The following is a 143,423-nucleotide window of genomic DNA, read 5'->3' on the forward strand; positions in this document are numbered from 1 at the left end:
GTTTTGCCTGCATGCACAAATTCTTAAGATGACATCTGTGTAATTTACTTCATCTTTCAAAGAGCTCAGAGTTACACTCAGATTTCTCTGACTCAGAAAAGTAGCTGGAACTGCTGTGCTTTAGGCTGATTTTTTTTAAAATTTTAATTTTTCTTTGGCACTCCTAAAAGTTTTATTCGCAGCTGCAAAAAAAAGGAGCAACAATAACGTCTGCCATAGAAACCATGCTTTGACAAAGGTGAAGTTGACACTGTATTGGTAAAATACTTGGATTTGGATTTGTTAGGTACAGGTGGTAAAGAAAAACACAAACTGAGTAGCTGATCCTATTCAGTCACTTGTAAAATGACTTAAAGGATGAAAGGCAAAGGTCACACTGAACATAGGCTTAAAATTTCCAAATGGATTCACACAGAAATAAACACTTAAGGAATTTTATAAACTGCCACTGCCTCCTGCAAGTCTGGCTTGGTTATTCCTCCTGCCCAGCCCCAAAACCCTGGGCTCCATGCCTTAACAGATGCACCCAGGACATGTGCTGATCCCACTCTAGAGGCTGGAGCAGACACTCCTCCACTCCTGTTTTTAAGACCAGGGTGCCAATACCCCTGGTGTGGCCAGTTCCTAGTGCAAGTCCTGTCACACAGGTCTGAGCTGTGGCACACCAGGCACTCATTGAGTTGGTCCAGAGAGCTGTGGCTGCTCCAGCTGCTGTTGCTGAGACCACATTTGCTTCTGCTCCTGTCCCCAGCACCCCAGTCTGACTGCAGCCGCTAGGCCAAATTCACTCATGCCTGTCTCACCAGCTGCTGGCACCACCAACTTACAGCACTCATGTACACGGGATAATGACTTTTCATGGAAAGATAGTTAAGAAAGCATTTAATATGAAGACAGGACAGATGCTGACCAGCCTTGGTTTTCAGGAAAGCTGTCCTTTTCCATCTATTCCCCTCATTATTCCGCCCCCGCCATCTTCCTTAACAAGTTTTACATAGTTCCACAGACCTAGTTTAAATCCTTATGTTTTTCATTCCCCCCCTTGTAATAGTTACAAACTTCAAACAAGCCCTCTCCAAAGCTGTGAATGTACTTTCTAATGTTCTGTCAAATAGTGACTTTAGACATTTCATCTTTTGTGTAATCTCTGCTCCCCATTGTCTCTGAATTCTGGGTAGTTTTTTTTCTGGCTTACCATCTTCTGCATTGAAATTCTCCTTGACTGGATAACCTTAATAAAGCTGACATTTTTACCTTTCATGTGCTCTTACATAACTCACTCTTATTTAGTGGGAGAAACAGGTTAGGAAGTGATGATGTTGCTCTAGGTAACTGCTTTCCTAGATATAGAATTTTCCTTTTTCCCTCAATGAAAAATTTTACAGATAACAGATGATTTTAAGAAAAAAAAAAAGAGCAGTTGTCTGTGAAAAGAGCTGTGGCCTATATTATCTGTTCCATTCCCCACAAACTTCTGTGCTTGCTGATGCCTCAGGGTACAGCAGACAGTAGCTGTGACTCAGCTGAGGATGTAGCTGTTGCCACAGCTGCTCAGTGCTCTGTTTCTCAAGGCAGTAACCCACAGCAGGATTCTGATTTTGTCCTTTCTACACTATTAGGCCTTCCTTGCTTTTCTTGTGGCAAAGGCCCAGGACACACAGAAGAGTAGGGGGCAGGACCTCTCTACTTTGCAGCCCCACAGATGTTCCAGGATCCTCAACAGCCCACAAACCCTTCCTGACTATACTGTTGAACAGTTTTAATTGGTTTTATGTATAAGATATTTGGTTAAGTCACAAATTAAAACCCAAGAGGCTCCATCAGGAAACACTTTTTTACCATGAGGGTGCCTGAGAACTAGAGGAAGTTGCTCAGACGCTGCAGTCTCTCCATGCTTGGAGACACTCAGAAGCCATCTGAACATGGTTCTGAGCAACTGGCTCTAGAAGGCCCTGGTTGAACAGGAAAATAGGGCCAGATGACTTCCAGAGCTCCCTTCCAACATCAGCCCTTCTGTGATTCTGGATATAAAAGATACTGAGTGTTAGTTATGCCAGTGGATGAAGATCCATGAAGGTATGGAGACTGCAAGGAAGGCTGTTTATTTGTGGTGAGGTAACCAGCAATAATGGGTATGCTTGAAGAAAAATTATGTTAAATGTGAGGACAGCATAACAGTAATTCATAGGAGGAGTAGTCTTCCAAGGCCTGCTAGAGAGCTTCCCCTCTCAGATGGTGACACTTCACAAAATTGTCCCTGAAACAGGCTGTGGGAATAATCCTCTTCAAGTTGCAGGATTGTTCTCTTGCCTCTAATTTTGGAAATTAGTCATTTCCATTCTTTTCTTCCTTAGTCTCTCTCTGCCATCAGTACCCATTCTTTCTGTGGTTCCCCACCCTTTCCAAATGGAGCGAAGAATGACACTGCCTGAGAGAGGAGGAGGAAATGTTACCTCCTGTTAATTTACTGAGCTGTCCCTTTGCCAGGACAGCAGAGAGAGATTAAAGCAGGGAAGCAGACAGAACAGGAGGGGGCAGGGAGTCTCTGGTTACACTCTCCCTCTGTGTCTTTCCCTCACCAGTAACCTTCTCTCTCAGGGTGCTCTGAGGGATTTTAGCTGGAACCTTGCGCCTGTTTCACTCCATGATTTTGCTGGGGAGGGCAGAGGGGAAGACACTGCCCTGAACAACCCCTGCTCCACAGGACGTTGTCCCTGGAGATATGACTGGGGATGCCTCTCCAACCAAAGCGTTCCGATACCAAGAAACTCTGGTGAGTACAATACCTGCAGCAGCACAGAATGTTTCCTACATGAGAGCTGCCTTCCCTCCTCTGCTTAAGGGGCTTTCTTTGCCTACAAATGTCCTTCCCTGTTTGCATTAGACAAACTCTGTGAGACTTCTGCTCGAGCACATGCTCCAACAGTGGCGTCCTTCAAGAGAGAATGTGGCCATGTTCTCCTTGAATTCCTAATTCCCAGGGGTGAGAAATTTGCATCACCAGGCAGGTCAAAAAATGCTGGCATGAGTCAGATCTGAGTCTGCAGAGCTACACAGAAGTGCAACTGCTGATTGGGAATGGGTTTCTCTCTTCAAGACAATCACAGACAAGGCACTGACACCATTCCCTGCCCTTTGTTACAGCTCCCACAAGAAGTGGCTAGGATTCTGCCGTAGTGGTGTCTAAGGTGCTGTGAGAACATGGAGCATGTTGCTCTATGGCATCCTTTGGAGACATCCCAGTGGGGTCTTGCACTGCTTTGTTTTTTAGGTGTTTGGATGCAGACTGTTGAACCTCTTTCTGCCTTAGCTACTTGGAAGAGTTACTGCCAACTAGCCGAAATGAGACTCATTGCATGTCTAGGAGTCTTCACACTTTACTGGACAAATGGGGGTAGCAGTTTGTCCTCTGCCTGAAAAACCTCTTGGTCTGGTCCCTGAAGTGAGAATTGGTATCATACAGTTGCCTAAAATTGTCTAAGGGATAGCATGAAAGAAATCCCAGCCTTTAGAAATGAATAGTGACCTGTTTGTACCTGAGCATGTGAAGTTTTGGTAGCAGTGTTCAGAGAGAAGTAAGACTCTGATGTGGCTTAGAAAAAAAATGAAATATCTTCTTTGAGCAACTGCAAAGAAAGATGGAGTCTTTTTTACATGTTGCTCCCTGGCATCTCTTGAGCACATCCGAGTAGGGTCTTGCGCTTCTTTGTTTTATAGATATTTGGATGCAGACTGTTGCCACATTTCCTGATTTCTGTTCCTAGAACAGCTAGTTTAATAAAGGAGAAGGTATGGTTGTCTTTGGGAGCAGTAGGCTGAGGTGAAGAACTGGAGAGTGGTTTCACTCAAAAATATTCTGCTGCTGAGCACTGCTCATGTGTAGGACAGAGCACTTACAGATGAATGAAGACTCTGTGATCTTCAGTGTGAGCATAAAGCCCTTTATGACTGAAGTCTTCATTTCAAATCCAGACTTACACAATGAATGAAAATTTCCAGTGATCCACGTAGGCACATCACAACCACATGCCCTCAACTCAACTATGGTTTATTAAGAATGCTATTTATCACATATCAAGTATAAACATTGCCAAAGGAGCCACTCAGTACAGTGGAAGGATTAGGATGTATTTCATCTCTCTTGGCCTGACTTTTTGCATTCAAATATAAAAAAGAAGCATCCTCAGTGTCAGAAGTGAGCAGCATCAACAGTAAAGCATCAAGGATGAGCCTAATATAGGACATAAAGGGATTGCCTTGACCTGTTTGCACTATAAACAAACAAGTAATGATTGCATGAGATACCGAACTGTAAGGAAATACTACAAACCCAAACAAAGGCAGTGGTAAGGAAGAGAGCATGAACCAGCACAAGATGCAGAAACAGTGAGTATGCTACTTGGATAAAATGGTTGTATTTCTTCTGTAACTATAACAGATTCATGGAACTCTACAATTTTCAGTTTTAGGTTCTTAGTGTAGAACTAGACTAGTCAGAGGAAATAGACTAATGAGAGTTTTCTTGAATGCTTGTGGAAAGACACCAGTAGCACCAGATTTCTTGAGTTCAGAGAGCATGATTTGTATAACTTGAGCTACGAAAAATCTTTGACTAAATATTTTTCCATTACTAAATAGCTATTTTTGAGAGAAAGAAATGCAATGTATTGCATTGTATTAATTTATTCATAAATTTATCCCAAATATTTGCCACTGTGAGCTCTTCTAGGCTTCTGGACAGGACAGAATTGTGTAATAAATTGTATCTGTTTGATTCCTTGAGTATCTGCATAGGTAAACCCCAAATGATCAGTTCTTGGTTGAATTCAAGTCACCTCCATCCCTAATAAGCTTTATGATAAGGAGTCAGCCATGCTATGACCCGTTTCATTAGAGATGACTCTAAAGTTATTAATTCTTTGAGAATAACCATATATACTCAAATCCTTAGGGACCATAGGCAGAGTAGCAACCAGCTACTGGAGCAGCTATTTGCTGGATCTAGTCCAGGCATTAGTGCTAAGAAGGCACTGAATCACTAATCTCAGTTGAAGATAAATTATTTCTCAAAACAAACAAAATTAAGAACACTTATAAGGATTATGTAGCAAGAGAAAAAAGGACTGCAATTCTGGATGTTGCCTCAAGTGTTGTTGCCAGACAGTCTCAGGACCTGAGTATCTTAGCAATTTACACCTTAAAATGCTATCTTTAGGAGCAGGCTCCTCTCAAGTATCAGCATTACATCTGTTCACTCCATGCACTCAGTCATATTAGTTCGTTCTTATTTAGTGAGTGAACAGAAGCAGAGAGCACTTCTGAACTAAATGCAGTTTTCAGACATAAAGCAACCACTGCTCTCTGGGCATGATGGTTGGTTGTAAAAGACAGACAGTAGGTCATTGCCTGGCTCCAAAGACTGTAGGAATATCTGCTATTTTCCTCTGATTTAGAAAATCTCTTGCAGTGTCACGATCCACAGGCGAAGTCACTTATGAAGCCTGTATATGTTGGGATAAGGAGAGATGGGAGATGAGGTAGCTACCAGTCAGCCTTCAAGGTCACAAACCATCTACATGAGAGTGCTGATGAGTCAACTGACCATTTCTTGTCCTAAAGTCCCTTCTATGATTGAAGCATGTGTGTTTGTTTTTACACTGTGGCCACTTTACTAATTTTTTCTGCTCCTGGTTTGTTTTTTTTTTTCTTTTTTCTTTTTTCTTTTTTCTTTTTTCTTTTTTCTTTTTTCTTTTTTCTTTTTTCTTTTTTCTTTTTTCTTTTTTCTTTTTTCTTTTTTCTTTTTTCTTTTTTCTTTTTTCTTTTTTCTTTTTTCTTTTTTCTTTTTTCTTTTTTCTTTCTTCTTTCTTCTTTCTTCTTTCTTCTTTCTTCTTTTCCATTTTCAATAATCCCTTTTAACTATTTGTTTCCCAGGTATTAATTGCCTCTTTGTCACTTACTCTTTTACCATTCCCTTGTTGCTCTCACATGCCTTCTCCTCTCTCGTGTGTTCTGCTGCCTCTCCTCAATTTGTTTCTCTGCTGTTCTTGCTCTCAGTGTACATGAGGCCAAGTGTTAGGTTTCACAGCTGTGTTTTTCTCTGCGCCTTCCTCACATCACTGCCATTGGATTCTGTTCTAAAAATATCCCATGTGACCCTTTCCCTGTGCTGTCCCAAGGCAGAGGGGGGATTCTCCCCAGCTCCCCTCTCTTCTTTTTAGTTTTGAAAGTGTTGTCAATCATACAGAAGGTAATGTTAGAAGGCAGAAGAGACCTGGGAAACTGAGGTCATGAGAAAGATCACTTGTGCAGATTTGTGTTGCCAGTTCCAAAGCTGGAGAGGACAAAAGATGCAGATGAACATGGAGCCCAAGCTGTGCATGGCAAGATGTAGACTTCTGACAATGACAATGGGAAAGAAAAAAGGAATTCTTTCTTCAGTCCATCTCTGCATGGGAGAGGTGTTCAGGGTTACCCTACCTGTTTAAAAGATCAGGATAGGAATTTTTGCTATATTTTGCAAAAAAATAGAAGCTCCGCTTACATTATTTCTCTTAAGCTCTGCTGTGAGAGCTAGCAGCTTCTTGAGGGAATTTTCTCATTTCCAGTTTGTATTGCTAGCAGGCCTGGTCTTCGTCGTTCTATTAATAATTGAAGTTTGCCTGCCAGTATTTTGGTTTTGTTGCCATCAAAGCAAAAAAAACAAGAATCACGGGAGTATCTGGAATGGAAGGGAGCATTAGCAGTATCCAATCCAGCCCCCTGCTTGGTTATGAATTTCCATTGTTTCAAATCATGACTGTTACCTCTTGCATCCTCCTCTTGCCTCTTTGAGGAGAGACTGGTGCTCTCTTGTCTATACCCTCCCTCTGGGTGTATTTGCATTTTCTGTTTGCAAATCAGCCTTTTCTTTGAGGTGAATAAACCCTGCCGCTTCAGCTTTTCCAGTCAACCATCCAGGCAAGACTTGCTGAGGTGACACCTACAGCTGCACACCTGTGTTGTATATTCCTGACTTAAACACCTTTCCCATGGAGAAAGTTTGGTTTAACTGTAGCACACGAAACAGAAATGGTACCAAAGGTTTACCTTGCCTGGCTGTTGCCCACTTTGTCCTTGTACTGAGCTCTGGGAGCAGTTACAGCCTCACAGGTGCAGGCTGCCTGCAGACACCGTACTCTGGATGGCAGCATCCTGGCAGGGAGTGCAAGGGTCTTTTTCTGCTACTTGCTGGAAAGTATTTTTTTAACCCATTTCCAGCATCATTCAGGTATTGGGCTCTGTTGTGAAGGTGTCCAGAATTGCATTTCCATGAACTGTACAGGCCTCCTGCCCAAAGAAATAAATTCCAAGGGCTAGCAGCATGCCAATCAGTCTAAACTTCGCCACTGATCTTGTGCTGTAAAAGGTAAAAAAACTTGTTCATGTGTAAATGGCATGTGGGGGTATCCCACATTTGTGTGGAAGCAAATAGGGTAGCTGCATGCTGTAAGCTTTTTTTATATGAACAAAGAAAATACATGATTGCTTTGACATCTGGTGTGTGCTACTTTGGCAATATAGCAGATTAAACTATTTCATGCAAGTTTGGGGTAGGGGGTGTGGAAAACCACGTACTAGAATTCTGGACATTAGGAAAAGACAGACCTGTTGCTAGTATAATTCTCAACAATGGCAGTAGAGGTGCAACAGTAATACAGCGATTACTGCCCCAGCTGTACAGCAGGTGGCATACAAAGTATGGTAGATGAGAAATAATTAATCAATACAGAAATGTACAGCAAATAAAAATCCTCAGTAGAAAGTCGACTACTGTTGTGAATCTCCACAAAATCCCAGCAGAGAACCTGGTTGTGCAGAAGAGAAGCTGGCAGTAAACATGACATGAAAAAAAAAAGTTATTTTGTCAATGTTTATTTTAGCAAAGTAGCAGGAATTTGCTGATGGAACAGCTTCCATGTATGGTTCCACGTACAGCTTCCTGTATGATACAATGATCACTGTTAACTTGTTAATGCAGAGGAAGGACAGACATAAGTTTAATCATGCTGGACACTACCTTATTGGAACATGCTTATTTTAAGTGTTCATATTTACTATTAAGTGACATAGAACTTCTTGGAAGAACCAGATTTCCTTGCTGTTTCTTTGCATGGGAAGGCACATAATGTTTTTGTATTTGTTAATCACACAATTCTCAACACTGAATGTAGAGGCAGCAAAGAGATCCTCCACACATTGTGATTGCAACTTTGGTCTTTCGACCTTGATAAGGACATAGTCAGGGGTAAAGGATTTGCTCATGGTTTTAAAACTCAGCCATTTATCTCTACAACAAATTCCTACCTCTTGGTGAAGAAATTGATTCTTACTTGTTCTTAAGGGAACCAAGTGCTGTTGGGATTGACAGTCATCCATTTCCACAACATATTTGTAAAAGGTCATGGATCAGGAATGTTTGCCTATCATCTACCAGCACTGAGAGAGGATTCTAGAAGAACATAAAAGTACAAAGCACCTTCAACTATTGCACAGTGCTATTGTGAGTGTGAGTGGCACTTTCACTTTTTCAAAGGAAGTGAAATACCTGTAGCTCTAAAAACTCTGACAAATTACATGCAGTATGTTGTTTTCTGATTTGGTGCTGTGAGGAAACATTACTTTGTGCATCCCCAAATTTGTTTCAGGTGGAAGTTTGTCCAGCTAGTCTTACCTGTGCATAGACTAGCATACAGATCCTTTGATTATGTGTAAACTACTATAGTGACTATGTATGTTTATATCCTGAGACTTGGATTTACCCACATCTCTACTGGGACACTGAAGAGAATTTGCCTGAAGACCAGTCACAGAGGCTAACAAAGTATTTATCTGTGAGGAGGAACACCCTGCTTTTAACAGCTGTAGAAAAATAACTATCCCTTTTTGAATATGCAGTCAGCCCAGGACTGACCACAGTCCTGCAAACAGATTTCATAATTAGATGATGCTTTCTTCAGAGCATTGGAAGAGGTTTTGTTCAGAGTCCTTGCAAGCAACCTGCTATAGCACTAAGAGCAGGGCACAAGCAATCTGGGTTTCTGGAGTGCACTGCCAACAAGTTCGTAACAAGATAATCAAAGAGACAGCGAGAGGAGGCATTCTCCTGGACCTGATATTTACAAAGGAGGAAGGACGGGTTAGGGTTGTGAACATCCAAGACAGCTTCTGGATCTGAGGAAGGAGAAGGGCTCAAAATAAGGTGTCAATCCTTGAGTACAGGAGAGAAGTCTTGGACTCTTCAGGGATCTTCTTGGAAAAATCCCATGGGAGATGGCCCTGCAGGGAAGAGGGGTCCAAGAGAGCTGGTCGTTGTATAGGAATCATCTCCTCCAAGCTCAGGAACGATACATCCTTATGAGCAGGAAATCAAGCAAAGGCAGCAGGAGGCCTGCATAAATTAGGAATGAGGTCCTGACTAAACTCAGGTGACCTGGGAGGAATCTATGGACAGCAGCCACGTGTTAAAGGATGAGGTTAAGAAAACCGAAGCTCATCTGGAGTTTAATCTGGTGAGAGACATGGAGGGCAACAAGAAAGGCTTCTACAGGTGTATGAGCAGCAAAATTAAGGTGGTGGAAAAGATAGGCCCTCTTCTAAAGAATCAAGACAAATTGATGCTAAAGAAGATGATTAAAAGAAAGGACCCTCACTGGAGGAGGTTGAGGTCAGACAACATTTAAATAAACTAGGCATGCACAAGTCCATGGAACCTGATGGGATGCACCCACCAGCATGAGGGAGTTGGTCAATCTCATTGCAAGGCCACTCTATTTAATCTTTTGAAGGTCATAGGGATTCAGAGTGGTAACTGAGGACAGGAAGAAATGTCACTGCTATCTTCAAAAGGAGCAAGAAGTCCAGCAAACTGCAGGCTGACCTACTTTAGCTCAATCCCCAGAAAGGTGATAGAGCAACTCATCTTGAGAGCCACTTCCAGACACATGAAGATGATTGGGGTGGCCAGCATGGAATTGTGAAGGGAAAATCACACTTAGCCACCATACAGTTCAGTGATCAGATGAGACAACTTCATGGATGAAGTAAGAGCAGTGGATTATGTTTATTTTACTTTAGCAATGGTTTTGTCTCCCACCACCTCCTCATAGTAAGGTGATTAAGTACAGGCTGGACAAGTGGACCTCGGAGTGGGTTGAAAACTGCAGGGCTCCAAAGGTTGTGATCAGCAGCAAATCCTTCCACTTAGGTGTGATGACGCTAAACCTGGAATCCTGTATCCAGGTCTGAGCTCCTCAGTTCATAAAACCTATGGAGCTACTGGAGAGGGTTCTGCAGAAGGCCACAAAGACGATGAAAGAACAGAAGCCTCTCACATCTGAGGAAAGGCTGAAAGAGCTGGGATTCTTCAGCAAAGGTTCAGGGGAGGCCTTATTATCGTATGGAAGACTGAAGATGGTGGAGCCGTTCTTTTCTCAGTAGAGCTCAGTCACAGGACAAGATGGAATGGGCACAAACTGAAACACAGGAATTTCTCTCTGAACATAAAGAAAGAGGCTTTTGCATGACTGAACACTGCCACAGGTTTAGGTGGAATGATTGTTACATCCTTGGAGACATCCAAAAGCTGTCTGGACACAGCCCAAAGCAACTTTCTCCTGCTGACACTGCTTGAACATGGTATTGGACAAGACAGCAGGTGTCCCATTCAAAGCTCAAATATTCTGTAATTTGGTAATTAACTAAAGTACTCAGAGGAATAGGAATGCAAATTATCTACTAGTCTACAAGATTATTGTCTTCTAAATATTGCACAGAATGTATTTTTAATTCCTTGTCCGTAATGAACTCTCTTATCTATCCTTGTTAAATGACTCACACGAACCTGTCATTTACTTCTATTACAGAAAAGCAAATTAAAACTGTTTGCCTGCATCCAAATTCCAAGGAGATGTGACTTCAGTAGAACAAGACCCTACCTCCTGACATACAGCCAAATTAACCTTCTCAGTTAATTTTCTTCATACTGCTCAATATTTCCCAGACCTCATTGTCCTTTCCAGCTTAGGAGGTTCCAATCCACTTAACTGTTCTTCATACAGCAGCCATTCCATAATTTGACCATCCTCTGAAACTCTCCCAGTTCTACTATATTCTTTCTGAGACTAGGGGAAAGAGAAAGCAAACATTAATCAGATGTACTTGCACATTGTATTTCATTAGGTATTATTTTCCTACTTCTTTACCATAGTTCTAGATAGATGATAAAGAAGTCATTATGATCATTCTGTGTAATCCAAAGATCTTATTCTTACATATCGAGAGCTTACATAGTTGAACAGTTCTTGTGTATGCAAAGCTAGAATGTCTGTTCCTCCTTAATCACTTCAGATTTATTTTGACTTTTCATCTATAATTTTATTGCTCAATCATCCTGTACAATTCTTCAGTCAGTCTGTTTTTATTCCTCTGAATAACTTACTAAAACCCTGGGAGCCCTTATCCAGACCAGAGAGGTATTTGATATTAATTCTGCTTGGCATCAAGTTTGTTATCAGCCGTAGGGGACATGGTACCGAGGGCAGGCTGCTTTTAGTTCCAATTCCATATAGAAATAGGGCATGTTGGAAACCTCATTTCCACTAGTTTGAAGTCCATAATGCTCCAGGCTCAAAGGGCAAAAGAGCTGCAGGTTCACCTAAGCTTTCCAGGAATGATAAAGGCAAAAGCAGGATTAAACACATGGCAGCTATGCAACAGGGTAGTGACAGAAGAAACAGTCAGCATGGTGTAGGAACTTTATTCCAGAAGTACAAGGAAACCTTACTCTTGGGAAGATGAAGCAAGGGGGCTAAGCAAATTTCTCTTGCCTCCACATGTGTTTCAGTGCTGCATGTGAGCATGTGCATTGTGGGTGACATGATCTATAGACGGCCACATGAACAGCTTTGTTCTTAAAAGCTGCTTCCCTGACCTGCAGTGAACTCTCTCAGAGCACGACTCTGAGCAATTAACTGCATGAAGACATGAGTGTTTTCCATCATCTTACCTTTCACAGTGCTCAGACAGACATATCTGAGCTGGTGCAAGGAAGGGAATATTACCATCCTTTCTTTATGCCACTCACAGTTTTGGGACAGCTGTAACAGTTCAGGCCAATGCTGAAAAATCTTGAATTTCTGTGTGTTCTCTCTTCTTTAACCCAGGTATATTTCAAAAGCAGTACCAATTACTCTTATGCCATGACCCTAGAAAGCTTCCTTTTTTTTTTTTCCTTATAACTGCCTCATACCAAAAGATAAAAGACTAGACTTGACACTTTGTCTGGAAATGTGGAACAAGGGAGACTAAGAAGGTCAGGGCCTGATGCATCACTGGCTTTTGATTAGGCAGGTGCACAGTGTGACAGGCAGCCTTTTCTCTGCAGAGCTCAGGTACGGATCTTGCTTCACCCTGACTAGTAGCCCCTCTATGCAAGCCTTCAGAAAGAGCCAGAATATCTACAAGAAGTAATGCTTCCCCATGGGACTTTTCACTCCCCATTAGTTCTAGCTCTGAGCTGCTGGAATGTTACATTTATTATCTTTTACTGTTCCATTGCTGGGGGAAACCACTTGAACGCTATGCAGCAAATAAATAGTGTAAAAATGGTGTAGTGGATTAACAGAACATGCTAAGATACTCTGGAACACCCTTTCTAAATCCTTCCACAAAGATTTTTTACTCTCAGAACCTCTAGTGGTTTCTGCTTCCAACCCAACTCTTTTTTATATTTGTGGGCTTCTCACTTCTTCTTTCCACTTTTCCAGACCAGTGTTTTTGGTTCTGTAATAAATGGATCTTCTCTAAAAAGAATGAACAATCAGTTGATGATGATGCTGTGCTACTGAATATGGAGGACTGACACAACTGATTCCATATCAGTATTTCAGCTGAACCTGACATAACCACTGGTATATCAAATTCAGCTTCTTAGCTGAAACCACTACTTCCCAGTGACCACAATGCACTTGGAGTTAATACCCCCGTGGAAACAAAAAGGGTCAAAACATTAATTGGAATGGATCAAATGGAAAGCCACATAAAAACAAATAAGCTTTTTAATCTGTTAAGAGAAGTGTTCAAAAAAGTGAAACATTTCCAGAAGACATGAAAGTTACTGAAGGACACCAAGTTGATATTTAAAGAGAACGGGTCCACACGAAAAGGCCTCAGTCCTTCTTTAGTCTGCTTCTGATCCTTAACATGAGTGCTGTCCCCTGCCAAGATGCAGGTGATATGTTTATTATCTGGTTGGAGGGTGTACTAGGAATCCTTTAGGGAGTGCTGACTTCCTCCCTTCTTAGTGATACCTGCCTCTTATTTCCCATGCAGCTCTATAAGAAAAAATCAAAGCTGGGCCCCGACCCTCCTGTGGACTGCAGAGGAAGGCATCTTGATAAAAATGACATTTCAGACCTGGTATCAGAGCACAGATATTAAAGATGTTAATGCAGTCCTAAGCAGATTTGAATGCTCAGCAGCTGATTCAGGGCAAAGATCATGTTCCCCAGCATGAAAGACTATAGGTCAAGAGAGGACAGGATTGTAATGATCAGTGTGGCAAAACTCAGTATGAAATTGTATAGAGAGACGTGACTGTTCAAGTGGTCCTACCACAAAGTACAGTTAGATTGGTGAAGATTTCCTGCAGGAAGATGATGGACAACCCTCCTGCCCAAAGCAGGGAGAATACTCTACCCCTACAGAGGCCTCACCTCCATCCCATGGGATTTAATGATGGCATTAGGGGCAGATTCATTTAGAGGTAGAAGTAAGGGGGGGTGGGGGGGCGGGTGGGGGTAATGAACCTGTTGGCTGGCAGTGGTGGTGCCACTGGTACCAGCTGTGCTTTCTACCAGCAAGTTCTGTAGCAGAACTGTGGTCTTTGTAGTACAGGGAAGCACCACAGCAATACCCTCTGCATCCCTTTCCTCTTTGATGAAGATGAGTTTGAAAGCTGCCATGGCAAGGGTCAGCTGAATCTTCTTCCCAGAGCAAAGTCTTCAGCAAGTGGTATAGCTTGTCTGTCAGCATGATGGGTCTGAGGAGCCAGCAGACTTGTGTGAGCTCGTGGTCCTCATGGTGCCACAAATCCAGTGGTCTGTGGCATTTCTGTTCATTTCCTCCTAAGTAAATGTCCCTGGCCCAGCCAGTGCACCTGCCAGAGAGCAACAACTCTCTTTCTGATGTGAGAAAACCCAGCAGTGTGAGTGGGATTTGAAACATTTCACCAAGTCCATCTCTACTTTTCTTTTTTGTTTTTTTGTTTGTCTACTGATTCATTTCTTTCAAAATATGCTATAGACATAATGTGGAATAGAATCTGGCTCTGATATTGACAGGAAAATTTGATATACACCCCAGACAGACTCAAGGGCAGTGCTTGAACATGGTACCACAAATACTCTTAGGCATTATTGCTGATTCTGAACACTCAGTAACACAAGAGCAGGACTGTGAGCAATGGTCTTGAACAAACACAACATCCAAAATCTGTAATTTCTCATAAACAGTCTGAGTTCAGCAGCTCATAGAACTAACTTCAGCTCCCAACATAAGTGAAAGTCAGAATAGTTTACACCATTTATTCTCGGCGCCTTCTTCTTCATTGGCCCATTATATCTCCACCATTTCTGACTCAATTGTTTCCAACCTACAGACCCTTTCTGGACTCCTGTTCTAGGTTTAATATTTTTATATGGCATGGACATTAAATGCCAGCCCTAGGACACAATGCCATTTATGGGGAATTTCCTGCAATTTCTTTTGCTGATTTATCTCATCCTGGGCTTAAGATACTAAGCTACCTGTCTCTTTGGCATCTGGAGGTTGTATCCCCTCATGGCCCTGGTGTACTTCTTGCACCATTTTTCCCCTTTTGACAATCTAAATTGGCTCTTGCTAATAGGGGTGAGAAGCAGCTCTAGTTTAAAAAGCTTGACAGAGGAAAGACTTTTTGCAGCCTTCATGCTGAAGAGTGGCCCAGTACTTCAACCTGAATGCACATGCTTGATGCAGTTCTTCTTCCCTTCCCCTAGCACCTTCCTACAAGTCAAAGCAAGGGGCTGAGAGAAGAGGGAGGGAGTCCAGTGAATGTCATGCTGTCTGTCACCATCATCCCTGTATCAGGAGCCAGTGATAACAGCAAAGGTTATTGCTGCAGGGGAATTGCTTTGCCCTCATTTGTGATGGATTTATTATTCAGGCTGCCAAGAGAAATACTATCTTCCCTCTGTTTACCTTAGTCTTTATCTCATGTTGCCACCAGGGATTGTTTTATGGAAAACAGGCATGACCCCTGCTCTGCTGGAGAGTTAGGTGTTTTTGTTTAGGTATCTGCATTTAGATGGGGGAAGGAGAAGGAAAAGAAGAAGCTTAGTCAAAACTTTGCAGGATTTGCAACTGCTCTGGTAAATAAGGTATATTAAAAGATCTTCAATGGTAGTGATAACACATCTGTGCTACAACCCTTCTGTTGACATCCTGTATCTCAGTTATCTGAGACGAGACAGGACAAACCAGTGCTGCCAACAACTAGTACTTAGCAACCATGGTTCATGAAAGTAGTTCATAGCATCTGCTCTAACCATGTCAGGAGTCTGAAATGTAAGCAAGAGCCAAGTGTTACTGAGAAAATTTGTATGGTGGATTAGGGCTCTGTTGCAATCAGAAAATCAGTCCCTTTCCTCATTTCTAGTTGTTTTCCTGGGCCCTTCTTTACTGACATTCACATGGCCATGCATCAGCAGGAATGGAGAGCTGAGCTGGCTGAAAATTAATTTTTTTCCTTGCATCAAGCTTCTTGATCACTAGTTCCAATACACAAAAAAAAATAGGACTTTTCAACCAAGTTCCCTAAATTAGGTAATGTGATCACTCTCATACAGATCTATAGATCATAGGGCTTCAGGGAAATTACTTTTCAGGCATTTGAAAGTGGAACATGTATCAGGAAAATGAAATAATTTCTCTTGCATACCTCTAATCCCAGCCGTGGCCTCCTGGAGATATTCTGTCCATGCTCATGGTTCCTTCTTCTTGACCAACCCCAGCTCATGCATGTCCTTGAAACTTTCCCCAAAATTTTCCCTTCACAAACCACTTCCTCCTTCTAAACCTTTCAACTATGACCACACATCTTCATATTTGGCCACATTTTACAGAAGAATCATTATTCTCCACTTGAAATTAGCCAAATCAAGCTTAAATCAGACCATCTCTGCACAGCTCCTCACTGCACTTCCTTTCCACCCTTGTGGTGTCAGTCAGGCTGTGTGTCATGGCATGATTGACAGATCTAATGGGCAATTATTCATTTTACCTGTGCAACAAGGATTCTTACAGGGAGAAGGGGAAGAAAGGCACAAGCTGCAGATTCTCTGTGCTGGAATAATAACAAATTCACTAGCTTAGAGGTATCCTTCATAACTTTTGATCATTAGAGTCAACTGTATTTCCTAGATGTTCCTTGGTCCTTTCTGCTAAAAATGTCTTCAAGTTGACTACATCAGAGAATGTTTGTGATGCAAAATCATTCTCCTAGAAAACAAGAAATCTACTGAATCTACTTCAGTCAGTTAACTGAGTGTTTGCTCGTTCTCACAGACTTTAGCTGCTTTTGGATGCACAATCCAGTTAGAAAAAGTTTCCTCAGCAGTCTAATATTACTTTCTCTTAATTACTTTTTTCCTTCTTTTGGTACTTGTATACACACTGTGCCTATTTGATTTGTTCCTGGTTTATCCTAAGGCAAGACATCCATTTTTCTACCCCACCAGTAATACACCTCTTCATTTGGAAAGCTTTTCTGCAGATGAAAAGAAGAAATTATTTAATAGAAGCTACGGGGTGCTGTAGGGTAGAGAATCACCAAGGGAATTGAGGGCTGCAATTTAAGAAGGAGGCAGCTGTAAGGGCGGAGGCATCAAAGCTGTGGAGACATGGAAACAATCTCCTAGGCAATAGAGTGTTAACACAAAATTTTAGCAGCTCAGAAGGTCATCAACTTAATTGCAACCAAGGTCACAGTAGGTGAGGGAGAGTTGTGTACAGACAATATACTTATTTCTGTGCTTGACGTTTTCTCTATTTAAAATAATCAAATACTCTTATTTTTATTCTACTAAAGGCTGTTCTGAGTTTTAAAGCCTGATGGTCTTTACCTGAGAGCTTACCAGGATGGTCAGATTCACTTTAAATTTCTGAATGAGTTTGGATCCATTTACAAAACCTAATTTTTCTGTCTTCTCTTTCATCTGAATTTCTGTGTTTTGCTCCTGTTGCTGGGTTTGTTTAAGTCTCTCTGCTTGTTATTTTTGCTCTCAGTTCCAACCTGTGACCGCATCGTGATGTAGGACAAGACAATCTCGAGTTAAGTAATTTGCCTTCGATGGCATCATGGACAAGGACATGGTGCTCTGTGCAGACTGTCACAGCTGGGTTGTTTCTGGAACTAGGACATAACTCTACCCCTTTAAAGCCCATTTGGTTTTTGCCAAGTCATGGCATATCATATTGTCATATCATGTCATACTGCCCTGCCATCCTGCCCTATTCTGATCTGTTCGAGTTTCCTTCCAAATTCCTCTATTCCAGCATCTATTTCAATGGCTCCTTCATGTCCTTGTGTTCTTGTAAGTATTTATCTGATGCCAGTTGTGAGATTTTTTTCCCCATTCTGTCTCTTTCTTCTTGAGTTATCAAAAGCTGATGATTCTCAAAATCTGCCCTGTTTCTGTCAATTCTGCTCTACTCAGTCTAGTATTAGTCAGTACATGTCCACTTGAATATCATCATATTATCTTGTTTTTTCTCCGTGATGAAAGCACTAAACTTTCTGGTCTTATTACTTTTTCCTATGAACTCAACGCTTCTTTCAAGTGTCCTCTGAGAGTTCTCTGTTTCTCCATATCCAGCCTGGTTTACTATGTGCCCCTGCACAGTTTAAATTTCTATCTTTTGCTACTGTTCAAGCCTCGGTCCATGATCTATTTCTTTCTTTTACTATAAAAGCTGTCTTTTCTTTCAATCTCCCTCCCTCATCCTAGCCCTTTTCACAGCATTCTTTCTCTCCCAAAGCTCTAATTGCCTCCTGTAGCTCTTTGAAGCCTCCATGGATATCTTGTCTAATAAAATGTCCCAGTCAAGAGCTTTGTTCTCATCTAGAAGCCGTTGCCTTATCTGACATCTACTGAAGTCTTTTTCCTGCCTTTTCACGCTTTTTCGCTTCATCTAAGCGTATTGCTTGAAGCAGAATATGCTTGCTGTGTCTTCTTCCTGTCCAGATTCTCATCCCCTCATGCCCTTCGGTTCTTTGTCTCTTATTGCCTCTGTGTTTCTCTCTTAGAGACTGTGTTAGTGTTAAGTAGTCATCCTTTTATCACCTTCCTCCTCTTCCTCCTTTAAAATTCCCTTTTTCACCTCTATAGTTTCTTTTGTCCCACAGACTATCTTTTATATCTCTTCTTTACAGACTTGTGGACCTCTTGGGCTGGGCTTTCTCAAGCACAGAATATTATTTTTGCTTTCTTCTTAGATGACTGCTTCTCTATTCTGCATGCAGGGTTCTAAGTAACAATAACTTCGCCCCAGCAAATTCCACTCCTGTCAGTCTGGGGTGGCAGAGGGCTCTGCATCACCATCTGCTATAATGTCTGTGTATGCAGTGTTGGTGGCAGCTGAAAAATAGACATGGTGTTTCACTCCAGAGGAGGCTGCAGTCTGCTGGTGGGCCATAAGGCTTGTGTGCAGTGAGGTCATGAAACGGTCTAGATCTTTCAGGATGAAACTGCTGCAGAACAAACGAAAAAAAAGCTCTAGCGTAAGCAGAAGGCTCAAAAGTTAGTAGGATGTCTGATAATTGTGTGGGCAGGGCAAAGGGAACATTAAGATTGTTACTGTTGATAAATAGCACTTGGATTATTTCAGGTTGTAAATCTCCTGGGACCAGACCATGGGAGAAGCGTGAGCCTTCGGTCATCCTTGCCCTCCTCCCCACCATCCTCTCAGAGCTTTCAAGGCAGTAGCATGGGAAGGCTAGGAATTGTATTTCTGCATCCTGAAAAGCGTTCAGGAGAAATAAATAAAAGAGATAAAGGGAGACCTGAAATAAAACTGAGAAGAGGAGGGAGAAAAATAAAAGCCTGCCTGCACAAGAGATCCATCTTTGTTGACAGTTCTTCCGACTTCTATTCTTTCCTTTACTGCCACTTAATACCCTAATTTAGGCACTGTAGGTGTATTTTCATCTATCACAAACATGTCCTTCTTGAAACACACTTTGGAGTCCCACTAGGGCCTGTAATATGCAAAGGAAAAAAAAAAAAAAAAGGTGTATGAGCAGGTTGTGTAACTTTCCTCTTGCATGCCATAGGGAAGTCTAGAAACGTTTGTGAGCCTTTCCAACAGGCTTAGGTGCACCCAAGGATTCAAGCCATGTGTACAGGTCATCTGTGTTTGTGGCTAGTGCAAGATTGTTATGACACCTTCCTCTTTTTTTTATGTCTTTCTCCAGCTCTCTGCTAATCTCCTAGTCTGCTGGTAATGTCTGAGCAACAGCAGTACTCCATTGATGAGTCCTAGTGGAAGTGCAGAGCAAGGCCTGGGAAATTTAAAGCAAGAGAGAGAGGCAATAAAGAAAACATAGGAAGAGCCGTGGCAGGAGATTACAGGAAGAGTGTTAGGGGAGATTTGACAGAAGTTGCTGGACAGCAGCTGTGCAGAAAGGCAGATTTTTTTCAGGGTGTTCTCTGTATTTTGTGTTTATGTTTATATCTGCAGATCTGAAAACATGGAAAATATGATGAGTAAAGATGGAACTTTACTTTTCATTAGGTCAGCTGTGCCAGCTGGAAAAAGTGGGCAAGCTGCTGGGTCTACAAGTTCTTCTGAGAGCGTGAAATAGAAACAGCAGATCTCAGAGCAAATACAAATTGAGAGCAGCTCCTTTGAATTTAACTAGGGTAGTGTCAGTGAGGCTGGAGGCTGCGACAGAGATTATTGGTACTGTGTGAAACAGCAAGGATTGTTAATGATTTCCAGAGAGCTGATAAAGCACTGTCACCTCCTAGGGAAAAGAGGGAGACGGTTGATTTATAAGCTCAGTAGCATGGTAAGATTAGTGTTCAGGACATGGGAAATACTGCAACATAAATCCAGGATCTATCTCTACAGATTGCATATATTTTGTCATGCACTGAAATGATGAATTTCAGTTCTCAGTTGTTTCTTTGTTAGACTATATCTGGATACAGAGAGTAGAGGCAGAGATACTGTTTGATGAGAAGTGGGGATTAGTTGACTATGTGATCCTTAACTACAGATGAGCTAGGTCTTTCCTCATGTACAGGTGCCACCAAACACAGAGTGATTGCTCAGTATCAGCTGCGTAGTTGCAGCAGTGCCATGCACTGGCTGAGGTGTGTCACACTGTGGGAAGCACGAGTGAGGGCTCAGGGGGTGTGTAGGATGTCTTCCTAATGATGATAGTAAAAGTTTCTTGTTCAAGTAGCATCTGGAGTCAGTTGGTGAATGCTGGCCTTGGGGTCCTTCATGCTTTTATTGACGAGGTGAGTGAGGCTGGGAAGTTTGGAAGCTGAGAGAGACAGTTCTTGGAAAAAGCCTTTTAGGGTAGGATCATCCTATTTTAGGCTATTATTGTATCATTATTTCCCGTGGAAATTCCACAACTGTATCATGCAAGACAGACAGCAAAGTTTGATTTGCTGGCAGTAGAGGGTTCATTTTTATACTGCAGCAATTTCTAATATGCCATTCTAGTGACTCTTGAAAAACAAGAGCTAGAAGAGTGAACTTTGAGCTAAATGTTCTCATTAGTTTTCTGCAGTGGGTCTGATGAGTATTCTCCTCCAGTACACATAATAGTGACTGAAGATCTGGTGCTGTGTTACAGCTTTGATGTTTGCTGGGCTGTACTGTGTTTAGTTTTTAGGCTTCCTATACATGATGTACCTTTTATTTTGACCATTTTTTGTCTTTTATACACTATATAGTATGTGCTATGCATAATTTTTTATATAAGCCATAATAACAATGGTCTTCCAAAAACATCTCAATAGATTGGGAGCAATTAATGCCTTTGATGGTAACCTGTGAAGGTAAGCAAATGTGTTTCCCTGATTTCCTAGACACGGTGCCTTAGAAACTCTTTTTTGCAGTGATTCATTTCAAGCTGTGTCCTACCTATGGGGCACAGTCTTCCTCCAGAAAATAGTGCTTGTTGACCGTAAAGTAAGTGCTGGTGAGAATGAAACAGGAGAGCCTGTAGATTTTGGGCAGCACTGATATGCTTTCGTAAATATTCAGTGTTTGCCTGGCCTGATACCAGTTGTAAGTTGTACACACTAACCTTATGCACATGGATATTATTTCTAATGGATATCCATATCTTTGCAAGAACATGGAGAAGGTGGTTTGTGTAAGAAATTACGTGTGTTTTCCTCTTGGAGACTTTCTTTCTACCTTACTCTCGAGCACCATGCAGACTAAAAAAAAAAGCAAAAGAAGAAATGTTTTACAGGAGTCTGCAAAATGCAATAATTACACCACTGTTCTGGGCCCAAAAAAGGGTGTATTGCCCTTCTTTCCACCCCATCTTGCCTGTAAATCTCTTACTCAGTATGAGTAGCTTGGCATGTGAGGTCTCTTTTTCTTGTATGCAGTTTCTGAGATCTTGAACTCTCTGCTCCTCCTTAATTAATAGCCCTCAGAAGCAATATGGTTACAGGCAGCACACTGACAGTACTAGGAGGTGTCTCCAGGCCAAGTTGCTGAGACATGTTTCTCATTCCTATCGCTGGCTGTCTCACTTGTGTTGGCTGAGCTTGTTGCTTCTCTCGCTGGCTGAGAAACAAGTGGCAGAGTGGAGAGGAGAAGCTGATGAATGCTCTGGTCTGTGAAAATGTGAGCATCAAGAAGAATTAAAATTCTGCATAAACCTATAATTGAGCACCCACAGAGCAGTTTGACGTGCTTTGCAGTGCAAAATGTTCCCCATAAGAACACCTAGGAAGGCTGAGATTAGACTGTAATGTTCAGCAGTTTACAGGGATGCCTGACCTCTCCATTAGGGCTTGCTGATGTGAACTGTGGACTTAGAAAAATTGTTTTGGGACACTGAGTGAACACCCATCTCGTTCCATCTCACCACAGTTGCTGGCATCCTTATGATTGTTGCTCAGTCTTTAGGACACCTGGTATATGGGCAGAAAGGAAGCCCACTGACCTTTGTTCTCATGGTAAACAGGGAGTGTGTGGGATGGGGAGCTGTGAAAGAAGAGATATCCTGGATAATAATTTCTGCTTCCTCATGTCTGCTTTCTGTCTCTGTGCTTGTAGCTCTGTCTGTCACACCACCTCCTTCCCCGTGCCCTCTCCTTCAGGAGTTCCCCTCTTGCTCATACCTGATATTCAATCCCAGCAGAGTTATTGCCTTTTGCTGAGATCAGACACGGCACTGGGGAATCATGTGGCAGAGGAGGGTTACTATAAATATAGTCGAACCCCTTGGGCAGGAAGGGAAGAAAGTGAGAGAGGCACAAGGAGGAGGAGGAGGGGCAGAGAGAGAGTGCAGGAGCAGGACAGCTTGGAGGGGTGTGAGGAGAGAGAGAGAAAGGAAGGATCAGCAGAGAATGCGGAGGCCGTGCTCTCTGCCAGAACAGGAGGTGGTTCTAGGTAAGGCCCAGAGCAGCAACTCAGTTACAGGTGAGCGTGCGGAGGAGCAGAGGAATGCAGAGCCCAGAGAGCAGGACACAGGAGCCCAGCTCGAAGGCAGCTTTGTGGGGGGGCACACCGCAATACGACTATGTCTGCTTTGAGAATTGCACCCGGTACGGGATTCCTGTGGAGGCAGGACACCAGGCCGGGGCCACAGGGGACGACCTGCGCTCCCCAGAGAACTCCCTCAGCTACCCACAGGTAGGGCTGGACAACGGGACGTTTGTGGCAGCACAGGTCTCCCTGGGATCACTCTGGGGCTCTGGCAGAGCACACATGCCCGTCATCCCCAGTCCCGTCAGCTCTCCCCTCCACTTGCTGACTCCAGGTCAGGCGTTGACATTCATGGCTGTACTTACACCAGTGATTCAGGTTATTGTCACCTGCCATGGATGCAATGAGACTTGGAATGGGCAAGCTGGGATGGGGAAAATTAACCAGAGCATTAATGTGTTTTTATCAGCAAAGAGAAGCTGCAGCTCCCTTCAGCTGCATAGTGACATTAATTGGAGCACAAGAGTGAGTAAAACCAAAGGGAACAGTGATGTATATAGATGGGTATTTATCTGCACAGCTGTGTAGATGAAGTAAAGCTCTCCTGTAACTTTTCTCTCACCATAAAGCCCTTCATGGTGATAGACCCAAATGTGTATATTGGTATTTTTGATAACTCTTAGCAGAGCTGTGAGGGGTTTTCTAACCCTTAAGCTTGACCTGACTCTTGCTCTGGTTTGTACAAGCACTGGTTCAGAAAAATGTCTGGGACATAGATGTACTCAGGTTATGACTCTTTGTTCCGTTATGCTCTGTATCTCCCTTACCTCTTCTTTTGGGACAGCCTCCTGCAAAGGGGAGAGTTTACAGCAGAGTTCTGGTTTCATATTTCCTACCACTCTGTTCTGATTAAGCTGATCTAAGAGAGCTTCTGTGCAATGAAGAATCCAGTCAAATTATGAGGGAGTGTGTGAATGTGAGATTCATAAAGTGGGTGTTTCTCGTTAAGTGAATATAAATCCTTTTACACAGATGGTGAATGATTGGGGAATTAAGGAGATTGCATTAATTGTCTCCTAAAGACTTACCTGATTTAGTGATAGGAAAAAAGGCACATTTGCCACCAAGAAAATCTCTTCCAGTAGATAAGCATCCTATTGAGGGTAGTTATGTGTCACATTGCCAAAGGTCAGAGAATCAGTTCCATGGTTATATCCAAGGATTTCTCTTCTGAAACTGCCTACATAATCTGAGAGTTTGCATGTCTCCTATGCTGAAGTCTTCCAAAACCACCCCACTGGCTTGGCTTGTTTGAAAGCAGCAGCCCAGATGGCCAGAGGTCTGAGGGGAGCAGTTTAGGCTTTTTCTGTGCTAACACAGGGCCGTGCTTTGGCTGCAGCAGCCACGCTAAGAGGGTGAGCATGAGGGGTGGGATGGGGTGGAGAGGCGTGTGTGCCCACCTGATGCTGAGCTCCACTGGGGTCACACCTGCCCTATGGGGTGCAGATGGGGCTGGAGAGCTGAGGTGGGTGAAGGAAACACACGTTTGTGCATGTGCCATGAACCAATAGTGAGCTGGGGTGTGGGGAGCTGCTAGATGCAAACCCTTTCTCCAGTAAAGCACATCCAGGCACAGAAACATCCCAGTTCACACATATCCAGCATATATGCCAGTCCCACACACCTAAAACCACCCTCCAGTAGGCACAGATGACACAGTGAGGCAACACCACCAGCTCTGTGCTCTTGCAGCCTGCCACCAGAGTGTCTCTGCTCAGTTCCAGAGGTGTGATGGTCAGTGCGTGTAGATAGATAATCTCACATGCAAACAAGGAGGTCATCAAACCCATTCCCATGCATATCTTCAGGCAGAAACATCCCCAAGCAAGCATGCATTTGTGAAGGCAATTTGCAATCTAAAACCCAGACAGCTGTATTTATAGTTTACTGAAAAATATGTCCTAGACATATTTTATATCAGCAGTCGTGTACACGTGTGCATGCACATTTACCATGGAACTTTGCATGCAAACATATTCTTGCTAAGCCAGGCTTGCTGTGGATGTGTATATTTTGCTGGTCATTCATGCACATGCAGATAAATTATAAATATGCACATATACTTTGTAAAAGCATGCACACTTATTATCATGTAATTAGCATAAAAAACAACCCATTGCACATGTTTTCATCCATTTCCACACAGAGTAATCGTTAAGATTTCTTTCTCCACTGCCATGTGAAAAAGCATTTGACAGAGGTTTTGATTCTGTTGTGCTCCTTTTTTTTTGCTAGCTCTTGCCTTCTGTTGTAAATGTGACTTGGTTTGGTTTACACAGGCCCCAGAACAGTGAAATCTTGGTCTTTGGCCTTGGACCTTCAGATAATTGATAGTCAAAAAACATATAGTGGTTAATAGAAAGTAGCATAATAGTAGTAAGATGATGATAATAATAATAATAATAATAATAATAATAATAATAATAATAATAATAATAATAATAATAATATGTTTTTGACAATTAATATAACAGATAGTAGATATATGACAGATGATGTAATATACCTTGATAAAAATATGCATTATCCTACACTGTAGGATTTTGTTTTGTTTTATTTCTGCATGAGAAAGCAGTTACAGCTGGCAAAGTATTTAAAAGCTGTGCTATTTGTGACTGTAGAAAGGGTGTTCCTGGCAGGGAGCTCACTCAGCAATACACAGATGGGTGTAGTGGGAGGGATGTGGAATAAGAAATCAGGCAATGCAGTAATACAGAATAACAGGCTCACAGAGAGAGTTAGGTGGGAGGACCTCTGAACCTCTCTGCTCAAGCCCCTACTCACAGCAAGGCTGACTCCTAAGGTAGGTCACACTGTCCAGAGCCTTTTCCAGGCACGTTCTGAACGTCTGCAAGACTGAAGATTCCCCAGCCTCAGTGGACACCTGCTCCTGTGCTGAACTACCCTCAGGAGGGGCTGGATGGGGACATGTGTTCCTTTGCATAGGCCTTCCTTTCTTGCAAGTTGTGCTTTTTTCCTTTTGTCCATCACTGTGCTCCTCTGAGACATCTTGCTCTGATGTTTCCCTCCAACCCGTCTCTCCCTTTAGGTACTGGCATTGCTGTAGACTTCCCCTTTGCCACCTTTTCTTCAGGAACAGCTATTATTTTGTTACTGTCCCCTGTCCCTTCCATGTTCATCATCAGCTCTATGTCTAAGCAATTGACTGAAATGTTTTACTGACATTTAAATTTATGTATGTTGTGCATTTGGGGAGGTTTCACCTTTGAGATCAGATATGGCTTCTCTTTGGTAATGCATCAGGGAAAAAAATCACCTAAGAAAGATGATTTTAGGAGTAGCAAGATGGCTTCGAGGCAGGAGTGAGAGGGAAAGGAAGTACAGGCTAAGGCTGCCTTAGTGGTTGGGAGGAGCAGATCATAACAGGAGGCACTGGCAGAGCTGGGGAAAGGGATTTCAGGACTGGAGTATTCTGTGGGAAGTGTATTGTTCAGTCTGAATGGCATGGGAAATAGCTTGGGCTTTGGACTCTGGGAGGAAGGCAGTTTCATACAGATGCTGACCCCTCAGAAAATAGCACCCAGAAAAGTCTTGAGACTGTGATGTATTTTCCCCCCTGAGATTCCGTGCAGCTTTTCCTGTGTTCCTCAAACAATGAAATTTCCCCAATTTTTGGAAAGATGAAAGATCATTTGCATAGATAAATGCTTCATCTCTGAAAATAAACTTTACTTGCTTCTGCTTTCTCCTTGAATGGTTTGGGTGGGGTTTGGTTTGTTTGTTTTGGGGTTTGTTTGTTTGTGAGGTTGTTTGTTTTGTTTGTTTGTTTTGGGGTCGTATGTTCCTCCCATCTATCCAGAATGGTACTTATCTCTTCAGCTCTTTTTGCACCATTTTGGTGGTCTCTCTCAGCATTTAGCCAAGCAGGCATGATAGCACCTTTTCTTGTTCAACCCTTAGGTAGTAATTGGGAACTTATAAAATTGTCTTCATTTTTTCTGGTGCTCAGAAACCCTGTGTTCCTTGTGTTAGAGAGGGAGCAACAGAAGAAGGAACAATCAGAGTCGTACTGTGTTATATTTTTAGTTTTACATCTTTTAGTGGAGTGGATATTTCTTATCTAACCCAATTTTGATGTAAGGTCATCCTCTGATTTCTGGATTCTTTCTCTGTCACACAATCTCCTACCATTTTAGATACTTCCAGAATCCTGGAGAAGCAAAGCACGTGTGTGAAGCATTCTTTAAATATATTGAGACTACCTGGTGTGCCAGGACAGCAACTTCTTTTTTATGTCTGTGGACTTTTTTTCCCATATCCCAAGTGCACCATTTTACAGCTAGGCAGAAGCAGTGAACTAGGATACCATATGAGGACTTTGAACATTCATACTATTATACTGTCATGCTGTTCTATCTGGCAGATGGAAGATTCTAATTTGAATCTCATACTTGACATGGGTTTAAGTTGTATTTGACATGAACCCATCTTTCATGACCATTTAATAGCAATGAAACACTGGTGAGGTGAGGATGCATTTGTCTAAATCTGCTAGTATTTGGCATTTCTGTCTGAAAGACACAGTGAAAGAAAAAATTAGCAGTTTTCTAGGTAGGACTGCATTATAGATTAAATTCTTCAGCCTGATGTTTCACTGTCCTGTCTGTTTTAAGGGGGTCAGAGCATGGCCATTATTCCCTGCAAAGAGTCTGCTTAATTTACTTAGAATATGTTGGTAATCATGTGGTTAATAATTGCATTAAATTTGTGTAGCTTCCAATACAGTGATGAATACTTTTGGCTGTTCACACATGATCAATCTGTTTAAGAGGCAGCAGGTGAGCCATCTTTAGAACAGGATGATTTTAAAAAGCATAGATATGGGTTCTGTGAAGAAAAATAATGCACTAAAATTTCCAAAGGGAGCTATGGCACATGGATCAAGTGTCTGTTGAGGAATATGTACAAATAAATAAAATACTTAAGACCTTCAGTCATATTTATTATGTTGAAATACTGATTGGTAGAACACTGAAACAAGTGCTCAGAGAAGCTGGGTAATTTCTCCTCCTGGAGATGTTTAGGAGTTGCCGGGGTAAGGTCTTGAGCAGCCTAATCTGGTTTACCTGGCTTTGGAACTTGGAGGCTGTGGGCAGAGGCTTGGTCTAGAAACCTCCAGAGGTGCCTTCCAGTGCAAATCTTTCAGTGAGTCTCTGTATCTATTTTATCTCAAGGGAACAGGAACATCTCTTTTGTTACCTTGAAAGGGGGAGGCAGGAACTGTCAAATAGAAATGTCTCCTAAGTGTGTGGTAGTGCTTTATCTCTGTCATATGTCCTGTCATTCTCCAGCTTAAGTGTCTGATTTTGCTGATCAAAACATGGCTCATTCTCCTTCTGCCACTCAGAAAATCTCAGAGAAGGAGATCTTGTGCTGGGGAGGGAGCAAAGGGTCACCTTGTCACAGGTGGGAAGTGCACAGGTGGTAACCTGGTCCGAAGTAAAGCCAAACCTGGTTCACTGAAGGACATGCAAGGAGAAGATGCTTATTCTCTGATTCTCAAATGCACACCTTCCCCACCTATACTCTGAAAGAATGAGGTGAATAGCTGCTCTTCAGGGAATCTGGTAAACAAACACAGAGCACAAGTCAGGTTTCTTCAAACGCCCTTAAGGGGTGTTGACAAGACAGCACAACTGCCCAGTTTACTGTAGACCCGTGTAAGAAATGTCCTTGGTAAGCACATGCAGCTGATTGTGAATTGCATATAACCAACCACATTTCAAGTTTAGTACCTGAAGAAAACTACTAGATTAAGCAACTAGGAATTTCAGAGGATTTGGAGATACAGGAGGACTAAAAATGCTGATTTGAGTAGATAATGGTTGGAGGTGTGCAGCAGCCTGTGATATTTTTTGAGATGATGCTGCTTCTTTTCCTCCACGAGCACTGTCAGTGGCTGTGTGCCCTGTTAAGCATTCCTTGGCAGCAGGAGGAACAGATGCAGGACATTCCTGCAGCCTGTTTGAGAGTGTAATGCCTTTCAAAACCTTCAGAGATGTTTTACAGTGCTGCTGAAATCTATGAGACAGCCCTGAGGATGGCAGCCTCATGTGAACTACTTTGACCTTCTTTTCTACCTCCAGAAAGCTGTCTCTTACTGCTCAAATGCTGTGTCTTAATGTTCAATCTCTCAGCCATTTTTTTTCCCCAGGACATCAGAAAATAATGAATATTCTGTGATCATATCTTGTACTTCCAAAAAGGAGGTGAAAAGGTTTTGGAGAGATTGGAAAGAGGAAACTAGAAAGGAAAAAAGAAAAAATAAATGAGCTGCATCTGTCTGAGAGTTTCCGTGTCTCAGTTTCTCTGCTTGGTACATTTGAGTCTGTTGGTAGATCTGCCTTGTCATCCTTAATGTTGTTTGTGAAGGAGCATTTGTCTTACCTTTTCCTTGTGATCCCTCTTCTTTTCTGCTCCTCTAGCTTTATGGCCGATACACAGACCAGATAACAGATAAAATTTCAGACAAGGAAGCAGCAAAACTACTGAAGAAACAGGCCCAAAAGAACAATGGAAGACCCCTGAAACGTGACAGTCAAGTACAGATCAAAGAAGAGCACTATTCCAAATGTCAAGGTAGGGACAATTCATGATTTGTTACCCTATTACCAGATATTGGGCAGGCCAGCCAGAGAGATGGGATTTAAGCAATTGTGCCTGGGGAGAAGCAGAGAAGGAAGGAAAAGGAATGGAATCTCATTGGGTTGAAAAACCTTTTCTATGTAAGCTTTCACCCTAGAAAGAGAAAAGATACGTTTGGAATAAATAAACAATCCCAAGTAAATATTTTTTCCATAACAGAGCTCTCTAATGGGAGGAAAAGGACTTTCTTGTATCAGACTTTTGCTGCTAGTGTACAAGATGTTAAATTCCACCCTGTGTGTCCTGCACACCTGCCCCCAACCCCCCCACCCCCCCCTTTTAAAATTTTTTTTAAAACTATGTAAGATGTTACAGAACTGTGTGAGAAAGGGATGGGTACCAGTCCTTCAACATGAAGCCCATGGTGCCTCCAAATAAATCCGTGTTTTAAATCTTGTTTTAGTCAATTCTCAGCACAGGAGAGACAGACAGAGCTTCATCTATGTTCATTCAGTTTTTCTGGTTCACTCTTCCCTCCACAGACTGTGCTAAACGCATCCAGAAATATGTTACCAAGAAGCTTGGAGAGGACTGGATTTTCTTGGTTCTGTTGGGTCTGGTCATGGCGTTGGTGAGCTGGGGAGTGGATTATGCCAGTGCAAAGACCGTACAGGGTGGGTCCCATTCAGGTGTTGCAAAAGCAGCCAGTAAATGATACAAATGTTTTACAAAGCCCAGTGACCAGTGTTGCTCCTCCTTTAACATCATTGTCCCATGCTCAACCCTCACTGCTTGGGAAGTTTGAAGTTCTGGCAACATAGTAAACATTAGCTAGGGAGAGGTTCTGTAAAAGGATGGCAGGGGAAAATTTGGAAGTAAGTGGGCAGGAACGAGGGATATGTGTATGATGAGTCAAAGACAAACAATTATTTTGAACCCCTTTTCTTTCTGCTTCCTTGAATATGCAGGAGCACAGGGCAGTGTTACTATGGCCTGTCCTGTCATACTGCTTCCCTTTCTCCCCAAGAGTGTTAAGAATATGGGCGATGTGGGGGAAGGGGCTCTTAGATGCCCTCCTGACACTGTTTCTGCTTTTTACCTTGTTTTCGTTCTTTCCAGTTTTTACTTATACAGTGCCCTGTATTTTTCTGCCATCTGGGCATATAGTGCCCGCTCCTTTTGCCCTTTTCACGAAGATCTCCTATTCCCTGTCTCATATCCCTTCCCTTCATTTTTCCTGTGGTCTGTCTCCCTTTGCCAGCTACAAAAATTACAAGATCTTTCAGCCCCAATCTCAGTGTGCACACACATACACACACCCCACTGCCACATCCTGTTAACTGCGCTGTACCTTTGTCCTCGCCCTCAGTGTCCCAATCCTGACTGGCACACACATTCACCAACCTTTTCCTCTGGGCTGCAGCAATTCCTCAAAGCTCCCAACATTCCTAAAACCCAGAGTTCCTCCCTGCTGAGCTTCCTCATCTACTAGGTGACTGGTACGATCTACTCTGAAGGTTCCTGTCCTTTATACTTCCTGCAGCTGAGCCCTTTGGTGTTCTTTTTCCTTCTCCCCCGCCAAGTCTCAGCCTCTGCTGAGGCTGTGTGGGGAGCCAGCTCAGGCAGGGGAGATGCAATTGCAGAGGAGCTGCAGTTCAGTTTGGGTTCTCAGCAGCTCATGTTGTTGTACCTGGCTGAGCAATGGTACCACTTCTGTCTTAATAGCTGCCAGCACAGCTTCCATTCCACTGCTCTAGAAGGGAAATAACAATCAGAGCTTTTAAACTAGTTTTATATGAAGGAATGATTGGTGGACCACTTTACTGTCCTTCAGAACCCACACAAGACCCTCACACTGCCAAATGAAGACACTGCACAGTGATTTGTCCTCACAGCTGCATGTAACACACCTCTTTTTATGCCCATGCTCAGGTGTTAATACTTGTGCACAGGTATTAATACTGTCTTCTATCCATTCCTGCAGAACGCCTGCTTTATTGGGGAACTCGTACTCAAAATAAGGCTTGTCTTAGAAAAGGAGCATTACGGTCCCATTTCTGAAGGAGAGTTAGCAGGGGCACATTTAGCAAGTGTGTGTGATTCTCTGATGTATACGAGCCTGTTTGGAGCAGCTGTGGTTGCTGACAAGTTCTCTGTTTGTGTGTCTACAGCTTACAAGTGGACATACAGAGCTCTGCACCCGAATGTCCCCCTGCAGTATGCCGTGTGGGTCGCCTTCCCGCTCGGCCTCATTCTGTTTGCGGCCAGTTTTTGCCACTTCGTCTCTCCACAGGCTGTTGGTGAGGGCAGAAGGCATGGCAAGATCTGTTTCTGTGTGTCTTGCTTTTCTTGTTCCCTTTGCCTGCAGGTTTTGTTCATCCCCGGCTCTGCTGTTGTTTTCAGGGTCTGGGATCCCAGAGCTCAAGACCATTATGAGGGGAGTGGTCCTCAAGGAGTATCTCACTCTCAAAGCTTTTGTGGCCAAAGTTGTGGCCCTCACAGCTGGGCTTGGAAGTGGCATGCCTGTGGGAAAAGAGGTAAATATTGCTGATTCCATGTGCAGTAGTGTCCAGGGTCTGGAAGGTGGGAGTTGTCTGTGAAAGAAGAATTTATAGATGTTTTCTGACTTTCACCACCATTCCTCTTCCCAAAGCTCTGCTCTTTCCAGTGACACCTATCTTTCACTGGCCATTTTCCTTCCACTTTGAAAGACATGATATAGGAAACATCAATGACCTCAAGTCAGGTAGACTTTGAGAAGGAAAAAATTAAATGCAGATAGGAGAACTGAGGAAGATTGTAGGGTCTAGAGCACAAATCTTATGAGGAGCGGCTGAGGGAAATGGAGTTACTTCGTCTGGAGAAAAGTAGGCTCAGGGGAGACCTTCTCACACTCTGTAACTCCCTGACAGGAGGCTGTAGCCAGGTGGGAATCAGTAAATTCCCCCTGGTAACCAGCCACAAGACAAGAGGAAATGGCTTCAAGTTGCACCAGGCAAGGTTTAGATTGGATATTAGAAAAAATTTCTTCAATGAGATGGTGGTCAGCCATTGAAACAGCCAAGGGTGGAATCAATATCCCTGGAAGAGTTCAAAAGGTGTGTGGTTGTGGCATCTGGGGACATGGTTTAGTGATGAACGCAGTGATGCTGCATTAAAGGTTTGATTCAATGATCTCAGACGTCTTTACCAACCTTAATGATTCTATTATTGGCTGAGATGGCCTGGAGTAGCTAAATGGTTGTCAGTAACCAGAGGGAAACCCTCTCTGATTTTCTCCTCCTCTTCTCTTGCAGGGTCCTTTTGTGCATATTGCCAGTATCTGTGCTGTGGTACTTAGCAAGTTCATGTCCATCTTCTGTGGGGTGTATGAGGTAAGGCACATATCTCTGCACACGGTTATTCCACAAGTTGAGCTCCTGAGACACCCAGGATAGTATGGGTAGGCCATGGAACACAGAGGAAACACACAGTTTGATGTTTACTGTACTGCTGTAGGGCACTAAAATACAAGCTGAACAAGAGTAGTGCAGGGCCAGACATACAGTCCAGATAACTGTGCAGGACCACCAGTGTTACCCAGAAATTACAGAGACTGGTTAGGAGTATGTTTGACAAGTTTTTAATCTTGTGATTGATGCCTTTGCACTGTGATCATTGACTGTATAAAAAAGTAGCTGCAGACAAAGATTGATTTGTCTTTAAGCCAAATTTATACAGCATTGCTAATTATAGACACTGACACTGTCTCTATGCTTTTGCTATTGCAGAACAGCCTCTGCAGGCTGATCACCGTATTGACTGGTTGTACAAAAAAATCTATTAACTGCACATATACATAAATGTAGGAACTCCTTTATGTGCAGGCTCTTAGCAGAAAGTGACTGTGTAATACAGCTGGAGATGCTGTTTCACTTGAGTAGATCCTGTCTGTGCACAGGGACCAGATGTCACTGCTGGAGACCAGCTGCCAGTACTAAAGACTGCACTAAAGTGTGTACAGCCTGCTATTTGTAATAGCAGTAGCTGACTGTGCTGCTGGCTGTTGCTTATTTTCATTGTTCTGGGTCCTAACCCCGTGGCTTTGCTCCCTCTAACCCCAGCATGCCCGTCTCTGGCTGCACTCCCTGTTCCAGGATGTGCATATGCAGCTCGACCTCCTGGTGCCGGCTTGCGCAGTTGGAGTCGGATGTTGCTTCAAGGCTCCTCTTGGAGGCAAGTGTCTTCCTACATGTGACATTTAATGTACAGTTCCTCTTGCTGTGAGACTTCCTGCTCCCATGGAAGCTTTTCCACAGATACCTCTCCACTTCAGCAACACGAGTTCTTTCTTTTCACGTGTAAGCAGTGGCAGTGAAAGGAAGGGAAGATTACTGGAAAAGTGACACCTATTTAAGTGCTGATTTCTAATGATGGAGCTTGTTCAGTCCCTGCCAGCCATGAACATTGTTCCACCTGGAGAGTACCAAGGGCTGTCCAGAAAGTCAATAAAGATCAGTAGACAACAGAAGTGGAAAAAAACCCAAAACCTTGCGAGAGGCAATGGGTACAACATGCAACAAAGGAAATTTTGACTCTGTTAAAGGAAATTATGTTCTTCTCTCCCAAGGGTGGTCCAGCGCTGGCATGGTGTTCAGAGTGTCCAGGGAATTTCCACCCTTGAAAATGTGCAAGACTCACATGGACAAGAACTTGATCTAGCCTTGGCATTAACAGAACTAACAGCTCTCTGAGCAGGGAGACAACTCCAGTGGTCCCTTCACAACTTTCCATGATCCCACTTGGAGGAGAAATTTGGAAATTTATGTCTCCCCCATGCATTTGTACTAGGCTGCTGATTCACATGTGCCTCTGTTCAATTTCTTTAAACAGAGGCACATGATAACTTCTTCTGAAAGCAGTGGAAATATATTCATAAATAATTTGTTTTTCATTTCACTTCCCCCTCGCCCTCTGTGCTACCCTGAACCTCTTTGCATGGTTATTGTGCCCAGAAGTGTAAGGAGTTTTTAAATGCCGTTTTTTTCTAAGTTGGCTTTAGTTCTTCCATGCACTATTTTCCTGGTAGTCTTCGAATGGATGAGTTAGCTGACAAATCAACGTAGTCTTGCATCAGCAGTAATACTGATCTTTACTCTGGTTGGTTATTTAAAAAAAAAAAATAACAAGGAAGGAACATAGTTTGTCAGCTACAGATTAGAGGTTCTTCAGCTGATAACTTGGGAAAAGAAGCCAGAAAGAAAATCAGGCTAAGCAAGAGAGAGGCTGAGAACTGTGCATATGTGGGCAGTCTAGCAAGATGTAGACAGCCTGAGCCGAAGCCTGAGGCTTCAAGGCAAAATTTGTCAGTCTGCCAAAAGCCTTGAGAGAAAGCAGTTTCAGAAGCAAGGATCAGACCGCAGTCAGGTGGAACCATTGGAGGTATACCGAAGAATGGTATCTCTCTTAATGGTAATAAAATAAAGCACAAAAAACCCAAACCCAAAAAAACTCTAGAAGTCTATGCTTCTTGTTTCTGTAGCTCTAGTTCCTCTTTCGGATTTACACCAAATTGCCAAATGTAATTTCCATTACTTGGGAGTCATGTAATCTTCAGCTGACCTTGGTCCAGGATATAGCTTGCAGCTTCACTTCATATTGCCCTAGTGTGTAACTTCTTGGTATTATTGCAGGTAAATACCACCCTGTGTATTAAGGAGGATGGATTTGAAAAGCCAGTTTAGCCCTTGACAAGCAGATGTTACCCAGTCTCTTAGAAAGACTCTCCCTTTTACACCTTCCAGTTACTTTTTTTATTATTATGACCATTTTCACCAGGACAGCACAATGCTTTACTGGGTGATCTCTCACCTACTCACCTACCCAGCATGGAAGAACCTTCATGACCAGTCCACACTCTGCTCTGGACATGTGTGTGCCTTGTGCACACTGAATAGGTTATTTTGAGGCATTCTGTGGCACATGTGCATCCTGAGATTCCCTGCCAAAGTAAAAGAGATGGAGCGAAACCTACTTATGCTCCTTCCACCCTCTGGAGGATTTTCCATGAGACATTTTTTCCACAAGACATTTTTTCCACAGTGATAGAAATGCGTACGTTTCAAAGGAAAATGAGTTGCTGCCTTCTTCATGTTTCTGGAATGTGTGATTCCAGGTATATGCCTGTCCTGTGCCAGGTGTTGCCTTTTCAGTATTTTGAAGCCATCCAGAAGGGAGGAGTAAGACAAACATAGCTGTAACTCTGAGACTAGCAACAGAGCTGGGTGACATCATGCAGTCATACCTGCCAATTTTGTTACTCTCTGTTTTCTTTTCCTCTTTCTTCTGTTTGTCTGTCTCTCTTTGTGTCTTTCACCAGTAGCAGCCCTATTATTACACAGATGTCCTGACTGTGGGGTGTGCTGTGGGTGTTGGCTGCTGCTTTGGGACACCGCTTGGAGGCAAGTGGCTGTTGTGTTTCCTTTTTCTCAGGTACCTAAATCCTCTCCCACCTAGTCCTCTTCTCATCTCCCTCTATCCAGCACCACATTTTTGATGTGACTTTTACTTCGGACAGAGACACTTATGTGACACAAATGCACTTTTACATTTTCAACCTCCCCAGCATCTCTGACAGTCTTTTTTCCACATGTTGTCCACTTTCTGGAGGCAAGAGGACAAGGCTCTCTAGAGCAGTGGTTTCCAAACTGGGGTGTGCATACACCAAGGGGTGCACAAGGTGATCTGTTGGGTGTGGGAAGGACATACCAGAATTTCTATTTTCTTAAATATAAAAAAGTAAATAGATTAAACCTCACTAATATTAAGTATTTGTATTGGCAGTGGTGCCCTAATATGTCACATGGCCGCTTGTCACACACAGTGCATGAGGTGTAGAGTTGCTCCCAATTTGGAGGGATGACCATGGTGCCCTCAATCATTTACTCTATTTCAGCATATTGCAATGAATTGCAATCAATGTGTGCCCACACTAGATTAAGTGGATTTATGGATTATATTACCTAGTGGTAACTAAACTAATCCTCACAAATTGGAAAAGTGGCTTTAAAAGGTTCCTGCAAAGATGCTATGGACTGAAGATAATACTAATAATGTGAGCAGAGAAATTACAAGAAAGTGGCAGAGCTGACACTTCTAATACAGGCCCTTATTCAGTCTCATTATGAGGTACAAACAATAGTCAGCTAATCAGATCTGAGAGGAAGTCAGACAAAAAAAGATTAAAATTATCAAAGGCTCTTTTAAATATTAATTAACATCTGCTATCGTTAACGATGAACCTTACCCTATGTGAGTATCGTGCTTTGAGAAGTTAACTAATGAGTGTATGAAGCCATCAGAATTAGAAAGACATTTAAAATCTAGGCATCCAGAACATGAAGACAAACCTCTACAATGTTTTCAGTGGTGTTTCAAGCTGTGTGACATTCAATCCAATACTTCACAAAATTTCACTGAACCTAATGACAAATGTGTAGAAGCCTCCTTTGAGGTTTCTCGCTTCACAGCAAAAGAGAAAATGCCACATACCACAGGGGAAATGCTTGTTCTTCCTGCCATAAAACGTAAAAATGGCTGTGATAATACAGAGAAAGCAATAGAGCAGCAAACTAAAATGTGCTTCTTCATCAGTAAACACTGCTGGAAGATGCATAGCAGACATTGCTTAAGGTTTCAAGAAACAAGAGTCTGTACAAATTACACAATAGGAGAGGTTTCCTGTGCAGCTGGATTAGAGTACAGTTGTTTCTAAAATGCCTCAGATGATGGTATTTTCCAAATTCTGTTTCACTAGTGAAATGCAGAACTTCTTTCTGTGAGACACTGAAAGGAGTATCTACCAGAGAAGCTGTATTCTCAACAGTAAATTACTTTAATAAAAAATGTTGTATGGAAGAGCTCTGCAAGTGTAACAACTGGTGGAGCAGAATAAGAGAAGAATTGGGGGTAAGGTTAAGGTTACCTAGACACCACTACACCTGGAATTCATGCACTGCAATGTTCACAGATGAGCTATTGCAGCAAAGAAATGGGAGCCAGACATGCACAAAGTGCTACAGGATGTTGTTGATGTGGTTCACTTCATAAAAACAAAACCCTGAAAGACTAGAATCTTTACAATACTTCATAACAAGATGGGAAATGACCATGAAAATCCTACAGGCATTTATTTGCTGGTTATCTGATAGCAGCTTTGAAGAAGAATAGAATTTAAAGTCCAGTTGCACTTTTACTTCTACAAAAAGACAAGTGTTCTGAATTTGCTGATCTTTTCTGTGATGACAGGTGTCTGTCAGTAGATTGCTACCTAGCAGTTATTTTTGAAAAAGTAAACATATTTGATGTACTTCAAAGTGAAAGTGATGTTCTAACAGTGGGTGAGAAACTGCTTTTCAAAAGAAATTTGTGGAGGTTTTGTGAATCTGTTGCCAAATACAATGTAAGTGTCTTAGCTACAAAAGCTCTCATTATATATATACTCAAAAAACTTGAAAATAGAAATGTCTACCTTTAAAAAAATCTTCAAGATTATGATTTTCAGTGGGTTTCGAACCCACTTGTTAAAAAAATAAAAATTCAACATCTTCTGATTATTTTGCAAGAACAACTGATTGACATCAGGGAAGATGAAAATTTACTATCCAAGTTTTAACAAAAATCTTTGCATAGGTGGTGGGTGGGATTGAAAAAATAGTATCATGATTTAGCCAGTACAGCCAATGCCAATGATACATTTCTTGCATTTGGATCTATGTGTCTTTGTGAGATATTCCTTTTAGACCAAGTATCGAAATAATTGAACATAGAACCAGGCCTTTGAATCCCGGTGTCACAAAACATTAAAACCAGATTTTAAAAAACAAAGAATATTACTATTTTAGTGAGAACAATTTTTTGTTCCATTAATAAATAAAACAAATTATTTTTAAAATAATGTTTATTTCATCTTTATCTCATCCTTGTTTAATTTCTATTTTTGTGCATGTTTGATGTTGTACACAATATTTTAGTACAGTAGTACATGCATATTATTTTTAAACAAATACACATATGGGGAGAGGGTACATGCTCGAAAACCTTTTATTGGTACGTGCATGATCAAAGAAGTGTGGAGACCACTGCTCTAGAAAGCCATTTAGAATCCTCCTCCTGCTTCTAACAGTACACTTATTATTTTAACTTTGCTCCTTTTCCAACTCTTTCTAGGGGTTCTTTTCAGCATCGAGGTCACCTCCACTTACTTTGCTGTGCGCAATTATTGGAGAGGCTTCTTTGCAGCTACCTTTAGTGCCTTCGTGTTCCGAGTCCTTGCTGTCTGGAACAAGGATGCGGGTAAGCTAAGAGCCATTCCCGCTCTCTTTGTACAAAAGTTGATCTGCTAATGCATTATTTTCCATCTTTCTCCAAACCACAATGTTTTTTATGATGCTTGAAACTTCTGCCGCAACACATGACTCCCAGCAGCACAGAGGGAAGGAGAAAGGGAGGTGTCTTGTCATCTTGTCAGTTGTCCAGCTCAACCTATTCCTAGGAGAAGCTGGGGTGTATCTAACTGATAAATGACAGTATATGGAGTCCTCAGCAAGCAAAAGTCCCCCTGAGGTGGGATTTTTTTGCCTCTACTCAGAATGGCATCCAGGCTGCAAACACAGAGATATGCCATCATGGAGGATGTAATCCTTGCTGGAAAACTTATGGCCTGCTTTGGTCACCTCTTGAGTAAAAACAGATAGTTGAGAAAATTGAGATGATTAAATGATTAGGAGAGTACAGGATTGGTAGGATCTGACTGAAGATCCTGAAAAAATAAAGAGTCTCAAGTAACTGAAAAGCAGGAGGGTGACATTTGTTGCAGACAGAAATTATACAAGTCAGGCCTGTTCAGGACAGCATCTCAGCCACTGTGTGAATAGAGTTTCGGTGCTAAAGCCTGCCATTTCTACCTAAACTTCTTCCTTATAATACCTTTATATTTTATTCTTACAATTACATCTGTTTTATTGGGCCCCATGTTGGCAGTTTACTTACTTAAAACTGCTGTAACGTATCTCTCTTGACTTCAGAGGGCTGGATTTTTGCCAGGTTTGAATATTCTCTGGAACATAGAAAATTACTACACTTTCTATTTGAACATGATTCCATCTTTCTTTGTGTAGAACTGCCTAAAAGTGAGGGGTATCTAAACCATTGGGTCTGTCACAAAAAAACTTCAAATCTCATGTCTTTCTGTTCTTTTCAGAGAAAAATATAAGAAACTCAAAGACAGATAACAGGAGATAATTTCCTGTCCTTCACTTTGTCTTTTCTGACTCCTTGTTGGTCTCTCAAATCACTAGAAATTAGTTTAATTTCAAATCACTAGAAATTAGCTTAATCCTGAAACATCTTGACTCCTGTTCCTTCTTCAAAATCATCCAGACAGCTTTAATACCCATATTAATGGCTCCTTAAGTTCTTCTTCATTGACTGTCTGGGTTAAAAAGTTCCATGATTGAACCAGCTATGAAAAATCATTCCTTTTCACAGTTCTGTGTTTTCTTTGTTTTGTCAGTCTCCTTGTCCTTGTATTAAGAAACTCGGAACTTCTCTCTAGCTAAGTCATTCATTATTTTATGATCTTTTATCATGTCTGCTTTAACTTGTCTTTCATGTCTTTTCTTGCTCATTTATTTCCCTTCAGAAGTTACACACCCGGTCTTTTCAGTCTCTGTTCATGTAAGGTTTTTCTATTATGCCTGCTACCAGGAAGAAACAGGTAGGGAAGCGATCACATCAGAATGACAGATGCAAATAAGTTGTGTAGCATCTCACCAAAATTATTTTATTTCTTAGACCCACGGAATCTTTGCTGGTTTCTTGATACTCATGGCTTTGTTGGCTGGCTTTACACTATTATCTGTCCTTTCCAAATAACATTTGGTTATTTGCCAACCACTCTGGTTGGCTGCTGCAGCTTGAGCCCCTCTTTGCCAGTCATGGAAGGCTGGAGTTCTGCAATTTGCAGGATTTCTGTTTTACCATGTCCCAGACTTTCATCTTATTTGCCATAGGATTTCATGCCCTGCTTTCCTCCTGCTCCTTCTGGTTCCTTCTACACATGGCTTGGTGTTATCTTAAAGTTCAAATCTATTTTTAAGTAGATTTTCACATTAACTACTTTCCTATTCCTTTTTACTTCTATCTTTGTCAGAATTGGACAGATACTTGAAACTAGCACAGTTTATAGCCAATGGAGAGAAAAGGGCTTAGACATTCAGTTTCAGGATGGCTTAATCACTCAGGAAAGAGGATGCAGACAGGTGGGATGAATCTCTCTGTGGAATCTCTTTCTGTCCTGTGGGAGTAGAGATGGAACCAAGAGGGACCCAGACTAAATGCTGTGACTGTTTTCCTTTCCTCTGGTCATCTTAGCCACCCTGCAGCAAAACTCTTTGAAAATGAGTTCACTTTTTAATGCTCTGCCATTCAGTGGCTTGGACTATCTGTTTCCTAAAACTGAATTGAGATGATCCCTTTTTCGGGCTGATCTAACAAAAACGAGGACACTCTGCTTTTCACCATCTTCCATCCCTGACTGCTCCTCTAACCCTCCCTGGTGCCATCTCTGTGTTTGTTGTTCCCCTCAATTCAACTCACTTCCCTGGCAGAGGAGTAATCCAGGGAAAGAGCAGACAGGTTTTCTGGCAGGTTTTAATGAGGCAAAGGAACTCAGAGAAGGCTGTGAAGTGTCAGAGTGGGCCCGATGGGAGAGGAGAACAATAGTACAGCCGGGAGGGAAGGAACAGGGGAAGAGACAGGGAGCAAGATCTTCCCAATTTGGATAGCAGAATACAGTTTTAGGCTTAGCTATCTTAGGTAATGTAACCCATTGAGACCTCATTAAATTACTACTCTAAACCTAGTTCTGTCTGACCAAATAACAAGTACTTAATGCTTCCTGTTATTATCATAGGCTAGATTTTCACTGCTTCTTTCATTTCTTCATTGAACAAGTAATTCCTTCATCCAGGGAAACTCGGGATTTATATCCATCCTCATTCAGCAGCACTTCCACTCTGTATCAAATTGCTAATTTATCCTTCACCTGTTAGCATACAGATGTTTACTGTTTTCACACAATAAGGCACCTCCAGACAAAAGCAGCTCAGGTTTCAACATTTCATTGTAGCAGAGCAGCACTACCAGGAAGGGTCAGCTGGTGAAGATGGGGCTTAGCTGATCTTTTCCATCTCTGATTTCTAAGCCTTTCATTATTTTGGTACCAGTCAAAAATTTTGAAGCTGTAACTTCAGTGAAGGTCTGAGTTTTGTTTCTGGAAGGCAATTACAACTGTGAGAAGGGATACAGTTTCTTCAGATATGCAGGCACTGCCTGCCTCAGCAAAGAGACCTCTCAGTAAGTAAGAGTAACAGGAAGAACTTTCTTTTATCGTGTATGGATGGTAGAAGACAAGAAGGAAAAAGAAAACCCCTTAAAAAGTCAGGGATTGTAGCTAAAAATAATGCATAGATTCTCTGAAAGCAAACCTAGACCATCTAGAGTGCTAGGGTTACAAGTGCTCAAAAATAGAACCTAAATCAGAGTACTCTGCCAATCTGTAATAATGTATATAATGTCAAGAAATCACACTCGAGCATGTATAAACCAGTATCCTTGACCCTACCCCTAGCTTTTATTGCATTTAACTTCTCACCTCATTATTTTCTTTCCTCCTCCACCTTTCATTTCTCTCAGTTACCATCACAGCCCTGTTCAGAACAAACTTCCGTATGGATTTCCCCTTTGATCTGCAAGAGCTGCCAGCATTTGCTATTATAGGGTAAGTTCCCAGGAAACTGAGACCTTGCTCTACAAAGGTTACAATATGACCTGTGTTAGGAATTCTTCTGCCAAATAGTTACATACATCAATTTTAGTCACTTTGGTTGTTGCAAATAAGGCTTCTATTTGTTGGAATTCTTCCTTCAGAAATGGTGCCCATGTATCAAAATGGCTAAGGAAAGAAATATGAGTATTATTAAGGTGTTTGTTGTTTCCTTTCCATATATCTTATTCAGAAATTAAGCTCAGAGGTAAAAAAAAACACCAAAAACCTAACCAAAACAAACCAAACCAAACCAAAACAAAACAAAAAACAAACAAACAAACAAACAAACAAACAAACAAAAAACCACCAAAAAACCAGTAAGTCTAACTTGGTCAAAGTTCCGGGAATAGATTTACTGAATGGCCCTTTAACTGTTTTGGCATTATCCGGAAATGAACTGATCCAACAAGTATGGCCTTTTCATGTGACAAAGATGGAACAAAAGGTTTAACCTGAAGTTTCCTTTTCACAAGCTCAGAACGATTGTCATTTCTGAGAGAGGTTGGTATACCCGATGCGGTAACAAGGGTAACCAACCGTAATTGGATTCAGTGAGAATAATGGTTAATTTGGAGGAAATGAAAGAATGAACTTAAGAAAAATGAAAATTGGGAAATACTAGAGAAAAAATGAGTTTGGAATTACTGAGGGGAAGCACCTCTGGTTAGAGCTTGAGGGAGGCTCCAGGGAAATCACTGCAGAGCAGTAACAAAGGGAATCCACTGTCAGAACAAATGCCTGTGCTGGTGTTACGAACATATTCTGTTGCAAGACCTGCATCCAAGACTAGAAACATACTTGAGGTTTTCCAGCCTAGTTTAGTAGGTTTCCCTCCTACTAATTTACTTCAATATGAAATCAAGTGAGGTTTTTTGAAGACATCAGATATATTGAAAAATCTGTGAATACACAGGAGCTTTTGCTAGTAACATGTATTCACTTTGTTCTTCCCCTCGGACAGACTTGCTTAATGAACTTGGAGGAATCTGTTGGTTTAGATTGGCAGGGAAAAAAGTAATCCTTGTGATTTTACAGCTAGTTGTTAGAATGCAAAACTTCTTGTCACTATATTTTGGACAGAGTTGAGAGAGCTGGCTTTTTTCAGCATTGCATGTAGGCTAGGAAAGGAATATATGACAAATGAAAAATGCTTCCAAATGCCTGGGTGTCCAATGTGGTCTTCAAAATAAAAAAACAACCCCAAAGGCTTGGATAGTCTTGGATAAAGTCCTGATGCCGACTTGGAATGCTCTAAATTCTCCTAACATGAAGTCTCAAAGTTGAACTCTTTCTACCCAACATATTTCTTCACTTTCAGATAGGACAGGCACTACCAACAGGCAGATCTGATTCGTGTCAGCAAATGTTAATTTGCATAATCTATACAGAAGGACCACTTCCAGTTTATTGATAAATTGATAGACATGAATGGAGAGATCTATATTTTAATATAAAGTATTGTAGAGCAATTGAGTTGACTGTGCAGTCTTTAGGCTTATATTGCCTAAGGGACTGGTCTACTTTAAACACTGTTCTAATCAGTGCTGGCTTAAAATATTTAAGATTAATTCATTGAACATGTTTGTATGTGAAAAAACTACTTTATATTTAGTTTAAACGTGTTTCTGTGCAACTTTTAAATGATAAAGCAGGATTATTTTCAACGTACAATTTTTTAAGTATACTAAATTAATCATTGAATGAGATTTGGCAAAAGCATGCATAACTTATAACAAAGCAAAAGTTCATTAATTTTAGAAATCAATAGAATTAAAATATTAAATGTTTATCCTCAGTATTATGTGGGTTAATTACTTGCCACATAAAATAAGGCTTTCCCTTACTAATTCTAAAAACAGTCTTTTTTCACTCTTCCTTTCTTTTTTTTTTCATGTTCAAGTATTAGGCCCTATTTATCCAAGCCTCATTAAGCTACAGAGCCTAAGGATCACACCAACTCCCAGACAACTACACTTTTTTTCTTACTTAATTAAGATCAGGAGCATAAGCCTAAGTGATTAGCATCATAGAGATGATATACTTCGCTTTAGGCACAAGAGTTCCTATTACTATTAGTAATTGTTGTAGGCGTATAATTTTACTGAATCAGACTTAAAATTCCCTTCATTTTTACTATTTTCTGTTCCAACCAGATGTTTAAGTTCTGACAGTACTGGTCTTTGCCTGGTTGCTCTTCATGAGCCTCCACTGAGAACTGTCAGTCTTTTTTTATAGATTATTTTATAGATTTTCCCCTCCCAGCAAGAGAAAATTGGTGAAATGGTAGTGTGCATGACAGAGGTCTAAGATAATTTCTTACCCTTTCATCAGGGAGTCAATATCTTCAAATGAGCTGCAGTAGGAGTAATCTTCTAGCTGACATTCAAAAGACTTCACAAGCAGTTGAAGACTAAAGCACTTAAACTCATGTTCTTGCTTGATGGTTTGTGTATTATCTGTTGTTTGGCATGATTTTATTTCTTTTTCTCCATTTTAGCATATGTTCTGGATTCCTTGGAGCTTTTTTTGTTTATCTCAATCGCCAAGTGGTCCTGGGCATCCGACGTCATAAAGTTCTGAGCCAGTTTCTCACCAAACAGTGAGTGCTTGTGAAGATATTCTCTTTAGGGACCAGATTCTTACACCCCACTGACATTGGATAGTAGCAAAAGCTTTCTTGAAGACAGTAGACCTATTTCATATGTAAGATAGTAAAAATATGAGAACGGGCTTCTATATAACAGTAAGATCTCTGCAACCATCAAGAGAATTTTTCCTGCATTGGATTTTCTTTTTGATCAGCCTCCAATAGCTTCTTGATTTGGAAGGGAGACTCTGCAATATTTGTTAAGAAGATAAGGCAAACTATCCATTGAACAGAAAATATTTTTAATTAGAAAGTCAATAATTATGTTTCTTAAAATCATGCTGTTTCTGGTTTGTTTGGGTTGTTTAGGATCTGTGAAAAATTCAACATTATTTATATTTCAGGAAAACTGGAATCTAACAGCTGAAATCTAAGTATGTTTCTAAAATATATGTTTGTTTTTAAAGCAAAGTGCTGGCAAAAAATGTAAGGAATGTGCTCCATTCTTATGAACCAAAAGCTGAAACTGATAGTAACCAAATGGTGTGAAATGCAGCATGGAAGAGAAATGCAAAATGAAATAAAAGTCTTGACAATACATTTTACAAGACACTTGAAGATACTGTTTTCTCCTCTATAATAAAGTCCTAACCTCTGAAGTTTATAACTTGAACAAGAAATCGTGGCCAGCTGTAAATGTCTTCAGTCTCTTTATAGAAAAAATTTGATACTATAAGAATTTTTGAAGTTGAGAGGCATGGAGGACTTTATTTCTTATCAAGTTGCAGGCCTGACCAGAAGAAAACCACTAGATAAACAGAAGTTTAACTTAATTTCTTATGTGGAAGAAAACTTGTCTTTCTTCATCATGTATTCTTACCCACAAACAGCAGCAGGGCTATCAAATCAAGTTAATAGAGAAGTAGAGCAATGCCTGAAAAGTGGGAATTTACTTTTCACTGATTTCTCAGAATTTTTGAGATTCTTAGACTGAAACAAATTAAAGGTTTTATTTTGTCTTCCTAAATCTCAGCCAATGCTTCCTGCGGGAAACAGTAACTTGCCAAGGACACATGACAGGATTAGTCCAGCATGTGGAAGCAGTTTAGGCTCATGCTGTCCTAGTGCTTGTGAAGTGTCACAGTTTACCCAGACACCCACCCCAGGACTGGACACAGCAGCAGAAAAACACATATGGCTTCGGCCTCTGTCCTGCTGTGTCCCACTGGCCTGATGCTGCTAGACACACTGGCTACCAAGGACATTTTCCCAAAAATTGTGACAGTCAGCAATCCAGTGGAAAGAGAAGCAGTTTTCCCCATAAGAACTAATGCACCAGGGGGTGCCTGCAGAAATGAAAAAAAACCCCTGCCTTTAAATCCACTAGGCCAGGATACATTGCATGGGGGGTGAAGAAGCAAGACTGCCATAATCAGGACAAATGAGAAAAGTAGTGGCTTTTGACAATAAGTCAACACATCACTGCAAACACACATTTCTCCTACATGTTCAAGTTTGTGCATGTTGTACATCCCTCTCTTCCTCCATCCCTCCTATTATATTAATTCTGATAGGAAAAAGGGTCTTGCTGACAGGTGAACTCTATGAATTATGATGATCAGTGGAGCAGTGTAGCACACACCCTTACAGAGCAGGGCATTAAACCGCTGGTAACAGCACTCCAAAGCAATGGATACAAATGCAGAGAGGCTTCACAGAAATAGCATTCCTAGTCCTGAAGTGATGGTGCTACAGGAACAGAAAGTGAGGCCATATTTGTAATAACTTCCTTTCTTTACAGCCGACTGATATACCCTGCGGTTATAACCTTCTGTATAGCATCTGTGACCTTTCCTCATGGATTTGGGCAGTTCATGGCAGGAGAGGTGAGACTGGAGAGTGTATTACCAATCCTGTGCAGTTCTTTGGAACATTCTCTGCCCTAATAACCTCGTGTCAGGGAAAAGGGAAGAACAATATGGGAGGAGTTTGGACTGAGGAGGCACTATATGATCTCTGCTACCTCCTTCATAGAAAACTTGAAAAAGGTCCACTCTTCTAGGAAATAACAAGGAAGATGTTATTCCATGTGTTCAAGTAGTTATCTTTTCACCTGTTTGAGTAAAGTTCTATCTCTCTTTCTGAAGATTAAAAATGTGAATTAAGTTCCATAGTCATGAATTACCACAATAAAAATCTTCTCTGCTTCCTTGTAATGGAGAGAATATTTACTCCATCTAATCTCATGACACATAACTGGTTTTTTGCTGTTTAGCTGATGCCACGGGAAGCCATCAGCACTCTGTTTGATAATTATACCTGGATCAAACACCATGGGGACACCCAGATCCTAGGGAAATCGGCTGCCTGGATCCATCCTAAAGTCAACGTCTTTGTCATCATCCTGCTCTTCTTCCTCGTGAAGGTAGGAAGCCCAGCTCACCATAACCCTTCTCCACTCAGACTGAATGTTCTTCCCTTTCGTAAAGCTGTTTGTGAAGTGCCAGTGAGGAGTAGCTGGGTATTGAATGAAGCACTACAGCTGAAATGGATTCCTACATCTTCTGATGTGATGTTTGTCCACCTTGAATGACCAAAATTATTAGTGAATAGTTTCCTTAATTTAGTGGTCTTTTCTGCTTTCAAGAAGAAAGTCATTCTCCTCACTCATCCTGCTGAATGACCTTTGGTATCCACTGTATAGTAGCTGGTAGAGAAGACTAAATCAGGAAAGATTTCTCAAGTTTCACAAAAATAAATACTTGACTAAAAAAGCTGTCAGATAATTTATGTTTGATCTAAATGAAGTCTGATACAGTCTATTTGAAATTCCTGACTTCAGATAGGAGACAAATAAGAATATGTAAGCACAATCTATAGATGTACGAGGTTCAAGGATTTGTTAGCAGTCCATCAAAACTTGATGGAGAAATGAAGCTGGAAACAGTTTTGCTCACTTCCCAGAAAGCAACAGCAAATTAAAAATTCTGAGCTGACATGGTCTGTAGAAGTTGCAATTGTTCAGCCTCTGAAACGATCAGCTGTGTAATTGACACAGGATAGAGGAAAAAAAAAAGACATTTGAAAGAAGAAAACATCATATTCCAATGTTCAAAATGAAATAGCAAGAAGGAGGTTAAATATATATATACATTTTATATATATATATATATATAAAAGGATACAAATATCATAGAGTAGGTGCTAATTCTTTTATTATTTACTTTTTGCAAAGGGGCTGAAGAGCTGAGGCCACCTTGCAATGTCTGTTGAAAATTTCAGTTAAGAACAGCTATCAATGACTGATTGACACAACTGTTTCCACCTAAAGCAAAACACTCTCTTAAATTTCTGACAAGCATTTAAGGGTTCTCCTTCTGTCATAATTCTTATTACAGTGTACCAAGCAGAAAAGGTCTTGTTTACTTGAAGAAAAGGGGAGTGGACTACAGGGTATGTCAGTCCTGAGTCCATCTGTTTGCCTTTGGAAGAGCTGTACCCTCAGTCACTAGAAACACTGGCACTGTCCTACTAAAGGCTTTCTCTACTCACTGGATGACTGCTCTTGATTTTCTTCTGGATATATTCAGCATTGGGATAGACCACATAAACAAGGAACTGCTATTTTGACTCTGATTCTCCACTGCAGTATAGTCAGTTTTCAGCTGTATTTGTACAGGTTGGGCACTGCAAAGACAGAGCTCAGTGAACAGTACTACACCTCAGCAGTTTTCTGGTCTCTGCAGCCAGGCTGGGCACAGAGTGGGGCAGCAGGAAATGCTACTGCTGCTCAGTAACAACTGCACCCTCTGCCTCTGTTCTAGTTCTGCATGGCTGTTATTGCCACCACGATGCCAATCCCCTGTGGAGGCTTCATGCCTGTTTTCGTATTAGGTGAGTTTCAATTTTGTTTTGCAGCATATTGATCTGACAGGTGGAGAGAATAGGAGAGACACTGCCTACACACCCCGCAGGGTTCATCTGCTGTACGAGGAGTCATCACTTGATGTCTGTGACAACCTGATTAGCACTCCACAGACCAGCCTCTGGGTCTCTGCTTTTGACATTTCCTCAACCCCCTGAAACCAGACTCCAAGTAGGCAATCCCTACCCTTTTACAGAAGGAAAGCCATACTTGGGGAGACATGCTGAGCCATGGCCTTCTAATCTCTATACCTCTTCATTCACAGAGAAAATTCCATCCTACAAATAATAGTAGTTGATCCTTTCACCCCTGAAAGCCAGCCAGAAGAGATAACCTCAAAACTAGTACCCACAATGTAATCTACCACTTACTTCCATCTTCTGACTGAAATGCGATAACATAAAAAGTTTATTAACTTTTAACTGGTTTTAATTCCAATAACAAAATATAAATTAAAAAGAATATGATGCTAATGTTAAGAAGGAGAGGCTGTGTTAGACTGAACTACACAGTCTAACGTGACATTCAGCATTAAGTACCCACAACTGTCAAATGAAACAGGGTGCTCTAAGGACCTCTGAGTTCTGGCAGGCAGCAACTGAACATGAGGCAGTACCATGTCCTTGCAGTGATGAAGGCTAACCAACATCAAGGCTCTGTTAGGAAAAGACCTAGATAGCAATGCAAAGAAATTGTTTCTTTCTATGCATTCAGCATTTTGGATACAATTCTGGAACACTGTGCCATTTTATGTCCACCAATCCAAGAGACAGATCCTTGCAGACTTGTAAAATCTGTCTCAACAAGACATGGGTGACTCCATCTCACTTTGAAATTAGCCCTTTTCTAACATAGGTCAGAACAAGACCTCCAGAAGTCCCTTCCCACAAAAACTTTTCTGTAAGCTGTGATTCTAATGTTTAGACATTCACAGAATGAGAGTCTAAAGGGCCTCAAACTGTGATTTGGACCAACATTGTACACAGTCTGAAAATATGTGCTCCAGCCTGGGAATCATAGCCACTGCTGTGCCTGGTGTGCCCAAGTGGTGTGTCCAGGGGTCAGCTGTATTTACCAGTCTTAGTACCCCTTTTTCCTCTTGGAGTCTAACTTCTGTATTTTGCAACTGAGAACTACTCTTTAGTTACCAGTGTCATTTTAATATAAGTTTTGACTTAGTTTCTGTTAGAAAATATCCAAGTGATTGCCCAGCACAGCAGCACAGCACAGACCAGATGTTCCTTAAATGTTAATAACTGTCAGTGATATTTTTCAGGTGCTGCATTTGGACGTCTCATTGGGGAAATCATGGCATCGCTTTTTCCCAACGGGATCCTCTTTGATGACATTCTTTATCAAATCTTACCTGGAGGGTATGCTGTCATTGGTGAGCCTCCATGTCTTCCTTTTTCCTCACCTGGCCCCACTGCTGTAATCTTCCTGCTTGACATGGCATGCTGTTTCTATATGACAGTCTTCTCCTCCCCCTATTCCTTCTCCTACCTGGGAAAGGTGCAGCAGCTTTGACAGGAGCGGTGAGCCACACAGTCTCCACCGCTGTCATCTGCTTTGAGCTGACGGGTCAGATCTCCCACATTCTGCCCATGATGGTGGCTGTCATCCTTGCCAACATGGTGGCACAGAGTTTGCAGCCCAGCCTCTACGACAGCATCATCCAGGTGAAGAAGTTACCCTACCTGCCAGACCTGGGCTGGAATCACATAAGGTATAGTAGCAAAACAGGTGGAAAGAGGGAGTGGCAAAGAAATAAAGCAGGAAAGGGTTAAGACCACAGAGGAATAAAAGGTTATGAAAAGGGTTCAGGACTACAAAGGAATTAAAAAGGCAGAATAGGCCTGCAGTAAGAAAAAACAAGTGTTGGAGTAGAATTAGGTTTCATACACAAAAATGGAGAAAAGTCCTCTTCTTTTTTTCACTAAAAGCAAAAGTTGGAATGACCTGCAATGTTACTGAATTTGTATTAATATTTCCAAATTGCTTCAGCTTAAAAATTTAAAAATCAGGAGTCTCGTTTATCTAAATTTAGGGGTTTGGGTATTTTTTCCCCAGAAAATGTTTAAAATACTTTATTTGGATATTTTACTTGAATCAAAACTCAGTTATTCCTATAAATGTCTTCCTCTCTCTAGTATGTATCATACACAGAGGTATGTATATAAAAAAATCATCTATACATATATGTATACATGTGACTATTTTATGGTGAGGGGTAACAGTGGAATACAACTATAATGGAAATCCAGTTAATCTGTATTTATCCTCTTGGAAAGTCCTCTGTTTACTCTCCCAGAAGATCATTTGGCAGCTGTATTTTGAGCACTTTTTCAAGGAGTGGTCATTTAGGTATTTCTTCAGGGAATTTATGTGCTTGACATTTTTAATATGCTAACTCTTCCTCTTGTCATCCATAAATTCACAGCAAATACAATATCTTTGTTGAGGATATTATGGTCCAAGATGTGAAATTTGTTTCCTCCAACTGTAAATACCGAGACTTACAAGAAGTACTCCAAAGCACCACAGTGAAATACTTGCCTTTGGTGGACTCACCAGGTAAGCAATGTGGAGAAACTGGTCCTTCCTGAAGACTGTCTCAGCTTGGGGAAACTAGCTTTCAAATTACATGGTGTGAAGCAGGCAGTGTGACCTACCACACAAAAAAATAAATCCTAAGAATGTCCCACTGTGGATGATGTATGGCAGACAGCTGTTTCAGCTGGCCAGACAGGTAAGCTGGAGTGTGGGCAATGAAGCAGATCCAGCACGTAGGGGAGGTATGTGGGAAGACTACAGACTGAACTGTGACAACAGGGCCCTCCTGGGATCCTGGATGAGCCAAGAGCTTGCCTGGGGTGGCACGGCTTAGGACAGCAAGGTCCCTTCCCACAGCCCTACAGCCTAGGAGCCACCACAGGGCTACTCGATGACTCTTGTACAGCTCTGGATCGTACAAGCCCGAGCACTTGGAGCCTGAGCAGCTGGAAGGAGGAAGGGGTGATGTGTGGAAGGGGACCTTCAAAGCCTTGAGGTGGCTTAATGGCTTCCCTGCTCTGTGCTGTGCAGACACCATGATCCTCCTGGGGTCTGTGGAGCGATTGGAACTGCAGGCTCTGCTCCAGACACACCTGAGCCCAGAGCGGCGACGGCTCCTCAACAGAGAAAGGCAGCAGAAGCTGAATGAGGCACCCTACAATGGACCCTGGGCAAACCTGCCAAAGCTGCAGCACGAATCTTTTGCTTATGTCGATGAGGATGAGGATACAGATGAGAAGGGAGAGGTGAGGGAGAGAAGTGGACAGACTGCAACACAGAGACTGCTTAGAAGCAGTTAGGCATTTGAGGAAGCTGAGAAATGAATGGCATAAGGTGGACTTTATTTTCTCTCCTTTCCCTAACAGCTGCCTCGGCCTCCGAGTCCCACTCCCAGCTACCCAGAGGAGCCAAATGGCCCAACAAGTCCTCTTAAACAAATGCCTGAAACCTTGGAGCCCCAGCAACACTCAGGTATGGTAACTTCTGTCATGGCTCAAACTCATCCTAGCCAGCTTGGGGAAGCTTTCATGCTAACTCTGTGTACCTGCATGTGTGAGGTGCTGGTTTCCCAGAGACAAAGAGAAGGAGCTTTCTCTGCTGTTCCTGAATGAAAGACACTTTGTTAGTGCACCTCAACATTAGTGTAATACCTGGAAATACCTTCTGGGATTGAGTAACCTTCTGTTATGATCCCTCAGAGAGCACAGCACAAGCAGACCCACTAAGGATGGCCTCTCATTGTCTTCCCACTCCATTCTTTGCAATAACAACTCCTTGGACATTTTCTGTAGAGTCGGCAGGGAACAGTCCCACCTCTTGGCTCCTTCAGCATGTGAATGAATCTCCCTGGGGAAAGCAGCCTGAGAGCTAAATACCTGCACTAAGTTTTTGAGTAGCTCAGGCTGTTGCTCAGACATCTCCAAAACTGAAAGGTTCCTCCCTTGGACACGCATCTCTTTGATTCAGCTGCATTAATATGATGGACACTGATGTATTGTGTTCTTTTGTGTCACACTCCAGCCTGTATTAGCTTTGCTTTCAAGATTGTACTCATACTCATTTCTGATTCATTTATCATGTATATTTGAGGCAGGATGGTGGGTTGGTTTTATCCTTTATGCGTCCTGAAATATGCAGAGAGTGAGTAAGCACAGAGACATAACCCAGTCTTGAGAATGAGTAGAGGATAGGGTTTTAGCTCGTGCTTTTAGGCGCCCCAGCATTACATGTAATGTAGAGCATATAGCACATTCTGGTTCATTAACACCCCTCATGTATGACTAAACCTCTAAGGCATAGAAAAATCCACATTATGCTTCCAGAGCAATGGAGTGGTGGGGCAGACATCCACCTATCTTACCAAAGCAGAAAAACAACCACATATGAAAACAAGGACAGTATGTGAAACATTTTCTGTGAAGCTAGAACTGAGTGACCCAGGAATGACAAGAGGAAGTGGAACAAGAGTGAATTCATGAGACCTTTCTTTTCTTTTTTTAGTTTGGCTCACAGCTATCATTGTTTCTGACCAAACTTCCTCCACAGCCTTGTTCACAACAGCACCAGGCCCTGTCTCCTCCTCTTTGCTACCTCCCTGCCTGGGAGTACAATTCTGGTCTTTTCTATTCCCATCATTTCACTGCTGACAGAACCCACGGACTCCTCACCCCTTGGCACCTCTCACATCCAGTTTGTTGATATGTTTTGTTGCATGGGAATATTCATTCTGGAATGTCCCAGACACCATCTTACAAACTGAATGCCAGACTGTGACCAGCTCAGCTCTACCGTGTCCCTCACAGTATTTCCCAGCCTGCCTTGGGTAGGAGGATGCAATCAGTGGGGCTTTGTATTTTTGTCTCTCTCTTGTTCTTCTCTCTTATCCACGTGTTTTTGTTCTCATCCTTCAGGTAGTTTCAGAAGTCTGAGGCAACTGATCCAGCAGCTCTTGTGCCATTGCAGCCGTCCACATGAAACAGAGAGCACCATCCAGGTTAGGGCTACAGAGAGCCTGGTAGTACCCTGAAGAAGGAAGGGAATGCAATGGAACTCAAAACTACTACTTGAGACATTCAGCATTTGGCTAAAGCATAGACACAACTGTGATCCTGAACTCTGACAGCATCAGTGGGGAACTCCCTCCAAGGAGAAAGGGTGTGATTACTGTAAAGGAATGTGCATCTTCCTAAAGAGTCACCTGTGCTCAGTGTCAGGTTACCATCATGATTGAGTTTGGGCACCTTTTCTCAGGGAAAAAATTAATGATATTTTGGCTAACCTGCAATAAAGTGCAGTTCTATTTCATTTGGCAAACAGCTTTGGACAGATGGAGAAAAATGAAAAAAAAAAGCTTTTGGCTCTTGCCATGTTAAATGCCCTTGGTTATCTGACACACCTGCACAGGGTTTGGGGATAACAGACAGAGCTTACAGGAGACCCACCCACTCCAGAGCAGTGGTTGGACGCCACGTGGGATATCCTGAGAGCATCTAGGTCAGCATTAGATGGCCATGTTTAGGCACCTGAACTGCTCCCCAGAACTCCATGGTGAACTGTCATTGGCAAGGGAAGCACAGCAAGGGCAGAGTACACCGTATAATGGATGAGTATAAAGCAAATCTAAGCACTTGGTAATACACTATTTGGAACACAAAGGGGACCACATGGGGTGAGGAGGCTGTGCAGATTTTCCCTTTCTGTACTCCGTGAAACTGTGGGTTCTTTGGCTGTCCTGAACAGTGTTTTCTCCTACAGGAGCCAGTGGAAGTCATTGAGACAATGACACCAGAAGAGGTAAGACCAGGTGCAAAAACGGGGCGAGGCTACATGAGTGTTTCTTTTACCCATTTCCTATCGCTTACAATACTCCAGGAACCTCAGTGATTGCTAGATAAAGCCATAGCCAAAGTAATGCTCTTCTTGGAGTGGGCAAGTCTCACCCATAAGAGAAGAGATTGGCTAGATGTGCTGGTAAGACTCTGACTAATCTGATCGAGCTTTGAAGTCATCCCTGCTGCAGCAGGGTTTTGAACTAGAGGCCTCCACAGGTGCCCCCTCATCTAAATCTTTCTGTGGGCCCATATTGTTCCTTCATTTCTTACACAATGGATCAATTATCTTGCAAAGACAAGGGGAAGATGCACTCAGAAAGGAAAGCTAAAGATCTTCACTCCCTCTTTAAGACGGAAAAAACAAAACTCTCATCTTTTCAGGGAATCTCTGAATTGCCCTGTTTCCACAGGAACTTGACATCTGACAAGAAAGGGATGGGAAACTTGAGGGGTGAGATATAATGGAGAGGATGAATGATGTACATAGGAAGGAAGAAGCGTTAACTGGAGGAGGGGACTAGTTTGGGTACACAAGACAGCAATGCTGCAGGTAGCTGTAAGAGTGATTCCTCTTTTTTCCTGTGTCAGATAGATGCTTGGGAACAGGAGGAGCTGAACAAGAACGTGTGCTTTGACAGCTGCCGTGTAGATCCTTCCCCTTTCCAACTGGTGGAGAGAACTTCTCTGCACAAGGTGAGTGCAGATGTCTCCCTGAGGCATACATCATTTTTCTCCACTCATTCCAAGTCCAGTCTATGACTTATTTCTTCTCCTTGCCACCACCTACAAGTACTATCACCAGCCACTTTCACATCAAGCTAAAGAAGTGAGCTTGTTCCTGTAATCTTCTGTGTATACCTCCAATCTCCTGCAAAATGAAAGGCTTTGTGATAAGAAGTCTGAGTCCATTTATTAAAAAGGCTTTTGGAAAAAAAAGAAACCAACAACAAAAAAAACCCCTGCTACATTAACAGTAGCATTGTGTGCCTTGCTGCTGAGGCATTAGACTGAGATTTACGCTCTGCCCTGTCAGTGTGCAGCACTGGAATGAGCACTCCTGGATTTCTCAGGGTGTTTTTCTGTCAGGGTGTAGAGTCTGCCTGTGTCACAGGCTCATCACTGAACTGAAGCACAAGGAAAGAGGAAGGTGGATCATGCAACACCTGGAGTCAGCATAGGATGACTGGGGATTAAAGCAATCCTTGTATGTCAGGAGGAAGACAGGACTGGGCTTTCACTCAGTGGAAAGGGAAAGCAGTCTACTGAAGTAGAATTGCACTGTGCATGCTTTCATCAATACCCATTTAATGTGAATGGTCAGCATAGGCCTTGTACTAAATTAATTAAATACTGTTGAGATCTCATCCTTCAGCAAAACAAGAATAGGCTACCATATAGTTCAGATGAGTTTTTTGGAGGGGTGGGTGAAGTCATCTGAAAACCACTAGCATTTATCTTTGAAAATATAGGCTTACAAAAAATTATACCTGAAGGCTGACCATGGGGAAAGTTTCGTACCTGTCATACAAAAGAGCAAGTGTGAAACTCTGAAATAACAGACAAATCAACTTAATTTAGATGCACAAAAACCCCCCATCAAAAATAAATTATCTAACTATATGAAGTATGCACAGTTAGAGCTAAATGTGAGACTACTGACAATGACAAGATTATCACAGTTTATTTTGACCAAACTATATTTAACTTGTTTGGTTTTCTTTTGCATTGGAGTAAAATGTCTTGTTCTTGAGATATCAGATTTTTCCTAGTTTACACTTGAACATGACATTCAGTATCACATATGATGCTAATAAAAAAAAGTCTAACATTAGTTGTGACAGAATGATTTCATATAAAGCCAAGGTAAAGTCCAGCTAGAGCTCTGCTTCAGGAACCTGGAGGTTGGAAATATATCAGAGATGAGCACTGAGAATGTGGAAAGTTTTAGAAAGCCAGATCTGTGAATAATAGTAAAATAATGGGGTATATTTAGGCTGAAGAAAAGAAGACTGATAGCAGTGTGATATCTGTCCTTTCAAGGAGACTTTATAAGAGAAAGGGAATAACCTGTTCTCAGTGTTCTCACTGCACTGGATAAGAAGCAACAAGCTTAAGCTTTCACAGAAAATATTCTAGGACAGGAAAAAAAGAAATCCTCTATTGTTAAGGAAAGCACTGGAATAAATAACCTAAGCAGTTTTTGACTTTACATATTACTATATGGTAGTTCAGTTTGCAGCACCAAAATGAAACCTGCATAGGTCTCCAAATGCACAACACAGGGTGTTGTATGTGAATCTCCACCAGATGCAGGAAAAGAATGACCTTGAGAACGTGCTCTCTATCATCAGCACAGTCCCAAGTACGGCTGCACAGCAGAAGCAGCTAAGAGTAGTATTTGGCAGATACAAAAGGGGAAGAAGGGAAGATGTAATTTCTCACTGAGATAACTGCACAATTTTGTGTCTTTGTGATTTCTAAATTCTGAGTCCCAGCTCTAGCAACAAGTTCTGTGTTACCCATTTCCAAAGTCCCTGAAATGGCATTTTGTGGTTTTGCTCCTAGACACACACGTTGTTCTCACTCCTGGGCCTCACCCACGCCTATGTAACCAGCATGGGGAAGCTGAGGGGAGTGTTGGCTTTGGAAGAGGTGAGTACAGATCCTCTGCCATCCTCTTAAATAACTGCAAGTGTCCTGTGGATCACTGCAGTAACTCACAGGTGCTGCAAGTTCCAGCTGGAAATATATATTACTGCAAGTGCTACATTTTCAATCCAGTGCTGAATTCTGAGTCAGCTCTTTGGAAGCCACGTAAAGGAATGGATGACTGCATTTCAGAGGAGGCAGCAGGTGTTGTTTCCAGGGATGTTAGAAGGTTCATATTTTTCTTAAGTGTAGGGCTCTTAAATGAGGCTTAATAGCCCCTCTTAACTGAGTGGCTATTATTGCTTCTGAAAGAGGTGTGGAATTTGTTGTTTACCACGGAATTTTTCATTACATCACCAGTTTAAAAGATTATTTCCACAGGCCCCAGAAGTAGAGCTATGACTCTACTTGTGATCCCTTTACCCTGGGGAGTAGATGGGCTTCTGCTGGGTAGGGCAGGGTGAGCTTCCCTTTCGTGGATTTTTTTCTTGAAATTTTTCTCCTTTTTTCAGCTCCAGAAGGCAATAGAGGGTTCCACCCGCTCCGGGGTCCGTCTCCGACCACCCCTTGCCAGTTTCCGGGACATCAACCGGACTTCCATCAGCAGTAAGGTGGGGCAGGGTGCCCAGGCGTGGAGCCGGGACGACAACGACAAGGTGGGAGCACAGCCAGCAGCAGCCCTGGACACCGAGAGCCCTCTGCCCCCTGGCTCACACTCCCCCCAGCCCTCACACTCACAGGAAGAGGGAGAAGTCCCCAGCTCTGCTTGTGCCACGGATACCGAGCTGGAAGAGATGGAGCTGACAGGGCCAGTTGCTGAAAACATCTCAGACATCCTCAAGGACATAAACCCATACACCACTGACCTGGATGAAGATGAAGATGAGGATGTTCCCTTATAGCTGGTGTGAGGGCAGCAGCCCATCACACTCTTCAGTGAGCCAGTCTTCTTGTGTTTGCTCCTCAAAGAGAAGCTTTTGGATGTTCTTTGCAACCCCCACAGAGGAATGATTCAGCTGGGAGGAGGGACATCAGACTGCCCCCTTCTTCTGATGCTTTCCCTCTGTGCAGACTGTTAGGCTGCTGGACTATTCGGGTGTGTGCAGGTGTCACATGTGGACTGCAAAGTGCCTGAGTGCAGGCTTACAATGCCCAGGCTTCTGCCATGGCAGAGCACACTGTGACAGGACATGGATACTGCTGGACACAGTCAGGATGCTCTGGGTCCATCTCCCATGTGGAAAGGCGAGGAGTATTACTTCTCACTCGCCACTGGTGCCGTCCTTCCAGTCACACCAGGCCTGCACGCAGCAGTGTAACACAGCCAGACCTCCAGCCTAGAAGCATACTGCTGCCTCTGACTGCCACCCTGTCCATGCTGCTGCAGCTCCTTTCCACTGGCTCTTATCTTGCACCCCCCCCAAACATTCCCATGTAGAACATTTTTATTCTTTCTCAATTTTTACTCTGGGATTTTCCTGGATGGGGATGCAGTTAGGAGCTTCTCCTCTGTCCTATAGCTGAGCCATGCCCTACAACACAGATGGGAGGAAAATATTTGGTATATGTCTCCTGTCTCAAATACAGCCAAGGCTTTAGAAAACACTTGAAGGAAGAAAAGCTTCTTTGTTTTCCCATCATCTCTGGAATTTTGAAACAGAATGGGAAAAATTTAAGTGAGGGCATCCTCAGTGCTGGGGGAAGAGGAGTAAAACAGCATATATGTACCTATATTTCAAACAACTGTGTTTGTCTCTCTGAATCACTGTTCACAATTTTCCACAGTTATAGTCTTAAAATACAAGAACTCAAGAAAAAAAAATTATGGAGTGTTAGCAGGCTGCCAAGAAATACAGCAGAGGGAAGACACATTTTCTACACTTTGAAAACAGGTTTCTTTCTGAAAACTCCTGCTCTCTTTCCTGGTAATTCTACCCTGCCTACTTTCCACATATTTCTGCATACCTCAGATCTGAGAATTCCAGCTCTCACTTTTGCCAGCTTGTCTCTGTTGTGACTAACAGCAGAGACCTCAACCCTTGTCTGCAGCATCCCTCTCTATTCCAGTTCTAAATCTGGAGCAGATCTGCATCTTGCAAAAAGATGTCTTGTCAGTTCGTGTCATGCATGCAAAGCCTTGGCATCCAAAGGTAAGATGCTGCTTTGTTTAATTCACTGCTCTTGTGAGGTTTTCTCAGTAAACAGGCAAAACCAAATTCTGTGTATTCTGCAGCTTCTTCTAATGGTCTATGTCTCTTTCTACTGTATTTTTGGTGTCTCACAGCACTTAAATGCAGTCCCAAGCAGCCTATTAGATGTGTTTCCACTTATCAGCAACAGAGAAGAAATCCAGGCACTGAAAATATGTTCTTGGGGACATTCTCATTCCCCTTCCTGATATTAGTAAAGCATTATCTAACTTAGAGTGACCAGTTCTACTTTAACACGTGATTTTCCATAAGCTGTCTCAAGAGCAAGTCAAAAATATCATTACCTCTAACCCAGTCACCAAAGGAAAATTCCCTCCTGGCTTTAATTCCAAGGATTGACCTTGCACCAATTCCTCTCTGATGATGCTTATGGGTGGGAGGATCTGTGATAAGCTTAAAGTAGAAGGAAATCTTCCCCGCTAGTCTCCTGAAGAGAGAGAAATTTGTATTTGCTGTCTGGAATTCAGAGCCCACCAGGTCTGTTGTTTCTGGCACAAGATCACTCTTTGTAAGCTAACTGGGGACAGCCTTTCTCTGCCTGAATGATTGTCTGTCCCCCGGGAGCCGCCCTGTCCTTGTTAGGAGACAGTGGTGATCGGAGGGCAAGTCTCCTGCACACAACAGCTGCTTGCCTCCACCAGAGGGGCACCTTTGTGTCTGCCAGGCATCAGCACAGCCTCCCCACTACCTCTGTGTCACCTTCTGCTGCCTGCAGGGAAGAGGCAAAACAACTACTTTGTTTTGTTTGTTTGTTTTTTCTCAAGGAATTTTGATAGTCCCTTGTGTAAGCAGAGGAGAAAGGACATTCCTTTAACAAATCATAAGTACTCAGTGAGTGACAACACTGAGGCCAAATCTGGTCTGAGGGTCCAAGCACACTCAAGAAAGATGAGTTTCTCCAAGTCAACCCCAGCCTTGCTGTGCAGACTTATACTTTACAGCTTAAGCACATGCTTCCCCTGAGACAGATGAGACAAGGAGAAACTTTGAGGCTGGAGTCAGTACACCTCCCCCTCTTCTCTCCTGAATACAGATATATGCTCTGCTCCAGTCCCACACTTCTCCTACAGCATGTTACAGAAGAACTGGGATGTGACTGGCTGAGAACGCAGATGGGAGTCTAAATCCAAGCCAGTGAGTGTGTGAGTCATGACAGACAGATTGTGAGCTGGGGGAGATGAAGCTGGAACAAAAATGATGTACATGAAGAGGCTTGGGGAGCTCAGAGTGAAACACTGGCTGACCTGGAAAGCTTCTTGAGGTTCATCACTTGAGATTGCAAGAGAACACACATGTGCCCACACATGCACACACAGGTACCTCATCACTCCTATTGCCTTTCGCCGTCCCTGGGCTACTGTGAAGAGCAGGATTGCTCTCTGGGGGGGAGCTGAAAGGTGGGTGCAACTGCTGCTCTTTGTAGACACTATTCAAGATCCATTCCAGGTATTGCCTCCACCCATGGAACAGAAGCAGCATTCATCTGCACCACTTTCTCACCTTACTGTCATGTATTCATACATGAAAACGCATCAGGAGCCATGATGGGACACAAAACACCCTGCAAAGATGGTTTTCAAAGGCTGAAGTTGCTTCCGCTTTCATCTTATCAATAAAATCTTCACTGAGCTGATGCCAAGTACCTTAATAGGTGCAAAATGTGCAGTAAAATAATACAAAGCCTACCTTTGTCATGGGAACTTTAGGCCTGTGCCCTCTCAGGCTATCCCACTATGCCCCCTCAAAGTTTAAACTTTAAACCTTTGTCCAGCAAATGAAGTCACACTGATCTGTCACTCTAAAACCTGCATCTCCCATCCTATCCAAATAGCACAGACTTGATTAGCTACAGGGAAAAATCTCTTTCTCTCAAACCAAAATATCCCCAGAATTTGTACCAGCTGTGAGGCCTTCCCATCCACATAGAAATTCACATCTAGCAAAAAACTGAACTCTTCCTTTCACATGGCACTTAAGGGTGAAAGCAGAGTCTTGTTTTTAAATGCATCAATATAAAGAATTGAAAAAACAGGGAAGACTTATGGTTGGTAAGACAACAAGTGGGGCTTTAGGTAGGTATGACAAGCCTAAGAGACTTGGCCATAAGCCGAATAAAGGAGAAAACACATGGAGCTGAACTACTGGACAATAAGAAAGATTTGCCTCAACAAAGTAACATTTTTGGTTGCCTAATCATTTGAGACTAAATAAATTCTAGTTTTCTAAGCCTATGGACAAAAACAATTAGTACAGGCAGAAACAGAGAGACAGAGTCCAAAAAAATAACAACCCCCTTCTGCCCAGTTATGCAAATACTGTATAGAAGTGTGTGTTTTGTGGCCAAAGAGTACAAGACCACCATTAACCAGCTAAGCCAGTGAAGAGTCCCTCTTTGCCTAATCAGACCAAACCCAGGAAGGGTATAATTAAAAACAGTCACAGCAAGCACTGAGTTGTTCATGGCCACATAAGCAGATATCTCGGCACAGCTCTCATAAAAATTTAATCAACAGTGGAGACCAATAATTAAAATTTACACATAAAAGCCATGCCTGAGCATTAGGGTTAGGGTCTTAAGACGTGACGCAAAACCTTTTAATGCTGTGTTTGTGGGAGACAAGCTTACTCTGGTCCTGACCATGAGCCACAGGCTGTTCTTTTGTGTCCCCCGTGCCAGTGGACAGACAACCCTGTGCAGGTGCACTCAGGCACATACACAAACATCACCTCTGTGATGTCAAATCACGGCTGTGCAGTAGCAGAAAACTCGCCAACTCAGTTTCCTGTGCCTTGAGCCACACCTCTCCTTCCCTCACCTTGCTGGATGTCACCAAGTCCCAGCGCAGCCTCATGGTAAGACAAACAAGACACTGCTGTGGACACTGCTGGGATTAGTGTGATGGCTAAATGAGGTAGAGTCTCACCCAAACCTATTATTAGTTCAAGCACTGGACTTTGAAATGAACATTTGCTCCCATCCCAGCTTTTTTAGCGCTGCTAGTGCAAACATCTTGTCCTGTGTTGTAAAACCAGTTACAGAAACACATCTAGCCAACTTGAAGAATTGCACCCGATATGGAGGACAGTGTCCAGCTGTGGAAAAGTCCAGTAGCAAATTCATAAAGGAAAGAGAATGCAGAGAAATGAAAATGTGAATTCCCTACTTTAGAGGAAAAAAAATCTAAGTACTGCTAGTATCTGACTATTTACTGAATGGCTACTCAGTTTGAAGAACAGAAGGTAAAGCTACAAGGCATACTGAGATACATTCAGAATTAAAGTCACATAAACTCAAGTTAGAAGCTTTTCAGTTTTTTCTACACAGAAACAAATGCAAAAGACAGTAATGGAAGGTTAATGAGAAATGTATTTGAAAGAAAAAAAAAATCTGCTTTTCTCTCACCCTTCTAACTCCTATAATGCACTTAAGCAAACAGGCTGTGAAAAGAAATGAGAGCTGAGATGGCTGGATTGTGACCAAACATGTCACAGAATCCTATGCTTAACTCAAATTTGCAATTTCTCTGGCACAGAAGATAAGATCTGTCTGAGGAACCATGTAGAAAGTGTCCTTGCAGCTGGCAAAGTGCAGATCCAGTGAGGTGTACAGCAAGAATGCTCTTATGCCCTTTTTAGTTACCACTTTCATTAATCCCTTAGAAGTAACATATGAGGTATTGTAAAACAGCAACATGAGAGAAACATATGGCAGGTTTGCCATCTAGTCTACACAGAGAAATAAGCAGAAAATTGAGATGAGAGCCTCAGGCAGATACCACAGAATGAGGTTCATGCTGGGGCTAAGCAGATAAATCCAGAGAAGATGAATTTAACTGAAGGGTAAGTCTAACCTGGTGTGATGACGAAAGAGTTCTTCTAGGTGAAGCGTTCAGCAGCTGGACACCATCTTTGCAGCACAATGTGAAATTAGGAAAAAAAGACATTTTTCCTATGCAGAGGTATGACTTTCAGGACCAGAGACATTTTGTTTTCCCAGGGACTCAAGTCTTAAACTATGTGGAATAACTGATTTCATTTGACATACTACATTTCAAAAAAGGAACTAGTTTAGAGGCCATATGGAAAAAAACCCAAACAAACACAACATCAACAACAGAAAACCAAACCAAAGAAACAAAAAAACCCCAAACAAATAACCAACGAACTAAAAAAAACAAGAAAAACAAACAAAACAAACAAAAACCACACACACACACACACACACAGAGAGAGCCAAAAAAGCCCAAACAAACAAAAAACACCAGACAACCAACAAACCCCAAAACAAAAACCACACACAAAACCAGGAGAGAGTACAGGGGGGACTTACAAGGATTGACAAAAGTAAAATTTAAAAAAAAAACTCAAAAAACAACAAACAAAAACCTAAAGCAGCTAAATAAGTATGTCTTATGCAAGTCACAATTAATTCTATGAACATAGTTATGCAGACATACATACCAAGTGGTGGGTGGCAATCTATTCAGTAGCAAAAGCAGGTAAACTGGAAAGAAGCAAATTAAATTCAAATAGAATACAGAAAGCAAAGATCAGTGCAATAGCCCTTGTAAAATATGCTATGCCTTAAGCAGGGCAAGAGACACTGCTGAGCTCCTGGAAGAACCAGAATCTGAAAAGCTCAAGTATCTTGGCATGGAAATAATACCTTTTATGGCTAGAATTTAAAAGTCTCATATGGCAAACAAACAGCTACTGGATCTGCCTAATGCCCTGCATCAGAAGCAGATGACACAACAATGTTGGAAGTGCAGAGATGTTTCTTTCCCTCTGGGTTGACCAATTCCCCAGGCTGCTATGAGGACAGCTGGTAAACCCAGAGTCGTGCTACCCAATGTCAGTGCCTTCTACAACCTAAGCATCAGACATCTTTTTGTGTCCTAATGGGCTGTTGGGAAATTTCTGTCCACCTCTGAGTCAGATGAGTCTGCATCTCACCAGTATTGGGACAAAACTTATGGAAAATGCTTATTCAGTAGAACAGGAAAACTCACTCTATGCTAAATCAGAGGATTCTGTTGATGTGATGCTTTCTATCCTCAAATCTGGCCTAGGATTCATGTCCTGGTAGTCACAGACACACATCAGATTTTAGCCCTGTTTATACAAAGATGTGATGCTCTTTCTTAATGAGAAAACAGATATTTCCTACTCTGGGGTGCTTCTCCAAGCCACCATGGATCCTTTTCAATGTGCTCCATCACACTATCTCCTTGAAACCCAACCCCTCTTCCTAGGATCCTCCTTCCTCAGACGCAACTCCCCTGGAACCAGTCCCACAGAAATAAAACACTTCCACCAGCCAGGAGGGCAAGACCACATTCTGTTTAATAACAACTCCATAAAGGACTGTACATGCTATTTTGAGCTACCTCCCCTCCTTTACTGTGGTTGCTGCCACGTACAGGCATGGAGGTGTGTAGTGCCATATAGTTCTCTAAGTCTATATGTAATGTGTGCACATGTATGCAGGTGGTTGCACATGTATGTATTTATATATAGCTTTGTAGAAGTGTTTATCTCGTAAGTCACATTATCAAAACATGCGAAGTATATCCAACAAAAATTTTCAGGCAAACATGTTTTGGAGCTGGAAGACCAAAGGCAAATCAGACTCATTTTAGTTATTAAGGGCTAGTGTGGGATAATGTAAGGATGAAAGCTTTCAGTGGTGGGTCCCTTTTTGTTTTACTTCCATTCAGTACCTTCTCCCCAGACATCAATGCACCGCTGTAAACACTAGCTTAAAAGGATACATAGAATCACCATGCAGCTTCCCCGCCACAGAAAACAGGTATAGGCTTGGGGGAAGCCCTTGAAAATTGCCTCCCAGCAACCTCCCTTGTCCCATACGCTTATGCTAAAGTAGTTTCAGATACTGAGAATATAACATGCGAAGACCCAAGTCTCTAGTTATTTTTACACATGCTTCAGGAATCCATTCATCCCACATGCCACTCCTGAGACTCCCATCCACCACCCATGCACCTCCCAAATCCTCTGCCTGTACCCACCCACGTCTGAAGAGCTGAAACAAGAGAAATCTTGTTCCCTGTAAAATTACTTTTGAGTTCCAATTTTATAGTGTAAGGATTCCCAGAGACCTCCAGTCATGCACAACATCCACAAATCAGAGAAGAAAAGTTAAAGCCAAACAAGAATATATACCTGCAAAAGAGCTTTTGGCTTGCTACATTGCTCAAGCATGCAATATCTGAAAAGAAGGGAAGTCCACCTACACTTGCCTCATGGGAACATGGAAGAGCTCTGGAAGAGGGTTCTTAACCTTGTGGCCTCCAATCCAATCATGACTGGATTTCCATGCCCAATGAAAATTAATCCAGAAGGCCAATGAATCTGGACTACATGCCTTTATCTTATTAGAAGCAAATCTTGATGCACAATCTTGTTTCCATTATGGAGAAAAGCCTTTTTAGATGTTTTTGTCTTGCAAGCACGGACATTTGATCCCTTATGGGAAAGCAAAAACAAGACTAGGTTTCAGAGGGCATTTAAAATGTCCCCAGCTGAAGGAGACAAGGAAGATCATAGCAGGAGCATTCTTTTCACAGAACACTGCAACCCCTCCCTTCCCAGAAGATAGCAGCTTCCACACATTAGTAAGTCCTGCCCATGGCAGAGGGGTTAGACTTCGTCTTTAAGATCCCTTCCAACCATTCTATGGTTCTGTGGTATCTGCACTGAGAATATTCTTGAACAAGTCTTTACAGTTTTAGTAAACACGCTCTTTCTCAGAATCACAGCCTCACGAAATTTTTCCTCTTCCAACAATGTGTATTTGCACTGGAAAAATACATCACATATTTCTTTTCTTTTGTGCAGACCTATACTGACAATCATAGAGCTTCTCTTCATTTCCAAGGGAAAAATAACACTTTGATCTGCCTATGCTGGGGAAAAATGTCAGTGCAAGGATGTAAATAGAACCCTGATGTTCCAAGTGCAGATCTTCCATGTCCATTTTTTAACAAAATAACCCTCATGCCTTACCCCAGTCAATCCATGGAGCTGGTTGTGCTGCTGAGAGAGCACAGTGTTCCCAGGCTCCATGACATATTCTGAGACAGAGAGACACTGGTCTGGCACACAAGTCCAGCTCTTCTGCTTCTGCACAGGTTCACTACTACTTAGCCTGGGAAAAGCCTATGGTACAAAAGAGGCACCTGACATTGACTTTACAGCTTGCAATCGTATTTGACTCTGTGCTTTAATGACTGTAGGCTGTCCTACACATATATTTAGTTCTAATAGGCACCATTTTACTCACATTTTCCCTGTTTATTTTTCCTTTCCCTGAGCCATGGCATAGAAATCTTTCCCTGTCAGATTGCTACAGGGGAGGAAAATCAAAGATGAAAGTATTACTTATTTACATTTTTCTAGTTGTAAGCTGCTGATAATCTCTGTATTGGAATTTGTTTGTTGGTTTTGGTTTGGTTTTTTTTTTCTTTCCTTTATTTTTTTTTTCTTTTAGAAAAAGTCAAACAGTTAAAAAGATATGCCAGAGTTCTCTGAACAAGGAACACTGGAAAATCCGCCTGGGAGAAATTAGAAGGAAGAGCTTAGACTTTGCCAATGTTGCTCTGCTTTTTATAGCATCTAGAGGCAGATTATCTGAGTTTGCTTCTCCTTCTAGGCAATTATCAGAACAACAGTTTAGGCAAACTAAGCTGAAATTAGGTATTTTGGGTTTCCAGTGAGGTCAGAACTCAGGCTAACTTCATCTGGGCAAGGAGTAAGTTCTTATTTGGTGTATTTCTCATATGATTTCCCTGAAGAATTAAGCACACTGTGAACTGTTTCTTGAAGACAATGAAAAAGAAGCTAGCAGGTACTCAAATTCAGAGGCGTGTCTTTCCTATCACTGTCTTAAAAAAAAAAAAAAAAAAAAAAAAAAAGCCTTGGACTAAGGAGTACCATAAGCTACAATAACCTGGACCTACAGCTTGTATAGCAAGTTTACACCCCAGTCCACTCTGCCGAAAGTCTGCCATGAAGCTTCTTAACTGTGTTGTGTAAACAAAAGACATCAAGCTTTCCTTGACTTTTTTCCAAGCCTTTCTCTCCATGTCTTTCCCATTCTGCCACACACAGGGGTGCAAAAGCCTGTACTGTTGCACACTACCTTGCCTCACCACAATACCTCCTACCGCTGTCAAACAAGGAGATGACTTTCCTTCTCCAGCTCTCTTCTCCGAGGCTACAATGAACATTTTTCATTGTTGTTGCACGCAGTGCAGCATGCACAGGCTCTGCCTAAGAGCGAAGTACTCTCCTGGATCTCACACTAGACTAGAACTGGCCTGAAAATAGGGATAAATGTCCCTTCCAATAGCTATGTTTCACTCTTAAACAAGTCTCCCCTCCTGCAATTACATGATAAGACTTATCAGTATCTTTAGCTGCCATGGAGTGTAATCACTGAGTGCATACACGATTTGTGCATGTTAATTTTATTAATTTCATGCATATATCAAGTTACTCATGTCCTCCAGCCCAATTTCCAGGGTTTACCTCAAAGGGGCCTGTGGAAGGGAACAGTGAGGCAAACAACAGGGCATAAATAACAAAGACCTAATTGAATAAGAGCATACTAAAAATTCCTAGGAAAACACTAAGGAAGAAAATGGGGAGTAATGTTCTTCCTGGTACCCCAGTGGGGCTTAGTCTTTTCAGACAGACACATCACAATCAGCTTAAGCCAATTTAAGTTGCATCTGCAACCAGTCTTCACATGACCATCTATCTATATGTTCCACCAGCCCCCAGTGATGCCTGCCTCATCAAGAGAAGCAATATGAAGAGTTCATCCCACTGAAACTTTTATTTAGGTAGGGGACTAGGTTAGTTTTCAATGGGGCCAGTTCCTGAGCAGCCAAATGAGTGTTAGTGCTGGTGCTTTTTAGGCAGTAGAAGTACAGAGCTGGTGGTGGTGGAAGAGAGGAGGCAGGACAGTTCCTCTGAGCAGCTTGGATTCATCACAAAGATGCCATTTCAAAGTGCACTTTCCCAGTTTCTCTAACCTGATATAAAGGAAGGCCAGCTGCTGAGAACAGCACTCTCTCTCCCACTGCTCACAGCTCTACCATCTTCACTTTTACAGCAGGGTAAAAGTCCCAGGCTTGCTGCAGGCCAGCTGTGTATCAGCACCTGCCCGAGGGTTGGGGAAGGTGAGCATGGTCAGAGCAGAGTTCCTCCCCCTTCAAAGCAGCTCACCTCTGGATCAGCCTAGAAGCATGGCTAAACTCTGTTCTCTGCAGCAAGCCTGTCCTGAAAGGTGATGTTACCTGTTTTTAAGGGGGAAAGCAAGTGGATGACTTGTCAGCAGCTTTCCAAAAGAAGATAATGATTTAGAGGGACAGAAACTGAAAGAAGCAGATTAACTTCTCTGTCCCAGAGCCTGAGGGAATGGAATGGAATTGAAGAGAACCCAGAAGGCTTGTAAAGAAAGCTTCAGATTTACACAAAAGAAAAACTCATGAAATAGTATAACTAATCAGGTATGAGCAATCATGGGAGAAGGAACAAGAGAGAATTTTCTTGCAGCAGAAGATAGTAAATTAGGGCCACTTCTGTTTGAGCCTTCTTTCATGTTTAGCAGTCATTTTAACCAGTTCCTACTGAAGACAAAGGCTTGGCAGAAAGATGGGAATCTTCTACCCCCACTACTTCAATAATATCCAAAATTTTCTGTAGTGCAGCTTTGCATCATAATGGGTTTGTCGAAACAAACAAGCAGAGCTCAGTTTCTTAGTAACTGCAGATCAGGGATACTGAGCTTACCTTTCCTTCTTATTTACAGCCTCACAAACACAATTTGGGCTCTGACTATTTGCCTGGACTCTCTCCAATTCATCCCTCCTCACCAGGATAAAGGGACGGCAGGCCAAATTTCGTTCACACAGCACCTGTGCCTCCCATATGCTTGAATAGGTGTATCTATATAATGACAGCTTTTCTGGGAAACATACAGTAGGTTCCAGGTCTCTCTCTCTCTGATATTGGAATACACATAGGCAGCAGGCCTGTTACATAAGGAAAGGCCAGATTATACAAACAATTTTCCACTTTCAAAGAGATTTCAATTGCCTTTCCAGTTGAGCTCAGGCTTCTCACTTGGGTGGCAAGTGTGGACAGGAAGACTTGCTCTCTCTAGTCAAACTCCTAGCAACTAGCTCTTTTGGATTGTGGAGAGGTATGGAAAATTGCCTTTTTCTTTCTTTCAGGAAAAGGCTGAAATTTTATTATTCACAGAATGTTAAGACATTTATGAAAAATACAGAATTTTGTAAGCTGTAAAGTTTTTACAGAGAGTGCTGTTCAAACCAGTCTGCATTCACAGAGAATAAGGCTATCTACCAGATTAAGGTTTCTAGACAACAAGTTATGGAACTATACAATAGGGTGTAATTCTCTATCCCAATTCCACAGAGGCTAGAAGAATCTACAGATTTTCTCTTCTTATTGGACTCCACAGTATTTTGTCTAAGGTCAATTTTTTTCACACTTTTCCCAATGTAGGTAACTCCCTGTCACTGCCTTCCACGGAGATAAAGTATATCTTTTACACATCATCAGACATCTTGGTGATTGTACCACATGTCCATAATAAAGAATAAGAAGCCTTGGACAAGTTGACCCACTTGTCCCAGTCCTGTAAACAATACTGAGGGAACATGAGAAGCTACTCTGAAAGTTACCGTAAACATCCAGATTGGTCCTGGAGAGGCACATGGGAACAAAACGGTTTGGAGAAAGAAACAACAAGCCACCCAAATCTCCCACAAAGGTACACACCCAACCATTTTTGTTTCCCTGAAGACCTTTTAAAAAAGAAATAAAAATAGCTTTAAACTTACTCATTTACTCATCTGCTGAGGTGTACTTGGCACTTGCCCCATCTCCCTTTTCTGGCTAATGTGATTTCCCAGGCCCTGCTCCACAGCTGGACCCAAGCCAGTTCAGGATAATGAGCTACCACTGGCCCTTTCAAGAACTAGAGGAGATGATTTTTATCAAGCCTTGCTGCCCAGGGGAGGTTAGTACCTGAATATGTAAACATCTCTGAAGAGATATTGAAAGGTCATCATCCAGGAGAAGAGCGACCTCCTTAGAAAGGCGGAAGCAAGACCAAGCAAACATGTAAAAAAAGATGGGTCACAAAAACTTTTCTCTCTTACCTACACCAAATTACCAGTTTTACTTAAATATCCCAGAGGTCTTTCATTTAGAGGTGCGATGGAGAGGGAAGACAGATCTGCTTGAAGTGGACTTGGCTGGAAAGACGTGGGTATTGAATAAGGAGTCCCTCTTTTTGCAGCTGCCTGTGTCAGTGGGAAAAAGCTGAGTGGGGTAAAGTTCTTCCTGAGAGTCCCATTCCTACTTTTCACAATTCTTGGACATCATTTGTTTTGCTTGCCAGGAGCTGTCTAAACTCTGAGACTTGATGATATTCCTTCAGTCATATTTTATTCACCTTAGACATTCTTCCCTGAAAATATGCAGGAACTAAACCTGAAGCAGGGAAAGAAGCATGTATCACTCTCCTGTCATCCAAAAAACACACCAAGCCTGAAGAGGAGGCAAAGAAGAGACACATCTATCATGAATTAAACAGAGCAAATATGAGTCAGAGTAAGTGAGAAAGAGTTGCTCCTGGAACAGTATGGCAGTGTCCAGGCAAATTCCTTTCTCCAGCTCATGAGATCCAGCATCTGATCTACACCCATGCTCTGCTGATGCTTCCTTGCAAGAGGTCTTGCAAATAAAACCTAATACTTGCGTAATCTCTGCTGGTTCGGTTCAGTCCTCCAGCAAAATCAATGACCTTATACAATTTTTGCTTTTGTCCCTGTTTATTTACGGGTGAGAGCTGAAAGGAAACAATTTCAAAACCTCTCCCTCCCAAAAGGAGGTCTGTAAGAAAATGTTGAGGAATTGCAAGAGTCCAAATTCCCCCTAATCAGAGAATCATGGTTTTTTTAAAACAAAAAATACATAAGACCCGCAAAAATAGGGAAAACTCCTGAAATCAGCTTTCTCCACACCTAAAATAGAGATAGGAGGGAAAAACAAACAGACCAAGTACTGAGCACTGCTCAGGTACCCCACTGCTTGGGGGCAAGAAAACAAAAGAAGAAAACAGAGGCAGGAAGAAGAAGACAAATCGGAGGAGAAAGTTTCCTCTCACCCCTTTTCCTCTAGCTATATTTGGCACTGCAGGAGTGGCAGAAATGGGGAAGGTGCAGTATTTCTGTTAAGTCACGACTGGAGTACAGGCCTTTCCCATTACTAACTGCTTTGTTATGAACACTTATCCAGCGTATAAAAAGGTTTAAAAAAAAGCACAAAAACTGATAACTCTAATGTAAACTAGGTATCTGTGATCTCATAGCTGTACACACTGTTCCTGGACCTGCTGCCTACTCTCTGGGTCTCCCCATTCTGCTGGCAAGGAAAAGACAGAAGGACACAGCAGCAGCAGCACCAAGATGGACACGTCCTCAAGCCCCCCTGCAAGAGTCAGCTTTTTACAACTGTCTCTGTAGCTGAAAATGTCCTTTCCACTGGCATGCAGTGCCCACTGCCAAAAGGACACATTGCTCTTGCCAGCTCCTGGGAAGGCAGAAATGTCAAAGAGAGAAACAAATAAATGAAAGAGACCAAAGCATGAGTATCTGGGAGCAGGGTTAGATTCGTATCTGCATCCATTCTTCCATGCCACAGCAGAGCCATGCCCACAGAGCCACACTGGCAGCACAGCCCGGGCCCAGGGAGCGCAGTTCGTATCCATCAAACCTACAACTTTGTATCAAGGTGCTACTGAGGATCTGCTTACACAGCACATCTTTCATCTCCATACTGCCTGTATCGAACACGGCCTGATCCTCTGCCATCAGCCACAATTGCATCAGCCACAATTGCAACATCAGTGCAACCTAGATCTGCAAAGCCACATCTTCATTTCAAACCAGTTTATATTCATATATTCTATCAAAGGGGGCCATGTCCACAGAGCAACATCCATTCTGCCAAGATGAATTCTAGCCACAAAGCTGCTCCCTACACCAAGCTTGTCTCATCAGCCACATCCCCAGTACCAGAGGAGTGTGTATCCACAGCCAAGACTTTGTATTAAAAAGATTTAGAAATTATTTACCAATCCAGATCTCTCCAAGCATATCACATGTTGCCCAGAGCAATGAAAATCCAAAATATGTGTCCATGGGGGAGGGGAAGAAAAGGTTTTTATGTGTCAATCACTTTGAGACTTTCCTCATTTAAAAAAATAATTAAATGTCAGGAATGGAAGGTGTGTCTACTCGGAAATATGGGGAGCTGGAGAGAAGAATCCCTGCAACTGCATTCCTTGCCACCCCTCTCTTTGTTCAGCAATGATGAGAACTTCACAGAAAGCATCAGTTGTTTGTTTCTCCCTCTTCCTCATCAAAGGACTGCACCCCAGAGGAGGTGACATCTGAGACTTTGCGGCTCAGTGCAGCATGTTCCATCTCCTCTCGAGGAGACAAAGATTCCAGGTCCCGGCACACTGCATCATCCTCCTCTGGAGAGGGCTTCGTGTTTAGGAGAGGAGCCTTCTCCAGCCGTGGGTTCCCTTCATCCTCAATGTGGTCCTCCATGTATGTGCTGGACTCAGCTCCACCCCCACTCTGAGCAGTCTGCAGGGGCCACACGTGGACCAGCCCCGTGCTCTGGATGAAGTTCTGCTCCTGCCGCTGTTGCTGCAGCTGCTGCTGCTGGAGAAAGGTGCTCTGAAGCAAAATGCTTTCCTGAAGGTTTGTCTGGGACTCATCAAAATTCTGGCCTAAGTAGGAGCCAGTGGCTGGGGAGGCGATGAGGGACTGGTCACTGGCTTCCCAGGCGTCGGAGGAACCTAAGCAATACATGCCCTGTGAGACGTAGGAATGAGGCCAGCTATCGTACTGCGTCTGGGCCATATGCTCTGCAAGCAAAGGAGGCAAACAACACACAGTTAGACACCCTCCCTAGGCCAGCCTGGCTCATCCAGGTAGCCTGTGTGTCTGTTCATGGCACTGTGCTGCACAGGGTGGATGAATCCTTGAGAGGGAAGGAGGGCAAAGAGAAGACACAGTTCTGGGCAGTTGGCAGGTGGCCATGATTATACCCACAACTGACTGTAAGAGCTGGTAGCTTTCCAGAGTTGTGCTCTAAAAAGGCAAAAGGACCTGGGCTTTGGAAACGCCCTGTTAAGATTAAATTCCCTGGGCAGCACCACAAACAGGGGTGACTCTAGCAGATCTGTCTGGGGCTACAGAATAAGACATGGTAGAGCAAAAGAGAGCAACATGACAACCAGAGCAGGAAGGGGGTGTCTTAAGATTAGCAAGAAGCACTGGAGCTCACCTTGGCTCTCCATCAGCTCCTGATAGTTCTCAGAGTAGTTGCCCGCTGGGTTGTCCTGATTTGAGTTTACACTCACATCCTCACCATCCATGGAGGACCAGGCCATGAGAGTCGCTTCAGAAATTGCAAATTGCTCCATCACTCCTGTGCCAAAGGAGACAGGGAAGGGAAGCAAAGATGCATTAAAGTTTCCACTTCTCGCCACCATCCTTTACCCCATCTTTTGGTGACACTGTCCCACTCTGGTCCCATCTCAGCAACACCCATCACCCACAAGTGGCTAGAATTCCACCTTGCATTCCCAACTGGCAATAGCCCAACCATCAAAGCCTCTCTCTACTTCAGCCGCCTGAACCACCCACAGCCCCAGTGTCTTTTTCAAGCTCCTGCATTTCAGTCCCTCAGAGGGATTCCGCTCTGGGGCACCCCCAATCAGTCCAATCCATGTGCCAAAAACAAAACCAGGCACGGTTACCTGCGAGGAACCGGGCCTCCTTCTCGCCATCGCTGAGGTCGGAGTAGGCGTCGGCGTCCTTGCGCGCGGCCTCGTGCGTGTGCTGCTGCTGCTGGCTGTGGGCCTTGCCCCAGCCCTGCCACTCGATCATGTGCGCCACGCGGCCTTGCCCCATCGCCGTCGGCTTCGTCACGTGGTCCTTCATGCTGCGGGATATCCCTAAGGGGCCAGACATCGGAAAACAACCGGGGGCTATTACATAGCTCCAGCGCTTTCCAGCCCTGCTTTTAGCCTCTCTTAGAAGTGGAGCTTCTCCCCTCCTTTCCTGACAGGATGCGTGACTAGGGCTGGGTGTCTCCCACCTTTCACTGCATCACTCTCCAGGGGAGTTTCTCCATCTTTCCTTGGACAAACTCTCGGAAGGGGGGGGAAGGGGAACCCCAAATATGAAAGACCATTTCCTTCCTTGCCTAGAATCCATTTAGGATAGAGTTGGGCATGAAGGATGAAGCCTGGAAGTGAACAAACTAAGAAACAGAAAATGGGGTTAAGCCCAAGACTGAGGGGAAGCAATTGAAGATGTCTGAGCAGGGGTGCACGGTGAGAAGCCAACAGGAGTAAGACAAATCTGTTCATTAAAAGGGCAACAACTGTGAGATTTCTGTATTTAGAACCACGGTGGTGGAGACTCCTCTAAGGCCATGAAAAGGTGAAAGCCAAAAAGGAGCAGTTGTGAGAGCAACAGAGAGATATGGGAAGAGGCACAAAGGCCTGTGGAGAGAAGCTGCCAAGGCTAAAGTCAAATTTTGAGGACCTCACCAGAGAAAGATGATTTAGCCAAAGCCCCAATCCCATAAGCATTGGAGTTGCGTTTCAGCTTGGGGAGGATGGAGGTCGTATCTTCCATGGAGAGCTGAAAAGAGAGAGAATATGAAGAAATGATATACAGGAAGGAGAAAAGGAAGTGAACTGAAGTGAGAAAACAGTAGGTAGTTGGAAGATGAGGAGCAGAAGCAAGCAGTAAGGACAAAAGAAGGAAAGGAAAAATTAGAGGCTATTTAACCAGGACTGGATATTGCACAGCATTGGGACTGACTGAGGCAAGGCCAGAGGGAGAGGCAGAAAGAGGTTGTCAGAAGCCTCCCATAGGCAGCTGCCAGTGCTCCACAGACATGCTGCACCATTCCCAACTCTTTGTCAGAGATGCAAGACATGGCTTATGGACAATTCAGGGATCTTGCAGTGGGAAGTTGTCAGTTCAATAGGCAGGCCACAGTAATGTATCACATACGCATCATACTACCGAATTTTTAATGTCACTTTGGGGTTTTTTTCTTCTTATATGGTCTTAATAAAATAATCATGACTATATCAGTGATGGGTCCTGCTTCAAGCATCTACAGCTGTGAAGAAATTTTGTCTAAAGCTCTGCTTAATTTTCTTGACTGTCTTTTCTGTGTTTATCCTCAGTCCCTGAATAACAAGGACAGGGCACTGTTGGGATAGGCAGCCGTCACAAACATCATCACAAAAGTAATCTCTCAAGATGAATTCATGAGGCTTCTTCAGAGATGCCTGGCATTGCACATGAGGCTTAACTTTCACAAGGGCTAAATAAACATTGCTTCTGCTCTTCATTTCAACCTCTCCGAAAATCAAGGCCAGAATGTTTCAAACACAAGGGTACTCAAAGTAGTGACTACGACACTGGAAATTTTAAATCCTGACACAAAACAAGCACTTGTCATAGGCACAGACCTCACTCACTCAAAAAGTGAGTGGAGCAATAACTGGCAGTGAAATAATTGGAGGCAAAGGAAGGCATTGTAAAGATTTTGCACTGTGTATAATTCCAGTCAGTTGCCAAAATATGAGAGGTGAGTTTTTCTGGAAACTGAGTGTAAATGCACCAGCTAAGGCATCCTGTAACTGTGGAGCCAGGAATGTGGCGTGTGTAATGTGAGCTGAAGAAATCAGAAAGCAGAGGAAGAACAGTAAAAAGTGAGAGCACAGCCCTTGTTCCAGGATGCATTTCCTTCGGTGATGAAGCTTGTTGGAGAAAGTCCATCTATGCCCCCACTGGTCATTCCTGCCTGGGTGCTCCTGCTCAGTATCCACCCAATTGTTCCAAGACAGCCTGGGGGCTGTGCTGTGAGCTGCCTCATGGAACTCATCAAAAAAAGAAAGTAAATTGCAGAGGGTTCCTACTAGTGCAAGGTTGAAGAGCTGTGACATGAAGGCAGGAATGAATGGGAAGGGAAGGGAATTCATGATCCAGCTTCGGTACCAGAGAAGATGTATGGAATTACACTGGGTAAGAGCTGCCTCATGAAAGAGCTCCATGGATTCTGTATGGGTTGGAAAATGGGAAACTGCAAGTAAGGAAACTGGCTTCTACTTTCTTTAAGGAAACACGACCTTGTTCAGCTAGACATAGGTGCAGTGAAGAAAAAAAAAAAAAGACAAATTTCTTCTAGACAGTTGCTGCATGCACCATTATTTCCAACACAATTTGATTCTGTAACTGATTCTAGGCAAAAGGTCCCAAGCCATAAAGTGCCAGAATGAAAGAAGTATCAGCGCAGTGAGAATTAGTTAAAAACTATATTCAATGCCCCAAGTGCTTCCAAATCACACTAAAGAAGAAAGCTGCAGGTATTTTAAAAGTTTTGAAAGAATCTGGAATTTGAAAATACTTGCACTACTCAAAATGGAGCTGCTAACCCTGGCCTTCCAAGTGTACAAAACTACAAAGTTAACTTAGGTGAAAATATTCTGTAAGTACCCTTTAAAAAAGTCCAGTCGAACAAACATGCATTATCACTTTTTCAGGATGCAGTTTCTGCATTAGTCAAAAAGAAAAAAGAATATTTTTTTCATTGCACAGGTATTAAGAGCCAAAGGAACATGTGTAATTAAAAAGTTTGCTTGTTTCTCATCTGCTTTTTAACAGAAGTTATCTGGTACTCACCATCTACCCTAGGAGACATTAAGAATTCTGTTACTTCTGTGTGCAACTGAAAATGAGGGAGACATTTCTCCCAAAATTCCTGGAGACCAAATGATGCTTTAATCAAGGACTACTACTATTTTTTAAAATATGCCGGACGGACACCTTTCTTATGTAGCAGTGCCCAGAGAACTGAAAAACAGAAGATAGGAAATTTGTCCCCAAAAGGATGAAAGCAATTCAATAGCCACCTACAGATCGAAATACCTGCCAGACAGCAAAAGACTCAGTAGCAAACAAAAATCAGTCACCATCCTCTGAATCGTAGACAACTCCCAGAATTTCAGCAGCAGTAAGGATTTTCAGTCATGTTCCCATTCTGGCCTCCACTGTATCCAATGTCAGACAAATCCTGGTCTTCCTATGACTGGAAATTTGGAAAGTGACGCAGTGCATACTCACATTGATACCATCCCAGGAGAAATCCGTCCGTGTTTGCTGAAGAAAGCAAAGAATGGCACCACATCAGCGTAACAAACAACTCACGAGCAGCCATGCAACTCCAGTAGTTTGCCATAATCAACAGGCACTACTTTATCTGGTATGTTATAAAAAAACTTGTGTCTTTCAAGACGGTTTCATTGCCTGCTGGTTATTATGGTGCCTGTAAATGTCACGGTGTTTGAAGGTCAAATAGTGAGTGGGGTGACAATAGGAAAGAGCAAAGCACCTTTCACAAGGCTCCCCTCCTTAGTGTGGGTTGCACCACTTTGAGGTTAACACAAGGAGGAGCTACACCACCTTTGTATTTTGAGTGTCCTACGGCAAGCAACTCAATTCTGCTGAAATTATTTTGTCCTGCAGTGTTTTGGTTTGTCCATTCTGACTCACTCGCCCCTTGCAAACCAGAAATACTTCCCACATCAGCCATCACAGTACCAATTCAGAGTGTGTTTCCTTCACCTGGGAGGACTCACATCTCAACATCTTGGGTTTGAGGATGGAGACGCTCAGGAAAATTTAGATGACTCATGTTACACCTATGGTATCCATTCATATAAATCAAAATGTTCACTGAGGTGTGGTTTATGCTCATTGACTTTTAGATCTGCTTTGATTTAACTGAATTCTCCATACAAGATTGGGCCCAACAATTTCTGCCAGGACTCCACAAAACTCTGTCTTGGAGTTACTTTCCAAGCTAGCAAGTTACACAAACAAAATAAAATTACATACACATATATGTATACCTATTAACATTTTTCAAGGTTTTGCAAACTGTATGGTATTTGTTAAGCTTATTTGTGAACATCATCTGTGATTCTTCAAGTATTATGCATTTAAAATATATTCTATCTTTCTGCTAGTCGTCATTGCATGCTCTGAACCATACAAAGCTGAAAATTCAGGTATCTAAGAAAGCAGAAGCTGCAATAATTCAATGAACCAGCCCTTAAAATACTGCATGGTAAGTCAATTGTCTGTGAGTTACTAGTGAATGCATCTGTAAAATTTAAAATGCAGACAAATGTGTTTCTTCAAAAGATTTAATGGCTGTGCTGCAGAAGCTGGGACAGACACAGTGCGGGACATTCCAATGTGAATCCCCTATTCAAGGAATGCAGACCTACAGGCTTGTCAGAACTGCCACTGTTTTTCTCATGTTATGTTCCACTCCCATCATGACTGGTTAAAAATCAATTTCATTTGCAAATTCTTACTCACTATGGATCTTGTGAAGGGAGTGACTCAATTCTATTCAGAGCAAGCCAAACTACCCAGGTATGATCCTCAGGAGCTCACTGGCATTCTGGTCCTGTCACAGGAGCCTCAGTGATGCACAACACCCATTTCTGAACTTAGATTTCCAACTTTCTCATCCCCTTGGCTAAGCAGCTCTGGGACAGGCACTCACCTCAGTGGAAGGTCGATGGAAGCTGCTGCCATGCAGTGAACTCGTGCTGTCCATATTGATTTGGTCCACATCTTTCAGTCCCTTCCAGTCTACTGCAATCACCTCGTTTCCTGTGGGAACACATCTGATCAGGCTTCTGAATGCCACTACAATTTGTTCTATCAGTCTTAAGCCAACTCAGCTAAGCAAGCAGGAGAATCACTGAGTTTAAGGCCACAACAGACTCGAATCAGATATTCCATTTTCAATCAGACCACCTGTACCTCATCAACTATTATATTTCTCACAGCTATCTCCATATGAAGACTATGTCACTTGTGTTTTTCTCAGGCATGATGTATGCTTGGCTAAAGTACAGATTCATCCAGTCATGATGTGTGACTGGGAAAGAACCAATTCCTTTAATATCTCCTTTCAATATTAGACCATCATCCCTCAAAAAGGCAATTCACCATTATGGTTTGAATTGGTTGGACATCAGCTTAGAGTTGTTGGAGCCTTTGCTATGCCACCCTCAGCAAGATAAAAGACCTTTTTCATACCTGCCATTACAATTCAAATTTTAAATATCAATAACATAAAATAGAACTGATAAAATTTTATTAAGATTTAAAAAATAAACATTAATAAATTTAAGAAGTGAAACTAAATGCTAAGAAGCACATGTAAGTAGTCAGCCAGGTAACCAGGACTGCTCTGTGCAGTTCAGCAATTTGCCGTGCCTTCAGCCTGTGTGCCATCCTCAAACTCTGGTTAAAGTTATTTGCTCCCACATCATGGAAGAATAATTGTACTGTCCTTAAACCCGAGTCTTCTAGAATCTGTGAAGAAATGTAGCTGTCAGAATGATCATCTATTCCTGGGATCAATTCAGCAAGGTCTAGTCAGTTTGGAATGAATGTGAATGGTTCTACTTTCACGATCTTCTAACATTTTTTTTGCTCTTTATAGCAAATTTCTCCTCCACAGACATATGCAAAGCCCCTTGCTCGTTCTAAGCAGCTCTGACACGTTTATAGCATGCTCATCACTGCACTTCCCCAGTACAAATCTTCTGACAGGTGAAAGATGCTGCCTTCCACCCCAACAGGCCTGCAGGAGCCATGGAGCCACTCAATGGTGGGAAACCTGGAGGCATTCATCAGCTGGAATGCAACATGCAAAAAACCTGATTTTGTCCCCTAAAAATGCTGAACATGGCAATAAGAAAAACACCAGAAAGACAACGATATTTGCATGTTGTGGTGTCCACCACACCTTCACATCTCAAATTTCTGCTTCTGTGCAGGAAGATCCATTAAGGGATATTTTTTCCTTCACATCCAAAGTACGTTTCTGCTCCTCAGGATCATTAGAACCAAGTGCTTTAATAGCATCCCCCATGTGCTCCTAACTAGGCTGAGTAAAGCTGCTGCTCTCTGAGTTGCAGTTCCTTGCAACTCAGGGAACTCAAAAGAAGAAGGATTCCTGTACTGCATGCTACAAAGGTGAGCACAGAGATCAGACACAGCCAGATCTCAGAAGAAGGCAGGACATGGTTATGATGAGCATGACAAACACCACCTCTCGGGGCTGTGATCCTCTTCACTGGGTCTCCTGGCAAGCACATGCATGTATTGGGCCTCACTGAGCTCTTGCTGACTGCACTGGCAACCTTGAGTCCAGCAAAGCAGGAGAGGGAGATCTGGGGATTTCTGTACCCAAGGAAGAGGAGCCAGGCTTAATGGGCCACTTGTGAGTTGCCTGTTGCCTGTTGCCACCATGGCTGGGAACCTCTTACATCTGGGGTCCAAGTAAACCTTCTAGGGCTAGACGTCTCTCTGGCAAAGAGAAGTTTCAGGCAGAGCCGTGAAAGCTCAGTTGACAGCCCCAGGTGTATCAGCTGGAAGGTCTGGCTATGGCTTAGAATGGAATACACTTGAACTCAGTCCCCCTGAATAGGGAAGGGGTAAAGGGAAGAAGGAGGGAGCACTTCCAGGAAGTGCAAACCTAGAGAGGAAGGAGTGGAGGGATTGACTGTGATCAGGGTGAACTGAGCATCCAACAGAGGTCAGCAGGAGGATGAAACTGGTGCAAAGAGCAGAGCAGGAGCCTGTCCCTGCCTACTGGGATCCAGCTGCCTTTTCCTGTCTGTGCTCCTTCCCTCCACCTGCCACCCTGCACACTACAAAGGGAGAGCTGGGGCATTCCTGCCAAGGAGCTGAACAAGACAGGGATGCTGGAGACGCAGGAGAGACATCAACTCTCCAGGGCAGAAGGCAGCCGTACAGAACCCTTCAGTGCAGGTAACAGTGTCACACCTGTTTAATCTCTGTTTACCCAAGGTCTTTTTCCTGTACTCTCAGCTCTTTCTGAGCATCATGCTGTGGCCCTTCTCTAAGTCTAGAGCCACCCTGGCACACACTGCAAGCAGGCTGCAGCACCATGCTGGGCATGCACTGCAAAGACACCTCTGCCCCAGCCAAAGAAAGAGGAGCCTCTTGCCCAGCACATGTGACTTGACAGCCCCAAAGTTCTGCAAACGACACTCAGCCTTTGCTCTCAATGCTGCAAGCCCACTGATGGTTTTCTTGAAGTGTTAGAATGTGGAAAACATTCATAGAACCACACAATGGTTTGGGTTGGGAAGGACTTTAAAATCAACTAGTTTCATCCCCCCTGCCATGGACAAGGACAGTAAAAAATTCCTTCTTATAATCGAATTTAAACCAACCCTTCCATTTTGAAGCCACCTCCCCTGGTGCTATCCCTCCATGCCCTTGTAGAATGTCCCTCTCCAGCTTTCAGGCCCCCTTTAGGTACTGGAAGGTGCTGTAAGGTCTCCCAAGACCTTTCTCTTGTCCAGGCTGAATATTAGTACTATTCTGGCAGACGGTGGCATCAAGTGGTTGAAGAACATTAAACAATTATTTGTCTCAAAGTCCACATCTGTTCTGTAATAGGAGAACTAAAGACTTACAGAATTTTTTTACTACTGTTTCTTTCCAGTTCAAACAGTTCATCTACCTAGTTCAGAGAAAAAGAACGAGTAATTTGTGATTTTGCATGCTCTATAAAGACTGAGTAATTTTTGAAAATAAATTCTTGGTCCAAATAGTTTCACAGGTACTAAGAGAGAAATATATTGAGAGAAAATAACTCCTTAACATCTGTTAAATGGTGTTAAATGCAGCCATATCTGCTGAAAAGTTACATCATCATACACTGTTTGAAAAGAAAATGTCTGTGTTCTAACTGATGTTGGGCCCGCGGCAACATTACTTTCTCTTATTGAAAGTTGGATAAAGGTTAGCGGGTTTTTTCCTCTCCTGGTAGAAATAGCAAGAGCAACATTAACCCATGTTAGAGCAAGACAAGAAAAAAAAGTTCTCCTCTGACAGACGGAAGAAAAGAAACACAGAAATCTAAAAAAAAATATGGAGAGTGAAGTGGGAAAACAGAAACTGAAAGCAGTACTTTGTAAATTAGCATTCTTTTTATCCAGTCTCTTGTCAACCTCTTTCTCCCTGCAATTAGTACAGAGCTTTTTTCTTTTGTAATGGTATGTTTCTTCTCCAATATAATTTCTCTTCTCCATCTTCCATTCCAGCTCCTGCTAATCATCATGACTATTCTATTTGAAATTCTATGATCAATCATCTCTTATAGAATAGTATTTGCTCTTCTCCATACAGAGCTGATAAGAATTTTAAAATGAATGGGTCATAAAGCTAATTTTAAAGTGGAATTTTTACAAACATGCCATCAAATTTCTCATTTAGATGTTCTGATATGAGGTGATGAAAGTTGAAAGATAACTGGTTTCTGATTTCCTTGTCATTGTTTTTGTATGGTATGTGTATAGAAAGGGTATAGAGGGGATTAATTTTCATTGGACTTTTACAAGATGTCTTCATTTTTAAAAAAAATATTATTATTTGGTTTGGGGTTTTTAACATAGATTTCATCCTTGTTTTGGAAGACTCAGTAGATGGCTGAAGAAAAAACTAGGAAGCTGATTTCACGAAGCAGAGAGAGAAAATGAAAGCTGTCGAAACACATTAAGCCACATTATTTCAGATCATGGCTGCTTTGTATTTTTTAACACAAATGAGATAAAAAATAAAGTCTGCAAAAACAGTCCTAAGAAAAAGATGTCTCCATTACAACTGACATAACATTCCAACTCAAGTCATTTAAGCCTTTGGGGGAAAATATCATCCCTCTTTCTCTTACAGTACTGTTACAGTAAAAATCAAGATTTATTTTTAAATCAAGCCTTTCTAAATAATAAAAATGAAAACTATTTAAAGAGGAAAAAACATGGGGAAAAGAGAATATCCTTTTCCCCACTTCTTGCTTTATTTAGGGGGTTTTGGGCATCATAACTCTGGACTCTCAGGAACTAGGGAATGTGTGTAGTAAGCATTCCCAAGCAAAGTGACTATTTTGATGAATGCACTGGAAAAATCCAAAACACCATCTGGATGACTGCACCTCACCTTGCTGATCTATTATTATTACTTTTTTACTATTTCTGTAGCTTGTTTTGCCACATACCTTAATTTACCATGGAGACGCCCAGTTTCTTAGTTGGATAAATTTTCAGTTTCTTTGCATTTCTGTGATCCTAAGAAATTCACATTGTTTTGAATTACTCAAAACTTAATCTAAACAAGCCCATTCTCCTTGGGTCTCCTCTTGACATTTTCTCAACTGCTGTTTCCAGTGTGCATTAATTGATTCTATATTTGGTACCTGTGCCTGCATTTTCTTCATTTACCAAGGTCCATGCCTGAATCAGGCTTCTACACCTATGACTTTAATCTGCATCTATAGCCTTTAATAATCCATTGTGTTGTAACTTCTGTGCTGGATGTTAAACATCATCTCCAATTTGCCTTCTCTATTTTGTGCCACACCAAATAGATGAACAGAGTTTGAGAGTCTTAAATTTTGTTTTTCCCTTCCGAACATCATGCTGGTGAAGATCTACACCATATACCAAATAAGTGTTTGTGTTATTTGGCTTCTGATGTGTCATGCCAATTAACACGAGAAACATTTTAATTAAGCAATGACTTTCCAGCACTGCTATTATCCCCCGTTAGCACACTTTCTTCTGTTTCTCAAATGTTACTTTCCAGCAGAGAGCAGAAACCTTGTCATTTGATACGGGTAGCCGACATTAATGTTGGTAAAGATGAATATTTAGAGTAAATGGTTCAATTATTCTTTTCCATTCCCTTTTTTTTCCCCCCGAACAACTAAGAAAACAACAAATGTAATTGCAGTAATTATGATCAGTCTTTAAATTGTTCTTTCCCTGATACCAATTTTCATGATACTCGTGGGAGTGTGTATCTTTGTCAAACACAACATCATCGCGTCTTGTCAAATGTGGTTGAAATTAAAGCAGTTGAAGCTACTGGGAAGGACTGACAGATGGGTGGCTAGAATAACCATAGAAACCCTCTCCCTCCTTGCCTGTTTTACACAGAGCAAATCAAAGCTATCCAAAAGGGCACCAAGGAAAGGAATAAACCTCTGTCACCAGAGCTGTTCCTGAGGTGAACCTCTGAAGGAAGCACTCAAATTCTCTTAGGTAAAGCTGAGAAATCAATCAGCCCAAGTTACTCACCTAACTCCGCAAGAATCCTAGCTTGTACTGCAGAAGGAATCATAAAAATTAGTTATCTGCTGCTGGCACTTATGAACAGGGTCAATTGTGGAAGAGAAACAGAAAAAAACCCCTGTTTTTGTGGAGGAGACAGAGCTGAACAGTTTGGTGCTCATCAAGGCACAAAAATGTCGTGGTCTCCACAAAACAGATGCCTTTCAAATTTTTGATAAAAAATGGAAACACCTGCAACTCCGACATGTCTGTAAGATTAGGAGTCAGATGGGCAGTTCTCAGGATCATTGCTTTGAATCTGGATAATTTGAGTATTTTTCCAGACCATTCTACCTCTCCCTGCAGGCAGGTCCCTTTCCAGAGCTGTTTAGGAGACAGAATTAATGAACAAAGCCTACATGAACACCTACATTTTTCTTCTTGAGTGGAAACACTGTCAAACCAATACTAAAGGCTACTGCACATCTTTAAGTAAAAGATGAGCAGAGAGCCTAATGCTAGACACAAGCAGCTCTGCTCTGAGAAGCCTTCATGTCATTTGGGCTAAGGAGGTACTGCAAAACGAAACACATACAATTAACACAAACTCAAAAAAACCCAAACCTCAGAGCACTGTCTCATTTGCAGAACAAGTATCAGCCAGCACGAACAGCAGCCATGGGTTTATCCTCATTCTTCACTGCTTCTCTGAAGTGCAGAGAATGTGTCCCCAGGGGCCTCACTCAGCACAGTAAGTATGAAAACGTCAATATGAACCAAGGTAGCAGCCCTCTCTGGCTGGCCTGCAGCCAGCATTACAGAAGTAATAGGCAGCAGGCAGTTTCATACGTTGCTCTCCATACATGTTTAAATTTTAATCCCTCTGTAGCCAGCATGTCACATGGGCACTGTTCTGGAGCACAGGAATACTATTAGACATGCCATCTTTGTGCTGTAGTTTCATTCTTAACAGTGGGGGAGAAGAACCACCCCCAGTGCTCCTCAAGAGTCAGCTAGCAGATCACAATGCACCTTTGGCACGTCAGGGATGCTCCTGGTCCCTCTTCGTGGAATGGACAAAACAAGAGCCTGCTCCAAACACCAGCACATGGGGGCATGGCAGCCTGTGAGTTTTGGGCTCCACTCTCCTTACCTGCCCTGCCTCAGCTGTGGGTTATCACCCCGGCAGACCCAGAGTTTACAGAGAGGTGGCTACACCCTTCTCCACCACAGCCATCGCACACTTGGTCACAGTCCTCACAAAGCATCTGGTTTTGGGACAGCAGCAGTGGTCAAAGACAGGAGGCACCGAGGCTGCTGACTCCCTGTCACCACTCTCCCCAAAAAACAAAGTGTATACCTTAGCCTTTTCCTCATCTTTTGTCACTGTACTTTCCTCCGCATCCAATAAAGGATGAAGCATTCTTCTTAGCCCTCCTTTGGCTACTTATGCATTTACAGAAACATTTTTATTGCATTTTACGGCAATGGTCAGACTAAATTCTGGTTGGTCTTTGGCCTTTCTAATTTTCTCTCTGCACAACCTCACAACACCCTTGTAGTCTTCCTGAATGGCCTGCCCCTTCTTCCAAAGGTGAAACATTCTCTTTATTTCCTGAGTTTCAGACTAAGCTCTCTGTTCAGCCAGGCTGGTCTTCTTCCCCACTGGCTCACCTTTCAGCACATGGGGAGGGCCTGCTTCTGCACCTTTAAGGATACCCTCTTGAAGAATGTCCAGCCTTCCTGGACTCCTCTGCCCTTCAGGACTGCCTCTTACGGGACTCTGTCAAACAGTCTCCTAAACAAGCCAAAGTCTGACCTTTATAAGTCCAAGGTGGCAGTTCTGCTGACTCCCCTACTTACTGCTCCAAGAATCAGAAACTCTCTCATTTTGTGGTGGCTTATGCCCAAGACAGCCTCCAACCACCACATCACCCACAAGTCCTTCTCTGTTCACAAACAACAGGTCCAGCAGGTGCCTTCCCTAGTTGGCTTACTCACCAGCTGTGTCAGGAAATTCTTACACATACTCCAGGAAACACCTAATCTGTTTCCTCTCTGCTGTATTGTATTTCCAGCAGATATCTTGTAAAAGAAACTGTTCCCAGTCCTAGAAAGCCACCACCAGGGCTTCAGGTGTCCTCACCAGACAGAGCTCCACAGCTCCCAAAGCAACTAGGGAAAATGACAAAGAGCTGCTGGCACTGAGACTGCAGGGGCTGAGCTCACCAGGCAGAGCTGCAGGCACTGAATGCCCAGCCCAGGACCTGCTCAGGTGAGGCCACATCTCACCATCACAAACACCATCACAACACCATCACACCGACCTCTAACCCCACCCCATGATTTTCCCTGCTGTGCCTGAGGGCATCCACACCTACACAAGGGGTACTTACTGTTCAAGAGGCCCCTCTGATCTGCAAGGGCTAACCCACTGTCAAGGGAACAGTCACCACTTGCTCTTCCAGGCATACACATCATTTGTTCAACCTCCTCCTTAAACCCAAAACACCCCTTAGACCCATGATGATACATGGTTATAGGACCACTCATTGCCACAAGAGAATGAAGAAACCTGGTGGCCAGTTTCTACTTTGAGCTAATTCAACGGACCATTGGGAATATCAGCTGGAAAAATCCTTCATCAAGCAGAAGGCACAAGTTTCTTCAGAGGATTCCCCGAGTCATGCCTGTTCTGCAGTCAGAGGGAGACTGGCACACCATACATGCCAATCTTCTGTCTCCTCCAGAACTTCTAATTTGGATTCTGGCTGCACTTCTCACATCTTTACTTGTACAGTTTCTCTCCTAAGACCCTCTTAATTCTGGGTTCTCTTTATCAACTATCCTGTTTCTCACCAAGCTGGATACGTCCACCTCCAGGAGGAGGAAATCTCAAGACCCCAGCAAACTAACAGTGCTATTTCTATTCCTGTGCTCTGGGCAGGGCATCACTAGGCAGCATCGACCAGCTCCTGGATGTCACAGAAATACAGTGATGCTCTCCTCACTGTTCCCCCTTGATTCTCTGTTTCCCAGGTTTTAGACTGTTAGTCTGTTCTCTTTTCTTACTATTTTCTTCTTCCCACTCCCCAGTCCTCAGTGATTGGGTTTTTTTCCTCTCTGGTTTCTTTTCTTCATTCTCTTCTTCTTTTGGGAACTGGTGGGAAAGGAGATACTTAGTATTTGTTTGGGCTAGGTGTCAGTTTGTCCTTAAAGTGGGAGTGGATGTATACGAAAGACGGGAAACAATTCAAACACAGAAAACAGCAGCGATATTTTCCCAGAATATTTGTCCTAACCTGTCACAATTTACACCTCAAGTAGTTCCCAAGATAGACACTGCCTCTGTATCTAGTCATCTTTAGAGGATTCATCTGTTCACTTCTAAAATAAAAAAAAAAAGCCTTTTAGTACCCATAGCATCCTATGTCAAGTACTTCCACAACTGAATTCTATGTGTTACATGATGTAGTGCTGACTTTTATTTGCTTTAAACTTGCCATTTGCTAGTTTCATTTGATGTTTAGACTCTGGTTTAATATTTATAATGAAATAGTCTTCCCTCATAATTTCCTTCATGCTGTTCCTATCCCAGAGAAAATTCATGATGTTATAGATATCTGTCATATCCTTAACAATCTCATTTCCATACTGAGAAATCCCTATTTAAATAGCTCCTTTCACATTAGCCACACGATACCTTTGATTGTCTCTCCTGTCCATTTCTGAATCTTTTCCTGTTTGATTATGGCCTTTCAGAAACAGGGTCAACGCAATATAAAGGATCAAAATAAGGGAACCATATGGATAGGTGCATAATATAATGCATAGTATAATGCTGTTTCTCATTTCATTCTCTTATTCTTTTCCTAATTGCTAACATTTGATTGGCATTTTTAGTGGTACTAAGCATTAAGCCACACATTATAACCGCAAGATCTTGTCCCTGCATGGTAACAGTGAACTCAGAACCTCCATCATTGCAAATGTAACTCTAGAATTGCTTTGCCTGTGTGCATCATTTTACATTGATCCACATCAAATTTCACCCATAATTTATGCCATTCGATACCGTGAAATCAAATGACCTATAACTCGATATTGTGAAATCCTTTTTCAAATCACTCGACGCAGTTTTTGCCTGCTCCTCCAAATGATTACTTTATTTTTATACTTTGTTACCTCATTATGTACCCCTCCCCCCTTTTCATGTCATTTATGGATATGCACAAATCTGAAAAAAAATATCCCTGTGGAAAACTGACATTTCATGCTAATCCTTGTTTCCTATCTTCACCCAGCTACTTAAGGAACTTCTCTGACTCAGCAGCAGATTCATGTCTTTTAACAGCCTGGGGTGAGTGACCTCTATAAATGTGCTTTGCAAATCCAAGTTGATTATTGCCACTGGACCTCCTTTGTCCATACTGCTTGTTGACCCCTTCTAAGTCCTATAAATTGTGATATCCACTAACAACACTAGGGTTAACTCTTTCTCAGTACATCTGTCCATGCATGCACTAATTCTGTTCTTCAGAATAATGTTTATTAGCATGCCTCCTAGGCATATCTTGTTTACTAGCTTGCAGTTTTCCAGATCTCAAAATCATTTTAAGAAATGGCATCACATCATCTACCTTTCAATCTTCTTGTATGAAAGGAACTGGAAAGCATTAGATAACAATCTGCAGTTCAGCTCTTTCAGCCTCAAACTTCTCCAAAAGTCTTGCAGGAATACCATCTGACCACTTTTTTGTCTACCTGCTCGACAACCTCACAGAGGCTTTGATTTGAAGCTCATGTGATGCATCTCCAACAAGGCAGAGTTCCACAGAATAAAATTTCACAACTTTTCCCACAATTAACAGATACAAAATCATTGGGTTTTTGAGGCTGGGGGCAGAGGGTGGTGATGTTCTGCTAAGGTCTTAATCCCTCTCAGTCACCTCAAGCCTCTTCAGTAGTAAAACTATGCACTAAGTCCTCTTAATCATTGCAAAAGGCAAGTTATTGTCCTTTTGCAGGCTCTTTGAATAGCTCCTGAAGAAACATTTAATCTGCAGCTTGCCCAGCTTCCTGCCTTCACAGCCTCTTTGATCTTTCTCTGGCTGTCACACCTTTCTGTCACCACCCTGGCCAGTGAACATAAACGACCACTAGCATAAACCCTAAAACTCTTTTTCCCATGTGGAATGTAAATCCACATGCTCACCATTTGGGTCACCAAACTATTTTCTCCAGCACACTTTAGAAATTTTGAACTGAAAATTTCCCCATGAGCCATGTCTGATCAGCATCTGCAAATACAACCACATTCATTTCGGGATATAAAATTATGTTTCATTTAAAAGTCTGGTATACTCCTGGACTTGGGAACGTGTAGCTTATACTCACAGAGAAACATCCTGATAATCTAATATGACCTCCTTAAAATAATGGAGGCTAAATGTATTCCCTTTGTTAATTATACTTTCTGTCGCTGTGCTTGAACTAGAGCACTTTTTAAAATCTCGATTTTATTGTGTTCATGTGACAGAGGGCTCAGTACAACTCTCAGTAAATAATCCTAACAGTTCATTATTTCTACTTTTTGATTTTTGCCTCATTTCCAATCTGAATGTATCTGCCATTCTTCTATCACATCTTAACAGTTTTCTACCAGGTTGAAGAGTCAGATGACTTGCTTCAAACACTTAAAGACTGTAATCAAGTCACATCTGTAAGTTTTTATTCACGGTTCTGTGTTTATTTTCTTGTCATATTTCAGTTTTGCAGTATTTCTCAAAGTGATAATAATAGAATTAGACAAAGTAGATGAAAAATAGTTTTTTTCACAAGTGCCAAATCCAGAGGAAAATATGCTTTTCTCTCCTGCTATTCAATATTCAAGATCAAAGAACCACATCAGCTTCCTTGGCTGCAGCATCTCAGTAGTAGCTGTTGATCTACTGATTACCAGTTCCAATATCTATAAGCTTATTCAGTGTGACTGCTTTCTAACGTAGAGTTCTGGTCCCATAAATACTATTCACCCTCTGCCATTAGATAGATGAACTCCTATTTGGTTAAACTGAAACACACATTGTCTGTCAGTACTTAAAATGAATCAAACTGTTCCATACCAGTGATTTACCCCTTTCATTTGTTACTTTCATTTTTAGCAGCTCTTCCAGTCACTCCAGATACTACCGAGTTTATCAGTATTTTAGACCTCCCTCAGGATCTTGAGCAGTATGATAAAATCACGTAGTACTTGGCAAAATTAGAGCCACAGGTTTTTCAACAATGATTCTTTCCTTGTTAGTATTTTGCTATCTATTGAATTTAGATGCACTTAAAATGTACTGTATTCATATATTAACTAGCTAAGAATCATGTAGTGCTAAGCTGATCACTAGCTGATTAGAGATTGTGTCTTTTACCAATCTCTTATTTTACCTTCATTACCACAATTGTAGGTAAAGGTACTTCTAGCAGGGAAGTACTTGGCTGCAGGGAGACTCATAAAGTCATGAAATTAAGTTAGCTTGACAGGTTCTGTTTTGTATAAGCCCATTCTCACTGTTATATTGTCCTTCTAATATTTTATTGGAAATTTAAACAAATTGATAAAATTAAATACATAGGTCATCTCACAAAACCTTTAAAGTTGTGGTAACACCCCAGCTCTTCACTTGAGACCTTCTTCACTATTTCAAGACCTTATAAAACAAAGCTTTGATTTTTTTATCCAAGAGCTTAAAAACTCATGAGTGTGAATTATCTTGAATCGGTTGTTTCAAGTATCAGTCTAAAATCACAGTTGTTTGCTGTTGGAGAGCATTAAATAAAACTCTATTAACTGAGCTGAAAACTACTTTTTCTACTTCCCCCCAAGAAAGCTGGCCTAAAACATTTATTGATTAGTTCACTACTGCTTCAATACACATCAGTCTATAGAATTAAGACTCCCAGCACTATCATGCTGATGAATTCATTACTTCCATTTTTTCATCAGCTCCTTTGTAATTTCTCTCATAATTCTTTCAATATTACTGTCCATAAGAGTTCACAAAGTCAGTATGCTCTTCCTCAGTTCTGCTCCTCAAATCAAATATGCTGCATTGCACACACACAAAAGTCCTACCTCAATCAGCAACGTGCCACAAAGACTGTTTTCTGTTACTAACGTGTGTTTCTGACACACACCTTGCACAAGTTTTTTTAGGACTGTTTCCTTATTAAGCCAGGCTTATGCAATCATGCTCTTAGCTAGCCTCTCCCCACCACAACTTTGAAACCACTCACCTGTATTTCAGAAACCCTGACAAGAGAGGGAGGTCTCAGAGATCACCTGTTTGTACGCCCTTTAGCACAACTGGCCACTAGGTCTGGGAGATGGTCTCGGTTCAGACTCTTACTGGCAGAAACAAGTTCTCATCCCTGAGCTCTTTACTTGAGTTTCTAAAAGTGATCAATTGAGAACTGCTCAAAAGAGGAAAAGCCAGACTGGGAAGAAATACAAGTAGTGAAGTGAGACCAACCACAAAGCAATCTGATCTGGAAGGTGTCCCTTTGTCCCTCTGTTCTGTTTGTCTCTATCCCTAGTAAGAGAGGAACAAGATACCCAGATGCCCCTTTTCATGTATGCCCACTCTTTTACTGACATCAACTACAGTTTCTACATGGAGCTCTGTGCTCCTTCCCCTTCCACCTGTGTGCATGCAACTCAATGAAAATATCCCTACTCTCATGACTCAGTTTCCTTGTGCATCACCATTTCCTTTCTGAGGCTTCTCCATCTCTTTATTCCTTTTTACTGACTCACTCAGATGTTGAAGGTGAAGGAGGGTGTATCACACCTTGATACATACTTGATATGTGTGAGGTATGTATGCAGAGTGGATGTCTCACTTTTTCATGCTCCAAGTGCATAGACCACACTTGCCATTCCAGATCTCATTCCACACACCGACAGATCTGTGGGGGGAATAAGTAAGGAGAAAAATGCAGGGGATGTTCACTGCTTGCTCCAGCTGCTTTACCCCTCTCCTGTCAGCCTCCTACCCTGCTCCCACTCTGTTGAATCTAAAGTGGCTGGATTAGGAGTGGGTGGTCTTTCGCTCCATCTCTCCTGCTGTGGGTGCTATGAGCCACTCATTTACACTCAGCATAGATCACCCAGTGGGAAAGCAACGTGAAGTATGCAGTCCTGCCTCTGACAGGACACTGACCATTCCTTGTGAGGGGGAGCCCAGCAAGCCAGGTACCTGGCTTTGGCAGCTCTCATCTGACCCAGAGACTGAGCAATTAAGAGCTCTGCCTTTTCCAGTCTGCATGGTCAGTGACTGATGCTGGGTGCACCAGCCTGGCTGTCACTTGGGCTGCTTCTTGCAAAACTGCCAGACCAAAACCACACGGAGAGGACTTCAGCTGGCAGCTGGGGTTATCATGGTGAGGAATCCTGTGACACTCTCAGTAGTTCAAGGAAAGTGGTGATGGGGGCAACATGTAGAAGTGTACTAATGACATGTTGGAGACCTCGGCTCCTCTGGCAGAGCAAGTGGGTCCCACCTGACTCAGAGAGGCAACCACTCCAGGGTTTAGACCCTAAGCATAGGATCACAGGATAACTGGGTTGGAAGGTGCCTCCTGAGGTGCAAGCTCCAGCTCAAAGCAGAGTCAGCTGTGAGGTTAGATTACTCAGGGCTTTATCCAGTCTGGTCTTGAAAACCTCAACGCATGGATACTGAGCAACCTCTCTGGGAAAACCCTTACAGTGCTTGACACTTCTCACAGTCAAAAAGCTTTTCCTGAAACTCAATGTGAGCAATTCTAGTTTCTCTTCTCTCACACTCCAGAAGTACTATTAGTTTGTAATGTCTTGGAATATTTTCCCACCATTTTACATCACGTTCACAAAATATGTTTGCTGCAGGCTTCTGTGCAAAGACATGAGAGAAATCAGAGAAATCACCGGAAAAAAAGAGACAGCAGTCTTGGGCTTAAGAGGCTTGAGCTTTCTACTAATTTAGTCCATTTAAGGAATTAGGAGATACCTTGCCACATTAATCAGAACAGCCAGTGTTAGGAGATGTCTAAGCTGTAGTCAAAGGTACACTTGCAATGCATTCTGACACCTAAGCAGACCTGAAACCCTAAACTTGGCTAACTCAGTTACTGACAACAATCAAGCTGATCTTTGGCATTTAGCTGGTTGGCACTCAAATATCTGCAAGTTCCTAGCTGGATTTTACAGCCTTATCCTTCCAGCAACCTCAGCAAAAATTCTCCCAAAAATTGGGAAACTGAGACCCAGCTACGACGAGAGTTGCTAGGCAGCTCTCTAGGAACTATGATGGGGTATCACCAATACACAGACATGACTTGCAGCCATTACCAGAGGAAGAAGCCACCTCGAGTTCTCATTGTGTAATTGCTATCATGCCATGTTACACAGAGCACATGTATGACATTGAGATGTGACTGTGGAGAAGTTGATTGGATATCAGCTTATCATTTTAAGATCACTTTTCAGCTTTTTCCATACCATAGGAAATCAAAATGTGATCATTCCCATTCTGGCATCCTCTGTAAAATTTAAAGATGCTCTATGACTCTATTTCAAATTATCACATATGGAGCTGCTCTGTTATGACCCTCTCAATTACTTTTCCCCAGGGAGAAATAACCAGAAAACTCATATTTAGGAAAGAAAATGTAAAGTTGCACATCACTAAACATGTGCAAACTATGACATCTAACTAGATCATAGTAAAACATCCCTGCGGGAGATGAAGAAATCATGTGGCTTGCTTAAAATTGGAATGGAAAAAGGCCCGGAGCAAGCTCAGGGCACAATCCTGCACTGGCCCTTGTGTGGTGAATAAACTAAATGTGACTGATTATGAGCTTTCTATCACTAATTAAAACCTCTTGAATTCTGAGTTCAAAATCTGCTCCATGCAAATTCCAAGGTAAAACCAATATAAACATAGCATTCCTTTCTCTAGGACCTACCTGGTCTTGGAAAGGCAATACAGAGCCTGTACACTGAACTAATTCTAAAAATCTAACCAGATACACTTGGAAGAGAGAACACAAAGCTCTGCTCACGCTAGGATGCTAGTTTCCAACCACATCCTAGAGCTCAGACATAGTACTTCAAAGCACTGATTTCCCGAAATATGTCTGAAGAATCCTCTCAATAACTCTAGGAAGGCTGGAGCCAAAAATCTAGGCTGCCAAGTAGGAATTGTTCTGAACAAAATTCCTTACGTGGAGTAGTCCAAATAAAACTCAAGGATCCCACCATCAATAAATCCAGCCTCTAGGACTGACAAGAGAATAAGCCCTGCTAAAGCAAAGCAGTGTAAAAGTTTCACTCGAAGCAGGCATCAGGCAGTATTACTACATTCATATCTGACTCCCACAGGGACAAGAATCATAGTTGTGCAATCCCCCTCAGCGCACGCCTTCATAACACCAGGGCAAGAAAAACTCCTCACTTAACGGTATAAATAGGTGCCCAAAGTCCACTGAGCTATCACCATCAAGAATGAACACACATCACACCAACCAAAAACCGCTATCGTATGAGAAGTCAGACGTCTGTGCCACTAAGGTCTGTACTGAAGGACTGCAATTTGCAGACAAAGTGAATTTTCAGATATCATTATCCCATCGACATAGCATAGATGCTATTTTCTGTTTTCATCTATGCCCACACAACTGTATGACATTTATAAATATATATAAAAACACATACATAATCTCATATGAGAATGACACTTGAAACAGCTCATTTGTACCAGGGGTTTTTCTGTATCACAGATTCCAAGTGACAGATCATAAAAACACTGCCATGCACAGAAACAAACACCTGTAGTTTGTACAACAGCTTTAACCACATTTTGGAGTGGAGAGTGGATGTTACTAAATGCATGTTTGCTCTTTATTTCAACAGCATTGTGGTAAGAGAGACCAAGAATTAGCGCTGCCAGTTCAGACACACATCGATAAAAGGTATATCAATAATTACCCAGCTAACAGGATAATAATGTCCTCGGCAGTGTGGGTGTGCGGAGGATAGGGGGCAAGGCAGGAGATGGAGGCAATACATGCCCTGATATGCTGTAAAGACAGTGATCCAGGTGAGCTTGAAGAATCTCAAGGGAAATATTGCAGTGATCTTTGCCATGTGGACACGTAAGAGAATTCTCTAGGTCATAAGGACATTTGAGACTGCTAAGAGACATAGGCTAGATATGGGAATTAATTCCCAAAGTAGAAACCGGATTCTGTAGTTTAAAGTTTTCTGCTGCAGGAGTAGATGGTTCCCTGCAAGTGCTCACAAAGGGCTTTCCAACTGGGACAAGAAGTGTCACAGCACCAGGCTTTGACACAGCCCCTCAGATTTACTCTGGGGTGACACAGTCCCTCCGTCTGGGGTGGTGCTGCAATTCTGATGTCCTCAGAGGTCTCATTTTCCCACAGATCCCCTTGTGCTCTTGGGAGGGACAGAGCAGACCGGCTTGGGAGAGAGATGTACTGCCAAACGAACTCCGTTTTGCTCTCAGAGATTCTTTCGGCATATTATTATATATCCGCATGTAACTGATAGAGCTGTACCTGTGGTTTGCACAGAAGAAAAATTTCCTGAAGGGAAGAATATGTGCCCAGAATGCTGTGTTTACCTGTAGATACCTGTGCTTAAAGATCAAGGGACCTCTTGGTATCTGCGTGTGTGTAGGAGGGGAGAGCTGGGTTACATAGCCTGAAGGCTTGGGATCTTTCGGTTAAAAATGTGCATGGCGTGGCCCAGTGAAAGGATGCGATCCCTCCCCGCGTCCCCTCGCAATAGCTCCGCGAGAGGGAAGGGATTCGGTTTCGTTTGCTCTTCTCCATTGAAGTCTACGCAAGGGGAAGGGGGAGACAAGAAGACGTGCAGATCATGCAACGTTATGTATCCTCGGATAACAATAAACCCTTACCGAGCGAAGGAGGCAGCCGCCGGCCGCCTGATCCCGCTTCGGGAGGCACGGCACGGCACGCCCCGCACCCACCCCCTTCTCCGGAGGCGCCGCACTGACCCACATGTTCGGCGACCTTTCGTCACGGGTGACACGGGCAGACGACCCCCGGCCCCGGGCACGTCCCGCTGCCCCGCTGCCAGCACCTAGGCCAGCGGCTCCGCGGAGCCCCGCCACGCCACGGGAGACCGAGGTGGGGAAGGGTCGCAGGCAGCTAATGGCGCTGCACGGGCAGCCGGGAGGGGGGCTGCGAGGGGTGACCCGCCACCCGCCGTGCCGGGGGCTGCCGTGCCGGTACGACCGAGCGGGGGCCGCGGCTGCCCGAGCATCCTCTGGCGCCGTCCCCGCCAACGCCTTACCCACGGTGCGGGATCCGATGCAGCCCATCACTCCGGGGGGGCTCCAGGGAGAGGCGGCAGCCTCAGCAGCGAGTAGGCGGAGAAGGCAGGGAGCGGCGGAGGTCGGAAAGGAGCCGGTCCCTTCAGCGGGAGACGCCGGGGTGGCCCAGCGGGGACCGGCGCGGGGTCATGGTCAGGTAGGAGCGCGGGGTGCCCCGGCCGGGGCGAGGCGGGGAGCCCGCGGGCCAGGCTGTCATCTGCCCCCGCCGCGCCTCCGCGCTTTGTTCCGCGCCCCGCGCGGCTCGCCGTCCGCCGCCGCGTCCCCGCCGGTGCCGCCGCCGAGCCCCCGCTGCCCGCCCGCCCCCCGCTCCCGGCTCCCCGACGGGGGGCGGGCTGAGATTGGGTAAACAGCTCGGCCCGGCAGCGCCGCACCGATTGGCTGCCGCCCTCCGCGGCCCGGGGAGGGGAGGCAGCGCCGGCCGGGCCGGGCCGCCCCTCGGCCCGCGGGGAGCGCGGGACCGGCCGGCGGCGGGGCGGAGGCGAGGGACCCCGGCGGGCGGGCGGGCAGGACGGGACAGGTGCGGGCGGCGCGGGATGCGCACGGAGCCGGGGGGCGGCGCGGGGACCCACCCGCCCGCCTTGGGAGCGGGGCGGGGCGGGCACAGGTGAGCGGCGGGCGGTGCCGCAGGCCGGGAGCGGAGGGGGGAGGCGGGTGGACAGCGGGCGCGTCCCCGTAAGAGTAAAGCGAGTGGTGACGGCGGGAGGTGGGTGAGCAGGGGTCGTGTCTCCGTAAGAAGCAGCATTAGCAGCGATGGATGGATGGATGGATGGATGGATGGATGGATGGATGGATGGATGGATGGATGGATGGATGGATGGATGGATGGATGGATGGATGGATGGATGGATGGATGGATGGATGGGGGCGGGCGCGGTTTCCCGGTAACTACACTTGCGGACCCGACTCAGTTACCGGCAGCCCCCCAGCGGCCATGCCGCGCCTCCCCCGGGGCGCGCCCGGCGCGCTCCCGCCCGACTGAGCCGGCCCGGCGCGGTGCCGGTGCGGTCCGGCCGCAGCCCTGCCTACCGGGACTGCAGGAGCTGCCGAGGGGCAGGCGAGCCGCCCCAGCAGCGATACGGCGGGAGGAGGGTGGTTCCCCGCGGTTCGATCTGCCCCCGGGGCGGGCTCCGGGCCCCGGGGCTCAGGCGTGCGGCGCTGCCCGGCCTCTGCCCCTGGCCCGCATAACCGGGAAGGAAGCAAGCCCAGCCTTGAGGATGATCGCTGAGGCCTTTCCCACGTCCTCCCCGCGAACATAGCAGTGAGGAGGGATCTCTGCAGATGGAGAAGGTGCAGTTAGGTCAGCTCCCTTCACAGCCCAGATTCTTCTCACCTGATGGCACCAGCAACAGGCAGTGCTCTCCTGGCCCGCGTCCCCAGCACCACGGACTCTCCCCAGTCCGCTCCTTCCACCTCCACGCTCTGAAATGCTCACAGTATCTCCCTGGCCCTTTGTGGCTCCTTCGCCCAAAAAGCCTCTCTGATCTCGCCAGCATCCTTCCACCCATCTCTAGTAATGGCAAATTGAATTTTGCTGATCCCATATGAGCCATTTTGATCTCATCCTCGTGCTTGGAAAATTCAGTTTTTGTCAGCATTGCTGAGAAGTCACTCAAGACAGCTGATCAGTCTTCATTTACAACAGTACCAAAGAACAGGTAAGTTCATTCATTTTTCCATTCACAACTTACAGTCAGCCTACAGAAGGAAAAAAATAAGGAAAAAAGGACTTCAGACAGAACATATTTTGCCTGACCCTCTGAAACAATAAGCAGGAAGTCTACTCTGATAAAGTCCATTTACAAAATAAAATCTACATAGGAAAGACAAAGGCAGAAAAAAAAACCCAAACAAAACACTGTCTGAATATATGCAGCTACTTTATCTTTTTTCTTCTTCATGATATTGAAGCTATTACTATGTATGGTGAACGTGATGCTGCTGAATTGCAGATTTACAGTCTCCTCCTCTCTGGTGCCCGAGGCCCGTCTGTTGTGCTGTTACAATGCTTATATCACTGGGTACAAGGCATTAGATCTCTGCTGTGGATTAAGTTTTTCCACAGTTAGAATTCTTTCCCTATTTCACTCCTTCCACCTCCCCCATATATTTCCAAACCTATCAGGTTTTATCTCGTTTTTCTGAATGACTTGCTAAAGATACTTTTCCCAACATGTCTATACTCTTCTAACCTAGGTTGTAAAAATACTGGGACACAATAGGTCTGGCAGTATGTTAACCAGAGGTATTTCAGCATCTCTAAAAAGCAGATCTCTGGGCTAAAAATGCAAGGAAAAGGGAAACAAAAGCAGATTGCAACGGGAAGAGTGGTATATTAAGACACAAGTCCTGTTTTTGGTAAATGTTTTGTAAATTGGTGGCTACCCAGCCAACTGTTGTCACCCACAGTCTCCTGTGGACTGATCAATCAGGACAGCTGTCCTCAGCAGCTTCACCAAACCCCACCAAACAGCATTTGCACCTCACCCTGGCCTGAGAAGACGTATTACTGACACAGCTGTGGGCAATTTCTTCTGCTCAGAGAGTCTGGTTTCATTTTAATCCCCTTCTCCTTCTCACCCACCCACCAAATCTAAATCTGTTCCTCTGAACTTTCTTTCTGCACTGAGTGAACTCTGCTGTGGTTTCCTTTTCAGTGAAGATTTCAGACAAGTCACATTGACTCTTCTTTCTTTATTCTCCCTGAGCTTGTCTATCACTTTATCTCAAGCTCAAAGTCATTTCCCAAGTCCTAGCAAATGCACATTTGGCTTTCCTTTCATTAAGCTACAATATCATCTACATCAACCTGCTCTGCCTCAGGGTGTGATTCCACAGGCAGGTGAGCAAGACCTAGCACTTACCCTGCCTGAAAAGCTGCTTTCCAGTTCTTCATGGGTTTGTCTGCTGCTGCATTAGTGAGGTGGTAGTTTATACAGGATCTGGCAAGCACCCATGCTGCTGCCAGACATGCACAGCAGAAAAAAATGGACAGGAAAGAAGGATTACACCCAAGTGTCCATTCATTCACTCCACAGAACTATTGGTCTGTCTTGTGGGTGTCTCGCATGTCCTGATGCCACCAGCTCCCTCATTTTTTTAATTTGAAATCAATATCACTTAGCTGCTGGAAGCAATACCTGTCTTGGCACCTGCAGCCATGCCTCATCTCTCATTTCTAATATCGTCAGTCTAATGAAAGGATAGACTCTTCACCATCTTTTGGTTCTTAATCACACCTTTATTTATTATGTTTACATAATATTATGTGTTATTTATATTTACATAAATCTCCATATTTAAAGTTAATTTCATTCTCATTAGAAGTTGAGAAGATTTTGTTAAGACTCAGCTTTCACCCAGTTGCTCAGCCCTTCTGTACAGTAGGTTCTGTGCAATAGGGAATTCATCATCAGAGAACAGTTTCTAGTTTTTCTCGAGCCAATAACAAACTTTCTAAAATCAGTTAAAATGTTTATCATATTGTACCATAAGAAAAGTTGGTATTTTACATTTTGAAGAAATACATGGTTTAATAAGAATATGGTTTCATAAGAATTATCTCGTAGGAGGAAGTGACTCTCTGAACAAGGGACTGAAACAGCGTAAATCTAACTGTCCCCCACAGTTTTTGTCCTTGCACTTCCTGAGCAACAGTATTCCCACTGCTGCTGAAAGCTCCTGCAAGGAACTGGAGGTAAATGATAGAACATAAATGGGTTTGTTTTCTTTGAAATACACTTTCTGACAGGCTATGTATATTTTCTCTGAGCATTGTGGGTTCTTAAATGATGAGGCTACAATTTCATGTAGGAAATTGTGCACCGAATTTGTTTGCTAAATGATGATTTAAATGCTGGTCTGAAAGATCTTCATAAATGTAAATTTTCATACAGGTTTGGGAGAGGGAGATATTTAAATACCTAGAGAGAAACATGGATAGATCTTTTTACATAGCTGTGTATCTCAGAAGGAAGGAGCAGTAGGAAACAGCCCCTTGCAACCTCCTAATTTATTTGTATGATGGGAGAAATTATGTGCCCCTCTGTTTATTGCAGATCTGAAAACCTCCCCTTCCACAGCCCCTGCTGTGAGGGGTGTGCTGGCAAAAGGGAAGGAATGTTTGACCTGTTGTGTTCTGTCGGTTACTGCCATTAGCAACTTCTGTTTGCAAAACAAGAGCTTCAGTGCTGCCCAAAGTAGGTCAAGGATGCTGCTGGAGGAAGTGCAACATAAAGATCCCTTGACTTCCTTCTTCCTCCATTTCTGCAGTTTTGCCATGAATGCAACAGAGAAATTGAGATACCATATTCAATAAGCATGTGCTCCTAGGTGAGGACCACCTATTTCTGGGGTTGTATGCCAGGGTGAATTGGGAACACACAAGGATCCACACCTCCAATGGTCTCTTCCCCCCATGCCTGCACACAGGATGGTCACTATAAGTCTGGGCAGGGATGGGTGGGGAGGAAAAGAGAATTCCAGAAAACATAAAAATAGTCACCTTGTGACTGATAGAGGGGCTGATAACAGCTCAGAGCAAAGCAGTTTTAGAACTAGTCTAGTTCTTAGCAATTTGTTCTAAACCTACCCTGAGGCGTCCATCATAACCCTGAAGACCAGCTTATGCTGTAAATTATTAATTGTTTGTCTGTGTTTTAAGAGACAGCTGTTCAACAGCGTTCATCTTTTCTATAAGCCATTGATGAATCTATTAAACCTGTTTTACCAGATGTTCCCTATATCTCTATATGAATATAAAGATCTTATAAATTATAAATACTGGAACAGCATCTTCCAAAGAAACACTGCTTATAAAATCCAAAGCTATTGTCACTGTCTTACCTGCTGAGTAAATTTATTCTTTTCATCAATTAATTATCACGGATGCAGATTATGTCACAGTAGGTAATGTGCCCCTGTCATCTTCCTTTGCTACCACTAAAACCAGCTAAAATTAAAAGAAAAAACCAATATAAATCTTGCCAATTAATGTCCCACTTTCAAGTAAACATCACCAAGCACCAAATAATGCAAAATGTCTTCCTTTTGTCTATTCTGTCCTCAGAGGTGTCATTGGCAACCATGTCTGTCATCCCATGAAAAGACTCTGGAAAATGAATGTCCACCTTCTCCTTCTCAGATCCTTTTTTAAATCCTTATGTAATATCTTGTGACCAGCTACCATCACAGAAGACATGGAGAAACTTCCTACATGCTTCTTGCAAGATGTATCTTCAGCTGTGGAAAATATGCAGAGGCCTATGAAGTTCATCAGTAGGAGATGTTTACAAAAATAGTATCTGTATCAGATCTATAGAGGCAGGAATTGTCCTCCAGGGACGGTTGCTCCAATATGCTTCACTGCTGGCCTTCTGCCACTGGCAGTTTGGATTCCCCAGTAAAAGCTACTTCTGGCAGAGATCTCAGTAATTGCTTCATAGAAGTAATGTAGTAGATGCCATAAGAGTTAATTCTACATCAAGCTGTATTAGCTACTGATAGGATTTTCATGTGGACCGAAAAGGAAATGAGATAGCAAAATGACTCATGCAGTTCTTTCTTCAGAGCTCCTTTGCTGCAGAAGACAAACGGAAAGGTTTTTTTATGAGGTTTTAAAGAATGAAAAAAAGCTGTGCCAATGTAGTTCAGATCCTGAAAGTGGTGCAACTTATCTCACGTAAGTGAAAGGCTGGGTCCTTTCAAGCTGAGAAAATATTTGAGGCTGTGTGAATCAACTGAAGGGACAACAGGTGGAGAGAGGTAGGATATGTTTGCATTTCATATTGTGATATAAGCTCATGCTTACCTACACTCACATCCCAGCAAACTTGATCTTGTTCTTCCTGCACTCAGAGACCATGAAGAAATTTGGGGCAGCATCTCTCTCAATGCTGAGATAAAACTAATCAATCCACATCCTCAAAAGTGCATTTATCAAAAACTCCTCCTGGGTATTTTGTCCTATATTGCTGAAGAGATATAATGGTGAGCACCAAAATATTTTCTCCTCTTCTCTTCATAGTGGATTCTCAAATTGGCCTGTGCTGCCACAGTAGAGACACATGCTTGGGACATCCTGATTTCATCTATTGGAAACTGAACATTTGACAGTGTCCCAAATCTTACTCAGAGGACTTAAATATTCTGATGTTCGCCAGATACCTTAAAAACTTACTTGTTTGAACAGAAGATGAAAAAAAAAATTCCAAAACAAATTAGAATTTCTACAGTGGGGAGGTATGTCTTTCCAACACATAAAGCCCTGGGAAGGAGTGGGCCACCTGTAACTTAACAACAGAGAGGACTCACATGCATGCTTTGCTGCAAGATCCCTGTTGTGTGACCTTGCTTAATTTGGCAATATTTTATTAAAATGCAATCAGCTTTCTGTATAACACCTGGGTTTGAGGTATTGGTACAGAAATAAACGTTCAATGGTCAAGTATTCACCATTCTTTTCTTACCTTACCTTAATATTTGCCTTCCATGAGTTTTTTTCTTAAGAATTTGTGGCTTCATGGTTTTTCAGAGCAACAATACTGGTTTGCAGACTTTTAGCAAGTGTAATATTCTCTCAGCACCTTCATCCCTGTTTGGTTTTTACCCAGAGTCATGCAGAAGTGTCATGCTGAGTTCTAGATACATTAAGATCTCATTTTTGTGCAGTTCTCATTTCAAGACTTTGTAGAAGACATAGGAAGGGAATTTACCATCTGGAGCTGTGGTGGTACAGCTTGCTCTGCTGGCATCTCCCCCTCGCCTTTGTAGCACAGTGACCTACTGCATGTGACCATGAATCACCTGCCACTCCAGCAGGAGACCCGGCACTCCCTGGAACTGCAGCTCAGCACCAAAGAATTAGCAAGTCTAGGCTGCCTCATCTGTCACAAACTTCACCCACTCAGCAACACCCTCCTGGCAAGTATCTTTCATAAATCCATTCTGCATCCTCGTATGTCCTTACCTTGTGTCTGAGCCAGCTAAATGCCTGCTCACACAGAGTGAGACTGAAGGTAGGCTGGGCCATGCTCTGAAATTCCAGTTTCTTCTGCCATGTCCTGGGACTTTTCCAGCAGCAAGTGAAATGGGAAAATCAGTGGGTTCAGATAAGGGACTCTTTCCCACTCCCTCCCTACCTTGGCTCAGTAGATGCCAATGAGTGAGGAGGAAAAAAGAAAGGAACTTCCAGGAGTGTGAAAAAGGAATTTGTTGAACCTCTGGCAGTGACTCTGAGAATGTGATGGTTCCTCATCATCAGGTAGGTAGTGACAAGAGGGGAGGTCTGAGGAGATTGCTTTGGAAGGTCAAAAAGGCTACTTGATTTGCATTCAAAAAAGACACACCCCCAATGATATAAATGTGAGATTTTTATTAGGGTGAAAATATCTTTGGTACGGTCTGAGTATTATATTGCCTTTTTTTAAACATTTACTTCATCCTCTACTGCATGTCTCATTTCGCAGCAGTGAAGCATACAGCAGCTCCTTCTCCTAAATGTCAGTTGAATCTATACTAGTGGTGTTGCTCAAACTGCATTTTTAAAAATAATCTGCAAGCAGTTAATGTGCTTTTTAAATTCCCAGTGTTATGTAAAAAGGCACAATATTTTTAGCCTTACAAAATACCAGTTGTCATCTCCTCACTCTCTCCCTTTGATATATTGGAGATGGGGGCCTAGAAGCTCAGAGAAACTGTGGGTACTAACTGTTTTAAAAATAAGGTGGGGAGTTTTTTTTCTGCAGTGTGTTTTGTAGTTTTACAGATCTTAATAAAAACATACAAAAATATCCCAGACCTTAAAAGCAAGTCTGAACAAAGAAAAGTACTTCTTATTTTAAAAGCTACTGATTCTGTCCTGGCTGTCGAATTTTAGTGTCTGGAATAATGACAGTATTATGTATCCTGAAGCAAAATATCGACTTAAACTGTTCACGCATGCACTGACAGAATGGCCCTCCTATTTAAAAAAAAAAAAAAAAAAAAAAAAAAAAAAAAAAAATCTCCAGAAATTACTCTCTAGCATAGAGCACACAGCTGTTGTGAGTAGGCTCTGGCAAATCAACATTGACTCAAACTATTTTTGGAATCAAGTCAGGCCTGCTGCTGTTTCTGGAAGATGTGAATACATCTACCTGCTCTGCTGTGCTGCAGTCCATAAGGAATATGGTGGGATCCAGGATGCTTCCCTCTGTGCTTATTTGGAGGTGACCTTTTCATTCCCATCTGCTTACAAGTCTTCTGAGGTCTAATGTTTTTACCTGCTGACAACCACCTTGATAAGCACATTTGGACCTTGCTCCTTTCTGTGTTCTCCACTGAAACTGGAGGAACAGGGTCTCAGAAGAGGCTGCCTCACTGCTTTTTCTTCTTACTGTCTTGCAACACTTGACCTCCTGATGGCACTTCTGGCTAGGAGGCATCACCTACCAGAAGCAGCTCAGGAAAGAGCACCCCATCCTCAGACTTACTGGGATCATAGCTGATTCTTGAAAGAAATCCAGCAATGCAATTGAAGAGGTGGCTACTAGAAAATCATGGAATAACCATCTTTATTGTTGCACCACACGGTCTGTGCAGGTGCTATGTATCAATACTGGGCTAAGGCAAACCCTCTTAGCTTTTATCTGCTCTCACAGAAGGCTGCTTTTCCTTTCTATCTCCTCAAAAAATTGTTTTAATCTGCAATTGGTAAGATAAGATTAATCATATTTTCATATTTACCACTTCTTCCTCAGTTTACTGTCAGCTGGGAGAAGGAGTTGAAATGATTGTAGATGAGGAGAGTTCTGTTCTCATGGTCCCTGGAGTCACATAAATAATTGCTATGTTTAGGAGAGTGGAATTCTTCAAGCACCAACTATGTAACTTGAAATTCCATTCCTTGCTTGGAGGTGCAGGGATTTGGAGAATAACAATTTCTGAGTCAAAAGCAAACACAAGTGGAGACTCTTTGGACTCTGGTATAATCTGCTAAGACAGCAAAGCAGGATGCAGCATACTGTAGGCTTCTCAGTGTAGACTGAAAGACAAAATGGATTCTGAGTCTAATGAGGGAGTCATTCCAGCCTCAAAACCAAGCCAGGGGCCTGAGAATATGCAACATTAAAGAGTAAAAAAGTCTACATTTTAGTGTCCCTCTAATCCTGACCTCAAGCTAAGGTCTTTAAGCTGAATTTAGGCTTTTGGCACCAAAGGGCTGATATCTATCTGCAGTGATATCATCTAAGAAGTTAGAGGCAATGAACAGTATCAACCAGATCTTCATCATCACAGATGAGCTGTACCCTTTACCTTTCCCAGTCTCCTTCCTCAAGAAGATTCACTGGCAGTGTGTAGTCTAGCCCCTGTGGAATGCCTCCTTCTGAAACTTCAGAGGGAGTGGATACAGACAGTATCCCATATGTGCGTTTAAATTTGGACCTCTCTGCAGATTTCCTCTCTCTTGGATCAGGAGAAAATAGGAGCTGTTTTACTGCATTGGAGAAATGCAGGCTGTCCAATGTGTCCAAAGCAAGTGACAAGTGGAGCTAAGGCAACTCCTTCCCTTTCAGGGTCTTGTATCTAAGGTTGCAGTGCTTGTCTGTACATTGACTGAACGTAGTATGTGGCTCTTGCACGGTTTCAAATTTGACACACTCTTACACAAATCCACAATATTTTCTCGTTTACTGTGAAACCAAATATAGCCCTCCTTTTTTTACCAGAACTCATTTATTTTTTATATTCTTAAAGATAGAGGCTTGATGACCATCTTGGGAGGACAGAATTTTTGGAAAGCATGGCCACAAAGGCTAAATAAACAGGAAGCAAAAGAATTAGTGCTGGTAGGACTTAGTAATCCTCGTGGCATTGAACACTATGTACCAAGGTGCTGGAAAGAAAGATGTTGGTGGGAAGCCCAGGAAAAGCAACACTGAAATAGCTTTGTAAACATCCCGTTCGTTTCCTTTGGCAGCAGCAAGTCTAACACTGTCTCTGAAACCATCAGTCACTCTGCAGAAAATGGTTTGATAGGGCTCTCCTCATAACCTGAGCCTATTTTCATTAGCAACTTGGTGAGATACTGCTGGCTTAGATTCCAGGCATCTTTCACTACTTGCTGCTCCCAACCTTTAGCCAGCACTGTCACAGACATTACCTGGGATTCAAGAATCCCAGGGAAGAAGTATATTTTAGATGAAGCCTAAACACAGATGACCTTGATGTAGATTGCATCTGACCAAATGCATATCTTAAGTGGTTTATAGGGAAACTGAAGTGTTCTGGGTGAGGTTAAAGGTTCCAAACTACTTTCTTCATGAGCCATGAAAGCAAAGGGTCAGGTTTGCCAAGTACCATGGTCATCATACTGACCTTCATCAAGGCAACTGAAGATTGGCTTCATCGAAGGAAATGCACTTTGATAAATGTGCAGATAGTCAATGACTCAGTAATACAAGATGGAACACTTTTTGAGGACCTCTCCTCCCTTTTGGGCAACAGCTGTGGCTGCTGATCTCTCAATATCACCTGGATTAGGTACAAAGCACTGCCAATGGTGGTCTATCCTCCAGTCAGTGGCTTTCATACTCTGCTCCATCACTTTGCTGGATACAGAAGGAACTTAGCAGAGATCTTTAGTAAGGCCTCTTACACCTTATATTTTCAACCTAATGAAAACTATACCCTGCTTGAAAACCAGCTGTCTCTTGTTACAGACTCCTAGCTGCCACTGCAAGGACGGTAGTTCCACTGCAAGGCTGTGCTAATTTTCCTGAAAACCCCATGAAACAGTCAAGGATTTTTGTCTGGTCATACTTTTATTCTTACTGTCAGTAAATTAACTAGCAAAGATACTAGTAGCCACAGGCACTAAACCTGGGAACTGCAGGAAACTTCATGTAGCCTCACACTTTTTGCTTTTGGATTACTGGAAGGCAGGGGCTTGAGGGGCTGCACTTCTTAAAGCTGTACTCAAATGGTGTTTTACTGTACAGCTCATGGATAACTTTTTTTTTTTTTTTTTTTTTTAAGCAGACTGCTGGACCATATGCCTGGATTGTCTGTTACATTGGTCTGTTTCTTTGCTCCAGGGTCTTGGTTACATGATCATCTACACTGTGTACATACTAGGTTTTGCCAGGACTCCAGTCTGGAGTTAAATAATTACTTGTTTTTATGAGAGGCTGGTTTGCTGCAGAATCCACACCCTGTAGATAATGCAGGCATGGACTATAACAGGCTTCATTCTTCCACACCAGAGCAATCTGCTTGTGTATTCCTCATGTGCTACAAGTCCACCATGCCCTGGCATATCCACGGCACATCTTTGTAGGCACACTACAAATCACAGAGTTAGCAGTCTCCAAAGCCTGTCCCTGCTTATTTGGCTACCTCAGTTCTTATGCAAGAAAACAGCACTGGAGCCTGTCCCTGCTTATTTGGCTACCTCAGTTCTTATGCAAGAAAACAGCACTGGAGCAGACACGTGCCATGTGGGGGACAGGATCCTGTCCCAGGTTAATATTACTGGGACTGTAGCTCTCCCCCTCCAGTACCAAGCACCTGCTCCAGATGCTTCCCTGGGAAGCCACAACAGAACTACTACTGTACCATATAGCAGAAGGCTCAGTAGGAGGTAAAGAGAGTTGAGAACCTGCTTTTGTGTCTCAGCTTTGTCATAGGGAGGATGGGGGGGGGGAGAACCCTTTTCCCAGGAAACAGCACCCTCCCCCTGACAGCCACACACTGGAATTATTCCTGGGTCTTTTTGTCTAAATCCACCAGGATGCAACACTCAGAAGTACCTACATCTGATGAAACTCGTTTGTAGGGAGAAGCATGGCTTGTTTGTGCTGTTCTTACAGCTCTACACAAGTGAAGAAAGAAGACTTCTACCATGGAAGCGTGGTACTTGGGTGGAAAGAGGTTTGCAGCACACACAGGAACTCTTTAATTAGCAGGCTGACAGATGTGTTTCTTTGACAGTTCTGACAAGCAGTAATATTTGCCACAGAACAGCCAAATACGTCACAGCTTGTCTTGCTGGTGGCAAGGGGTGGGGCATACAGCTGAGGAAATGGTAAGAATGGCTTGGAATGTGGAAATGGCAGCTTTCCGAGCAGAATGGGCTCTGGCGGCCATCCATGCTCAGCCACACACATGGGCATGCCCCAGGAGCCATCTCACAGTTTTCCAGAGTTGCAGAACAGGTCATACAGTACCTGAGGGAAGAGATATCCACTGGGACAACCTGCTTGCATCTTTTTTTTCTTTGGGCACAGAGCCCAGCAGCAGAGAGCAGGAGGTGTGGGAGGGCTGTGTGAGGGGAAGGAAGCCTGCCAGTGAGCCAGCCCCAGGAGCAATGGAATTGTGGGCCACTGCCTGCTGAGAAGCAGCAGGAAATTTTGGTGGAAGGAGATAAGGAAACAGCAGTGGTAACTCATCTGGGAGCTGCACCTCCTGCCACAGAGACCCTGTCATGGCTCTGTCTAGGAAAGACCTGCCAGCTTTGCTGGAAATGAAGCTTCTTCCCTGGACACACCACCCCCATCCCCTGTTCTCCTGGCTGTCCTGGCTGCTCTGATGGCCAGTCATATCCTGGCATGACCAAGGTCATACCACAAGGAGACTTTGCTCCCTCTTATGTGTATATGGCTGATTTGCCCCACTAAAAAAGTGTTTCATGACACAGCAAGTGTTTGGGGTTTTTTGTTTTGTTTGTTTTTTTCTGTTTGCAGCTTTTGGCTTATTCTAGTTTTTTAGTCAGGACAAGTTAACTGTACATGTGGGTGGAATGCCTTTGGAAGTAGGTACATATGTGCACGTGTACCGTGCAAAACCTTCACGGGGGATTTGAGCACCTACAGTGGCCCTTTTCAGAGATGACAGAGGCTGTCTGTAGCTGCTGAACAGCTCCCCTTCTTGAGGACACACACTTGCGATGTGTGCTTTGCATAGCAGGCTCAGTTTTGAAGAGGACCAGCAGAGAGACGCTACAGCTACATGTCCTGGGTAGCTGGTCATTCAGGGACATCTCCAGAACTCATGACCTTTGCAAATAGCGTTCCTGACTGCGTGCCAGTTGCAGAGAGGCAGGGAGATGAGGAGGCTTGTAAGGACTGCTGTCTCAGGAGGCTCCGGTGTCCCCAGCACAGCTCTCTGCGTGTGGCACCCAGCTGTCAACACGCATCCCACAATGCCACTAAGGCACTCCAACTTGAAACTGCTGTTTGGTCAGAAAAAGGACAGCTCTGCACACGTCATGGCCTCCACAAAGGGCTGTGAGCAATAGCCTGGCAGGGGACAATCTGGGCCAGATGTTGTCTTTCACACAGAGAACACCCTGCTCAAGGGAGGGAGCGAGGAGCACACCAGAACGGGCTGTGCTGTGGGAACACAGCAGATCCTAGGAGACCTCTTACCAGGGTAAATTACATGGAATCATAGAGTTGTTCAGCTGGGAAAAGAACTCTTAAGATCACTGAGTCCAATTGTAACATCTGTTGGCCCATGTGGATGCAGGCAGTTTGCTGCAGGTGGCCCTGCCCTGCACAGTGCAGGCCTAACTACTTGGCCTGGAGACCAAAGCAGATCCATTATATATTCCCAACCCTTCCAGTTGGCCCAGACATAGCATTTAATACAGCATGGGGAAAGCTGATTAAGTAGCAATTTAACATTAATCAATGAAACGTGGTTAGACTAAACAGAAGTTATGTGACTAAAGAAGCATCAGAGATTCAACACAGATACGAGTCAGAACTTTTTGTTGCTTAGGAAAAACTTTTTGTTGCTTAGGGCTCCTGTGTGGCATCACTAATTGTTAACTAATTCACGCTGAGATAAAATGGCACTAATTGATCTGTTGATATGGATGGAAATTATACAGATGCAGCCATTTTGCATTAACACAAGTAAAGCACCCTGTCCAGATTCCAGATTGCTTTCCTCTGACCTTAAACACATATTTAACACAAAGATTCCCATCTGCAGCTACCTAAACCACACCTGGCTATCAAAAAAGATTTTCTGCCTGAAAAGTTTAATTCCCCAATAGTGTTCTTGCAAATAATTCTTCCTTTTGTATTCAAGGACTTATTTTTGATTCTTACATCTATTTTTATTTTTCATTTCATAGGCACCTAATCAATGCTAGCACATACCTCATCCCAGTGCAGTACATGAATTTGCCACACCACTTCTGTGTGGTCTTATTCTTTATTTACTCATCGAGTTACATGACTGAATTGCCAGCAAAGATTCTCTGTAACTGTCTCTGTTAAAACTTAGTCTTCCTGAGATGGCTGCCTTGAACTCTCAGCATTTCTAAGCTTTGATTTCATGGCCAGTAGCAGGGCTTGCTTCCTGTCACTTGCCTCAAAAGAAATACCCAGCTAGAACTGCGTATTCTAAATCCCTCAAACACCTGCTTTGTAGTGCTCTGTCACTTCACCCATGGTGACAGTAGCATTCACACCACAATAGACTCCGAAATACCAGATCACTTTTATTCATGGCATGGAACAGCCAAAGTGATTTATGAGGATGGCTGCTAATTCCACAAAAAACAAGGTCTGGCACGAGCCAAGTATACCTGCTGATCCATCTCTGTACCCAGGTAGCTAAATGCCTCTTCAGAACTAATATTTTGATTCAGCTAACGAGTGTGACTACAACTGTGTGCATCTCAAGGTTCTAATTTTCATTTGCAGCAGAAAAATGCCTACTCTTTCAAGCCAATAATTGCATAAAGGAAGACTGTTAGCATAAGGAGATTGTTATTTTCTTTCTGGAGGAATCAGAACTAACAGGGAAGTTAGTTAATCTTCATTTCCAATTACAAAAGGACAAACTTTAAAGTCACTGTGTGGAAAGCACAAAATCAGATTAGTTTCCCCCTGTTTATTATGATGTATTCTGATTTGAGAATTCTAGCTTTCACACATGCAACCTGCAAAACACTTGTTTTGCATTTGTTTCCTCATAGTGAGGAGTTCATACAAAATGTCTAAGAGGGCTGCTTTTCTTTTTTCGTATTCCCACTTTCCTTGATCTGCCTCCATGAGCTTTTAACACTCAACACACTGGTGAGAAAATCAAACATGCAAGCATCTGGATTTATGGGGATGTGACCAGAATGTATAAAAGCAAAGTTTTTGGTTTTGTTTTTTTTTCATAATCACTCAGCACTTTTTTAATCTCGGTCTGAGACATTCTTTGTTTTTTCTGAAGTCAGAGCTAGCCCAGGGAGCAGTGGCAGAGTTCTCTGACGTCAGGCTCACTGTGTAGGGTGTGTTGTGATGTTCTAGAATATGGTTTGCAGTTACGCAGTGAATTCTTTTCAGCTCTGCACTGACATCTTTACCTGAACAAGAGGGAAGATTTGTCTGCAGTAGAAAAGTGACAGTGTTAGAAGACCCATCACAGAGATACATTCTTTATCCTATATAATTACTTTGTGCATTAATCACGGGAGGTAAGGGAACTGTGCCATGCCTACAAAAGCAGCAGTAAACAGGATTATTTAGCATCCACAGAAGAGCTATATATCTCTAAGAAATTCAGAGCTATAGATCAATGGATCAGTGTTTGCAGCAGTGTAAGGAGTGAGATGCTCAGTGCTGGGCGTTGCTATGGGTGGCATTTTCAAATTGTATGTAACACTGAAAAACCTCAGAGAGACTTTTTCCAACTCTATCACCTGGTTAAATAAAAGATACAGCCTCTTTGTACAAACTTTACCTGTAAAATTAAAGATTTGTTTACACCGGATTTAAACCTTGGACAAATCTCTTTACATAGCTCTCCGTGAAAGTTCTGCAGCAGTGCAGACTGGGAGTGTCACTGGTGTGGTCACTCACCTCCAATTAAATTATCAGTACTGAAAGGTACCTATGTTGATAGGTAAGTCTTTGGAGCAGACAAATACCCTGAGCATTACCAAATACAGTAATTTTCCAGGAAACTCGCAACAGTAGGGGTATTAACCCCGATATTAAGGCCAGATTCCAAAGTCAAATACAATGATTGCACAAAGCACAGGAAATGTCTTTATTGGTGCTCCTCCTTCGTGAGAGGCTCTGAAGCAAGGAGAAGCAGCAAAAGGCTGGGGTTGAAAATTACGTTCTGTTGGGTTGGGTCAGGCTGCCCCTGTTCTACAGCGGGCTGAGCCCCAAGCGAGCACTGGGATAAAAATAAAACCGATGTGCAGCACTGGCAATCCAACAAAGCAATTCATGTGGCTAGTGTAAGGTATAAACCAGCTAATAGTGTTTGCCTTGCAGCCAGCACAAGAACAAGTCGCTTTTCTGCACGGTGGAGTCATCTGATGTTTGCTTTAATTTCTGGCAGATCGGGGCAGCGTGAGTCAGATGCTCTCACAGCTGGCTCTGGCGGGGGGGAGGCCAGCAGGGACCCTGACTCACCACAGCCGCCGCATTCCTTCCGAAAATCCAGCTCAGCGACTGGGAAGTGAAATCGCGGGCTGGGGGCAGCTCTAATGTTAGGGAAGGCGGGAGGAGCGGAGCTCTCCGTGCGGGTGGCAGGCAGCGAGCCCGGCCCAGGCTCGGCGCCGAGGGGGCCGGGGAAAACCCCGACGGACGCGTCTCGGCCACCGCCAGCGGCCAGAGCGCTCGCCCCCTCCCCGCCAGCAGAGCCCGGGGCCGCTGCCCCGGCAAGCCCCGGCCCCCGTTACCTCATTGCCACATTCCCCAGCGAGTGAGCTCAGCTGTGCCGCGGCCTCGCGCCTTTTATGGTCAAACAACTTTGCCTGGGCGAGGCTTTTTTCGCGAGTTGGGAGGAAGCGCCGGGGCTTGGCAGCTTCTCCGCCTCTCGCTGCTGCTGCTGCCGGCGGGCCGGCTGGGGCAGCCTAGCAGCCCGGCCCCGACAGTCCTAGCGCCGGGGGTGGCATTTCCCGCCGCCGCTGAGGTGAGTGTCTTCGCTCGGCTCGCCGAAAAAGCCTTTGTCCTTCGCCCCGGGGGTGGCGCGGTGGGGTGCGGGTTTCCTGCCGCTCCCTCCCGCACGGCTCTGCGCCTCGGACACAGCCCTTCGCTCTCGCTGCTGGCTCGGGGGAGGAGGGTGCTTCACCTTCTGCAAGAAAAGCAGGTTCGCGTGTGTGTTTGTGCGTGTGTCTGTCTGTGTGTGCGTGGTGAGTTTTCTTCCCTCCCGGTGGAATGGAGGCGACTCAGCGCTCCCGCACAGCCCCAGCAGCGGGGGAGAGGGAGGGGGGTGCTGCCGGCTCTGCTCGGGACAAGCTTTCTTTTGTGTGCGCGTGGATGGATGACCGAGACACCTCGCGAGCCTTTTTCCAGATGTGCTCGGGAGAGGAATCTGGGGCCCTTTGTGCATGAGATTTGCCTAATTTATGAGTTTCTGTCTCCCTGGGAGTGCCCTGAGAAAGTGCTTGCAAAGTCGTAGAACTCTGTAGCGTTTTACATATGTTTGCATAGCTTTTGGGAGTTTTCTCCGGTTTTTCTTCCCTCCCTCGTATAGGGAGGAGGCAAGCCCAGCATCCGTGAGAGAAGTTTGTAGCTCCGAATAACCCCATCCCCCAGCCCGGTTGCTTTAAGGCTTTACCTTGCAGCTCGCATAGCTGATAGACTTTGCTCTCTTTGAAGCTTTGTAACTTTGGGGCAGGCTGGGAGAACTTTCTGGATGAAAAGCAGCATAACTCATGAATCCGTTTAATCTGTTCTTAATATTCTTGTTTATTTGTGGGGATTTTTTTTTTGGTGGGTTTTTGGGGTTGGGATGGGTTTTTTTGTTTTGGTTTTTTTTGTTCTCCTCTGACTCCCTTCAGTTGGGAGGAAGTTGGCCGATGGGGGAAGTACAGATATGATGTGTATAGGGGCTCCCAGTGTGGCTGCTGCCGAACTGCTTTTACCAACAGAAGTGAAAAATGTCACTGAGCTCTCTGCTTCTTCAGGTTCCTCCTGCTTTTGCTACCCCGGGAAAGGAGCAGAGCTGTTGAGAGTGGTGTCACGGCATCTGAGAAGTGAAAGCAGTCTGGGTGTGTAACAGGTGGCAGAGCCACCATGAGACCTTCCGGGAACTGACCCACTTGCTGAAGGTGGTGGCCCTTGGTTCTGTCCTCCTACTTCCTGCTCTCTGAAAGAAACCGTGTTTGAGGCAACTTAGGCATCCCGACTGTGTCCTTTCAGGGCATCTTTCTTCATAGCTCCACTTGAGTCATCCTAAATGCTGTTAGAGCAGGTAGAAAAATCTCTCCCCTCGGGGTAAATGTGAGGATGAGAAAGATTTGAGATTAGTTCTCTTGGCGTGACACTCCCTCTCCCACAGCTCTCACAAACTGCGCCACAGGACCTGTGCGAGCTGTGTGTTCCTGCTACGGCTTAGATGGCATTGGCAACGCCCCAGGGCTGGAGGGGGTGACACTCTGCAAGGCCAGGCTTTCTCAGCTGGTTTGGTCCGTATGTGGGTGGACTGATAACCCGACGTGAGGATGAGCTCGGGCAGCTGCTGGGCAGAGACAGCCCTGAGCAGAAAGTGCCCAAGTGCGACACAGCATACCAGGAAATGGGCTGCTTTGGCTTAAGGGAGATAGCAGCTGCTGGTTGCAAAGCCGGTGGGGGTTTTTTGGTTGTTGTTTTTTGGTTGTTGTTTTTTTTTTTTTTTTGGTGAAGCAGCCGATGTCCCCAGATTGTTGAATAACCCCGTGATTAGAAGTGACACTGTCACTCTAGTGTTCTGCTCGTAACGCTGTCAGATCTGGTGATACTACTGCCAAGTGGTTCATTACACCCTAGTGCAAGAGTGGAGCATGAGGTAAAAGTCTCTAAAGAAAGGGTGGAGGTCTTTCTAACAGCTTCTGAAGCTTGGTGGTGCAGAATGGAGGGAGTTGGTCAGTCCATTCTGACTTGCAAGTCTGTTGACCCCTAAAAGTTTGGAGGAGTGAGGACAGACCTTGCTAATTACTCTTCTGCCTTGGCCCTTTCCCATTCTGAATCCAGGGGGAATGCTCAGCACAGCTCTTTGGCTCGTGCTTATTGTTGCGGCCTCATTCTCCTTTTGAAGCTCCCAGAAGAGTTGTCCAAGTGTACGCATCCTATCAGCGCTGCACAAAGGGAAGGAAAAGTTCAGCAACGTGGACTTTGTCTGTGTTGCCACACGCTTATGACCTGGGGAAGCTGTGACAGGTTGCTGCTACATCTTGCCACACTACACTGAGTCGTGGGAGCGCTTAGAATGGGGCAAGCGGATCTTACCAGCAGCCGGGGGTTAATCGGGGTGGGCGGATGTTTGTGGCACCGGGGCTGTCTGTGGCAGCAGCTGTTATTGTCCGTGTGAGAGGCCGGCAGCGCGGAGGGGCGCCGATTCGGACATGCCAACGTGAAAAGCTGGCACGGAGCCCCTGTGCTGACGGCAGCCCTATTGTGCTGGGGTGTTAGGAGGGCTATGGGCACGCCAGGCTTTACAACAAAGCGTCTGGCTCCATGGAGGCTTCTAGCGCGGGTGGGCTTGCTGGCCTGGATGGCAGGACCGGGGGATTCCTAGGGATGCGCCTCTCCTGGGGAGAGCCGGCGCGGCCGGGCATCCTGCGGGATGTGCGCTGGAGCCGGGCGGGCTCGGAGGCGCGGGGGTCAGCCCGGGGGGCGGCGGCATCCGGGGAGCGCTTCCTGGCGGGGGCGGAGCGGAGCGGGCGGCGGAGCCCGGCCGGGGCAGGCGGGAGACACAGGCTGGCATCGCCCAGCTCCGGGAGACCCTCTGCCGCCCTGCCGAGCGGGCTCCGGCGGCATGGAGGGGCCTGGAGGTAAAGGACGCGGGTGCCGGGGGAGAGGGGATGTTGCTGGCTGGCGCTGTCACAAGCTGAGCTCGAGAGGAGCCGGCTGGCGTTATCGGGTAAAGGGCGAGAGGAAATGCTGACTCCACTTCTGGGGGCATCCTTTGGGCTGCAGGGGATCACCTTCCTTCTGGTCACCACAGGTGCAAGGCTCCAGTGCGGTGGAAGTCTGGGTTTTCTCTGTTGTGAGAACCCATTTGTGGTTAATGCCATCCTGAGTTGAAATGGTGAAGTGTGGTGGCTCATTTGAGCTGTCTGCAGTTTCTGTTCTTCATTTTTCGTGTGCTGGTCTTGTAAGTGCACTGCTCAGGCACCTCAGCCTCTGGCCTGAGTTAAATTCCTGTATCCCTTTGTTTCAAATGCTCTCCGTTAATTTCCACTCTGGCCCAAGGATGACTTCATGTAGGTTTCCTCCCTTTTCTCTCTTGCTAGGTGCTGAGAAGATGGCCTCCCCAGGTGCCCCAGGGACCCGCATGACATCCACAGTCAGCATCAACATTTCTACCCCTTCCTTCTACAACCCACAGAAGAAGTTTGCACCTGTGGTAGCCCCGAAACCCAAGGTGAACCCCTTCAAGGCTGGGGGTGTGTCAGAGTCGTCGCTGCCCCCACCTCCTGGTCCTGGTGCCCAGCGTGCTCAGATGGGGAAGGTGGGGGAGATTCCAGTACCACCCATGTCCGTGCTGGCAGAAGGTAGGTGAAGGATGGCATGCCAGATGTGACTATGCATTTCTGAATTCTCAGTTTGTAGCTGGGCTGAATATAAGAACAGGGGCATAACTGCTGTAAGTGATGGATATTCTTGCTGTAGAGGCTAGCAGGTTCCATAGTGAGATAAATGGATTGGAAAGAGATTTCGAAGTATGTAGTATCTCCATCAGGAAAGGAGGGGGGAGGCTGTCCTGCGCTGCACTGATGCTGGAGGAATGCAGTGGATTTTTCTCAGTATTCCCTGGGTGCACAGTTGTGTAATTGCAGTCAGTTTCTGGCCAGCGTGTGTGAGAGCAAGTATGTTGCAGAGAAGTTGACCCTGATAGTGATGAATCACGTTGTTCTCCTTGTTGATTAGTTCCAGCTCAAGCTGGTTATCTCTGACTGTCCTTGTGCACTCTGCAGTTGCCATCTTTGATGCTGGAAAAGAGAAGGGAGAAATAATTGCATGAAAAAATAGTGGCAGTGATGATAAACAGGAAGTGAGACTTAGAGTTGAGTTTGTGTGGTTTGTACAGTTCTGTACTTTTTCCTAGTGGTTTGGGTTGGGTTTTCCTGTGTAGATTGACTTCTTGTTTCACTGTGGGTTTTTTTTTGGTTTGTTTTTTTTTTTTTTGTTTTGTTTTGTTTTGTTTTGTTGTTTTTTTTGTTTGTTTGTTTGTTGGTTTTTTTTTTTTTGTTTTTTTTGTTTTTTGTTTTTTTTTTTTTTGTGTGTGTGTGTGGCCTTTTTTTTTTGTTGTTTCCTGCCATGGTAGAGTGGTCTGTTTTTGATCCATGTTTTATTGCGTGGTTGGTTTTGTGTCCGTCAAGACACAAAGGTTACTGGTTGTGTGACTCTGTAGTTTGGAGTCATGATCCGCCACCAGAAATTTCTGTAGGGACCCTTTGCTAATCCTTGGAACTGCCTATTTCCCCAAGGCTCTGTTGAGTAAAGGGTGTGCCTCAGTTGGGACACACATGTTCAGGGAATGCCAGCTGCTGGTTTAAATTTCTTTTCTTTCACTCTTTAGCAGAGACTGCAACACTGATATTCTCTAGGTTAGCATGCTAAGTTAGTGGGCAGCTGAGCTTCCTGGTAGGAAGACTGGTCCTGTGCTTAGAGGAGAAAAGTGATTAAGCCATTTTTCCCATTTCTCAAGTCTTAAGGACATGCTGGTGCTTTTGCCTCCTAAAATTGTACCAGCTAACTCTGATGACCTATTTCTTGTATGTTGTTGACTGGAATCTTGTGTCTGTGGGAACCAAGGTCCCATCTTGGGACTTGTCATTTTCTGCTGTAGTTGTCTGGATTAGGGATGTGTCTGTCAGAAGGTCTCAAACAGACACAAATATTACCTGAAGTAGACAGATGGATGTTAAAAATTATTTTTCAATATAGAGCATGAGTGAAGCATTAGGTGTTGCTTGCTCTGCTTCTCCTGTCATTAAAGTGGGCATTATGGAGTAACTAGACAGAAAAACTAGAGCCATTTGTCATAAGCTGCTGTGTCATCATTGGATAAGGGCTGCCAGCAAGACATCTGAGGTACAGATGAGCCACCAAAACTCAGTCATGAGAGAAATGTGTCTGATTTGATCCTTCTCTGGTGCATATCTTCAGTCCTTCTGTGCCTTTCTTAGACACTGCCCAAACAAAATGTAGTAAGATACAGAGCTGTAGCAGATGGACTCTTTGTCTTAAATGACAGGATGGCTAAGATAGTATTGCTGTAGGAATGTTATATTTAGTATTGATTATTCTGTAAATCTGGTATAACAACTTTGTGAGGAACTTTCTTGTCCTGTGAATAATTTATAGAATGGGCTTTTAGTGCAGCTGAAACAATGTCACGACAGATCAGGGTTTAGTTTCTTATGGTTTCAATAAATGAAAAGGCAAGCATGTACAAGCTTGATCCCAAACTGTAATTTCAAAGAAAAAAAAAATACATATTATTACTCCCTCCCCCCAGCAGGATTTCTGCAGCAGGAGAAGGCTTGGAAGAGGTGTTGCATACCAGGGCAGTTTATGCATTCCACAGGCTAATAAGATTTTTGGCTTTCATTTTCTAAAAGGGCAGTATCGTCTCCCTCAGGTTACAGAGGAGGAGTCCTTATAAAGCCTGTTGACAGCAGCTGGGTATAAAGATGAGACAATTCGATTACTGCTGTTAAAAGTTGCACTTGGAGTAGCTGGAGTGAAAAGCTTGGTCTTTCACCCTACTGCTCATTGGGGCTAGCTGGGAAGAGAGGCCGGTGTCTGGAAGAAGGCATGTGAAGGTTACACCTCCGCATCTTCCATGTTCTTTGCTGTGTGGTTGATGAGAATACACTTTCTCCCCTGTGTGGGGAAGGGAAGAGGATTCACATTTATCTGTCTGTGTTCTAGTAGAAAATGGTTGGTTTTGGCTCTTCTGCATCTTTGGCAAGTATGAATAGGTGGAAGCAATGATGTTTTCTAGAAAACTGAGGCACTCTGGTGCCTTTCAGCCTGCTTAAAAGGGTTTTGGAAAGTGTTTCGTGTCCTAATGTATATTGGGTGTGAAGACATACTAGCCTCAAAAATCAAACCTGGTTTTACCCCCCAGAAAAACAAAGGTGTTTCAAAGATTCTTCATACACATCAGAGGTAATTGGTCCACCTTGCTTTCTCCCTGCCCCTTGTTTCTTGTAGTGCTTACTATCCTGCTGTGAGATGCCAGTTTTTGTGTAAAAACACCGGCTCTCCAGGGTCCTGGGTTGTCCACTGGCATTCCATGTATGCTACCCTGTGTTCAGTAATCCGAGCCAGGTACTGGCAAGGGAAGGGTACACTGGGGACCAGGGAATGAGACATGGAGTGGGAAAGAGCATAGTGAGACATGTTTCCCAAATACACAACAACTCTGCCCAGTGACTAATAGCAGCAGCTACCGAGGAAAGATTAAATGATTATGAAAAGCTTTGGACAAGGTGAAAAACAGCCTGTGGAGTTCAGTTGTCCATGATGGGTGCTGAGATCCCATGAGTACAGGGAAACCAATGTGCACTCACTGCCTAGAAGGCCCATGGACTACTGAGCTGCATCAAAAAAGGGTGTGACCAGCTGGTGGGGGAGGGATTCTGCCTCTCTGCTCCGCTCTTGTGAGACCCCACATGGAATACTGCATCTGGCTCTGGGGTCCTCTGCACTAGAAAGACGTGGACTTGGTAGAGTGAATCCAGAGGAGACCACCAAGATGATCTGAGGGTGACAGCACCTCTTCTAAGAAGACAAGGCTGAGAGAGCTGAGGTTTGTGAACCCAGAGAAGAGAAAGCTTGGGGGGAGAACTCATTGTGACCTTCTACTACCTTAAGGGGGTTATAAAAAAGAGGGAGATGGAGACTTTATGTGTGCAGATAACAAAAGGAGAAGGGTTTTAAACAGAAAGGGGACTGGTTTAGATTAGATGTCAGGAAGAAATTCTTTACTCAGAGGGTGGTGAGGCACTGGAGCTGGTTGCCCAGAGAGGTGGATGTTCCATTTCTGGAAGTGTTCAGGATCACACTGGATGGGGCTCTGAGCATCCTGGCCTAGTGAGTGGCATCCTTGCCCATGGCAGTGAGGTTTGAACTAGGTATTCTTTAAGGTCTCTTCCATCCCATACCACTCTGTGATTCTGTAATTCTGCTTGCTGCAATACCTTCTTGAACCCTCCTGGCTAGGAGTGAGAAATAATCTGAAGTTGCTTTTATTTTCATTCTTCCCCACAGACCTGCCACTGCCACCTCCTCCTCCACCTGGGGACGATGCAAGTTTCTCCTCAAACTGTGCATTCCCACCACCCCCACCACCCTTTGAAGAACCTTTTCCACCAGCCCCAGAAGAAGGTTTTCCTTCTCCTCCCACTCCACCTCCTCCTCCTCCACCAATGTTTGATGAAGGACCTGTGAGCAAGGTTCCTGCCCCACAGGTGAGTGCAGTCCAAGGCAGTGGGGTTTCTGTGTGATAGATGCTCTGTGAGTTGGGAGAGCTTCTCGCTGCTGTGTGAATTCAGCAGTGGGAAGCCCTGAGATCTGGGGAAGCAGGAAGTGCTACCAGCCCGTGGACCAGCACAGGTTAGGGTCAGCTGGCTGGGCTGCAGCCCTGTGGGGAAGGACCCAGGGTTCCGGTGGACACTGAGTTGAGTGTGAGCCAGCAATGCGCCCTTGTGGCAGTAAAGGCCAAACCACACGCTGGGCTGCGCTTGGGAGAGAAGGACAAGGCCATGAGTGCTCCTCCCTTCTGTGCTAGTGTGGTGCATCTTGGAGGACTGTATCCAGTCAGGCTCTTCAGTATAATAACCCCTCTGGAATACTGACTGAGATGCAATGCAGTGGAAGGTCATAGCGGCCTTTGGGAGTTGGAGCAGAAGAGGTTTCCAAGGCAGGGGTCTGACTGGAGTCTGCAAGAGCTAAAGGAAGGCTGGAGAGAAGACAGATTCTTCTTACTCAGGCACAACAAGAGACAATGGACAGAAGTTGCGGCAAGGGAAATTCCTCTTGGACAGAAGAAAACCCTGTTCCGCTCCATGGGTGGCTCATTGCTGGCATGTGTGCCTAGAAAGACTGGGGAACCTGCATCATTGGGAGTGTTGTGAAATCATCTGGACAGGGCCCTGAGCAACTTGGTGTTGCTTGGGAATTAGCCCTGCTGCAAGCAGAGTACTGGACTACAGACATCCAGATATCTTTTCCTACCTAAATCTGTCTAAGATCTTACTTGGGCTGTGCATATTCCCACTGTTCGTAGACCTTTGAGACTGTGTCCTCACCAGCTCGAGGTGAGACCTTTGAGATTGTTCATCCTCACCAGCTTTTTGCCCATTCAAAGCAAGGAGCAGATCCGTTCCACAGTCCAAAGGATCAAAATATGCTACTGTAAGGGCATGATACACCCATCTCCCTGGCTGTTCCTGTAACATGCTCTGCTCCCTTTTTCCTCATGGATGGTGGTGTAGGTACGTGGCAAGATGAGCAGCATTGAACTTGAGATTGATTCACTGTCTGTAATGTTGGATGACATGGAGAAGAATGACCCCTTCAAATCCCGGGTGAGCTGGCCAGAATGTTGCAGGTGCAAGAAGTGATGACTGTTTTGCTGAGCAGAGGTGGTGAGGAGGGTGCTGCTGAAGATTAAAATGTCGATTTTGGAACATGGAAGTGTTGGTGAAGGACCAGAAAGCGTGGATCTTGCAACTTGTCAGTACTGCTGAATATGTCACTGTGGAAACTCCTCACTTTCTGGGTCTGGGATAGCTGCTGACTGACTCACTGCTATAGATGGCATATTTTCTCTTCCACCTTGCTGATACCTGCCTGTTTTCTCTCCTCTGCTTCTCTTTGCAGATAACTTCAGGATCCACAGGCTCTCTGGAGAAACCATTGGTCCCAAAAGCCCCTGTGGATATACCATCTGCACCCAAAGATGCTCCTCATTCCTTTCCTTCTAAGTTCACACCAAAGCCAAGTGGAAGCTCATCTTTCAAGCCCTCTGGGGTGGATTTGAACCCCACCCCAACCCCATGGGTAGCCCCACAGCAACGCAAGGAGCCTCAAGCACCAGTCCCTCCACCCCCCTCTCTCCCTTCTGCTCAGCCTACCCCTAAATTCACCCCGTCTCCTGTTGCTGGCTCTCCAAAGTCTCTGTCCAAATCAGGTGACAATGTTCCAATGGCTCCCTCAAATTCTACAAGATACCCTACCTCCTTTCAGACTCAGTTCACAGCCCCTTCACCTTCAGGCCCTTCATCTCGACCACAACCCCCCAGTTTCACCTATGCCCAGCAGAGGGATCGACCCCAAGTGCAGGAGAAGCCACGCCCAACAGAACAACCTGCTGCTGCAAAAGACATGGTAAGGGAAAGAGACAGAGCCATGGGACTTGTGTCTTTGGACAGGCACCTTGGGAGTGAAGTTGGGAGGATGAGGGCAGATCTGTCCCAGGCTATGGGAGGCTGTTACCCATCTGAAAGAGAGTGATCTACCATATATCTATATATAAGAGGGTATCTGACTATGGAGATAGTGGTGGAGGACTACCATGTAAAGGTGGAAAGAATCAAGCACAGTGGATTGCACAGTGTTCCTAGAGATGAACAGAGAGGACCTGAAAAGGAAGAGAAATAGATTTATTAGGGACAGGGTGGGAGGGAGTTTTTCCTTTGGGATTGAATGTTTTCTCTTCCTGCAGCATAGACCCACGGGTTCCAGTGCAGATGCACCTAGGGGGAATTCCTGTCTGACAATGAAGGAGGTAGAAGAGCTGGAGAAGTTGACCCAGAAATTAATGAAGGATATGGAGCATCCACCCCCAGCAGAGGCTGCAACTTCTGGTGTGTTCCCACAGTGGACAGCAGTAAGACTAAGACTCTGGTGGGTTTTTCATCTCTCCTGATCCCTTTCCTCTTCCACTAACAGAGCTCTGCGGCTTCTGCCGGAAGCCCCTGTCACGAACCCAGCCAGCTGTGAAGGCCCTGGACCGCCTCTTCCACGTGGAATGCTTCACCTGCTTCAAATGTGAGAAGCAGCTGCAGGGGCAGCAGTTCTACAATGTGGATGAGAAGCCCTTCTGTGAGGACTGCTATGCTGTGAGTCACTGGGGTGAAAGCTGCTGGAGAGAACTGAGCTCGCTGTGTTTGTCCTCTCTCGCTTTCCCTTCCTCCTTGCATCTTTGCTTTCTGTGGTGTAGCTTCACAGGGGTGGGAGATTGGATTCACGTGTCTTACTTGTTTTCTTTGGGCTCAGAGCACCTTGGAAAAGTGCAGTGTCTGCAAGCAGACCATCACAGACCGGATGCTGAAGGCCACTGGTAACTCATACCATCCCCAGTGCTTCACCTGTGTGATGTGCCATACCCCCCTGGAGGGGACCTCCTTCATTGTGGACCAGTCCAACCAGCCTCACTGTGTGGATGACTACCACAGGTATGGAGAGAGCACGTGCATGTGGTGTATGAGAGAGGGCAGATTCCCTCATACCTGCTTCCTTTTGCTGCAGTGTGGGGTTGGGTTGCCCATGTCATGTGTCGGACATGAAGTTAAAAATGAGTCAGCAAAGAATTAAAATGTCTTTTCACCTAAACATTTATTATTCCTCTGCTGCTAATTCCATTGAACAGCACTAGGAAGCCTGCCTTGTATGTCACCATGATGTTCATGGTCTCTCCTCCATGGTTCTGTGTTGTAGGAAGTATGCTCCACGCTGCTCAGTCTGTAGTGAACCTATCATGCCAGAGCCTGGAAAGGATGAGACCGTGCGTGTTGTAGCACTGGAGAAAAATTTCCACATGAAATGTTACAAGTGTGAGGTAAGCCTGGTGGCCCCCCTCCTCCCATGTTTCCCATACCTGTCACCAGTAACCAGGCACCTTTGTTGTCTATGTTGACCGAACTCTGAAGTTGTTTTGAATAAATCTGGAGTGTTTTTGAAGCAGGTTCAGAAAAGATTTAGACATTCACAGGCATGAACACAGGGACTGTGCAGGGTTGCTGCATTCTCTAACACCTCAATACATCAGCTCTGTATAGGAGGAGGGCTTACTGGGATTGGTCTCCCCTCAAAACAGCATCTCCCATTAGCACCACTAGGAGCAGAGCAGTGGGCTATGAGCGATTATCCTGACCCCCTGGGGCATTTCTTACATCCTTGCATCCCTTCACCCTGTTCTTGGCCATCATTGAGCTCCCTCCCTCTTCTTTTCCTGTTTAGGACTGTGGGAAGCCCCTGTCCATTGAAGCAGATGAGAATGGGTGCTTTCCTCTGGATGGGCACGTGCTGTGTATCAAGTGTCACACTGTCCGTGCAAAAACAGCGCGCTGAGGAGCTCGGAGCGGGCATTCCCTCGAGACCCCTGCACTCCATACTCCTCCCCTCCCTGCCACCATTGTCCTACCCACCCCTCTGCCTGACAAGGCAGCCTGCAACCAATGGAGACTATGCCAGCGCAGTTTTTTTACTCATGTAGGATTCACTGCTCCTAGACTTCACTCTGCACACCCACCAAGAAGGGACCTCTTCTCCTGTCACCACTTCCTGGCCACAGTGTATTCCAGGCTGGGGGCTGTAATCAAGGTGAGTGCGCAATCGCTGTCCCCTCAAGACTCTGGAGGAGAAGATCAGACCTCCACCACCGCCTGGTGGAAGAAGCAAGAAAGACCTGGTGGCAGGTGCTGGGAAGGGCTGAGAGCATTCTGCAGTTCCATGGAGCCAAGAACGAGGATTTAACTTGAGATGGTGGAAGCCTGCATCTCAGCAGCACTTCTTTTATATCTTGTAACACCTAGTTATCAGGATGTCTCCCTCTGCCTGCTCCCTCACCTGGGTTAGAGTGTGGAGGCAGAAAGTAGTGGGAATCTGTTACTGTTGCTGGAAAAAGCTAACCTGCTATAGTTTTTCTGTCTCTAATGGATTTTACTGATTAACTGTCTTGTCATTTTTTTTCTTAGCCAGATTAAACTGGCAGTGGTTGAAATACTACTCTGTTTCTGAGTTTGGAAACTTTTTTTTTTTTTAAAATCTTTTTCCCCTTCCCAAAATGAATCATTTCCCAGTGCGGTTTCTGGACAGCCAGGCTGGGAACCAGAGTAGCAAAGCAGTCCAAAGAATGCATGTTTACAAATAAAGACCGTCATAAGGACGGGCAGCACATGGTGAGGAGGCGTCTCAGTGCGTGGATGAGGATTCAGCAGACTGAGGAATGTCTCCTGCTCCAGCAGGGTTTCTCTCTCTGCTGTTGGTGGAAGCTGCGGTGTAATTGCAATGTACTGTCTGGCTCTAAGTGTTACTGCACTGAGCCCCATTTCCTGGACTAGAAACTGTCTCAAACTGAACAAGCCTTTTGAATAACAACACTGTCCAACCACTGTTTGCATTCAATAAAAATGTGTGGTTTTTTTCCATTAACCTATGTCTGCTGTGTTTGTCCAGCCACCCATGAGAGTTGTTGTCTTTGGCAGTAGGACTGCCATTGTATAGTTTTTTATACATTGCCAAATGTATATAAGACTACACCCTCCCTCCTGAGATTGGGAGTCTGAACATGGCCTTTTTCTCTCCACCTCTTGGTCTCCTTTCCAGACTTCTATTTTTCTGTGCCTGAGGAGTAGCTCTCATTTAAAGCAGTGGAAGACTGCAGTTCTGTACAGGAATATTGTAGTCTGCTTCATGAATCACTCGGAGGTCGGTGTTCCAGTGAGATGGAAGCGGATTGTAATAAAAGTGCACAATTTTTTTGCTTTGCCCCTAACTATTGCTTCTCAGAAAGTGTTTGTCCTTGATGTTTAGGGTTCTAAGCATGCTACTGTGATGGTCACTGCAGGTGAAACTCCTCTTTCTGGTAAGCACCAATGTTTCTACGCTTCAGAGACCTGAAACCTACTCTTGATCTCTTGCGGTTTGGGGAAAATCTTCAATGACTCCTTGCAAAGTGATCCAGTAAATGGCTTGAGGTTTTCTATAGAATGAGTGGAGAATAAACAAATCATCTATTTATTTTTCTTACTGTAGTTGTTGCTAGTTTGTTGTGAGAGGTTGTTTCTAGATCATGTTATTAAAAGCTTGTGCCCACAAACACCAAGGAGTGTGAAGAACAATGCTGGGGTAGAGAAGCACTAATTCTGCTCCTCCCAGAGCTATAAGAGGACCATAGCCTTGGTGACCTATCCAGTGGAGTCAATGGGAAGGGATTACCTTGTGGGTTAAAAGGGTGGTTTCTCCTCTGAGGGGCATAGGATGTGTAGGGGGGAGATCAAAGGAAACAGGAGTGATTAAGGATGGGAAGCACCATGGGAAAAACGGTCAGGAAAAGGGCACAGAAGGAGGTGGCTGCACGTACACAGTACTCATGTCTGGCCATGCCCTGTGTGTCATCAGTGCAGTCTGTCCTGTCTTCATAATAGCTTTTTGTTTGTTTTGGTGCATGGAATCTGTTCTGTGCAAGTGGATCTAAATGCCAGCAACTGGACAGACCTGAGTGCATACATGTTGTGTAGGTGTGTATGTTATTGCCAGCAAAATCAAGTCAGAGTAGCTGGTGAGGTGAGAGATTAGAGAGCCAGGACATGGCATGGCTGTGGGTCTGGCTAAATGCTGTGAAGACGTGTGTGAGTCAGCTGCTCAAGCTCCCAGGAGCTACTCTTGGGTCTGGAGACCAGCTGAAAGAGAAGAGTTTGCATCTGTGTATGAGGACACTGGGAGACCAGGGAATCCTGGAGGCAGCTGCTGGGTAGAGCCAATGTCTAAGGCTCCAGGGGGTGTGTGTGTGTGCATGTCTGCATGCCCACCACTGCAGCAGGGCTGCAGGCCTTGAGGATTTGCGTATCTAGGTGCCAGCAACTGAGGAGAGCTGCTCAGGTTCCAGGGTGGTGGAGCAAGCTGCAGGATGGCTGGTCTCAGGCACTAGAGGGATACGTCGTGTGCATGTGTGTTTCCCTCTAACAGGTTCATCCTGATCAGCCAGAGCTGGGAAGAGGATTAGGCTGTTTGTGCTGTGCTTGCATGTCTGCTGTGCTCTCTGCCTCCGGCCAGTCATGTACAGTGTGTGTGCGTTTATATATGTGCACACATTATATACTTGGGGATTTTCTGTGCATGAGTGCCTATTGGGAATACGTGCTCAGGCTTGCTACTGGCTGTGCCCTGAGGACATGGAACTGAACAGCCACTCCTCTACCAGGCCAGCTGATTCAGCAGTCCTAACACTTGAAGTTGGAGGGGACCTCCCTGCTCAGAGCACGGTCAACCAGAGCAGGTTGCTTTTCAATACCTTAAAGGATGAGACCTGGATAATCTGTTCCAGCGTTAACAATTCTCACTGGTTTTTTTCTCACTTTCAAATGGAATTTACTGCATTTTGGTGTGTTCTCACTGCTGCTTTTTTTCATCGGATACCACTGAGGAGTGTCTGACTCCTTTTTTTACTCCCATCAGGTACTTACACACAGTAATAAATGCCACCCAAACATTCCCCTCTTGAGGCTGAACAGCCTCCAGCTCTCTTAGCCTCTCCCTGTATGTCAGATGCTCTAATCCCTTCAAAACCACAGTGGCCTTTCACCAGACTTGCTCCATTAAGTTTATATCCGTGTTTGTACTGGGGACCCCGAAATTGGACACAACACGTCAGGTGTCTGACCAAATGCTTAAATAGAGAGGGATAATTGCCTCCTTCCAGTTACTAGTGATGCATTTGCTGAAATGCAGCCCAGGTACTGTTGTCTTCTTTTGCTAAAGGGCTCAGGTGCAAGTGACCTTTCACAGTGACCTGCAAGTCCTTTCCTGCAAAGCTGCCTTCCAGTCCCCAGCTTGTAGTGGCACGTGAGACTATTCCTCCTCAGTCATGAGGCTTCGTCTTTCCCTTGGTTCAACTTTCTAAATCTCCTCTCTTTTCATTTCTCCCCTCTATTAAGGTCTTTCTGCATGGCAGCATATGTATTTGATGTATCAACCACTCCCACCTCTCTATCACCTGCACTGACAGGCCAAAGTTTACATGTGCATGACACAAGCTCATAATCTTGTGTCGGCCTCATCAGGACATATCTGCTAGCTTGGGATCTGCCAGGTAGCAACTTTACTGGTTACATGTACTTCATGTTAAAGACATCTGTTACTAAGACTGATATAATAAAAACTCAGAGTTTTGCTTTTCAGCTCTCTCTCTTGCTATAGTTACAGTGGTCTGTGGTAGCCATGGTCTGTGTTGAATAGAAACTGGCCTTCTTGCATCAGGTTGCAGTTCTTTAGATCTCTTCTTCTTAGCCCTCCTGTCATCTATGGTTAAGCAAGGCCTTCCTAGAAGCAGCAGTGTTAATTTATAGTCTTAAGAATCTAGAGTATTATACAGTTATGGAAACACTGTTAACTCTAGCAAGTCACATTGCTGCATGTGTAGCACTCACCTTCACCAACCTAGACCTGAGAAATAAATCTTGAGGTAGCTACTCTTCTGGAGTGGGAGAAAGAAAATTTCTCACTGATGTTCCTAAGACTTTCTCCTGGAGAGCCTAGTCTGCAGGAGAAAGAAGTACTACTCACATACATTTCATCAAACACAGCAGTAGTTGCTAATATTTATGATTTAGGAATAATCACAGGATCTGTAAAACATGGACTAGGATGTCAGATAGCTATGCTTGTAAATGGCTGAAAAAATCTGAAGTGACCAGCTGCAAAGGTATCCTTTGATCCTAATGCAATTGCACTTCAATGTCACATCTGCAGTTACATGGACAAAGACCATTAGCTGAAACAACTAAAGCTGGATGTAAGGACCGTGCTTGGACCTACAGTATGTATGCTAAAGGTCTCAATCACATTTGAAATAAGCCAAAGAATTCCAACACAGCCTGCTCTGCCACAGGTTTATTTACAAAATATTATTTACAGACTAGAACTGTCTTGAGATCCGATAAATAATAACATTTCCTCCACAGAGAAGGAGTAAGACAGACCACCTACACATTTTTCTGTTACAAATACCCTATTCCAGCCAAACAAGACTATTGTCTCTTTTAAAAAGGGGCAGAGAAAAATGGGTAAGTAAAGGGTTTTCTGTCCATGGCATAAGAAAAGGTATTAAGCAGTCTGGAGAGATGTAAATCTCCCCTCTGAAGTGTGCATGTGCAAAACAGCAACATGCTGAGGTGATGTGATCACACAATTTACAGCAGGGTGTGCTTCTACTCCCACTTTCTCCTCCAAAGAAAGAAGTACACCACAGGGTGGTGTTCACAGCAAGAATAACTGCATTAAAAAATACATGCCTTACCAGCAGCCTTGTGAAGAACTGAAAAGTTTGTTCCTGATGCAAAATAAGAAAGACAGAAGGGTGCTGAAGTGAGAAGGAATGTATGCCAAGAAGTGAATGAGCCCTGTCTCTACCTGTCTTTATTCTTGTGCCTGCTCCCTGAATGTCCCAGTCTATCTTGAACCCTCATCTCCAATCTTAAAACATTATCCACCACCCTCCATCCATATTGTCTTCCATGTGATAATACTGAGGGTCTAAAACTCCAGTAATGTGGACTACAGGGCCTACTTGGTGCTGGACAAAGTGGACTGCAGAAGACAGAGAATGGTTTCTACGACCAGTGCTCTGAAACATACTGATGGCTGCTGTAGAGCTAAAGCAAGGGGGAACAGAAATGAGAGCAGGTGGTGTTGCCTCATGAGCTTTTTCAGTTCTGGTTGTTTTGCTTTGCTTGTCCAGTCACTCATTTGGAAGCAATTGCCATAGGAATGATTCCAAATGATATCTGGTAAGGATGAACATTTTCAAACTTAAGAATGCAACGACTGATCACTCCTTAAAGCCTTGGATGCTGCACAAGATCCTCTTCTGGTGGCCTGGAAGTGACACTCCCATCTGTTTCAAGTCCCTGAAGGAAATAGGAAAAGAAAGGAAAAAATGAATTGCTATTCTTGTTCCTTAGGGACGAGGATGTGGGTAAGGGCAGAAACTATTACCAAGCATTAGTTCAGAGAGCTTCCTTTCCCTCAGTGCCTCCTAATACACCTAGTTTTTCTCTATAAGGAATACACTTCTAGACATTCCTGCCCGTCCTTGGCTATCTCTGCCCACTCAGTCAACTGACCTCTTCCACCTCATGGCTAGGCCTGTGCTGCCAGTAAATCAGGATTTGTGATTAAATCAGCTTGTGAACAGGGGCCAGGTCTCAACCCTTCAGCAGGTCTCTGCCTGCTCATTTGTTTCATGTAACTGCCCTGGTTGGAGCTGGCTGCACAACCCTCACAAAATCATACAGCTGTTTTCTGAGTCCTGAGGAGCCCAGAAAGATTTGCTCTGTGACACAACAGTACCTGGCTGATGGAGTGGGGGATGTCACGAGTCTGTATGGACTTTGTGGCAAGGAAATTATCTTACAAAGTCCTACAAGGGTGGGCGGATGGTCAGATTAGAGATCTGTTTGCCATCTATTCTTTCCCCTTGCTGTTTGTGTCTGATGTGAGTCCAGAGCAGCTGAAGATCCCTGAAAAGCCTCAAGCACAGACATGGACAGTTGGTGAATTAGTCTCACAGTCTGGGCTGCTCCTTCCCTTTTAGATCAAGAAACCAGTCCGCTTCCATTTAACTGCATGGAGAAGGATGGAGAGAAACCTTCCAAGTATATATGAGTGCCTGTTCAGATTGCACAGGGATGAGCACAGCTAACTTGCAGCACAGCCTGAGGTGCCCCGTGGGAGCCTGGCCTGCACTTACTCAGCAGTGAGCTCCAGAATGGATTCCATGGTGTCCAGGCCAGCAGTGCGGAAGTTGGAGATGTAGCGCTTCATGCGAATGGATTCCAGCCACTCAGGGATGGAGCGGTAGGGGATCCCATCAGACCCACTGCAGCTGGGGAGACGGAGTGTTACCCTAGAGACACATACACCCTTTGTTAGCCAGGCAACCACCTGAAATGGACTGCACTAGGAGACAGTAACCAAAGGGCAAGCAAGCACCCTCTGCCAGGGCTGAGCCAGTTAATCTGCTCTCTGCACAGTGAGGTCAGGGCAGGCCAGAGGATCTGCCCTCTATCACCAGGAGACAGAGATGACCACAATTTTCTGCACACAGAGCACTCAAGGTGCATCTTTCCAGTCTGCATTGCTCACACTGCCTCTCCTGCTGGGGACAGGGAGGTGAAGTGTCTCAGTTAACCCCTCCTCCTCTGATGACAGTCTGCTTACCTGGGATCAAAGTCTGCTACAGGCCGGAGGAGCTGGGGACTTGAGATGAAATGTTGCAGCTGTGCCCGGATTTCCTGAAAGTGAGGCCGCCTCATCCGATCGTGTGACCAGCAGCTCTTCATGAGTTCATAGAGGATAGACGGGCAATCCACAGGAGGGGGGAGCCGGTACCCATCCTCTAAGCTTTTCATCACCTGCACAGAGGACACAGAGAAATCTGGCCAAGAGCAGAGACTGCAGAAGAGGAGCATGAGACCTCTGGGAACAGCTATTCACCACTTCACAGTGTGCAGCCAGGGAGGGGTTGGTGCAGATTACACATGTATGACACAGGGTTTGGGCAGCATGGCACAGGATCGAGACACCCAAGGGATGCCAAAAACTTAACTGGCATATGCATGTCTTTTCAGTCCTTTATTAGTTAAGCTCCCATTTGCCACTCAGGACACGTTCACAAAAAGCGAGGACCAAATGGTCCTGGCACAGGCACAGTGAGAGAAGGGGAACCAGGCTCTGAGGGATAATTTTAACAGCACATGCTGAGCCTCAAATGAGACCAGACATAATGCACCAGAGCCAGAGGAAGGAGAAAAAACCAATAGAATGTATCTCTTGATCCAAATGCCATGGCTGATTTAAACACTCTTTAGTTTGGCTTAGTGCTGTTGACACCTCAATACTTACTGCCCTTGACTTGATTGCACTGATTTTCAGCAGGGAGGGAAACACAGTAGTTTTGTGTTCAAAAGAAAGTCAAGAGTGCAGGCTGAGGGAGATTTAAAAGTTTTTCCCACATGCCTCGTTTATTTTTTAAATCAGCATTTGAACTCAGCGTCTGTTACCTCTTGATTGGTCATGTGCCCATATGGCTTGTCACCAAATGACAGCACCTCCCACATGACGATTCCAAAGCTCCAGACATCACTGGCTGAGGTGAAAATGCGATGAGCAATGGCCTCTGGGGCTGTCCATCGGATAGGAATCTTACCACCCTGTAAAAGAGCAGAAACACAGTGTATCCTGCATGTCTCATTGAGTTGTATTTCTTCAGTGTTTTCATTCAAGGACCTTACAAAGTGGTTCAGAGATTGAGCCCACTTCATTTGAAGTGACACGTAACCACCCCAGGGAAATTTCTCAAAAGGAGAGAAATATTCTTGGAAAGTAAATGAGTTTAAGCCCTCTGTTCAGTTGAATGCTACACAAAATCTCTGCTGTGGGAGTAAGAGCCTGACACCAGTCACAGCCCTGCTTTGAAGGACACCACGCATTAGAATTACTGGCACTTTCATTGAAAGAGACATGGAGATGACTCTAGTCCAAAACTCTGATCACAGCAAGGCTATCTTCAAAGCTAGATTTAGTAACTGAGTCCAAGAGATCAGACCTCCTATTTTGCTTCTCATTTAACACCACAGTCCCTCTGAATTTCTTAGCAAGCAAAATCAACGTGGACTCCAGAGACAAAAGTACCACTTCTGAACCATCGACGCCATGACTTGCAATTTTACTACAAGTTTTTCTCACACAGTTAATTCACAAGGCTGAAAGACTGGGTTTCCATTACCTTGGTTTCATAGGTTCCCTCTGCATCATTCTCCAAAATTCGGGAGAGACCGAAGTCAGACACCTTGCATTGGAGGCTGCGAGTTACCAGGATGTTGCGAGCAGCCAGATCCCGATGCACGTAGTTGTGTTCTGAAAGGTAGGTCATGCCAGAGGCTATTCCCTGCAGCATGCTCACAAGCTGCACAGGGCTAAATTTTTCCTCATTCTCCTGCATGGAAGAAGAAGTAAGAGAAGTGACATCGACCCACTTGGTTTCTAGTCACTGACCTTATCAACATACAAGAGTGGACAGTGGTGAACAAGGAAAAAGGCAATGCTGCAGCCCAAAGGCCCCAACAGGTTCTCACTAAGGGATTGGTGGTGATCTCCAGTCATCATTAAGCAGTTGCATTTCAATTACCAAAGATACCACTCTCGTCACTGAACAAACTGGATGGCATTAAGCTTCTGCTGCTGACACAAGAAATGTCAGTAAGCAGAAAGTAAGTGGATGTCTGGATCTTATTTCTAGTTTTATTTTAGGGCCCTAAATCCAGGTCAAGTGTTAAATTCTGGTAGTACACGAGCCTATTACAGATTGGAGTTTCTCACCCGGAGGAAGGTATCCAGTGCTCCATTTTCCATATACTCAGTGATGATCATCATTGGCCTCCCTTGAGAAAGACAAGAAGGTTTCAGCCCTTTTCAAATTCTTCTACGCATGCCTTTCAATGCTCTCCATATTCCCTGAGAGAACCATGTCCAACCACAGCTAACACTCCCACTCCACTGGCACAGCTGGCTGCCCCTTCTCCTTACACATCTCCCTACAATCTTGTACCCCTCCCTGTACTGCACATATGACCCTGCAGCATCCCTCACACTATCCCAACTTCTCGTCTACTCACCAGCCCTAGAAGATCTCTCCTAACACTGCCTCAGGACTCTGTTGGAAATCCATACCTCTCCTCCTTTCCTCATTCTCTGACATGACAATGCCTGTCTTCTCCTAGAACAGCCTCTCTGACAGCAAACTCTCTAGGAAAGGCCTGAGAACTGTGCCAGTTTCTGCCTTCATCCCAGGTCTATCTCTCTCACACACACTTACTTTTGGTGACAACTCCCTCCAGACGCACAATGTTCGGGTGATTGAACTGCCCCATAATTGTTGCTTCACGCAGAAAGTTCCACCACTGTGAGTCTGAATAAGTTGACTTCAGGGTCTTGATGGCAACCACAATACGTTCTTTCCCCGGGAGTCGCAGGGACCCACGATAGACCTCCCCAAACTCCCCTGAAGGCAACCAGAGGCAAAATGTCACAGGTGAACTTGAGAATAGGCAGCAAAACAACAGTGTGGGGAAACTGAAAGATGGGGAGAGCAATAAGTAACTCACCCTCCCCAATCACGTTCTCCATAGTGACAAAAGAGACATCCAGTTCCTTAGTGAATTCCAGCACCCCTCTGCTGGGGTCATCATATGGTTGCAGATCTACATAGGGTTTCAACCAGACCTTCTCTGGAAGGGAAACAAAAGAGCAAATTAACATTTTGACTCTTTGGACAACTTTTTAAAAGTGTAACTACAAAAGCAGAAGCAAATCCATGGGTTTCTGACAATGGCAGTAAAACAATCTACCCAACCTATGCTGAAGAGTAGAACTGTTGTGGGAAGAAGCAAATTACATCAGAAAAGCCATGTCAGTGTCTAGTTTCAAACTGATGTTTCTTTTCATTCCTTCCAACACATTCTAGGCTTCCCTCTGGTTTTATGACCCCCTTGAACCTCACCTCGCTCAAAGCCCGAAGTATTGTAATCTGGCCGTGCATGTCTCCGACGAGCCCTCCTGGAACATCAGAAAGAGCCATGAAAATTAAACAGTCAGCAGATAACAAAGGGAAAAGCAAGACTTCCAAGGTGTCTGCCCTAGCTCGTTAAGGACAGAGTTCAGGGTAGCACAGAGCAAAGTGGAACCAGACACTGCACCTACTTGGAAAAGTACAGCTGGCAATAAAATGTGATGCTTCATTAGCATTTAGAAATGAAGCTTTGTTTTCATACAGGGAGTTTCATGCTGAGTTACAAATAAATTTCTGTTTATCTCATGTTTTCTGTATGCTTTCAGTAGAATATCTGATCTTCTTAAAACCAAGCAATAGCAGCCTCACAGACATTGAGAAGCAAAGTAAAATTCTGTATATAGGTAGAGGACCCCAACAGTAATGGTATATGAAAAATGGTCTGAAATTACTGGATACATGTATTACCACTGAACTGGTCAGCAGCTATAGAAATGATTGTACCATAACAATGTTTTTATTCCTCTGTCATGATAACAATATGATGCTGCTGGATTATAACAAAACTGAGAAATCATGACATATTCCTCTGTTCCCAACAGCAAACATTATCTTACAGTATCAACCCCTCTAATCCTGCTAATCAAAATTATTTACTGAGACCCTTTCCATCTCACTGCAGCACACTGGTGTTTTTCTTCTCTGACTACCCTCTACATATACAATATCCTGTGAGAAATCAGGGCCTCCCTTTCTCAAGCTCCCATGACTCAACCATTCCTACATCTATACATTTTTCAATACCAAAAATCAATACTTACTTTCGCCAAAACATGAGAAATCCCACAACTAGCGCAATAAATAGGAAAACTCCGAAGATAATAGCGACTATGACTCCACCAGACACAGCTCCTGTGTCTGCAGAAACAAAGAGAGAGGTCATATCACCTAAAAGACCAGTGTCTATTTGTCTGGAACATACCAACCAGTTTCTACCAGCTAATGGCATTAGGCAAGTTACAGCCACTTGTCTTCCAGGCAGCAGAGCCACCACATGGGAGTCCAATCACAGTTATTCATGTGCATGGAGCACCTCTGATGGCTATCTGGTTGACTCTTATCTACAGTCTTGGTCTTCCAGTTGAGTAATTTATCCCTATGTCTGATTTCCCATTTTAATTCTATGACACTTTCAAAAACGAAGAACAGATGTTCCTTCCCTCACACTCCTCTCCAACAGTCCTTTCAGATCTGGCCCTTCTTCCCGCTCAGTAGCTGATTTAAACTATGGCAAAGCAAAGACATGATTTTCCCCAACAGTCTAAAGTGACTCCCTTCTTGTTTATGAAATTAATTACATGCTCCCCTCCCACCAATATCTGGGGCTGGTCCTTTGCCTAATTACCCTAACAAAAGCCCCTCACTGCTTAGGAACCTTGAAACAAGTACTGACTTACAAATTTGCAGTCTATCATATATTCCTGTTTTCTCAAAACTGGGCATCAGGTGGTTTCATTCTGTGATTGGATAGCTTTCAGATAGTGTTCTCATAACACAGACCATTTCCTTTCATTTAGGTTCTCAAGCTAAAGTTACTCATTTCCACAAAGCACATTTGAATTCATCAGCGAAAATGCTATATTACCTCTGCCAGTTTTTTTTTTAAATTTACTTCCCATAATTAAAAAAAAACCAAACAACTTAAAATGCATTAATGGAGAAGTAATGACAATCTACATCTTTCTAATATTTTCCCAAATGAGATTTAGGAAAATATCCGGACAAAAGAAAACCCCCAAATATTTTTTTTTAATAAATGAGCAGATTTTAAAGCAAGGAACAGATGATACATAGAACTGTGTGGGGAAGTGTTTCCTAACGTCTAGTCCAATGGTCAGCATTCATAAAGCCTAATGAACACTAGTTATTCTTCCTCTGACTCATCCCACTAAAATTATTAAAAATCACCAGCTTAGTCAAGCAGAAATCAAGGGACAGAGCTAATGTCTTTGTTTTCTTAAAATCAAAAAGCTAAGATTTGGAAGGTGAAATAGTATCTTTATTTATAAAATGGACAAGCTTTTAGATGCATAAGCTTTCTGCAGGAATTTAAGAGATCTAAATTACCGAATTCAGATTTAATAAAATTCTGCCACTCCTTGAAAATCCTGCTACACTAATACTCCTAGACGATAATAGCCAAAAAATGATCCCAGTATTATGAAACAAGAACTCTCATCAAATGAAACCTTGCTAATACTTTTTTCATATCTATTTCTTAATCCCTTTCATATTCAAAATACCTTTGTCTTGGCATGATAAGGTGATCAATTTTCATTTGAAATAAAGCATAATATTGATGAAAGCACTTTCTAACTTATTCTTTCTTAATCAAAACAATTGTGCATGCTAATTTACATCTTTTTCACAGGGCCTTTGTAGTACATTATTTAATTGGTTAAACATAATTTTTGTTATCATCATAACAAGAATGATAACGTATTGTTACCATTTGTCATTGTGACTTCATGAAGATTTTACCTAAAGCTCCTGGTGCCAAAAAGGGCCCAACCTTTATATTCCAGTAATGGTATCCAACTCCTTATCACCTTTTACACTGTTAATTTAACTATTTAGTTACATAAAGGTATTCCTTAGCTTTCTTCCTCATGTCCTTATTTCATTACAATAAAATCAGTCTTTCAAATGCAGAACTTCAGTACATGTATTTCTAAAGTCATCCATAGGGTCAACAGCAGTCTGTGAAACGAAGAGAGAGCAAATTCCATTACAGAAAACTTTAGATTAAGGGGAAGTTTCTGGGTGACCCAGGGAAAGAGGAGGTTGGATGTCAGGCCTATATAAGACGTTCTTTGATGCAGGAGAAAGGTCTTCTTGTGGCCCTGACAGCTTGGCCTTTTACACATTGTACTTTGGTGAAGAACTTTTCTCAGTGGCACATACCATCTCTTTGGGCAGAGCTACATTCAGGAGCTGGCCTACATACAGTGGAACTGATAAAGCTGAAAAAAATAATGCTGAGGTCCTCCGAGTTCTCCTTTTCACTAGTAACTGGCACATGAAAGGAAGCATACGGTAATCATTTGACCAGCATTCAAACTTAGAAACATTAGCCAAAATTAAAATGTCTTTCAAGAACTAAATGAAGGTCTGGTTAAGTATTGTGCCAGTACAACACACTAAACTGAGACTGATCAGGTCTAAAGGGGAAAGTGCAAGCAAATTTTATGACAGCAAGGAAACAGGAAAAATGCCTTTTGTCTTCACAATGCAACAGGCTTGGCTCTGGTGACAAGAAATTCAGGAGAGCGGTGTCTCGCCTTACAGCCAGCAGAACACAAAAAGAGATCCATGTACCGTGAGAATATACAATCTGATGGGGAAGTGACTTTCTCCCACATGAGATACCAGTGCTTGTCCTTTACCTGGTGGAAGGGTGCGAAATTCCTGCTCCGGGGAGTAGGGCCCAGGCCCAAGGGGTGTGATGGATCTCACACGGAGCAGGTAGGCTGTATCTGGCTGCAGGTCTCTCAGAGTGACATTTGGCTCAAGAAGGTGCTTCACTGTATAACGTGCCTCCTCTCCCTGCAGGAACCAAACGAGTAACAAATGCATGCTGAACAAGAGGACACTTCCACCCCTTTGGGTGAAAAGGGGAAGAGCAAATCAGGCAGGCCTTACCTTCTCAAAGAACATGACCTCATACTCCACCGAGGTCCGGCTGCGTTGCCGTGGGGCAAGCCAAGAAACAGAAAGACTACTGTCATCTCTCTGTGTCAGAATAAACTGGGATACTGTCACTGGAGCTGCAGTGGGAGAGAACAGAGAACATGAGGGAGAAATACAAACAAAATGCAAACTATGTCCTCCCTCCACAAGCTCTGATCATACCATGCAACTGGAACTGAGTCTCATTGCCACTGTCATTTTTCTTCCATGTGGTGGAAGGGAAATGAGATCTCTGGTTGTATTTAATTGTTTTCTGTGAACAGTGTGCTTCTGCCTTAGCCATGGAAGCATAATTTGTTTGGCCCTCAAAACAAAATCCATGTTCCAAGAAATTGCATTTATTCCAGGACTGCACTGAAAGTGTCCAGTGTGAAATAAAAAATACTAGGATTTTATGTTCCTACAGCAGCAGTAGCACAGCTATCCTATGTAATGGTTTGTGAATGCAGCTGCATTGCATAAGGGTACAGCGAAACTCAATGCTCAAAATCTCACAGCTGACTGCAAATTCATGCTGTTCATGAATAAAAAGATAATTCTCAAGAGGCTGCAAGGACTGAGGAATTAAGCCTGGTTCTCTCCTTGTCCTTCATCATCATCGGGAAGTGATGAGGCAAGCCAAAAGTAGCTCTGCTTTTCTAGCTCAGAGTTGTGCTGCCCCCACATAGCATCAGGAAGAAAAGTCATATTTTGTTACTAAATTAGAACCCTGGGAATGCACCAAGGGCTGTTTAGCACTGTGATGTCATTTTTCTATAATCACATTTCATGGTGCTCTGGAAAGTATTTACAGGACAGCCAAACTAGCCAGATTGAAGCTAACCTATAGAAATGTATCAAGATTTAACATCCTCATCCCTCCATGCTTTCAACACCTTTTTTTTTTTTTTTTTTTTCCAGTTACACCAGGGTTTCTATTATGTTTGGTGTTTTGCAATATCTGAGTCATGGGAAATATTTAATGACACAGCCCTCATCCTCCCTGTCACACAGGCAGCAACACTTAGGCTGTAGGACAGGGAGGACTTCATCCTCCTCACCGCTGTTAAGTTCTTGGCAGATTCATAGCTCTTGGTGGATAACGATTACTGCTACTTTCATTTGCAAGGAATATGACTATGGGACTTTACCTGCCGGAGGCAGAGGTACTTTAGAATCTTTATCATACCATACCAACACGTGTCAGGCAGAAGGAGAAGATGGAGAAAGCTTAAATATTCACAGAGATTCCTCTTCCTTTTCGTGATGAGCAGGAAGAAATTCTCTCTGCTTCTGCTAACCTGCATGTCCAACTGAGACCCAGACAGCTGGAGCAGTTCTCTGTGGAGCAGGTCCCATTCCTGAGACACCATTATGGGCTTCCACAGTGAATGTGTAATTGGTGTAAGCTTCTAGGCCATCCACGTCTACTGCAGGCTTTGTGAGACCGGAGGCACTGGGGGAGAACACCACGCCAGCCTCACAGGGCTCACAGGACAGGAAATGGCAGCGCTGGCAGGAGACTCTGTAGGTCACGTCCTTTCTCCCACCGTGGTCACTGGGCGGCTGCCACCACAGGCTCAGCTGGGTGCCAACGAGGGAGAAGCTGACATTGCGGGGAGCCGAGGGTGGGCCTACAGGGAGCACAAAAGGAGTGTTAGATCCAGCTGTTAGTGCCCAAAGTTCAGCTTCCCACCTACTTATGCATTTCAAATGGAGCCCTCTCTCCACCCAGCCTCTCCCTCTCTGATCTCTCATCCCCATTTTCCAACCTTTCATTTCTTCCCCCATATCACTGTTCATGGAATCACAGAATGGTTTGGGTTGAATGAGACCTTAAAGATCTTCTAGTTCCAAGCCCCCCACCATGGGCAGGGGACACTTTACACTAGACCAGGTTCCTCCAAACCCCTTCCAACCTGGCCTTGAAGAGCAATAGGGTCCCCACAACCTGCTCCAGTGTCTCATCACCCTCATCATAAAAAATTTCTTCCATATGTCCCGTCTAAATCTACCCTCTTTCAGTTTAAAACCATTGTCCCTTGTGCTGTTACTACAGACCTTGGTATAAAAACTCTTTCTTCATCTTTCTTACAAGCCCCACTAAATATTGAAAGGCCACAAGACGATCTCCCCAAAGCTTTCTCTTCTCAGACTGAACAATCCTCTCAACCTTTCCTCATAAGAGAGGAGTTCCCCAAAATCATTTTTAGGGCCCTCCTCTGGATGTGATCCAATAGGTCCATGTCTCTCTTGTACTGGGGGCCCCAGACATGGATGTAGTTTTCCAGATGAGGTCTCACAAGAGCAGAGTGGGGGAAGAGAATCGCCTCCCTCGCCCTGCTGGCCACATGCTATTGATGTAGTTCTGGATAACACTTGGCATTCTGGGCTGCAAGCTCACACTGGCAGCTCATGCCCAATTTTTCACCCACCAGTACCCCCAAGTTTCTCTCCGTGGTGCTGCTCTCAATAAGTTCATCCCCCAGCCTGTATGGATATTTTCCTTTCTTTTTGTGTGCAACTCACGGGTGCAAGCAATATTCTGGCCCTCGGAAGGTGCTCGGTAGAAGCCTGCATTGCAGGAACAGGACGTAGCCCCTGACTCGTTGGACAAGCTGTTGGGAGGGCACTTCAGGCAGCGTTTAGCATCCAAGGAGTGGCGGTAGAACCCCCGCTGGCAGGCTGTGGAAGGACAAAAAAGCCAACATAGGATAATCAATAAACCCAGAGCAACAGCAACAAAAAAACCCCACCTGGCAGTTTTGCTCAGCTTCTTGAACACTCCTTTATCTGCCTCCATTTTTTTTTTAGTTCACAGAAATATTTAGGTTGCAAGGAATAACTGGACACCTGGCAGTCACCTAAATCAATCATGTCAGAGTAGAGAGAGAGAAGATGCAAACTCATGGTAACATCAGTTCTGTGACTGGACTTGCAGACAGAAGAAGGAGGATCTAATTCCTCACAGATGCTGTATGAATACGGAATCCAGTCAACCTCAGAAACTTCTGTCACTGTAAACCCAGACTGGTCCCCACCTTTTCCTTTAAGCTTTCCACACCATAAATAAGAACCATAAATAGTATATAAATCCTTGCACTCCTCAGAGTCTTCTGCTTGCTGGCTTCATATGGGGTAGCCAGTAGGCTTTTTAGCAGAAGCATCTTTGCTGATTTCAAGTGTTGTACCAGAGCATTGCCTAGCAGGGCCCTGGGGAATATCTAGGAAGTGATCGGTTCACCTCACAGCATCAAGTGTAACTGGCTGCGGAACCAACATAGACTACAAGGAAACAGGTGTCACGTGTTTTCTACTTCCAGTCCTGCAAAAATGAGCAACCACACTCTCTCAGTATAACATCTGTCAACCTGTTTTTGCTGTGTTACTATTAGTTTAATCCACAGAAGCACTGTGTGGATTGTCAATGCTTCACCTCTACAGTTGTGCAGTAGGGAGGAGAAAATCAGTGAGGGAGCTTAAGGCAACCTGTGAATTTAATGATTTGCCAGCCTGTGCTAAAAGAATCAAATATTCTTTAGCTAAAAAAACAACCGACCTATTGCTAATCAGATGGTTGAGAAATGCATACACTAATTTTCTGTCAGAGCTACCCACTTTGCATTTAACTTGCACATTGAGGGAATGACCCTTTTTATATTGCACTACAAAAGGAACAATATCCTGTGTAATCCCTCAGGAGATCCCAATGAAGAAAACCATCTGTTCAGGAGCCTCACACAAATGGCTTACTGTGGTGGAGCATGGAATAGGAAATGATTCTTTATCCAGAAGACAAATAAAAACAACCCAGCCATCCCTACTATGTGGTACTATGTGGCACAAAGGAACACCTGAAGGACCTTGAAAACTTTCCACTAAC

The 143,423-nt window shown here is 43.8% G+C and overlaps 4 protein-coding genes and 1 long non-coding RNA gene across 8 annotated transcripts in view; 3 read left to right on the forward strand and 2 right to left on the reverse strand.

Moving 5' to 3' along the window:
* The first annotated feature begins 20,516 nt into the window (after positions 1-20,516).
* CLCN1 (chloride voltage-gated channel 1) lies at positions 20,517-58,771 on the forward strand. Its single transcript, XM_066177284.1, has 24 exons — positions 20,517-20,603; positions 22,729-22,971; positions 29,271-29,424; positions 29,973-30,104; positions 31,602-31,730; positions 31,834-31,967; positions 32,727-32,804; positions 35,792-35,870; positions 38,638-38,763; positions 42,166-42,250; positions 44,796-44,897; positions 46,687-46,771; positions 47,161-47,310; positions 48,710-48,779; positions 50,087-50,197; positions 50,323-50,536; positions 51,251-51,384; positions 51,895-52,109; positions 52,230-52,335; positions 53,775-53,857; positions 54,619-54,657; positions 55,284-55,388; positions 57,261-57,347; positions 57,857-58,771. Exons 1-24 carry the CDS (start codon positions 20,517-20,519, stop codon positions 58,244-58,246), a joined length of 3,138 nt encoding a protein of 1,045 aa, XP_066033381.1. The 3' UTR covers positions 58,247-58,771.
* A 6,111-nt stretch (positions 58,772-64,882) lies between these two features.
* FAM131B (family with sequence similarity 131 member B) lies at positions 64,883-97,555 on the reverse strand. The gene is made up of 7 exons (XM_066175396.1): positions 97,264-97,555; positions 79,298-79,407; positions 77,845-77,880; positions 75,252-75,345; positions 74,454-74,651; positions 73,979-74,122; positions 64,883-73,556 (listed from the first exon to the last, which is right to left on the reverse strand). Exons 1-7 carry the CDS (start codon positions 97,289-97,291, stop codon positions 73,012-73,014), a joined length of 1,155 nt encoding a protein of 384 aa, XP_066031493.1. The 5' UTR covers positions 97,292-97,555; the 3' UTR covers positions 64,883-73,011.
* A 602-nt stretch (positions 97,556-98,157) lies between these two features.
* Positions 98,158-103,802, forward strand: LOC136284921 (uncharacterized). Its single transcript, XR_010719324.1, has 3 exons — positions 98,158-98,958; positions 100,870-100,997; positions 102,369-103,802. It is a non-coding gene; the product is annotated as an uncharacterized lncRNA (long non-coding RNA).
* A 10,252-nt stretch (positions 103,803-114,054) lies between these two features.
* On the forward strand, positions 114,055-126,675 carry ZYX (zyxin). Of its 4 annotated transcripts, none has more exons than XM_066175390.1 (9): positions 114,055-114,211; positions 117,516-117,776; positions 121,507-121,706; positions 123,121-123,627; positions 123,965-124,106; positions 124,192-124,361; positions 124,519-124,697; positions 124,960-125,080; positions 125,482-126,675. In XM_066175390.1, exons 2-9 carry the CDS (start codon positions 117,527-117,529, stop codon positions 125,590-125,592), a joined length of 1,680 nt encoding a protein of 559 aa, XP_066031487.1. In that variant the 5' UTR covers positions 114,055-114,211; positions 117,516-117,526; the 3' UTR covers positions 125,593-126,675. The 4 variants fall into 4 exon arrangements, with proteins under 4 accessions (XP_066031487.1, XP_066031489.1, XP_066031485.1 ...); XM_066175392.1 differs by lacking the exon at positions 114,055-114,211 and adding an exon at positions 114,315-114,388; XM_066175388.1 differs by lacking the exon at positions 114,055-114,211 and adding an exon at positions 115,002-115,292.
* Positions 126,676-130,105: 3,430 nt separating this feature from the next.
* The window catches only part of EPHA1 (EPH receptor A1), a 34,567-nt gene continuing 21,249 nt past the window's right edge, over positions 130,106-143,423 (reverse strand). Inside the window, 14 exon segments of the mRNA XM_066175367.1 lie at positions 130,106-131,150; positions 131,993-132,148; positions 132,463-132,656; positions 133,305-133,454; positions 134,030-134,239; positions 134,623-134,684; positions 135,119-135,304; positions 135,408-135,530; positions 135,803-135,858; positions 136,633-136,729; positions 139,258-139,417; positions 139,514-139,638; positions 140,842-141,174; positions 142,070-142,225. Coding sequence (XP_066031464.1) covers positions 131,072-131,150; positions 131,993-132,148; positions 132,463-132,656; positions 133,305-133,454; positions 134,030-134,239; positions 134,623-134,684; positions 135,119-135,304; positions 135,408-135,530; positions 135,803-135,858; positions 136,633-136,729; positions 139,258-139,417; positions 139,514-139,638; positions 140,842-141,174; positions 142,070-142,225 — 2,087 coding nt within the window. The 3' untranslated portion in view covers positions 130,106-131,071.

The sequence above is a fragment of the Chamaea fasciata genome, unplaced genomic scaffold (genome assembly GCF_029207755.1).
Source record: "Chamaea fasciata isolate MVZ Bird 193981 ecotype frontalis unplaced genomic scaffold, bChaFas1.0.hap1 SCAF_2, whole genome shotgun sequence".
Taxonomy (NCBI): domain Eukaryota; kingdom Metazoa; phylum Chordata; class Aves; order Passeriformes; family Sylviidae; genus Chamaea; species Chamaea fasciata.

Bases quoted from the DNA above. Each gene is read 5' to 3' on its own strand.
- CLCN1 (XM_066177284.1), top strand. From the start codon at position 20,517: ATGATAGTAAAAGTTTCTTGTTCAAGTAGCATCTGGAGTCAGTTGGTG. The intron at 29,425-29,972 runs GTAGGGACAATT...TTCCCTCCACAG, and splicing joins GCACTATTCCAAATGTCAAG to ACTGTGCTAAACGCATCCAG. The intron at 46,772-47,160 runs GTGAGACTGGAG...TTTGCTGTTTAG, and splicing joins GGCAGTTCATGGCAGGAGAG to CTGATGCCACGGGAAGCCAT.
- FAM131B (XM_066175396.1), bottom strand. From the start codon at position 97,291: ATGGGCTGCATCGGATCCCGCACCGTGG. The intron at 75,346-77,844 runs GTGAGTATGCAC...CTCTCTTTTCAG, and splicing joins TCTCCTGGGATGGTATCAAT to CTCTCCATGGAAGATACGAC. The intron at 73,557-73,978 runs GTGAGCTCCAGT...CTTTGCTTGCAG, and splicing joins GGAGCTGATGGAGAGCCAAG to AGCATATGGCCCAGACGCAG.
- ZYX (XM_066175388.1), top strand. From the start codon at position 115,118: ATGATGTGTATAGGGGCTCCCAGTGTGGCTGCTGCCGAACTGCTTTTA. The intron at 117,777-121,506 runs GTAGGTGAAGGA...TCTTCCCCACAG, and splicing joins CATGTCCGTGCTGGCAGAAG to ACCTGCCACTGCCACCTCCT. The intron at 123,628-123,964 runs GTAAGGGAAAGA...CTCTTCCTGCAG, and splicing joins CTGCTGCTGCAAAAGACATG to CATAGACCCACGGGTTCCAG.